The sequence below is a fragment of the Phycodurus eques genome, chromosome 6, assembly GCF_024500275.1.
Source record: "Phycodurus eques isolate BA_2022a chromosome 6, UOR_Pequ_1.1, whole genome shotgun sequence".
Taxonomy (NCBI): Eukaryota; Metazoa; Chordata; class Actinopteri; order Syngnathiformes; family Syngnathidae; genus Phycodurus; species Phycodurus eques.
Window position 1 is genome coordinate 12563062 of NC_084530.1, and position 144179 is coordinate 12707240.

The 144179-nt window shown below is 40.4% G+C and overlaps 6 protein-coding genes across 13 annotated transcripts; 2 read left to right on the plus strand and 4 right to left on the minus strand.

Annotated features, from left to right (window-relative positions):
• Positions 1-2615: 2615 nt before the first annotated feature.
• Positions 2616-37238, minus strand: nomo (nodal modulator). Of its 4 annotated transcripts, none has more exons than XR_009768709.1 (32): positions 37054-37238; positions 36559-36648; positions 36434-36479; positions 36236-36336; positions 34639-34745; positions 34465-34537; positions 32626-32778; positions 32397-32534; positions 32222-32311; positions 32017-32122; positions 31766-31916; positions 31225-31402; positions 30838-30979; positions 30611-30742; positions 30173-30309; positions 30009-30096; positions 29801-29864; positions 29630-29725; positions 27946-28167; positions 27560-27642; positions 25308-25467; positions 23939-24065; positions 23420-23533; positions 21792-21919; positions 21547-21688; positions 19563-19646; positions 16888-16998; positions 16675-16776; positions 15578-15697; positions 15404-15496; positions 15089-15329; positions 2616-2895 (listed from the first exon to the last, which is right to left on the minus strand). XR_009768709.1 is itself a non-coding variant. In XM_061678536.1 (31 exons), exons 1-31 carry the CDS (start codon positions 37207-37209, stop codon positions 15198-15200), a joined length of 3666 nt encoding a protein of 1221 aa, XP_061534520.1. In that variant the 5' UTR covers positions 37210-37238; the 3' UTR covers positions 12241-15197. The 4 variants fall into 4 exon arrangements, 1 of the variants encoding a protein (XP_061534520.1); XR_009768710.1 differs by lacking the exon at positions 2616-2895 and adding an exon at positions 6140-6433; XR_009768711.1 differs by lacking the exon at positions 2616-2895 and adding an exon at positions 6609-6755.
• A 175-nt stretch (positions 37239-37413) lies between these two features.
• LOC133403572 (transmembrane channel-like protein 7) lies at positions 37414-47064 on the minus strand. Of its 3 annotated transcripts, none has more exons than XM_061678542.1 (16): positions 46998-47064; positions 44739-44994; positions 44483-44631; positions 44038-44193; positions 43829-43914; positions 43607-43752; positions 43383-43530; positions 43123-43305; positions 42896-43041; positions 42557-42671; positions 42364-42461; positions 42043-42226; positions 41812-41942; positions 41410-41565; positions 41238-41316; positions 37414-38049 (listed from the first exon to the last, which is right to left on the minus strand). In XM_061678542.1, exons 1-16 carry the CDS (start codon positions 47008-47010, stop codon positions 37855-37857), a joined length of 2241 nt encoding a protein of 746 aa, XP_061534526.1. In that variant the 5' UTR covers positions 47011-47064; the 3' UTR covers positions 37414-37854. The 3 variants fall into 3 exon arrangements, with proteins under 3 accessions (XP_061534526.1, XP_061534524.1, XP_061534525.1); XM_061678540.1 differs by having other exon boundaries at positions 46918-47008; XM_061678541.1 differs by lacking the exon at positions 46998-47064 and adding an exon at positions 45982-46114 and having other exon boundaries at positions 37415-38049.
• Positions 45890-58996, plus strand: tmc5 (transmembrane channel like 5). 2 transcript variants are annotated; one of them, XM_061678539.1, is made up of 21 exons: positions 45890-45941; positions 47983-48083; positions 48560-48789; positions 48881-48958; positions 49769-49882; positions 50021-50123; positions 51467-51542; positions 51648-51908; positions 52120-52262; positions 52354-52498; positions 52914-53066; positions 53824-53990; positions 54910-54985; positions 55070-55167; positions 55236-55331; positions 56604-56679; positions 57046-57179; positions 57326-57499; positions 57846-57924; positions 58013-58105; positions 58178-58996. In XM_061678539.1, the coding sequence occupies exons 2-21, from the start codon at positions 48013-48015 to the stop codon at positions 58760-58762; spliced, it is 2952 nt and encodes a 983-aa protein (XP_061534523.1). In that variant the 5' UTR covers positions 45890-45941; positions 47983-48012; the 3' UTR covers positions 58763-58996. The 2 variants fall into 2 exon arrangements, with proteins under 2 accessions (XP_061534523.1, XP_061534522.1); XM_061678538.1 differs by lacking the exon at positions 45890-45941 and adding an exon at positions 47156-47219.
• LOC133403573 (germ cell-specific gene 1-like protein) lies at positions 58855-66803 on the minus strand. Its single transcript, XM_061678543.1, has 5 exons — positions 66270-66803; positions 62346-62393; positions 61439-61591; positions 60930-61041; positions 58855-60324 (listed from the first exon to the last, which is right to left on the minus strand). Exons 1-5 carry the CDS (start codon positions 66625-66627, stop codon positions 60030-60032), a joined length of 966 nt encoding a protein of 321 aa, XP_061534527.1. The 5' UTR covers positions 66628-66803; the 3' UTR covers positions 58855-60029.
• Positions 66804-72317: 5514 nt separating this feature from the next.
• Positions 72318-93861, minus strand: sec23b (SEC23 homolog B, coat complex II component). Its single transcript, XM_061679786.1, has 19 exons — positions 93736-93861; positions 89999-90226; positions 88683-88740; positions 88509-88595; positions 88131-88367; positions 85865-85947; positions 85613-85757; positions 83684-83842; positions 83463-83578; positions 82447-82570; positions 82214-82294; positions 82055-82144; positions 81767-81873; positions 81430-81583; positions 81242-81319; positions 79363-79524; positions 79174-79260; positions 78320-78541; positions 72318-76827 (listed from the first exon to the last, which is right to left on the minus strand). Exons 2-19 carry the CDS (start codon positions 90217-90219, stop codon positions 76738-76740), a joined length of 2301 nt encoding a protein of 766 aa, XP_061535770.1. The 5' UTR covers positions 90220-90226; positions 93736-93861; the 3' UTR covers positions 72318-76737.
• Positions 93862-94535: 674 nt separating this feature from the next.
• Positions 94536-121814, plus strand: ccdc85al (coiled-coil domain containing 85A, like). Of its 2 annotated transcripts, none has more exons than XM_061680427.1 (4): positions 94536-95131; positions 96826-97909; positions 113884-113941; positions 120467-121814. In XM_061680427.1, exons 1-4 carry the CDS (start codon positions 94886-94888, stop codon positions 120483-120485), a joined length of 1407 nt encoding a protein of 468 aa, XP_061536411.1. In that variant the 5' UTR covers positions 94536-94885; the 3' UTR covers positions 120486-121814. The 2 variants fall into 2 exon arrangements, with proteins under 2 accessions (XP_061536411.1, XP_061536412.1); XM_061680428.1 differs by having other exon boundaries at positions 94536-95011.
• Positions 121815-144179: the final 22365 nt, after the last annotated feature.

Genomic DNA, 144179 nt, shown 5'->3' on the forward strand with positions numbered 1-144179 from the left:
ACTAGTAGATCTAAACCATTATCTCAAAGACATGTCATGTAACAATGTATGGCTAAGGTGACTTTGCGGGGAAATGCTGTTAAAAACCTTCTTACTCTTCTTCTTAGTTCGCAGAGCAGCCTTGCAGAATGTATTGAGATATGCAATACTCATCTTTATCTATCTACAGGTGTTATCCAACAAACTCCAAAATGTGACACAATAAGTACGTATGTGTGTACAGTGTCTCATATAAGCCAGTTCTATGTAGAATAGTCCTGTGAATATGCAGTGGTCATTCAATTAAAGGAGCTATGGCTCTTAATGGTCCATATTTCACCAACAAGTTGATTTTTGATTTATGGACATATAGTGTATTCCTTTTTTCTATAAAAAAAGAGCGTCTATGGAGAGGAAAACGCTTAAAAGGCCATAAAATCCAAAATATCGGGCTGATTGCTCTGATATTTTCAGAGGTGTAAGTGGGCATAGGTAGAGATGTCCACATACATTTTGGACTTTGTTAATTTAGTGCTTAGTCTTCCTTAATCCTTGTTATGCCTTTTCTTTTTTTTTTTTTTCAACGATTAGTCATTTTTGAGAACATCCCGCAATCTCCGGCCTTGCCGTCCTACTTCCCTGCACTTTGGTCCACCTGCTTGCCTCCAACACCACGAATCGTGACAAGGACAATGGAATAAGGAATAAGAATAAGACAATGGAATAAATTAAATAAATAAGTGTTAGATAGGTCCTTTAAAGTCCAACTGGTTGCCAGCCAATCGCAGGGCACACATATGAACAAACAACCAATCGCGCTCACTTTTGAAAGGCCCAGAAAAAACGCCTCAAATGAGGTTATGAGTTATTTTTAAACCTGTAAAATGACTAAGTAAAATGCATCATCGTCACTCATCCATTTGCGTCATTTACTGTAGTTGAATGTCACTAAAGAGTAAACCACTTACAATGGGATTACATGTTTTCATGGTTAGCTCCCACTTCTAAACTCTCCTTAGTTCTATTTTTTTCCCGATGCAATCATGGTGGAAAAGGTCACATGTGGAAACCCACAGGTATAAACAACAAGCACTCACTAGCTTTCAGCTCTTCCTCCTCATGTAGTGTCCAAATGCTTTTGAAGCTGTCGTTGAAGGGTAAAATTACTCTCTGTTGCTTAAACACTGTCTGACAAATTATCACAGGATTAATTTGATAAAAGCTTTCGTCATTTCTGTTTTAGTTTGTCATGGTCCGACATCCCCGGACAAGTGGTTTACCAAAATCCCCCAAATCTCTGGAAGGTGAGACGTTTATTGATGTCCCCGAGGGTTTTATAATCATTGACGTTCCAAAGAACCAAATAAGTGAACATACTCTCCAGAGTATCCAGATTAAAAGAAGAGAAAATAACACCTCATTAACATCGCGCATCACAATGGAATCTATGCTGGATTATTATTATTATTATTATTTATTGGAAAAAGGCAGTAGGATTTGTAACTATTTGTCGTGGAAGACAAATACAATCGTCAAACATTTTGAGATTTTAAATAAATATTTATTTATTTACATATTATATAAATATTATATTTGGGATCATTTTGCTTTAAAGTTCTAAGAGTAAAATTGTAAAACTGAACCTGAGTATTGAAAGCTACCATGGTACAGTATCTTCCACCCGCTGTCAGAAATTCTCAAAGTTGTTCCAAAGTGGAAAGTCTTAAACTAGTACTTTTAAAAACCCCTGGGTGTTTACAATTGAGAAGTTGACCTCCAGTAAATTGTATTTGCTGTTTGTATGGCTTGCAACCATTTTATGGATTACACCACGTGAGGTATCAGCAAATCACATGAGTAGTTTGAGCACATCTCAGTTCAGCGGGCATCATACGGTTAACCTTATATGTGATGCTTCTTTTTACACTTGAGTGGCATGTAACTTTAATGTAATTTTTTTGTTTTGTTTTACCAATAGCAGTTGTTAGCACTTGTATGACTGTTATTTAATGCTGAATATTACTTCAAGATGTACATTTTAAGTCAATAGTTTTTTTTTCTAAACAAACTGGACATTAATCAGCTTCCCAGAATCGTGACAAATGGCAGACCAAAAAAAAAAAAAAAAAAAGATGATATTTCTAGTTGGGGGATATTATAAATTGATTTCATCATCTCAACCACTATTAATGTTTACAGCACAAGCCACACACCTCATTCCAAGTGAACACAACAGACAAGCACGCTCAACCGCATCAAGATCGAGTCCTATCAATTTGTCTCCCACTTCCTGGCCTTCTAAAGAAATATGATGCAAGGCTGCTTGGAGGAAAGCACCCATTTATTTCCCTGGTGTCTGTGTTGTGGGAGAAATCAATATAAGTGTCCATGCTGGATTCATCTGTATTCTACTGTGTGAACAGAATGCCCTCACTGGTGGGATGAGTGGGTGGATTGAGGGGAAGGGGTGAGGCAAGTTCAGAGGCAGGGTGCCGTACAGAAGGGGAAAAGTAAGTTTAAAATAGAGAGGTCAAAGAGTTAGCCACTTTGATGAGCACTCACACAAGTTGGAGAAACTTTATGCACTTTGAGTGCCTTTGAGGGAGTGACTTTGTGCTGAACTCTTGTTGAAAAGTAGAGTGTTTCTAAAGTCGGCGATCGAGATTTTCTTTCGGAAAAAAATAAAGACGACAAACAAAGTCGATTAGAGACATTTCAACACGCATGCGGAGGCATCTGCTTTCACACACACACACACAACATAACAACCACATCACCTGTCACTGAGAGGCTCATTAATCTGACAGGCGCTGGCCTCTCAGGGCAGGTCTCGACGTCAGAGCCCTCTCCCTCCTGTCACAGCATGATGGATCTCTCCAACACTGGCCTGCCAAGCTGCCATTCAAGCCGACCTCCCTGTGGGCATCCATCAGGAAACACTTGCTAAGCATACTGTTGATCTTAGTTGCAAATAGTCACCATGAAGGTTCCATGGGCACACTTCTGTATCACCTATTCAAGCATCATTGTCTTGTGCGATTTACCACGTGCCTGTTTGCATGTACTGTACGTAGTTCTGGGTCATGTGGGTGCACCTTTTCGACCGATGCTCTTCCTAGCTAAAGGATTTGGCACATTGACCATGGAAAAACACCTTACAATTTAGTTAGGATTTGGATAAAGACACAGATTGAGTAATTTGTTGTACGGCTGCTTACATTGGTGCCAGATGGGGCAATAACACTCCAAATTCAGCAGATAGAGCTACAGTATAGTGCTTGATGCAGTTGATGCAGGGGTCCTCAGTTTGCAATGGTTTCTAGTTTTGCTTGGTTACAAAAAGCGCGCAGTTAGTCAGTCAGTGTGCTAGCCAACCCCAAAGGTAAAGGTAAGGAATTGCTCTCTTTACTCTAAACTTTACAGGTGGTCTTAATTAGACCTTTAAACTTTTGAAACTTCTGACTGTTCAATGTCGCGGTACTTTTTGCACAACAATTCACAAAAGTTGTTTATCGATGAATCAACAACAAATTAACTTTTTCAATTATATAGTAATGGCATTCAAACATGGTCTTCAACATGCTGTTCACATTTTGACATCATGAGACCATACAACTAATCAAGAGTACATCACTATTTGTGAGGATTCAAACTAAATGTTCTAAAAAGCAAGTGGCCACTGAGCTTAGAGTGTCACAGCGTGTTGTCAGCTGGTTGCAAGAAAGAAATGTGGGAAAACTGGAGGGGCCACAGAAAGGCATAGGAGAACAACAACAACAAAAACACCAATTCAGCTGCTTGATAGAGAAAAGCAAGTTGTGCAAAAAGTACTGAAATATTGAACAGCTGAACATGTGCATTCTATAGTTTAGAGAAGGTCATTGCATTTTAAGGTTCTTCCTGAAATGTCTCCTGTAAACCTGACATTTTTGTAAATAGTGTATGAGCGAATTGAGACTTTTATGCTGGCTGTACAGACATCTGCAGACATCTCACAAATTCAAAGCACACACTGTAAGGCATTGTCAGCTTTGGAGGAAACAATCTCAGAGACTGGACTCTTTCACTACCAGATTGCTTCACCTAACATTGGCCTGCATCTCTAGCCCCTTTTCTATCAACAAACCAGCTGGCGGCAGGCTGTGCCACGCATGTCTCTCCAGTAAAGCCATTTTGACAGCCAGTCGAGCTCATGCAGTCCTGACCAGCTTGTACCAATTTAATGGTGCCTGCTCTCATATGTAAGTCCCATTCATGTAACAGTGACCTGGACACTAGTGAGCAGGCAGCTGTGAATAGCTTGGTGGACATTAGTAATGAGATTATCCATTTGAGACTGACTTTCCTCTCATTTGTCCCTGTAACGATGCCGTTTTTTTCCCCCCCAGATGGCGCCTCTGCTGAGACAAAGGTAGCAACACTATGGGGATGTCCCTGGAGATTGGAGGACGAAGAGGAAATTAAAAAGATGAAAAATCAAACAAACATTTTGCTAAGAGTGACGTGCAGCAAACACCTCACAGTTAGAGTCCGCTGATTAGCACACCTTGAGCCAGAGGAGAGGAGGGAAATCAGCAAAATCACCTGCTGTTGTGCTGGAACCGAATGCTGCGTAAGCATGATTTTAGTGGCTTGGCGACTGCTGAGCTAAACAATATTTTGTTTGATTGCCTCAAATGTGGGCAACCAAGCACTTCAAAACATAGAATATACCAATTCAAATACATGATTTATATAATACTTTTGTCAAAGGTGTATCTGTAGGGCAAACCTGTTGTTTTAAATATCCTGACTTTTTAAAAGCATACTACATATTGAATGGTAATTCAGTACAATATTAAGTGTACAGTACTGAATACTTACCAATAATTAATAACAACCTAACATTACATTGTTAAAAAAAAATAGTAAATAAGAGCAAATCTTTATCTTGCCACATTTCCATGTATTTGCAAACACAGTATTGCCCGGTAACCAGTCCAGGGTTTAGACTGCCTTTCGTGTGGAATTTGCATGTTCTCCCCGAGCTCGCGTGGGTTTTCTATGGACACTCTGGTTTCCTACCACATCCCAAAAGACATGCATGGTAGGTTAATTGAAAACTCTAAATTGCCCGTAGGTGTGAATGTGAGTGCGATTGGTTGTTTGTTTATATGTGCCCTGCGATTGGCTGGCAACCAGTTCAGGGTGTAACTCCGCCTCCGGCCCGCAGTTAGTTGGGATACTGTAGGTTCCAGCATGCCTGCGACCCTAGAGAGGATAAGCGGTGTAGAAAATGGATGGATGGACTTTAAAGGACCTACGACTGGTTGCGACTGGTTGTTTATTTGCGACTGGTTGTTTATTTGTGCCGTGCAATTGGCTGGCATCCAGCTCAGAGTGTACTGTGCCTCTCGCCCAAAGTCAGCTGGGATAGGCTCCAGCTCGCCCACAACCCTAGTGAGGATAAGCAGTACGGAAGATAGATGGATGGATGGATGGATGGATGGATGGATGGATGGATGGATGGGTGGGTGGGTGGGTGGATAGATAGCCTTGGGAGAGATAGATTCAGGATAGATTTGGTAACTCTATTTAAAGTCCCTGTTAAATAAAAATTTAAAGTACATTTTATTTATCTAACACTATTCACAAAGAGGACTCACAAAGTGAACCTTAAGGGCTGTGAACAAAATGTAGTTTATGATGAAAAAAAAATAAATACATTTTTAAAAAAAGTCTTCTTTTAGGTGTTTGTTTACATGTCAACAGCATTGGAGTCTGAATATATTTGAAAACATGTCTTTAGGCGGAATGTTTTTGAAAACGACTGATATAAACCCGGATAGCCATCTACCCATAAAAATCTCACTCAAGCACAGAGAGAACATGTACTACAGCACTATGCTGCCATAGTGTTAATACAGTATAATCAATCTATATGCTTAAAATGGTCTTTTGTGAAAATGGAGGGTATTCTCATGCGTATGTTCAAGTACATCAGAGCTGAAACAGTAATGGTCACATTCCTTTGCTAAAGTGCCGTTTGTTCATCAAAGCCTACATTAACTGCATCACTACTGCATCCATTCATATTACTTACCCAAGTCTTCATTCACATATCCCTAATAAGCAGAAGTTATTCAAAAGATGGTTTTGATGACTTTATTGATTGTCTAAGTTTTAATTGATGAAGGCAGTTGATGTTAACATTCAAAGCTCATCCTAATGTTCTACTTGGTAGCTTTTACTCAAGGGGTCCCAGCTTCCTTAGCAAAATCATTGGAATGACTTAGCTCAAAGATTCTACAGCTCGAAATAATTGATTTTCCTTGTATTTTCAGACCCAGACAAGGTTCTCTTTTGGTCTGCTCACCAAATTTCACTCCTCCTCCCACTTTTGTCAGGTTCCAGACTCCGGCACCGGTGTATCAGAACTAAGAGCTAAGGTGAGCGGCGAGCACAGTGAGAAGACCTGTAAGATAATACAAGGTATAGACAAAGTGAGTCCTAGGGCCTGTCAGCATTTTTATAACCATGATGTCAAAACTAAAATCTCTTAAAGCCATAAGGTTGTGCCCGCTGCAGAGATCTTGCTCAATGGTGAGCAAGCATATATCAGCTCCTGTGAGCAACCAAGCCAGCTTTTAGTCTTTTGTGTGTTACAAGTATAGCACAGTTTAAGGGCTGAGAAGGATGGCTTGAGGAGCTACATCCTTCTTGAGTCGTAGTGGTGTGACGAGGGCGACTGGTGGACAAATGGGGGCAGACAGTGGCAGCGGAGGGTAGTGACACACCTGAAGAGAAGACAGTGTTCATAAGAAGCAGATGGTTTTGTACGTGTTAAAAAAGAATTACCCTCGAGGTAAAAGCAAGAAATTTGACACGTGTTAGATGGTGAACCCTGGAATACTCACTGAAATACTAGAAAATGTATTTTTAAATGCCCAAAAGATAGCTGGAAGAGGCTCCAGCATGCCCATGACCCTAGTGAGGATAACTGGTACAGTAAATGGATGGATGGATGCATGTAAACACATGCATCCATCATTGCCTGTTTCCTACTGCTTATCCTCACTAGGGTCACGGGTTTGCTGGTGCCTATCTCAACTGACTCTCGGCGAAAGGCGGGGTACACCCTGAACCGGTCGCCAGCCAATCGCAGGGCACGATGTATACTCAACAAATACAAATATTTAATAACCTATAGCAGCTCATAAATATATATATCTCCCCTCACAGTACTGAGGACCGGTGTTCAGATCCCAGCCCCGCCTGTGTGGAGTTTACATGTTCTCCCCGTGCCTGCGTGGGTTTTCTCCCGGTATTCCGGTTTCCTCCCACGTCCCAAAAACATACAGAGTAGGTTAATTGAAGACTCTAAATTGCCTGTAGGTGTGACTGTGAGTGCGAATGGTTGTTTGTTTATGTGTGCCCTGCGATTGGCTGGGGACCAGTTCAGGGTGTACCCCGCCTCTCGCCTGAAGATAGCTGGGATAGGCTCCAGCACGCCCGTGACCCTAGTGAGAAGCAGAATGAAACATGAATGAATGAATGAATATTATATATTATATATATATATATATATTTGTTTTTTTTTTAAGTGTAAAATCAATAGTTTTTCTTTTAAGGAGTGCAACAGTCACAGTTTGAACTGTGTGAATTATGATGCTATAAAAATGCCAACGGTATTGCTTTGGCTCAACCTGAAGAGCCTTGCAGATGCTGTTAAATGCTGCTGGAAGTTACATTTGCACCGCGCTAGTTTTTTGCATGCACGTGATGCCGTTTTAGATGAGTTGACAAGTTTGATGTACTGCCAAAAACATGTCTGCTAGCCAGATGCTGAGCTGCACTGTATTTGTTTGCGGAGTAGACGTGTGGCTAGAACACGAGGCAGTCACTCATCGTGACCCTTATGTTCTATGTGGGTACCGCATGTTCCTTACTGAAAAATCGGAATCTGAATACATGTATCATTACACCCCCACATAGATAAATACACAGATAGATAGATAGACTTTGAATGGTTCCTGCACACTTCCATTCCATTTCTCAGGGCACAGCCACCTCAGCTATAATCACACATGGCTTCAGTAAGTGGGCATTAGGTTTCATAATGGGGTGACATGACTCACTTCTTGTACTGATATAAACTGGCAGTGAGAGTCTGTCTGGGTCATATCTCTATACGCTTGGATTTGAGTGGCCACAAAAAGCTGCCAGTAGATAATGTTACACATGAGCCTTACCACTGACCATGTTGTCATCATCTCATGAATATTTCATCCCTCTTCCCCTTTCTGGCCTTCTCATTATTGTTTTCTGGGTATAATTTGCTGCACAATATGAACCACTGCCTCTTCGACCATGACTTGAGTGTTTTGGACTGGTCAACAAGACAGAAGAGTGTCGGGTGACGTGGATGTGGTGGGGTTACATTTGGCATTGCAATAATGGAAATGCATTAAATTGATCCATTCCATTAATGCGAATGTGGTCAATTTATTTGCTCTAAAGACATACAGATTCTCCATGACCAATGTGTTTTTCATTGAAGTTCAATTAAAAAAGTTATTGATTATACATTCACTGGCCACAGAGTGAAATATTTCAGGAATTTACATATAAGTATCCATTTTATTTACTTAAATAAATTTATATTTGTAGGATATTCAAATGTATTGAGATGCACCTGTATTAGCAAGCAGTGATCCATTAAAAAGGTTTGCTGTGTGTGGCAGTAGACAGCCACTTTGTAATGCACTTGTCCACTTACAGGACAAGAGGCATGTGACTTTTCTAAGTCACTGTGTTAAATAAAGCATAAACACAGAATGGGGGATCGAGTCATTCTGCCAATATTCCACTTTCACAGCTGTGACAGAACAGAGACCACAGCCGTAAAAATTATGAATGCCAGGAATAGCAGTATGAGTTTGACTTGTAACACTCGATACTTAGTTATCTTGCAAGTTGAAAGCAATGTCATTATCCAACATGTATTTTATTTAAAAAATTTTAGCGATGGGCGGCACGGCGCACGACTGGCTAGCACATCTGCCTCACTGTTCTGAGGACGTGGGTTCAAATCCGGCTTCGCCTGTGTGGAGTTTGCATGTTCTCCCCGTGCCTGCGTGGGTTTTCTCCGGGCACTCCGGTTTCCTCCCGCATCCCAAAAACATGCATGGTAGGTTAACTGAAGACTCTAAATTGTCCTTAGGTTTTCTCTCGCAACCAGATCAGGGTGTGCCACTCGCGCTACGGAATGGAATGGATGGATGGATGGCTTCAGTTCCCACTCAGGACTGGTGTGAATTGAGCGTTTTGCCCAAAGTCAGCCCAAAGTCAACTGGGATAGGCTCCACCTCCCCATGCCCCGGAACAGGGTAAGTGGTTCAGAGAATGGATGGATGCGCATAGCGATCACAATGAAGTTTGAAGCAATGCATGACAATCCTACCTCAAATTATGGCTCTGATGCAGTTTTTCAATTCTGGCCATCATATCTTTGACAATTGTATTTATTTACTACTGCGGCTGCCGATTGACTGATTGACTGTAAATTACACTGTAGCAGGGGAGTTGGGGAGTAAAAGGAACAAAAGTACTGGTGTGTTAATACAAAAGTCTATTCAGATTTTGTTTTTAAATCACCACAGAATTCTCTGATGGGGCAACTAATTGAACACATTAGCTGGTTTTAAAAGATTACATTAATCCCTATTTGGCTATGGACCTCTTTTAAAACCCTCAAGAACCCCCAGTGGGGTCCTGTAAAAGAAATCTGGGAAATACTGAGAGAGTGATAGATGCACACACACAACCTAATGGAAGAGTAAACCATGTAGAGAAAGCAATGCTAAAAATGCCAGCGAGTGATATGATTGTCATCTGTGGAAAAAAAAAACACTAAGCATTTTTACCAGACATGTTCAAAGTGACTCACATCTAAAACACGTTGCCACGTTATGCGTATTAAAGCAGAGGAAATTAAATTTAATGGAAGTGACGCCCCGGATCTGCTGTCTTGGCTTTTATTTCCTGTGTTACCTCAGCCAGACGCTGAGCTGATTGGGTCACACGAATTGGCTGCATCACATCAATTCAAATGCCCACGTCAAAAGGCTATGCATACGTAAAGGGCCATATTCTGCCATTCATGCGGGGTGTTTTTTGACACGCCTGGCTTGCGCACATTCCAACTCTCCCATCCTGGCCCACCCACCGTGCATAACTGCAAAATGTGTGCGCAACCGCCGACTCATTGAAATCTGAGGCTGGCTGTAAATCATGGAGTTTTCCTGAAACTTGTGAATGCCACAGTAATCATTCCATCCATTTTCCAAACTACCAGGGTCGCATTTGTGCTGGTGCCTATCTCAGCTGACTTCAGGCTCGAGGCGGGAAACACCCTGAATTGGTCGCCAGCTAAACGCAGGGCACATATACACCAACGAGCATTCGCACGCACATTCATACCTACAGACAATTTAGAGACTTCAATTAACCTACCATGCATGTTTTTGGAATGTGGGAGAAATAACGGAATACCCGGCGAAAACTCATGCAGGCAAGGGGAGAACATGCAAACGCTACATAGCGGACCTCAGAACTGTAAGGCAGATGTGCTAACCAGTTGGCCAAGATAGTAATTCTTTTGGAAAATATCGTACACATCAAATCTGAAATTTACTTCTGTAGCGGCTGTGTCATCGCCAGTGAGAACTGTGCATCACTGGTCTAGCATGCTACACTTTGAACTAGCATGTGATGTTTTCATAATATATAATAAATCCAGTAAAAGTAATCAGAATACTGGCAGAACACGTGCTTGGAGGTCCATCAAAAGAAAAGCAAGTGTACCTGCCATACTGTAGATCAGTAGGGCTCTGCAACCAGCTTATGCCACAGACCACGGCACAGATCACAATTGACAGAGATCAAATAATAATCATAGAATGTAACTCACCATTGCGCCATTACGATGACTGTAGCCCTGCCCTGCACTTAAAAAAATAATAACTCAAAGCCGCCAGCAGCATATTTCAAGTGGAAAAGCTTATCACAAGGAAAGAAATAGTCAGCTGACGCCATATTTTTCGCCAATTAATATGATGTGATATGTTGAAGTTTGGCTATCAGCGTAATGTGGTAGGGACATATTACGGCCGTTGGGCAGTCGGTGAGCGTTATCGGCCAGGTGTGTTCTGCACCTGCTTTGCATTTCAACATATTACGAAAGCCTAAATATATTACGACAACATATTACGACAGCCTAAATAATACAAAATGCACAACACTTGGGAATATAAATAACAACGCAGAGCTATTCTGCAAATTGTGGCATCCAGGAAAGATGCATTTTTTGGATTGTAGGCATATATCAGTTCTAAAGTGGTTTCTTTTCACCACTGACTGTTTTCTGCTCCTTCGTCCGCCATTTTCACATGTATCAGTTTTGTCTAACAAATTGGAATTGACCAGTGTGAACGTAGTCTAAGTAACTCACAATTGCAACGGATGGCCACTGACGGAATGAAGGTGCTCAGCACTTCTAGGGGAGGGCCAACTCAATCATGCTAGAAAGCCTATGGGCCTACCCTCAAAACCTGGACAACTGAAATGTTGAAAAAGGGTTATAGCTCAACAATTCAGGACTAAATTGTTCTCAGTCTTTGTACGTTTTCAGCACTTATGTTCAAAAAATTTAATGTAAAATCAACAATTTACAGTATTTAAGGTTTTTATTTGTGCATTGCAAGATGTGATTGATTTCTATTTATTTCCTTATAATTTGCTCTTGCTGTATTCTTTTATTACTCAATATACAGCACTTAAAAGAAAATGTGAGGTCCACTTAAGCGTTTTTCATCAGTGTGTGTGTGTTTGCGCGTATATGGTGGAGGGGGAGCAGCACCAAAGGGGGTCTCGCGTAGGGTGCCAATCAAGCTAGGACCACCACTGAATAAAACACATTAAAAAAATAACAAACCAAAATGACAAACAACAGATTGCTCTTAAATGTTCCTAACGTTGGGACTACTTTTCAATTCAGCGCATACAGGCTTTCAAGTAGCCTACTGTCTACACTATATGCAACATTATAGCACTAATAACTCTCAAATGTCTCATATCAGCTTATGACCTTTTCCTCTCACTGATGCACAAGTATTGTAGTAATTGCATAATCCTATTATAGCAATATGGCATCCTTTGCCATACATTTTCTCTGTAGTCAAAGAGCCCAACTGGGTGTGAATGCTTTATTACACAATTGACCACCATCAATCAAGCTGTTAATCAAAAATATGACTCGTCGATTATTCGTACATCCTTTTAAAGAGTAGCATCCAAAATCCGACTTTTAGAAATACAGTAATGCTGTTTACATTGTCACTGACAGAGAGATATTCACAATGTTTATTATTGCAGTCGTGTAGTTTGCAGTGGTGATGGTTATTTTGTCCTTCCCCTGTGACTCAGGCAATAAAATTAAAAACAAATGTTGATGCCACTCATTAGATTGCACAGTTGTGTACAATGAAAGATACGGTGTATTCAACTGATAGTCTCCCCAAGTAACATCATCAGCAGCTAACCTTGTAGCTAATATTGATACTTATTTTTTTAGGCCATCGCCCCTATCAGTATCCTCCAGACTTCGCCACTATATTCATACTTATTCATTCATTAGACTCTTGGCTGTGTGACATTTAAACTATGCTGTAGACAGGCCGCACAAAGAGGCAAAGCCCTTGAGACATGTAGTACCGACAACTTGTTTTTCATATTTACACTTCCTATACACGAGAACGATGACTCAACAAAGTATTTAATTTATAGCATTTTACAAATATATTCTCGTTCTAGTTGAACCAAAAAGCCAATTATCTTTTAAAAAGGAGTATTATTGAAGTTATCCTGATTGTGTCCATGTTTTATCAGGAAGAGTCTGTCTAGGATTACATTGCCCCCTAGAGGCGACACCATACGACAGCCAAGTCCATTTTCTGCCAGTTCAACTTTATTATACACATAAAACAAACAAAAATGAACTGGTTGACAATTACACCCCATCGGGCATTTCCCAATTCAGCCCAGCCAAACCAATAAAGTTAGCGTAAATGTACATTCTTCAGAAAATATTTACACAGGTACAAATTCAAGTGGTTTTGGCTTTTTCAGTGAATCAACGATCAAGAGTGAAAATAATGGGGGGAACAATTAAGACTTTTCACAGGTAAGACAATACCCATCAAATTTCAAGTCTTTTTATTCAAATTTTTGACCAGATCTATGAATAATTCACTGTTGAGGGTTCTCAACCTCAACACATAATTGAGTAGTTTACCCACACTAACAGAAGACACTCACATTTAATCCATGTTAATAAATTATTAAAATCTCAGTTCCAGGTAATTCCCAGCAACCCCCACCCCATGGAGCAACAACAACAACAACAAAATCTTCACAGTGTACCAAAAAACAAAACTTTTTTCCTCATTCAGAGCTAATAAGTCTCTCTGAATCCCCTGACAGTTAAACGGAGTGCATGACGGATGTTTCTAACAAAACGGTAACGTCTCCTCTTTTGTGAATAATATTACGGGTGGATTCAGGTTGCCATTGACATTAGCAGAGTAAATCATCGTAACCTCTTCATTTTAAAGACAAATACTATTAGATTCAATGAGCTCTGAGTGCTGTTGTCCACCATATGACATGGAGGCACTGGACAAGTTAGATAAACATGAAGTTTTCACTTGCCATTCACTTGCAAATTGCAAATTTCCAGGAATTTTCAAAAACTTTCAATGGAAATAAATTGTAATATGGGACTTTACAGTACTAAATTGTACATTTGCAGAATAATATCCACTACTGTGGTATATATATTTAAACAATCGTAGTAAGGTTTAACATGGGTTCAAACAAATCTGCCACAAATTAGTAACACCAACAATTGTCAAATTTGGAAGAAAAGTTTTTTTTGCAATGCATCAGCGTATGAATAAGGTTAATTGTTATTATTCTATTTGCATATAGTCACTGTCGGGCAGAAACCTCATGTCCAAATTTTGTAAAAAAAAAAACAAAAACAAAAAAAAAATCCCCACAGTCCCCACATGGATGTGTTATTTTTACAAATTACTGATCAATTGAAAGTGTTGAAAATGGCTTGTTCTCTTTGACGATGCAATGTTAATCATTAAATGAACAAGCCCTGTTTTTGGTTTCCTGAAAAGTGATGGTTTTGGAGATGCGAGGATTCTGCCGGATAGCAGCGATATGCTAGATTGGAAAGAAAGGGGGGAAAAAAAGAAAAAAAAAAAAAAAAAAAAAAAAAAAAAAGAAAAACACACCACATTACCATTTAACTCCCACAAAATGTAACCATTTGAATATTTCCAATTCTCCTGAGCTAAACTCACCGAAAATTCACTCATTGTTACATTGTTACAATAGTTGCAAAATTTTGTGTCTCAAAAATAGTAGGGGAGAATTACAGTAAAAATAATCCACATCATTGAATATCAAATACCCTCCATGTTAACGAAGCTAGTTCTTGTTTTTTATGTTGTGGGCAAAGTTGCCACATGAAATGCTCAAGTCCATAAATAGACCTTGAACTGACCCCAATGTTGGCAGACAACACCCATCAAATTTTCAAAACCGCTTATCCTCACTCACTAGGGGTGCGGACGTACTGGAGCCCATCTCAGCTGACTTCTGGCGAGCGGCGGGGTACGCCCCTCCAATTAACTAACCATGCGTGAATGTGGGAGGAAACCGCATGTTCTCCCTGTACACAGGGAGAACATGCGAACTCCACACAGGGGGCTGGATTTGAATCCCTGACCTCAGAACTGTTAGGCAGATGTGCTAACCAGTCAGCAACCATTAATATCAACAATATAATCAAGTGTTTTTTAATGGCAAAAAATAGATCTGAGTTAACCTAATTACATTCTCATGATTTGATCACGTCTAAAACAATGAATTGCTTGAATTGGAAAAAAATCAGTCGGTGAATGTGAGCAACTGAGGTCGGGTGTTTTTTGTTTGTTTTTTTTGGGGGGGGGGGGGGGGGTTATTTTAAATAAAACAAGCTAAAAAGTTCACTGACCTTTGCCCAGAGTTGAATGCATTGTTGAAAACTTGCAATTAAAGTGACTCAATTATCTATGGCAATGAGGGCTTGTGGACTATTCAAATGTGCTTGGGGGTTTTCTGTCTCATGTACGTCGGGCCTTCTGCCTCTTGGCCTGACGTTTGGCTTCGTCCAAGGCAGCACTGTCTCCGCTGGCCTGGGCCATGCTTCTTACACCCTGAATACGATTCACCATCTGCAGGAGGAAGGGGATGACCTAGAAGACAAGTCAGGAACTTAGTAAACTAACGAAGTTGAACACGTGGTAGCACACATTTAGCACTTTGATACCTTTTCATGGTTGTATGCTGCTAACAGGAGTAGCAGAGTGAGGGGGAGAGCAATGTAGGAGCCCTGGGCGACATCTTGGTCAGGTACTTTGCGCTACAGGAAAACAAGCAGAGATTAGGACAAAAAGACACTTTAAATACATATTGAAAAAAATAAATTTCACATATCGCTTACAGTTGGGTTGAAGGTGAGGGTGACGTGCTTGTGGTAGCCAGTGGAAGTAAAGGACACCTGAGGTAGAGTGAAGTCATACTGGGTGCGGGACAGTGTGGAGTACAGCATCAGAATGTAGCCCTGAAGAAATAGCAACAACAGGATATCACATCATTCAACAATAAGAAAAAAAAAAAAAAAACACCACATCTACATCATCCCTGATGAGCAGGAAAAACAGTTAAGAAGATCAAGCTGACAAAACTAGAAAAGGAAGCTTTCTGCAGAAGACTACAATGTATCCCAGCAGACATTATCTGGGGAAAAAAAAATATATACCGGTATTAAAGATTTCAGGCTAATGACAAGATCTCCATTACTATTAGAAACAAAAAAAACAAATGTGAGCATGCTCCAAATAAAATTGCAGCGACTATAGGGGTGGGTAAAAATATTGATTAATCCATACATTGCAAGATTCCTCCCACCAATTCAATATCGATTCAGGAAGTCCGCTGAAGAGATTCCCATTTGGCCATTGCAAACATCAACATGTGCAAACTCAGCAATAGTCAGAAATGAAGGTGGACATTATCTTTCAATTGATTCATTATTTATTAAATATTTTCCAATAGGATCGACAATCGCGCTTTTTGAATGTTCTGAAGGTGTCGCAATAGGAGTTCATACTGAGCAGAATAATGCCAGCTCTAGGATTTGCATTAGTTGAGGTCTGCATGGCTGCAGCATAACTTCAAATAGTTGATGTCTTGTTTTTATTTCGACAGTAAACTAGTTGAGCTTGAATGAACAGCACCTCTGCTGATTGCAACCAAGTAGTGTACTCCCTTTTGCATCAAGACAAGACGAGTCAACCGATTTCACGCAATGTACCAAATTCTTATCAATTCATCAATTGTTATGCCCACTCCTTCTGTAACATCAGATATTATCCATGAATGGATAACTATAAGTAAAATATTGCCCCAACTCAAGTATTTGATATATTGGGTTTGATGTTACAATTGTTCTGAATGTTGCTCTGAATACTTCTTTATAATTTAATCATTCATTTGAGCTCCCCTAATAGACTTCAAGAGAGAAATGTAGGATGATACCTCTCCATCTCTGTCCAGTGGGAGGAAATGGAAGAAGAGGGACTGGCCCAGTGAGACACTGTGGAGGGGGTTGTCCAAGTTGTCACTCTTGTATAGCTTCACCTGAGCACATGTGGGAGAGGAAAAAAAGTTTTAACATCGATGATCTCATACACTTTAGCCACATGAAAAAAAGCCAGGGAGATTTAGGTAACAATTTAAAAATTAGCCTACCGATAAAGTTGCTAGATGTTCCGGGGATGTAATGACATTCCCGCTCAGGTCAAACTGATTAATTTGTCTGAAGGCGATGATGTTGACTCCCTCAATGTCACTGCTGCCGACCTGAAGAGCAAAGTGAACAAGTGCAGAATGTGTAGATGCAGCTTGGGCTCCAAATAGAGATAAAGCTGCAAGCGAGTCACATGGTGTGAAAGAAGAACAGAGAATTAACAAGAATTAAGGCCTTTTCTGTCATGCAAGAGAGATTAGGGGGGGCTGTACTTCTCAAAAGAGGACATTACAAAGTTAAAGGTTTCCAGCCTGCTATGGTCTTATCTATGCTTGTTTCAGTGTTCAGAATGGAGCCGTGAGATACATCACATTCCATGTTCCCACACTGACAAGAGGAAAACATACAGATTTCTCTGACAGAAATGCTACAGTGAGCCGCATCCAGAAAGACTCCCTATGAGAATGTGACAATGATTTGTCTCATAAGAACTCGAACGTCACTTGACTGCGAGTGAAATTGAGTCAGTCCCACCTTTGGTACAAAGTCCACCTGCACACCTCAGTTTGAAGCAGTTGGTTTTCGACTTCAAAATAGTACAGCCATAGTAGCCGCATTGAAGACTGTAGTACAAAACTCTAATAATAGAGTATCATACTATAGTATCCAGCTGCGTACGCGGCAAGATGAATCTGCTCAACTAAAAACCAGTAGTATACGTCACACACGTTGACTACTCAACCGGTTTTGCCAGTTGAAAAGCCACTGTAATTTCTCGTGTATAATGCGCACCCCCCCCCCCAAATTGTCAAAAGTCAATAGTGCGCATTATACATAGGTATAGGGGAAAATGAAAAACGTTCACGTTTTATAAATGCTTGCCACTCTCTAGAGGTTATGGAAAAAGCTGTACACTTTCATTCCAGTGTCACCGCCACCAAGATGTTATGAGAAAGGTGTACACTTTCATTCTAATATGCCGCCATCTAGGTTATGAAAAAGGTGTATCCTACACCTTCATTCCAATATGACAGGGGTACGTACGACTGTATGACTGCATATACTGTATGTGCTCTTAAGTTTACATAGCCTGGCAGAATTTGTGAAATGTTTTTTTTTTAAACAACAACCATCATTCATTTCTTTATGCCTACCCCTTCATGTTCTTTTACGCCTACACCTTCATGTTTTCTTTAAAGAATTGTACCCATCTTACAAATTCTGCCTGGGTAATCAAATATATGAGCAGAACTGTGTGTTTTCTCATTTAGTAAATAAAAGTAAGGCTGTGAATTTCAGAATAAGGGCAAGGAAATTAAAAAAAAAAAAAAAAAAAAAAAAAAAAAGTCATACATGTTCAAATAAAGTGCTTAACTTCAGAATAATTATTTGAAAAAATACATGGTTTGGGTAAAAGAATAATCATGAATTGTAAAAATGCATTCTTCATAGGTAGAAGGGTTTTCCAGAATTTTTAGATCAACTTTGGGGGTGCGCATTATACACGAGAAATTACGTTATAGTGAGCAGACCTATAGCGAGTCCACGTAGGTACTTTGACTTCCCAGTGGGGATGTCACAATCTGGTCACATGATCGAAAATCGGGATCGATTGTGATTTTCAGCTCATTGAGATTGGGTGAAAAATATCAGTTTTACCATTTCCTGACATTCTGAAGGCTAAAAAGTGAGAATATAATCCAAAGGTACAAAGGTGTGTTTATACTACACAATGTAACATTTCAGTTCATTTTAGTACCGGTATAGAATTACTAATAGAGACACGCAGTGTGTGCGCGTGTGTCATGCACACACATATTGACACACACACAACCTGCCTTCTGCAATACAGTGCATTGTGGGCGATCATTGTAGCCTACAATGTAGGAAATAAGGCTCCGGGTCCGTACCCAGGGGCAGTCCCACCATGGCCAAAAAAGAAAGGTTATGATTCAAGATTCAGGGTGCTTCTATTTTAAGCAGCATAGCATTGCAGGCTTTACAGTAGCGATGAATTGTACCAACCAGTCACATGCAAGTTCAGCCACCACCTTTGGCAAATCAAATCAGTGTCTCAGGCAGTAATCACTGCCTGTGCGCAGCCCAGAGACTAGGAGAAATGTAGCAGGGGAGAGAGAAAGAGACTCTGCGTGGAAGTTGAGGTTAAAAAAAAAAAGTAACTCAATTATGAAACAAAAAGATTTTCAACAAAAATCTAAAATGGTTCACTTAAATTGTGCTAAATTAAAATATATAAAACTGTTTGAGACTTCACTGCTTTGTCAAGATGCCAAACAGAAAAGGGGAAACACAAACTTTATTTTTCTGAAGTTAAGCACTTTATTTGATAACGTACAACTTTAAAGTTCAAAATGCATACTGTATCATCAAATGTAAAGCTAATACTTTAAATTTAGAGCTTAAGAAAAAAGAGGAGAACTTTAAGTGTGTGGGTGTGTGACTAAAAGGTAATTTGTTGTGTATAATGCGCATTTCTTCTCCCCCCCCAAAAAAAAAAGTCAATAGTGTAATTGTCATTTTCGGATCGGGACTCGGCAGATCCTTAAAATCAAAGACTCGGACTCGGGTGCAAAAAAATGGCATCAGGACATCCTTACTTTCCAGTGGAAATGGGGAATAATTGAATTGAAAAGCTCATACTGACTTTGCCACTCACCTCTATGGCTCTTTGTTGTGGTAAGGCTCTCTCAATGTGGTCGTTACCTTCAGCTCGCAGCTGAATCAAGTACTTGCAACCAGGCTGTAGGAAAATAGTGAATTGAATAGCTGAATAGTCAATAGCTAATATTCTGAGCAAAATTACTGCAATTACATCCCAAAATGATGCCCCATCCCCCCCAACAAAATACTATAGTAAAATTACTATGCTGATGCACAGGAAGACATTGTATTTTTTTTAATCATATCATACAGCTTCCAAAATAGTAAAAAGTATAAGCTTTTGGCATCTCAAAGTCCTGCATCAGGCAGCCTCATTTGCAACGCTGACTGAGAAGAAAATGAAACATATTCAGAGATGGGTAGTAACGCTCTACAATTACAACTTTTTGGATAAATTTGACTTGTCAGTGTAGTTTTAATGCAACATACTTTTGACATTTACTTGGGTATTTTTTATTATATATATATATTTTATTTTTATGATTATTGTGCTACTTTTATTTTTCTATTTGTTTTGGTTCGTCAGAGAGACCCCATTTCATTGATCAAATGTCGCCAGGCAGTCACATAACTACAGACCTCTCTGCAGCAACACAGATGCAAACTTTTCAAAGTGACAGATTAAGTGAAGCATGGCAGAAATAACAGCGTGTGACTCATAGTCAGAAAAGGAAGAACACCCTTGGCCTAACAGTCAATCTATATTTACCTTATACGACATAGAATACAGCTACTATGTCATGCATGGTCATCTGTGTCTGCCTAAAAATAATGACAATTTAACCTTCAAGAACGTTGAACAGGGTGCTGTTTCACAAGTAAAGCCAGGAAAGTTCATTTGAGACCATTGTGGCTGAATTTGCCTTAAAAAATTATTTTATAAAGCTTTACTTTGTTTTAGTTATTTCCACATTCCTATTCTATATTTTTGTCTTTTAGATGTTCATGCTCTGATTTAAAAAATAAATTCTAAGTTACACACCAGTCACGGAGTACTTTTTTCACTGGAAACTTAACACTTAATTATTTGGAGGACTAATTACTTGTACTTGACTCATTGTTCTAAAGTAAAAGTACTCTTAATTGAGTACAACCTTTGGATACTGTGCCCACTAGGGATGTAACAATATCTATAGCTCACGGTTCGGTTTCATCATGGTATTAATCTCATGGTACGATAATGATTGCGATATCGTTGGAAAGCTCACTGAATTGCAATAAGGTTGGTGGTACAAGTGGGGCGAAGAGGCGAAAGCAGGAAAACCGAAAAACCTCTCTTTTTGTTGCTGGCTGAACCCTTCTCGATAGGATTTAGTAGTTTCTGTGCACTTTCCCACAAGTTTTTGTGAAAATGACATCTCCAAATCATATGTTACCGTGCACTTCTATCCACGTGCATCCAATGCTTACGTTCGTATATGGTTCGTATCTCCAAAACGCAATGATTGCTGCAGCAATAATCATGCTATGCTCACAATAACCAAACTTCCATTGAGAAATTCTGTTCAATAATTTAACAGTATTTATAATATTTGAGAGACAATATTTGAGTTACAAGGGAATATTTATTAAATTAGAAATTGGATACTGCCTTCTAACAGTGATTTATTTGCTCGAGTACAAAAATTTAAGTCAGGGCCGAAACACAATTAAAGGCAAATAAGGTTTAGAAGCAATCAACTAACAAATAAAATAATCATTGGACTCATACTTAGTTTCTTTTCCTCCGCTTTGTGATATTGTAAAATCATTTATTTTTCTGAGAAGGCTGTAATGTTTTTATTTGAACTGTGGATATTTCATTTGAAGAGAGGGAACTAATTAAAATGTATTTTTGCATTAATGTCTGTATTTGTACGGAGTGGAACTATTATTTCATTTCTGGGACTAATCGAATGTTTGGCGGAGGGATATGTTAAATGGGCATTTCAAATAAAAACAGGACTTTCTATCTGGAACTAGCTCATTGACATCCTTACCAGCAGACCTCTTAGTCTAAAGCGACCTTCCTCATCAGTAACGGTGTCCTCACTGGAGGTGCTACAGTTTCCTTGACCCACCGCTTCCACGGCAACGTTCCTCTCCGCATCACCACTCAAAGACTGCACTGCTCCGTAACAGCTGGGCACAAAAGTACAAGAAAGGGAAATGGATTGGACAAAATCTTTTTGGGCTCTGCTTCACGGTGCTTATTATAGCTGAGATGAAGAGAACTTGACAGTACCTATATGCAGTTTTACTCCCAGTTATATCGATACTGAGGATTTGACCCTCTTCCACCGTAATCATCTGGGATGTCGGCTTAAAGCAGTATTCTTTCATCATGGGCTTGAAATAGTACTGACCTGGACTCTGGAGAGGATGAACAGACTTAATGTCAAATGAAAAGCAGACCAGACTACCAAAGTTACAATGTGTTGCCCCAACCACTGATTAGGAGGGAAACTCAAGGCCCGGGGGCCAGATGCGTCCCGCCACATCGTTTTATGTGGCCGGCGAAAGCAAAACATGCATTTGCTAAAATCTGTACCCAAATTCCAAATTGTCATAATAATAAACAATAATGTTGAGATATTAAATGTTTCTGTTACCAAACCCTTCTTCGACAGTAACTTAAACAATACTTGAATAAACTATTATCCTTGTCTTCTGATTTCAAAACTACTTATCCCTCAATTTGTTGTGTAATGGTAATAATATGTTTTGGTGATTAAACATTTATATGGTTTCACTGTTCTAACGGCCCTCTGTGGGAAATCATAACTACAATGCGGCCCGAGACAAAAAAAGCGTTGGACACCCCTGTTGTAACCTAACATGTCCACTATGAACCCGTGAGCTCAGCTAGCTGTAGAATCTCGCAGTGTAATTCTCCATCAAAGAGACTCATGTTCTGACATCGACCAATATCCCTTGAGTGTTTGAAAAAGAGCATCCACTGATTTGACTTTTAACCTAGGCTATCACGTGTTTGTTGCCATCAGAAATCTAATTGGTTCTATGGGCCTAAAAAAGGATTGATGTTTGAAGAAGATTGATTACAATTGTTGAGTTGTACAGTGCTAACAGGAATTCTGTATGGATAAAGACTTAGAATAAGATCTTTAAAAAAGGCATTTACAATACCCAGCGTATGACAAAATTTATAAAAGCCACACTGACGTGCAAGATTTGTTGTTGCAAACATATTATAGGGCTGCAACTTATGATTATTTTCATAAAATAAATAAAAATTCCATCCCTTTATTCAAAAAGAGGATATTTCAAATTGGCAATGCAGAAAAGTGCACAAACGGGTTTCTGCATGAACATCCCAGAGCTCTTAGTAATAAATTATGAATTTAAAAAAAAAAAAAAAAAAAAGAAAATAACCTACCAAATGTTGTTAAATACCTTTACAATAGGCCGCACACAAAATAATATACAAATGTATGTTATACAATATCAGCCAAAATAGGTATTTTGTGTTGTGTAAAATGGACCTGAGCTGTCAATAAATGATAAATAATAAAGAAAAAGAAAAAACTGTTGATCATATACAGATGCAGTCATAAATGTACAATATTTTGTAATAACTTATCCAAGTCTAATTGCAAGTTGTCCTGCCTGACTCCTCATTCATACAGTCCAGTGTCTTGGCTCTATCCTTATTTCACAATACTAACACTTGAACTTATTCATGAAGGGCTATATTCTCCCGTGCACTTAAGACGATTTTCTCCGCCCAAGTGATGGCTCCGCTCTATCCATATGGTCCTACTTCCGCCACACTCTCTGGCATTTTACAGCAGAGTGATTATTGTATTAGATTATTCAAACATTTATTCGTAAAATGTAAAATTAGTTCCTTACCAGGTTATTGAATGTGAGAAGGCCAGTGTCCTGAGTCAACAAGTTGGAACGAAACTGTCCGCCACTTAGAGATAGAAGGACTCCTGACAGCGGATGGCCGTCCTCCGATTTTATCTGCAATATAGATGCACAAGAGAAGGATCATAAATGAATATAATGAAACTGTCATACTTGATTGAGAACCAAATATTGCAATTATTGGCAGCTAAAACTACTGTATTAAATTAAATTCCTCTGGGGTAAGAGAATCAGAGATGCAGTCAAACAACTAAAAGAAGGTTATCAATAGATTTTACTAGATATGAGTGACAGCAGCAAGCTGAGTGCTGCTTCATTTTCAATTATTGTACAAAAATAATAAATTGTATATTATAAAAAATCTATTATGGCACATATTCACATGTAACAAAACAATCAGATTACACCATTATAAGGGAACTTGAGTGCTCATGATGAAAGCATTGGATAAGGACTGCAGGTATAAAAGGGGCTGATGTAAACTGTCTAACACAAATGTACCTTGAAGGTGATTCCAGCCAGAGCAAAGGCTTTGAAATCTCCCTGGGTTCCCTCTACATGACTCAGGACAAAACCCTCTTTACTGGCACTGATGTCATACTGTCTGTCACTGTGGAGTGGACCCACACTGCCAAGAAAGAAAGAATGTTGCAAAGACAAAAAAAATTCAAAGCCTATTACACAGATGTGGCATTTGGTGAGAAAACGTTTGTTCCCTGTGAAACCATCAATGAGTAACAGAAAATTGGTGGAAAAGCTGGACATTAACATAAAACCTAATTCTAAAATTATATAGTTTTTCTTCTATTGAAATGTTGTGCCCGGGACAACCAACAAACTCCCAACTTTCAAGTCAGCGAAAACAGTCAAGTATGAAGCAAATCTGTTGGGATGTAAATCAGATTTACAGTCAACAATCAGACAAATTTCAGGATTGGTCCAGAAAAGCATCCTGAGTAAACAACTGTGCCAAAGAATGACTTGGCGTGGCAACTACAGATGGGGACGAACCAAAAGTCAATTATAATTATTAAAGACTGGAATGCTCCCGGTTTGTTTCATAATTGTCAGCTATCATAAATATTTTTTAAAAAATGTAAATATACTGAGCTTTAAATATGGACAGTGTGTAAAAGCTGATGGATCACTGTAGCTCATCAGAGAAGGAGACATGAATGTGTGTTACAAATCTAATCAGGAGCCTTTCAAACAAATGTCAACTTCACAAACATGGTTAGGAAAGATTGTTGGAGGGAACAAATGTCTGCAGAGAATATGCTCCCAATTAATCACACAGATGATAAGGGCAGAGCGTTGACCTTATATCATGATTACTAAGGAGGAAATGCCAAGTGAAATGTAACTATCCTCTAGGTCAGTGTTTCTCAAGGGACATGGTTATCGCTACTTTCCATGACTTCTATTTTGTTGTTAAAAATATGTTTATAGTAATCAAATAATGGACCAATTATGTATATTCTAATAATATAATGAGGTGATTAAACAGTTATGATTTTGACAGTCAAAACGGCCCTCTAACTTGTTTGACATCTATGCTGTAGAGCAGCTTAGTTCAGTTCAGTTGTTGATTGAATTCCTTTTTGGACCAAACTAATAAACACACAATGACTACACAAACTAAGCTCAAACTGTTCAACTGCAAGTAAAACTACATCTGCATGAGTTATCAGCTCCTTGAATGTGGAAACACAATGCAGATTATCTCGAGGGGGGTGCACCTTAAACCTATTCCATTTGAATTTGCCTTGAGAAAATTTTATGGTTTGGTGCGAAGCTCCAAAGACTTAAAACTGGCAAACTCTGGAACACTTCTATTGTTTCTTCATCAAACAGTGTTGGCCTCTTGTACCTGTATGCTCCATTCTCATTGGTGGCCACAGTGATGAGTGGTGCAGTAGCTCCTCTTTCACTGATTGAGATCTCCACACCTTGCAGCTCCGGTGACACTTTGCCCTCCAGGAAGAGTCCTGCACGTCCCATGATGTCCACCATGCGACCAGGACATGACTCTGCAGTACGAGACAAAAAAATTTTCTCATTTGTTCAAACTGTCAGTATGACCTAAGGGTAGTACAAAACCCAATTCTAATGAAGTTCGGATGTTGTGTAAAATATAAATAAAAACAATACAATGATTTGCAAATCCTTTTCAACCTATATTCAATGGAAAACACTAAAAAGGCCAGGTATTTAATATTCAAGCTGAAGAACGTTTTTTGTAAATATTCTCATTTTGAATTTGATGCTTGTAACGTTCTAAAAAAGCTGGGAGAGTGGCAAACAAAAGACTAGGAAAGTTGAGGAATGCTTATTAAAAAAAAACATCTATTTGGAATATTACACAGATGAACAGGTTAATTGGAAACAGGTGAGTGTCATGTTTGCGTATAAAAGGAGCATCTCTGAAATGCTCAATTCTTCACAAACAAGGATGGGGCAAGGTTCACCACTTTGTGAACAACTGTTTGAGCAAATTTTCTCACACTCTTTATAGTTCAAAATAAAAATAAATAACCTAACTCTAATCAATCTTTTTACTCTGCCTCCATTGTCTTTTCTATTTTCTTGGTTAGGGCATCAGTGGGATATATTTCTTAAAAAGAAGCATTGGTGCCTACTCACATTCAAGTCAGTTTCTTTTTTCACCAATAACATTTGCAGCAGCAGAAAACAAATGTTCACAGTTTATGTTGGTGAAAAGAGAGGACAGGTATTTCCGTGCAAGTGAGGAAAGGTCTGCAACACTTCTGTTGCTTCCCATTTTGTTGCTGAAATAAAATAGCAATCCTTTTACCTAGGGTCCAAGAGTGAAGCAAGAAAAAATGGGGACTCCATGTAGATGTAACTGAAAAGCTGCTCTGTGGCTTTCAGTAGGGTGCTCTTTGAAGTTTTAACTCCACGCTCTGTTGCAACAGTCCCCTTTAACAGAAGTTTTAAGGCTTCAATGGGGAACCCATCAGCTGCAGTGGCTGTAGCTGAATTCATGTCTTGTCAGCTGTTCACAGGGGTCAAGAACAGTGAGCATGTTTTCAATTGAAGTCCACTGGCATGGGGCAAGAAGAGCAGGTGACTCAAAATCTACTGCATATGCTGCAAGGGCTCTTTTCTGCCCCAACAATCTTCTCAACATATAGAGCATGCTGTTCCATCTAGTGGGCAAGCCTTGCCTCTTTCATATCTAGTTGTTTCTGTAAGGTTTGAAGATGGGAGGTGGTGACCTGGGAGTGTCTGAAGTACCCCACTATCTTCTCGCAGATGGAAACAGTCTGTGATGCTTCTATAGCGCTATAAATTCATCACTTTGTTGTTATTGGCTTTAGCCTTTTCACTGTCTCTCGAAAAGTTTTTACAGCATCCAAACACCTGCTGAATAGAGACATCAAACCTCCGTTTTGTTGTTGTTTTAGCTTTAGCTCTACTAGGCTGCTACCGCAGCTGCTTCGTATTCTTTTCATATTGCTTTGTCACGATGACGACTTTTCAGGTCAGCTATTAGATTTGTTGTGTTCAAACTTGAAGCCTTCTTTCCTCCTCTCAAAATCCTCGCTGAAGGTTTTGCAAACAGCAATGCTGTTATCTTCTTCTGAGAAAAACGACCACACTGGTGCAGACATGTTTGTTCATTATTAGTCAGGCAGTGACAAGGCCCAAGCCTGGGTCCTCCTAGTAAGGCGCGTGCATAACCTGGGGTCTTGGCCTGCTTTGGGGCTACTGTGCCTGACTAAAAGTCACCACAATTTCATTAAATTATCAGGTTTTTTTTAATCAGAAAAATGTAGCTATCAGATAGATAAAAAATTCCCCCAAATCGGCCAATATTGTATCTGTCCGATAAATATCATGCATCCCTATGAAACACAGTGGTAAACATGTCCCTTTCTCAGCTTTTATGGCAGTGCTCCAAGCATCAAATTCAAAATGAGTGAATGCTTGCAAAATAACAATAACGTTCATCAGTTTGAACATTAACAATTGCTGTAGCATGATTTTGAATGTAAAAGTAAATTAACTAGAAAATTAATAGGACTAAAAAAACAAGTTTCAAACCTGAATACATATGTGGGTTGTAGTTTATTGGGCTACAATTTCCAAGAAGCATACCTCCTGTGATAGTGGCCTCCACTTCAGGGGGGTAGAAGAGCAGCTCCTTGGAGGAGGGAGTAACTGTAATTTTCTCTCCGGCCCTGCAAAGTAAATAATTATAGGTTCAGTGCTTAACATGGACCTGTTATTACAGACAAACTTCTTAAGTTACTTAAAAGGGAAAAAGCTCACAACCATTTTCTACATAAACAAAAAATAACAGCTATTCAGAGTAAATGCAATAAGGTAATAGCTTGTTTAACAACAATGTGAAATAAGTAATTTTGTTAAAAGAGCTAATAACTGAGAAATAAATAGTTGAGGGCAAGTGGTGAAACACTAATTTAATGAGACAAGTGAGTTTTATTAATGAAATATCAACATAAATGTTAATTGCAAACGACCTGGCCCAGTAGGAGAACTCGTAGTGAAAGGGGCCTGTCAGGTCATCAGCCTTTTCTTGGATAGGAGGACTATCATCCTTGACGACCCCTTCCTCTTCAGCAGCTCGCCGTTCTCGTTCTTGGCGCCGCAACTGAATCTCCTGCAGCTGCTGTTCTTGTCTCTGCTCCTCAAGACTCCGCAGGGGGCCAAGAACCAGCGCCGGCTCACTCTCAATGGACGATCTGACAGGTAACAGACAGACAATAAAACAGTCCAAGATTGGCATTGAAACGCTGATACACAACAGCTAGTATAACATCATTCAACCATGTCAACCACTCAACCAATGTGTACTATATGACTCAATTCCTTTGTTTTTCTTGAAAACGAACATTTGGGTTTCAAATCAAAAGATGACTATGAGATAAAAGTTCAGAATTCCAGATTTTATGTCATGGTATTTACATCTAGATGTGTTAAACAACTCAGGACTGAGCCCCTTTTGTTTGAAGCCACCCACTTTATTTAATGTCTGAAAGTGTCATTCAAAAGTGTGCATCATCTTTGAAAAGGCAAAAGGCCATTTGCTGAAAAGCAGCCCCACACCATCATGTTCCCACCTCCGAACATCACTGTTGGTATGGTGTTTTTAGGGTGATGTGCAGTGCCATTTCTCCTCCAAACGTGGTGTGCCTTATAGGCATCCAAAGAGTTAAATTTTGCTCTCAGCAGACCAGACTATATTCTCCCAGTATTTAACTGCCTTGTCCAACTGTTGTTCAGCAAACTTTAAACGAGCTTTGACATGCTTTTTTTTTTTTTTCCCCAGCAATGGGGTCTTGCGTGGTGAGCGTGCATACAGGCCCAAGCGGCCCTTGACATCAGTACCTGCTAATTCCAGGTCTTTTTGAAGCTCTGCACAGGTGGTCCTTGGCTCTTGGACAACTATTCTGATTATTCTTCGCACTACAAATCCTGCGAGGAGCACCTGATCGAGGCAAATTTATGGTGGGATGATTGGCTTTCCACTTACGTAATAAGGCCCCAACCACGCTCACTGGAACATTCAGAAGCTTAGATATGCGCCTGTAACCAATGCCATCGTTATGTTTTGCAAGAATTACTTTGCGAGGTCTTGAGACAGCTCTTTGCTCTTACCCATGACTTCACTCACACCTTGGCAATGAGACCGTTTTGTAGGCCATCAATTAGGACTGAACCAGCTGATATTCATTTGCACTGACAAGGGGCTGTATTGGCGTTTGATTATTGATAGAGTTTAGGTGCTGTCTTGGCTTTCCATGCCTTTTTACACCTCCCGTTCTTCATGTCTTCAATAGTTTTTCCTCTGTGTCATTTCGCACAACTTAATTTCTGATCTTATTTGTTCTACTTTCTTTTTATGTGTGGATTACTTGGCTGGTTCCCAACATCTGGTGAAAATTTCATGTCAATAGCACCTTTGGAAATATATTTAGTGAGAAAAATGGTGACGTGTTAAATACTTATTTCAGCCGCTGTATGTTGTTAAGACTATCAATCAATGCGGTTACCACTGCACATTACATACAGTAGTAGTATGTACATTCACCAATGCATATTTACAGTGTGTTTTAAGTTTTTAATCATCTATTGTAAGGGTTTCATACATTAAAGGCATTCTGATTGTTCAATTGATGAAACTCCCTCTCAAATGATTCTTACTTGATGGTGACTGTGACATCTAGGATCTTGTCGGTGGTTACGAGCCCAGTCATGTGATGCCGCACTGCAGTAAGAGTCAGGATGCTGGGTGCTGAGCTGTTAAGACAAGGTCCATAAGACCACCTGATGGAACTGGATACATGTATACGCAATCTTGGTAGTTTTACTTACGTATCATAGGTGTAAAAATCCTGCTCGAACTGATGGCAGGAGCGAGGGGTGACTTTGTACACACCTGGATGACATTTTGTGACAAATTAACTTTACCCCCAAATTGGTACATCACATTGTTCATGCTCAATAAGATTTGTTTTCTTTTCTTTTTGCTTTCATAGATTTCTTATTTATACTGTTTGTTTGTGTTGATAATGAATCTCACCAGGTTTGGAGAGGCAAAAACGGTTGACTCCCTTGGAGAGATTGTAGATTCCCACATTCTCAGGTTTGCTGCCATCCTGAAAGAACTCCTGCACAGTAACAAACTGAATTTAAGAATGTCATCATATAGGCTCGCCATCTCTAAGTTTGTAGCTACTGTCTGACCAAAGTAATAGCATGGGAGAGGGAGCAGCGTAGAATGTAGCCAATCTGTCGGAACTCGACCCCCAAGATGTCAGCATCAACAACTTCGACTTCCATGGATTTATGTTTCCAACACCACTCCTCGTGAGACATGCTTACTATTGTATATATAACAAAGACAGAAATAAGATGAGTCATAAAACTGAAAATGCTATGTGCATGGGAGTCACAAAAGCCTAAAAGATGGAGGTCTAGACAAGTGTATGTGCAGAATGAGTCCATTAAGTAGTATAGTTCAGTTGAACTTGTTGCATTCTTCCTTTGTTTAATTGACAGTGTGATGTCACACTATTTACACAGCTAGTAGCTCCATCATCATACCACCTACATGTGGCTTGGTGCTAAATTGTAAACCAACATCAGATGTGTCCATCATTAGGATACTGTTTGATTCCTTACCTTTGTATTTCCCAGGTAAAACATTGTCAAAAGAGAAGCTGAGGATGTCACTGCTGCCTGACAAAGGTATGATCCTTCTCTCTCCTTGGCGGCTTACTGGTTGGAGCGTTACCGACAGGTCATCACATGATGCTACAGTTCAACAAGAAAACCGATTTTTTTTATTATTATTATATTTCACCATACAAATACAGTAATAGCAAAGGTTTTTTAGGAGACAGACTTACCCAAACAGTAGACCTTTCCAGAGATGGAGGCCATGAATTGGGTAAAAAGTAGGTCTGTGAGGGGCTGGTCCACAACTGAAAACACCAGCGCCTGAGGCTGCAGAGCCAAGCCAGCTTTCACATCTACCTCAGGGAGAGATACCTACACACACACACACACACACACACACACACACACACACACACACACACACACAGTGCGCTTCTTAACATGTGCAAGGCGTTTTTTCATTGTAGAGTACATAACTATGGGAAATAGGAAATGATGTGCAGTTTCTTTATAAAATACACTATGTAGTATAAATACTAAATGGGAAATGTTTTTCAGCTAAATGGCAAGCGTTTTTCAGACAGGACAATTCCATTCAAAAGCTGCTACCGTCGTACATGGACACTGTAGTCTCCAGGTTTTGCCTGAAAGCAGAAGGCTCCCTGGGTGTCTGAGTCAATCATTCGGCCTGAGGTTTTATCTTGGCCCTGGTGTGTTAAGGTGACCTTGTAGCGACCTTGCTGCTTCATGCCCTCAGGTAGGCGGCTGATCGAGATTTGTCCACAAACACTGAAACTGCACAAGAACAATGCAGATCATGAACATCTCATTAATATAATGTATACTCACCACCATCAACACCAACAAAACAATACAGATGCACAATCCAGATATAATGCATACATTTAAATGGGAAGGAGCCTGTTATCACAAATGTAGGAATAAAAGAATGCTTTCACTTAAGTTTGTTCTGTTGTTCGTTCTGTAAAGGCTCTCACTGGTTTTCAAATATTGCACAGGTATAGATAATAAAGTGGTCTGAAAGGGTATAAAGGTATTTTTACTTCATTCACCCACAAATACAAAGTCAAAACTAATGTATGTTGTTTAGCGTGCAAAAGTGTGCAGATGCCAGTTTGTTAAAACAATCAGACATACCCTGCTGTAATGATGTCTGGAAGTTGTGGAGTGTTGGGGGCAATTTTCACTGTTATTGCCTCAAAGAACATTTGCTCCTTGTGGACACGGATGGTGTAAGTACCGGCTGTCATGTTCTCCAGCCTATATGAACCATCCTCTTTGCTAACAACTATGAAGAGACAAGGGCAAAAAGGAAAGCCAGAGCATAAAAAAAGTGACAAATGTAATAATAAAGACAAATACAGCATGTCATCATCTCATAGGATTACCTTTAATTTGATTGTTGATGAAGACCGTGGCATCAACTACACCTTCCCCATCAACACTATTAAGGACCCGACCAGTAACAGAAAAACCCATGACACGAAAGATGGGCTGCACATGACAAATGAAGAGAATGACGAACCAAATTTAGGTGAACTGAATATATAAGTAGTATACTCCAAAGTTAATGTAACACTGAAGTCTATGTACCTCGAGCGTCAAACTGTTGTGTTCCACCTTGAAATTCATTCTGGAAGGAGCAACATCAAAAGTGATCCTTTCTCCTCTGTAAAAGGGCACCTGAAGAAGAGAGTTCCTGCTCTGTTACAAATTTGTTTTTAAATTAAAATGGTTCAACTGGGATTGGTTTTCACAGAAGGCTTACCACGGTGTACTCCCCACTAGATAGTGAGGGAAAGGTAAAGGTACCATCCTCCCTGGAGAGGGCACTACACAGGTAGATGAGGGAGCTGTCCCCAGAGTCTGCATCCTCCACTGGAGAATAGTTGCAGCCTTTCACATTCTGGGAATCACAACAAATAATGCAGTTTCAATGAGCTTTGTAATTGAAATGTACACATTATGTAAGCTTGATCAATCGTCACTCAGGATACCTCTCTTTTGACTGTAGCCGAGTACAGCAGGAAGGTGACCTCTTTCATGGGCTCGCCATCACTGCGTACTTCCCCCGAGACGTCGTAGCCTGCGACCACCAAATGGTCAGCAGCCAATGTGTTGGCAGTGGAAATATGCACCGTTGTGGCGCTCTGCAGGAACACAACAAAAGTTGCAATGAAGGTCAAAGTAATCCGCCTTATGCATAACATCACGTGACCAAACAACCAAAAACAGGTTAGCAGACTTCCTTTGTGTCTAGCCAAACTATGATAACTACAGGCTGATGACATGATGGTTTGAATCATAACTTCCTAGAATATTAATTTATTTATCGCTGGTGTCTTGGCACAATAAATACATGTATACAGTGCATTCAGAAAGTATTCACAGCGTTTCACTTTTTCCACATTTTGTTACATATTCCAAAATGGAATAAATTATTTCTTTCCTCAAAATTCGAGACAACACCTCATAATGACAACATGAAAAAAGTTTTTTTTTTTTCTTAATTTTTGCAAAAGTATTAAAAATAAGTAAGACATTATTCACAGCCTTTGCTCAAAACTTTGTTGATGCACCTTTGCCAGTAATTACAGCCTCAAGCCTTTTTGAATATGATGCTACAATCTTGGCACACCTATCTTTGGGCAATTTCACCCATTCCTCTTTGCAGCACCTCTCAAGCACCATCAGGTTGGATGGGGAACATCAGTGCACAGCCATTTTCAGATGTTCCATCGGATTCAAGTCTGGGCTCTGGCTGGGCTATTCAAAGACATTCACAGAGTTGTCCTGAACCCACTCCTTTGTTGTCTTGGCTGTGTTTAAGGTCGTTGTCCTGTTGGAAGGTAAACCTTCGCCTCAGTCTGAGGTCCTGAGCACTCTGGAGCAGGTTTTTATCCAGGATTTCTCTGTACATTGGTGCATTCATCTTTCCCTCAAACCTGACCAGTCTCCCAGTTCCTAAAGCTCTAAAACATCCCCACAACATGATTATGCTAACACCATGCTTCACTGTAGGGATGGTATTGGTCAGGTGATGAGCGGTGCCTGGTTTCCTCCAAACATAACGCCTGGCCACACAGTTGAATCTTTGTCGTCTTCTTGTACCACTGCCCGTAGGTGTGCATCTGAGTGCGACTGGTTGTTTGTTTGTATGTGCCCTGCGATTGGCTGGCAACCAGTTCAGGCTGTACCCCGCCTCCTACCCAATGCTAGCTGGGATAGGCTCCAGCACGCCAGCGACCCTATTGAGGAGAAGCGGCTCAGAAAATGGATGGATGGATAGTTCTAATTCCCCAGTTTCATCACTCGGTGGACATTTGGGATTTCAAAGAAAATATCCATCCATCCATTTTCTGAGCCGCTTCTCCTCACTAGGGTTGCGGGCGTGCTGGAGCCTATCCCAGCTGTCATCGGGCAGGAGGCGGGGTACACCCTGAACTGGTTGCCAGCCAATCGCAGGGCACATAGAAACAAACAACCATTCGCACTCAGAGTCATGCCTACGGGCAATTTAGAGTCTCCAATTAATGCATGTTTTTGGGATGTGGGAGGAAACCAGAGTGCCCGGAGAAAACCCACGTAGGCACGGGGAGAACATGCAAACTCCACACAGGCGGGGCCAGGGATTGAACCCGGGTCCTCAGAATTGTGTGGCTGACGCTCTAACCAGCATTTTGTGCGTCTCAGACATTGTACGCACATCAATTGAGATCCCTCAATAGGTTTGTGCGCTCGCTTCCCTCTATGAAATATGCTGCTAAACTGAAAGCAGCTAAACTGCTTTTTATTGTTTAAGCAATACTGACAAAAAACATTCTAAAGATACAAACCTGCTCCAGAATCCAGGAAGGATGGGAAGCAATGATGTCATATATTCCAGGGAGCACTTTGTGAAAGCTATATCTGTGTTAAAAGAATGGCAGGGGAAACGACAGCTCATATTACATCAGTTCAGGATCACAAGTGTAAACCTGTGACTAATTAAAAATGTTGAAGCCACATACGCTCCCCCAGGCTGGGTGATGACAGTTTGGAGTTTCTTGTCTGTTCCAGTATGACTCAATTTCACTTCTACTCCAGCTGGGCCAAGGAGATGGCCTTTACTCAAGACCTGTGCAATGAAAACAACATTGGGCCTCATTCACTCAGAAATGTGTACAAATGCAGAGACAAAACAAATTATGTGCAGAAAATAAACAAACACTGCATAAGTTGTTAAAATACATTGTAAGGATTCGGAATAAATATAGCATACTAAAGAGGCATTTTTAGTTGACAAATTTTGTGAAATTAGCATTGGCAATGACAGAAAATATGCGCTATCATATGCCGGTCAGCGTTACGTCACTAGGGACCATGCCAGCGACAGGACGGAAAAATTTGTGCGTGAATCCATCCATCCATTTTCTGTACCGCTTATCCTCAATAGCGTCGCGGGCATACTGGAGCCTATCCCAGCTATCTTCGGGCGAGAGGCGGGGTACAACCTGGTCGCCACCCAATCGCAGGGCACAGATAAACAATTTAAATCACATTTGGCAGAAACACAGAATAAAAAATTTGAGATTTATAATAACAACTTACTCGCCATTGATGTTTTTGACGGTCGTTTGTCAACTGTAAATTTTGGGAAACGATATTCGAGATTTGTAGCATGTGTACTACTTGGTCAATACGAAAACTTCAAAGCCATGGATAAACTAGGAAAGGTGTTCTACGTCATCAGTTTGGTATAAAACGGTAATAAAAATTACGTGAACGCAGTAAAACCCGGAATAAAGCGGTTAGATCGCTTTTCAGATTACTCGCGCAACCTGTAGCTCGTTGAATGACCACTGGCAAGACCCTGCCAGCGACGGATACAGACACACATACATGCACATAAAGCACATACTAGCACTTAAAACGAACGAGGGTGAAAGTGATGAGTAGTGTACATTTCACGGTTAATTATAACATTTAGTCCACTCATTAGCATATTCCCAGTTGCAGTTATTATCGTTACAGTTTTTATAAGTTACTGTTAGTTTCAATACGTTGAGTGTAATGGCTAAAGATGTGTGTTTAATGATTTTTCGAAAGCTGAGCCTTCATTATTTGTGTGTAAGCATTGTCTGAGGAGGTTCTAAATTTGTTTGCAGGGTACGAACAAATTGAAGTACGACAATATTGTATTTTTGGCTATGAGTATAGGCCGTTAAGGGCGAGCCTGGTGATTAGTGGTTGTGATGTCAACAAAACGATGGAAATGCAAAGAACCTAAGGAAAATTTCTGCTGAGAATAGCAAATTTGATGAAAATGCAAAGGAACATTTCAGATCAAATACCAAAGTAGGGACTTCTAAGCTTGAACGATGGCTCAACTGAGGGAGCCCGTGTGTGGAGTGCTTAAGCACCAGAGGTAAACGATAGCAATTCTTATATGAATGTGCATTCTGTTACTGCTCTTGGTAATAAAGTCACTGTTGTGCATCAGCAACTGTGTCATCTTTTACATACAAGAGCATTACAATTTTGATTAATCAAAGATACGTGCGTCAAATATGCGTCACTACACACTGTTAGTGAATGAGGCCCGCTGAGAGAGTAAGAAAAACTCACCATTCCCGATATTGAAAAACCAGTGAAAACAAAGTTGATGTCCTCTTCTTTTGTACATATGTCAGTGACGCCATCTACATGAAGGTCGACACTGGTAGGCTCTGGTCAATGTAAAAGAAAACATCAAAAAAATAAGTCTAAAATTACCACTATGGATAAAAAAATATCTGGCTGAGAAAGTAACAATGCAGCTCTTACCAAAGCTCCACCCAAGGGGAGGTTCAATCTTTAAAACAAAATCTCCCTTTGCAGAAACAACAAAAAACGTACATAAGTATCATTAGTATATAAAAGAAGTGAATACCAATGTGAGTATTTCCTACCTTATCATAAAGTGGAATCGTAAAGTAGCCATTAATTGGAGCACAGTCAGTTTGGTATTTTAAGGAGCCTTGTTTGGTGTAGAGTTTGATCTGTACAAAAAAATAAATAACAGTTTCAAATTTTATATGAAGTACAAACTTAGTCCCAAAGCAAAACCTCTGATGGCACAATGTGACTTCTTTTTTTTTTTTACCCCCCAATGTGACTCTTTGTAAAGCAGTGTGGAAAAGGAAGGGGGCGACGTGTGTGAACGTCGTATCAGTCAGTTGGGAAAAGTTAATGTCACTAATTGACCCAACGGTTTATCTCCTGTCAACGAGCTGAGATTAGCTCGAGCGCCTTGTGCTCCGCGTTCTCCTCCTCTACACTGATACGTTTGAGGCTTAAAACCGAGTCACATATCTACGATCTATTGCAACCATTGCATACCGGTACGAATTGTAGACGCCGCTTAGCTAGCAGGCGGCTAGCTAAACAGGGACATTTGCACTTACCTCTATCAATGAGTAATTGATTTCAACGTCGGACTTCACAAATCCCCCACATGCCACCACTATGTCATCGGAGGACACGGCCAAAAACTGAGAATATGTGATCCAGAACAAGACCCAAAGAGTACTTATGTCAGCCCGAATTGTGATTCTCAACATTTTGCCTGAACGATCTTCCTTCGATCAGAGAAACGACACGCTGCATCCGGTTCCGTACCAGCTGACTTGCTGTCAATGAACCACTCAAAAGTAACAGCAGCGACATCTGCTGGCGTGGAGCTGCTATGGACGTAATCTCCAAACCTGACCAGAACAACGAACTATCAAGTGGATTTTAAAGTTTTATTTTCCCTTCAGCTGTCACAACACCCGCAATGCAAGAAAAACACTTTTAACAAAAGTTTGAAACAATACTAAAAAAAAAAAAGAAAAAAAAGTAACAATAGTGACCAGTATGGAATGCTTTGCATTGTGTTGTAAATGTAATGTTTTTTGTTTTGTTTTTTTGCATAACCACATGGCACACAATGTTATCCAGGTAGATATGTTATTTAGTCCCTATTTAGCGTTAATGCGTATAAAGTGCACTATACCGTATTAAGAGTAGTCTAATAGAGAATTAGTGTTTGTAGTGAAGTCCTCAGAAGGAAATGATCACTGTAAAATGTAAAAAAAACAACAAATTATTTTGTTTCGACAATACAGAGTAAAACGACAAATTATATTATATGCAAAGAAACAGTTTGTTTCCATCTAACTGCAGCTTGCTTGTCCAGTGTGGTATGGTTACAAAGGTTTGTTGCTTCACACATGCGTGGAAGTGTCGAGAGGTGAATGTGGCAGGAACACCCCTTCAGGAAAATTGTTGGAGAAGCTGGTGTGGTAACTGGGGCTGCTTCTACTGGGCCGCCGCTGACTTTTCAACCCGGGAGATGTGATAGCGGAGAGTTTCTGAGCCTGGCACAGTTTCTGGATCAGGAAATGCTTGTCTCGACCCTCCTGAACAACACAGTTACACACACAAAGTGTATTCCAGTGAAGCCTTTGACAGTAATTAGATGTAAAACATATTCACCGCAGACAATATTAAGTGAACCTTCACGATCCAAAGGTTGACATGAGATTCTATTCAAGAGCTGCATCAAAAACTGAATTTACAAAAATTATTTTCAGTTTAGTTCTTGTTGACTCTCCACCATGTTTTATTTTAACCATACGAGTATATGAATTGTTGTTATATTTTTCCATATTGTAAAACCACAATGCATCATATGGTTACAGTACAGCGGCTGAAATAAGTATTTAACATGTCACCATTTTTCTAATTAAATATATTTCCAAAGGTGCTATTGACATGAAGATTTCACCAGATGTTGGGAACAACCCAAGTACCGCATTTTCACGACCATAAGGCACTGAAAATTCTTACATTTTCTCCAAAATGGACGGGGTGCCTTATAATGCGGCGCGCCTTATGTGTGTACCGAGTTCCAACATCTATAAATGTTGTTGTGTGATGAGTGCTCCGCTTGGCTTTTTTTTTTTTTGTATTTTTTTTTTTTAGCATTTCCTGCCGACACGCTGCTTACACAGAGGAAAAGCGGACGTGGCTGAGGACAGGGGAAGGGTGTGTGAAGTAGGACGCCACGCCCCTAGTAGGTATATAGCGCCGGGGTGTTTTTTTTTTTTTTTTTTTTTAAATTATTTTTTTTTTACCGCTTGACTGACTGGGAGCATTTCCGGGGTGTTCATTGTGCAAAACAACATCGGTTTGGCTAAGGACCCCCGAAAATGTCACCTACGAAGAGACACGCTTACGAAGTACAGTTTAAACTGCAAGCTATCAGTTACGTGGAGGAACATGGGAATCGAGCAGCCGCGAGAGAATTCAAGATCGATGAATCCATGGTTCGCAAGTGGAAGAAGCAGGAAAACGAGCTTCGCCAAGTCAAGAAGACGAAACCGAGTTTCTGCGGAAACAAGGCGAGGTGGCCCGAGTTGGAAGACCAAGTCGAGCAATGGATTATTGAGCAAAGAACAGCCGGGAGAAGCGTCTCTACAGTCACCATTCGACTGAGTGCAATAACTCGGGACTTGCTATCATTCCGGGAGGCTTGACGAACCGCTGGACATCCAAGTAAACAGGGCGTTCAAAGTGAAGTTAGCGGCGTGGGAGCCATGGATGACAGATGGCGAACACAGGTTTACTAAGACTAGGAGGCAGAGTTACGCCACCATATGTGAATGCTTTGTGGATGCTTGGGCTAATGTGTCTGCTTGCACTGTTGTTCGAGCTTTCGCACGGCAACGAGAATGACTCGAACCTGGCGTGTTTGATTGAGAACTTCCTCAGCTGTTCATTTCGGATACAGAAGATGAGGACTTTGATTAAAAAAATAAATAACATGAGTCCATTGTTAAATACTTCAATAAAGTACAACCGAACTCAGTTTTGCTCCCGCTGCCTTTTTAAAAACAATTGTTTTAGCGTGCATGCATGCATGCTACCGTATGTTTTAAGCTAGCGTATGTTTTAACATGCCTGTGTCTAATAATACGGTGCGCCTTACGTATGTGTTAAATATAGAAATAGACCCCGTAACTGAGACTGCGCCTTTTAATACGGTGCGCCCTATGGTCGTGAAAATACGGTAATCCATACATACGAATAAAGTAGAACAAATAAGATCAGAAATTCAGTTGTGTGTAATAATGTGAAATGACACAGGGAATAAGTATTGAACACACCAACTGGTATTTATTTAATACTTTGTACAAAAGCCTCTGTTTGCAATGGTAGCTTCAAGACGCCTCCTGTATGGAGAAATTAGTCACATGCATTGCTCTGGTGTGATTTTGGCCCATTCCTCCACACAAGCAGTCTTCAAATGTTGAAGGTTCTGTGGGCTTCTTTTATGTTTCAGTTTCAGTTCTTTCCACAGATTTTCAATTGGATGCAGGTCAGGTCTGTGCCATTCTAGCAGCTTTATTTTTTTTCCTTTGAAACCAACTGAGAGTTTCCTTAGCAAGTATGTTTTGGATCATTATCCTGATGAAATGTCCAGCCTCGTTTTATTTTCATCATCCTCGTAAATGCAGCAGATTTTTGTCAAGAATGTCTCTGTACATATGCCCATTCATCCTTCCTTCAATAATGTGAAGTTTACCAGTACCATTTACTGAAAAGCAGTGTTTTTAGGTTGATGTGCAGTCCCATTTTCTCTTCCAAATGTGGTATGCATTATGACATCCAAACAGTTTAATTTTGCTCTCATCCGATCAGACTATATTCTCCCAGTATTTAACTGGCTTGTCCAAATGTTGTTCAGCAAACTTTAAACGAGCTTTGACATGCCTTTTTTTTTTTCCAGCAATGGGGTTTTGCGTGGTGAGCGTGCATACAGGCCATGGGGGCGGAGTACATTACTCACTGTTTTCCTTGGGACTACAGTACGTGCTAATTCCAGGTCTTCTTGAAGCACTCCACAGGTGGTCATTGTCTCTTAGACAACTCTTCTGATTATTCTTTGCACTAATCTATCAGGCATCTTGTGAGGAGCACGTGATCAAGGCAAATTTATGGTGGTATGATTGGCTTTCCACTTACGTATTATGACCCCAACCGTGCTCACTGGAATGTTCAGAAGCTTAGATATGCGCCTGTAACCAATGCCATCGTTATGTTTTGCAACAATTAGTTTGCAATGGTCTTGAGACAGCTCTTCGCTCTTACCCATGATGTGATGTGTCTTGACTCACACCTTGGCAATGAGACCTTTTTGTAGGCCATCAATTAGGACTGAACCGGCTGATATTCATTTGCACTGACAAGGGGCTGGATTTCTGTTTGATTATTGATAGATTTTACATGTTGTCTTGGCTTTCTTTCTTCTTTCTGCCTTTCTTCATGTGTTCAATACGTTTTCCTCTGTGTCATTTCATATTACACAAATGGGGACGTTAAATACTTATTTCAGCCGCTGTATGTGGCTCTTCTCATGAAGCCACACCATGTAGCACCTGTAAGCATTGCAACTCTACAAGATAGCTACAACACCCACAATAATAAATATAGAGTATTATTATATACATTTCTATCTGAGAATGCCGGCCTCTGTCTTTAAAACTGGCCAATGAGGATATTGAACCCAGATCAACAGCCTTTAAAAAAGATTCAGTATACCCACCATGACTAGCTGCTCCCTAAGTTGTTTAATAACCCTCTTGTGTGCTCCAGCTAGTGCGATCACATAAAACATGGCCAAACTGCAGCAGAGGAGATAAAAGAGCTGCATTAAAGTCATCATTGTTATATAAATTCTGACACTTTCTCATCATTCATTAAAAAGTTTCACATACCATGTAACAACAAAGAAGGATACAGCAAAGGCCTCAGAGGAGACAGTGAAGAGGAGAGTTTGGACTCCAGTGGGTAGCTGGGATATGGCAGCTGGCAGCACTTCCCAAGAGGTGGTGTAGTTCACAAATGGGCCGCACGCCTGGGAACAGTTTATCCTATATGTACAAACATGGTTCGATGGATGAATGTTTACAAAATGTGAGTGACAAACATGAATTTTTTGCATAATGTCAAGTTATTTCAAAATTATTTTAAAAATATTGTGTATCTATATTATTTAAAAATTATTCTGACCATACTTTTTTTTTTTTTTAACCAAGCGACCAATATTTGCAGGGCAATCAAAGCACTAATACTGCTGCAGATATGAGAGAAAATATGTAAACAGTAACATTACTTACTGTGCTACACTAACAATAACAGGTAGGCAAGCCAAACACAGACCGATCAGCAGCACACCCAGGAAGAAAAAGTTGGAACTTGAGGCTCTAAATGGTCGTGTGGCTGGACGACAATTGTTCATCAATGACACCTGACAAACACGGAAATATATTTAACACTACATGAAAACAGGATAATAAATAACTTCTGTTCTAGTTTATGTTTTTAAAAAAAAGTGTAGGAGAAATTACCTTTTTGATGTAAAAGATAAAAAAATACTTGATGGTGCAGATGGCAGGCAGCATTGGGGAGTAGAATGCGCCGATCCAGCAGATGGTCTGGCCGTAGACGATCTCGAGAACATTCTGAGGGATAGCAAACTCCTGCTGACCCCACCACTTAGCAAGGCCACAGTCGCAGTACTTTACGATAAGCCTGAGCAAAGTAAGGACAGGACATTATAAGACTTAAAAGGCAGAGTCACCGAACATATTTGTGTTATACTTAATAGAGTATAATACAAACTAAACTTGTCTGGTAAGGAAATGTCATTGATTCTGATTTGGACCTACTTTCGGGGAAACTCCACAAAGATGGTGACTGCCAAAATGATTATAAAGTCAAAGATGGTGAGTTTGTACATTTCCTGGCCAACACGTGTCTCCCAACACTGTAGGAAGACACCACATAACATTTAGGGCACTGTGACAATTGCATCCCTCTCACATTTGATACGCGCCATGGTTTCAGAATGAAGTGACGTACTGAGTAGAGCAAATGGTTATAGCCGCAGACACATGGCTCCTCTTTACATTTCGTGATCTGAGACCAGAGAGAGAAGAGCAAAACTCCAATGCTGGTCAGTCGCATGAATACACACCTGGGTATTTTAAAAAGAAAGAAAAGTAAGAAACAAAACCGCTTTTTTTCACAGACATTCAAGTATCTCACTATTTCCCACTTCGGCACAATAACAATAATAACTTAGATTCATATAGCTCCTTTGAAGTAACGCTTGGGTGATGTGGTTATGGCTCTATATGAACATTAAGTATCTGTCATAGCCACGGACATTTTTATGTAATTACATGAAGTTGCATGCACCTCATGAGAGTAAACCGGATCTCGAAAGCAGGCGAATAGTCCTCATAGTTGATAATGACTGAAAAGAGGAGAGGAGTGACGAAATTGGCCAAAGTGATAACAATTGAGGGCAGATACTCGTGGATGAGATCCACAATGAAATTCTCCTGCAAATCAGAGAAAGGGACTTAGGATGGCCTTTATACACTAACAGTTTTCATATTTATTGTGAAGAAGCCTGTGTTTACCTTGACCTCATTCATCTGTGCTTCCTGGGAGAAAATGGTGGCAATGTAAATGCTGTAGAAGCAACCGGCCAATACACCAATGACGAACAGGTTGAGGATGAGGCGTATGAGATAAATGCGGCATCTCTCTTTACGGGTACGATCTGCTATTTTCTGTTTGATCCTTTCTTCCTCCAAATCTGTCTAAAGGGAAAAAAGAGGGAGAACCGATTCAGAACAAAATTTAAAATATATATATATTTTTTTAAAGTCTAAATTACCCTAAGTTCATAAAGCAGACTGCTCCTTTTGAGCTTTGCTGCATTCCCGTTGGTGATGCAGAAGTCCCAACCAGCAAAGATCTTGTTGCAAAAACTCTGGAAGCGGTCTTCATCCTGAACCAGGTTACGTTTAAAACCAGTGGCAGACCTGGGAAAATAAGGCATCTACAGTCAGCAACACTTTTAGCAGTTCAAAATAACACTTTAAATAACTTTTGAAGCACCTTTTAACAATCCAGATGAGACTGAGGAAGAGGTATGCTACAGTGACCAACAGGTAGGCTAGAGGCAAATTATAGGTGATCCTGGGGAAGTGGATTTTGTCCACTTTGTAGTATCCATAAAATAGATAGGTCTGCTCAAGAAAGCCCTACAAAAAAGCCCACAGGTTGATTGAAGGAACCTGTAATACAGTGTTATTGTTTGGTCAAGATAAAAATACTTACGCCACCAGACAAGAGATCTGTGATGTGCTCATGAAAAATTACAAGACCTCGGCGAGCACTGCCTGTATAAAAACTGCAAATACTACCTGTTGCCAAACAAGATGAGATGTAAGTTGAACACCTCATGGCATACACGTGCAACAACACAAGCACAAAATAATTCAGTCAAAGTGATGAATTGCTCTAAACACAGACAAGCCTTCTCTCACCATCATCCTGGTTGTATGTGATGTTCCCTGAGGCGTGGGGGGCAATGATGATGGGCAACAAGACAAAGCTGAACATGAGGGTAAAGATGATCAGGTTGAGCATCACAAGGAAGCGCAGGAAAGAAAAATAGGACAGAATCCCTGTGCCAAACATTCCTAGTCAAAAGGGGAAAGACAAATAATAATAGTTGTAGACAATCATAATGTATCCCAGTGAGCATCTTTTTTGACATTGTATTGTCATTCACATTTCAAGAGGCAAATGGTTGTTATAATGTTGATATAATACATTCCAGTACATTAAATAAAAGCTTTTACAAAAAAAGTGTCAGTGTGAGCATGTTCCAACTGCTGTCGCTGCTGCAACAATAAACGAAAACTACACTGTATTTGACGGATGGACGGACAGATAATTCAAGAGATCAAATTGTAACAGCTCCCTCACCCTCTATCAGGTGGATGTCACCCCTCCAAAGTTGCAGGGCAGTCAGCCACTCGTGGACATCATCATGCAGCCTTCGGAGATACCTGTGGGTGTTTTGCCTCCACTGTCTACAGCTGCTGAGCTCTGCATCCTCTTCTCGGCGTAGTGCTCTAACACCAAACATGGTAAAAAACAGTGTCACTATGCCATCATCAATATGTGGTAACAGTGTTGAGTTAATCGTATAACTCGAGGGGTGAGGATTAACAGTTCTTACTTGTTTCTGCGTTTCTCAGCCATGGTCTTGGCTAGCTCTCTAATTGGTCTCTGCTCCACTTGGCTATTCTGTTTCTCATCATATCTATTTACATTCCATTTCCCACTGCCAGAGGAGCCAATACGAGCTCGAGAGCTGCTCCTTCGCTTGGTGCCAGTATTGGATGGCTTCCTGCGGTAGAGGAGGGACTGGTAGCTGGGAAGCTGGTCGAGCAAGGGGTTACTGGTGACTTTTCCACTTCGATCAGTGTAGAACACTGCAAAAGGTTGAAAAAATAATGAGAATGGTGAATGATATGCTGATAAATGATAGTTGATAAGATAAACTCAGCTCAACTTTATAGAGCAATTTAGAAAAAAAAACAACAGCTAAAACAAAGTGCTGTAAGCTACATAAATACAAGACGAATGGGGAAAAAAATTAAACAATAATAAAAATTCATAAATACATCAATTTTCTATACCGCTAACATAAAATAATTATTATACTGTAATGTGACAATCGGTTTAACAATGTTTGTGAAATGCTTTCATCTCCTACCAGTTGCAGATGACTGAATAGTGTATATGTAACAACATTTGGGAAGCCCTTCTATTATCACATAAAAAGACAAACTTATATTATCAAGACATGAATGGCAGGAATCTTATTGTGATCAATTTATGCACTCGAGTACACTTATGAGAGCTGAACTATACTAATTGGTCACATCAGTAGGCAAAACCAAACACGTCTGAGATTCAACACAAGCGACATGATTGCTTTACCAAGATATTTCTGATAGTATTGTTTAATTGACAAGTCGTTGCGGTGCTCCAGCATACACAGTACAGCTACGGCGAACGTATTTAAAACTCCTGAATTCAATAGTAGAAAATCAAGACAGCGTGTGACAGCCGTAGTTGGAACTACGTTGCGAATTACAACCTGCCAGATGTGATTCACTTTGCCGAAGAAGCAGACAACACTAAATTGACGAAGTCAAGACGCCGACCACCTTTTATTTTCTTCAGGAAGACCCAGGCCAACGCGAACAAAACGTTTACTGCATCTGGCATAAAACCTATGCATCTCAATCGTAAAACATGAATACGTTGGTATCTTTGTCGAGAAGAAAACCCCTTCTCAGCTCTACAAACAGGTAAATACTGTGTAGCTTTGCTGGTTAGCTGAAGAAGTTCACTGGAGTGACGACGACGACAGGTAAAGACAGACGCAAGTCACGCTTAATTGCTACTTTTACCTGAATCGACATCCATCCTGTTCTTTCCTGCTATAGTAAAACTGATGTATATTGAACAGTGTTACGTTGTAAAACTAGCGCCAAGTCAAGTGCTAGTAGTTGTCAGGGTGGAAAACATGATTTGGCAGCGACAACTTCCTGAACACTCCCATAGTGTTTGTTGAATTTTCATTTCAATTTGCAATTTCATTTCCATATACATTAATCCAGCAGATTAAGAATAAATTGTATCTATATATAGATTTATTTTTTATTTTTTGTTTTAAACGCAGTTTCGATCAGATCATCATTGGCTCTGAAACACTGCACTACAATTCCCACAATTCAGTAGCAAACGTGCACAAAAAGGCTGCATTCACTGGACACATCCATCCATCCGTTTTCTGTACCTCTTATCAACTAGGCAATAATTACCGCGAAGACAACACACATTTAGAATAGAGCCGATTGGAACTCTCAGAAAAACACGTTTTAAGTTTGTACAGCTTGCTTCCTTTCTATTAATATTACCTCTCTCGGTATGACGCGTACTACACGTAGAGCTTCATTTCCATCACAACTCTTGTTTTGGAGCTCATATAGATTGCGCAGATGCGCATAGTACGACGTGTGTGAAGTGTAACCAATACTAGAATGATTTTCACAAACTGGATTTACTTTCGACTTTGGGTGTGTGTAAATGTGTGAATTTTCCTGTTGTCAATCACAACTGACGTAGTCTACAATGTGGTGGTGCACCTCTGAATTTCCTACAAAATTGTTGGTCCCAATAAATTGCAGCAGCTGTTGCCAGTGTAAAAGACTGACCACAAACTGGATACAATACTGTTATTTACACGACAGTATATCTGTTCATTATTCTTGTGTGTATGTATGAAGAAGACTAAGACTGTGAGAGCTAGAGGCGTGTGTATCCAAATACACCTGGACACCTACCTGTAGGTCCTATTAAGAATGTTTCATAAATCATCCCTTTGGAATTCATTCACAATAGACATTGTCCACTTGAGACCCACCTGGTCCGTTCATAGGCAGGCAGTGGACTTTCGCCTTTGCGACTTCGGCAGTCAGCACACACTTCCTGGTTACTCACTGTTTTGCGATGGTTGTGATTGGACATGCAGGTCTCTCTAGTCTTTTAGTCTGATCAGCATGGATTCCTAGGTGTTTTGTTTTGTTTTCTTTTAAATCAGGCTTCACTTCTAGTGGATTTGTTTCCATTTACACACAATCTTCAGGTAAGCTGTTTAAAAAAAAAAATAATAATAATAATAATACTTAGCTCTGCAATGTATGTATTTCTTTGACAAATTATATATTATTTTTCTGGCTACTGTTTTATACGTACTATTTTTGATGTTTTAATTTTGGGGACAGCTGTCATACCTGTGCCATGTGAATTACTACAAGTACTTGTACTTCAGCCCTATACGCATGCTGGAAAAATCTAACGGCACTCGTCTCAGTTTACTTTGTATGAACGCTGGGCCTGTTCAATTGAACACAAGCATGATATACCCACAAAAAGTCATGACATAATCTGTTGTGTTAATGGTAACAGGTGCATACAGGTTGATTGTATTTTCATCCATCTAATGGAAGCGTTTGTATTGCGCTTCCTTTCACTATATGTCGCTGGCATTGTCATAGAATAGATTGTCAAAGATAAATTGTAATTAATAATATCTTTCAGACAAATGAAGAGAAATTAGTACTGTAGATTATGTCCCACGACACCCCTGATGATCTCTCACGGCAAACAAGGGTGGCGCCTATTTTATGAATTAATGATGAGCGTATGGGGAAGGCGCAGGCAGATTAAATGACAATGCTTCTCTCTCAAAATGTGACTGTCACTTCAAACTTACAACTTAGCCTCATATTGGCTTAGCCTCATAAGGAGCAACGCGAGATACAATATTTTAATCGTATAGTGTATGTTTGGTTTACTTGTGTATTTTTTTATAGGACTGAAACAGGACTTAACACATATTATATTAGTGTGTTAAAGGAGCAACTATTCAGAGACTCATGTCAAGTTACAGCAACGGAGGACTTCTCAACCCTGCCTACCATGAGAGCGAGACTCTGGAAATTGATAGGTGTGTGGTAATTTAAAATGTATATCACTCCAATCCATCATTTATGCCACCATTCACTCCTTTACTTTGGGTCGACATTTATTTGTGATGTGATGAGGTAATATTTACGCATGGGTATATACGGTAACTGGGTGTGGTTAAGAGTTCTTTCAGAGGAGGATGGTATTTACTTTGGCTCAATAAAATACCTTTCTTTGGGGATGTTAAACTCTCGAGACTCCGGAAAAGTGTCAAATTGTAATATACAGTATATTTCTCTGCAAGTAGATTACTATGCCATTACTGAATCTTTCAACCTGATGACAATTATATCGACAGTACGTGAGCGGATTCAAGATAATAATCACATCATGAACTTTAAATGTAATTGTCACACTTGAACTGTTTGCCTGGTTCTTATGAATTGTATAGCACAACCTGTTGAACATAATGTAAACATTTCATATTTCCAATCGTTTGTTCTGTGTCATATTTAGGCCTTCCAGGAAACAACAGCACACTAACCCCTATGTCCAAGAAGAACAAGACTGGTGGAAGGACAGGGAAGAAACATATGACACCGAGATAGGTCAAAGCAATGGTAATGATGCTGTACTGAGAGTACCCTGGGGGGGCTGTCAGGAGGAGGGCTGGAGGGGAAGAGAAAGTATTCCTATGAGACTTCAGTCAAGACACCCAGAAAGTTCTGTATTCCAGCATGACTTCAGTGAGTGGGGCCAGATCGAGTGCTAAAAACACATTATATTCAATGGTGTAAACATATTTAATGTTTTACCAACTCACTCATTGCAATACAGATCACAGTCCATTCCAAATCAACCGTGACTCGCCTTATGATCAATTCCCACCGATCCGACTTCCTTCTGCATCAGCAGGTAATAGTTAAACCATTTTTTCTAATGGTATAATAAGTGTGGTAACTATCTCTATCTACAACCCTAATTCCAATGAAGTTGGGACATTGTGTTAAATAAAAAGAGAATACAATGATTTGCAAATCATGTTCAACCTATATTTAATTGAATACGCAACAAAGACAAGCTATTTAATGTTCAAGTGTAGAACGTGTTGCAGCCATAAAATTCTAAGTTAATGATTATTTGCTAAAACAATAAAGTTGATCAGTTTGAACATTAAATATCTTGACTTTATAGTGTATTAAATTAAATATAGGTTGACCATTATTTGCAAATCATTGTATTCTCTTTTTATTTATGTTTAACACAATGTCCTAACTTCATTGGAATTGGGGTTGTACATGATCTCTCTCTAAATAAACTCGAACGCACGCGATCACAAACACACGCACGGATAAAAGAGTAGACAACTCTGTGAATTATTACAAAAATGAGGAGTAGATTTTCTATTGAGTTTATTCTCCATCATCTGTCATTCACACCTCCCTTTATTCCAAACTCTCCCTGTTGCTATACATTTCTTGTGCCATGCACAAATTGACGGATGTGATGGTAGAAGGTGGAGTTGCCAGGGCCAGGATTTATATCAGGTTTGGACACCATGTGTCAGATGTAGCAAAGCAGCCCTGGAACATGATGGAGCATCCTCAGTATTTCACAGTAGTTACAGTGTAGCATTGTTGTAACATTAAATTCCATATATTCAGGAGAATATTTTTTTTCTCTACAAGCATCCCACAACTTATTTTGCCTCCATTGGTCTTTCAGGCACCATGTCTATGAGATGCAGGGGAGCTGGATTAAGGATGAACGTGTTTCCTAGTGATGATCCTCGTTATCTAGCATTCACAGAGGAGGCCATCAAGAATGAGGTGGAAAATGGTAAGACTCAGAGACATTTAGATGTTTTAATTAATAGTTCAGATTTGTGCAGAGTTGTCAGTGACACTTGATACTATTCTTTCAGAATGGTCACTTCAAGATAAACAAAAACAGTACTTGTCCTTTCCTGTGTAACAGAGGAGCAGATGCTGGTCAAAGAACTTGTTGAATTGTCAACACGAGACCAAATCAAGGCCATACGGGACCTTCCGATGAGTTTTGAAGAGAAAAAACATATAAGGTGACAAAAAGAATTTTTTTTTCCCATGTACACTACATTGTAGTTCACTGGTGGGCAGCTCACTGTGAAAAGAGTTGGCTTATACTGTATGTGTCCCTTCTCCTACTGGCACTGCTGAGGTGCCAGAGAGCATGGCACTCGATCCCCATTTTCCCAAAGTGCTCATTGGTATGCACCTCCCTTTACTCATCCCTCCGATAATGCATTCCCAATTGCCCATAAGATTATGTGTATACTGTATTTTTTTTATAGTTTTTGTACCAGTGGACAACCATAATTGGTGGTGGCATTGCTCAGGTGGTCGTCTCCCAACTCTAAGGTTGTTGGTTCAATGCTCAGTCCCTGTGACCATGTCAAAGTGTCGTTCAGCAAAATACTTAACCCCCTGTGGCTCCTGATGCTGCGTCATCAATAAGTGAATGAGGAGACAGTCTTAAAGGGCTTTGAGTACCTTGAAGGTAGAGATGTGCTATACAAGTGAAACCCCAAGACCAAACGTTAGCTATATTTCAAGACCTTGACACATGCTGGGTTTTATATAGTACAGTAGGTAATGTTTGCACTTTGGAAATGATGCTCAATGGAGTCAATCTACTGCAGAGGCAAGCAGTTGGTGTGAAACCTTGAATTTGGACCTTTTTCACATTAAGGGCTCTATTTTCGTAGACTGCGTAATGTGTGCCAGAGTAATGGTGCAGCTTATCTTGAGTTTCGTGCAAGCGCAAGGCTCGCTGGCGTGTTGACCATTGGAGGGGGTATACAGTTCAGTAGCTCAGTGATGTCTGCGGACATATTTAAGTCGTCAGGGTTTTTTCACCAGCTCATTCTGTATTTAATAAGGGTAAACCTTTAACGGTCAATGCTCCAGTCACGCACGGATCGCTGAGTCCTCTTGTGCGCATAGAGATGTCTCCAGGCAAGACTATTTGCGCCACTTTTAAAGGGGATGAAAAAAGCAGCTTCTATTGGACAGGATTGAAGTCGGCTTTGGTGATGCCCACACCAGTGCAGACATCCCATTTTAAATGTGCTAGGGGTACGTTGCTCCACGAAATTACCAAAACCGCGCAGTTACGCCAAGCGCAGAGCTTGATTTGCGCTGCTCATGCAAATAGAGCCCTGAGTATTAAGTATTTTTTTTGCACTTCATCTTCAAATTAGACTTTACCTTGTAAGAATATATATATATATATATATATATATATATATATATATATATATATATATATATATATATATATATATATATACACTGTCATGTCTGTGTACACTGTCATAAAATATTTTGTTTACCAATGCAAATTGACAGTCACACCAAATAATGTTTTGATTGATGTTCACAGGAGTGAAGTACTAGCATTTGAGTCTGGGTCTCGGCGGTTCACATGCTTTGCAGACTGGTCAGAGAGAGCGTCACTAGTGAGTTTCTGAAAGACCGTAATACTGTATCAAACCCATGTCATCTTGAAGCATGCCTTTTGATTTTGTGCAGTGCCTTGCATTTCATAATCTGTGTTCTTGCAGTTTCTTCGCAGGTGCGGCTATAGTATCCGGTCAGCTAGACAGACCTCGGAACTGTGGCAAGGCATCATGAAAGAGATAGGTGGCAAGTTCGGCACCAGCGTGCTCACCTATTTTCGATTTCTCAAGTGGTTGCTCATGTTCAACATATTCTCCTTCCTGGTTAACTTTGGCTTCATCACCATCCCACTACTGGTTTTTGATATTTCCCCCAACTTACCTCCAAATGTCGGCTTCAGGGGACTGGAGATACTAACTGGAGCTGTAAGTGTCGTCTCATATTCAGTCAGAGCATCATCATGATTGTCACACAATCTGAGATACTATTTTCTACATTATTTCAAATTAACTTCATTTGTGTATTGTTCATTGACATCGAAAGTGTTTTTCCACCGGATCAAAATGTAATTAATGTTGAAATAACAATTTGCATTGCGATCAGGAGAGAGCAGTAAATGTGTTACAACTTCACCAGGGTTACTTCAACTACACTGTTATGTACTACGGTGGTTACAGCAATGAAACCCTTGTGGATCTGGTGGAATACAACATGCAGCTAGCCTACTTTTTCACGATTGCCGTTTATATGACGTTGTGCGGCATTGCACTAATCGCAAGGTTAGTCTAGTTTGCGTAATTCATTTATTGTATACATTTGAGAGTTTACGGCACATACCCCGATAAAAAAAAATCTTTTGTACCCCTACAGCATGGCAAACTCCTTCAAGACAAACTATGTGCTTGTGGATCAAATTTCAAACAGTGCATGGCAGCTTTTGTGCAGCTGGGATTTTAGCATCATCAACGAGAGAGCAGTGAGACAGCGCAAGAACAACCTCAGAGTACAACTAAAGGTGCATGCTGTCTTACAAACCCTCTCAATATGAGAATATACTGTATCGTGTTTCTTTTGTCCAAACACTATTGAGCAAAGAATATATTGACTTTGTATACTTACTCTGAAGTTACTAAAAGCTACAGGATGTCACTACTGAACCAACTTGGATTTATTTAACAAGGGATTTGGCTGGGAAATGTAATGGCACTCAAGTCCCACATTCATGAGGAATGATTGTTTTCGTCCGCTGAGTGATAGCCATTTGATTTATTTAAAATTCATTATCCTCATTGCATCCCCCATTCTCCCGCCAGCTCAGTATTTTTATAGTAAAGTGTATAAATGACAGAAAGACACTGCAATGTACTTTCATCTTTCAGATTCTACGTCTCACTATCTTTTGGGACCATGTTAACCTCTTATCCTTCCAGGAGTCGATGTCAGAGAAGGCCCAAAGAGATCTGCTCACCCTTAGTGAAAAGCTCAAGCACATTGGGCTTCATCTAGGCTCGTGGATTCTCTCCACCAGTCTGGCTGTTGGCTGTGCCGCCAGCATCTATTTTCTCTGCCAGTACGAACAGCAGGTACTCAAGTCAAACGATAGCACGACTAATGCTAGAATAGCACTCATTGAAGTGGGGTTCATGGGTACTGGAAGATGTTCGGTACAATCTTGTATTCCTGGGATTGGTTCCATTGTGACTTAAATGGCAAAAACAGAAAAGGAATCATTCTAACAAAAGTAAAACTAAAAAAAATAAACACGGAAGGTTGTTTGTGTTTGTTTGTGTGTCCATTTATTCATTAGGACGCTTGCATACTGGTTCTTGGAGAATGATGTAAGATATTCAGAATAGTTATGTGATGGCAGCATAATACATTGTGGGACAGAAGGAACAGTTCGCTCATGATTGAAAGGATGACTAGAGAATGACACAATTACCACACAGTTTCTTCCATTTGGCTATGCAGTTTTCACATAATCCTGCTAACTAAAAAGCAACCAACAAACGTCGATCAACACAATGCCTCTCACCAACTTCTGTGCTTGACATAGTAATGGGATGTAAAGCACCAGGTTTTCTTTAAAATTACTTTTCAGTATTTTGTTAAGGGTTATAAGCTTTATCTGCACAGTAAAAAATATTACGTTTCCACCGACTGCACATCCACTTTTAATTAGCAGTTGTATTCTTGTACATCACAGTAAAATCCTGTCATCATGCCCCACACAATAAAGAGGAGTGACTCATAACGCAAAGGATTTCTTCTAATTACATATTGTATACTTTATTGTTAGTCAACAACCGCTATATCTTTATGTGCTCTCCATCTTTGCAGAACACAACAAATGCTTCAAACTGGTCACTACTTCAGGAGGCAGAGACTCTCCTGGTCCCCTTTGTGGTCTCCTTGATGAACCTGGTGGTCCCACTCTTCTATTCTCTCTTCAATAAATTTGAACAATATTCCAGTCAACGCAGGCAGATCTACGCTCTGTTGCTCAGGTCTGATAGCAGGCTTCCTGTTTCTTATCAACATTATATATATACCATCCATTTTATACCACTTATCTCATTGACGGGGGCAGTTGAGCTGGAGCCTAACCCAGCCGACTTTGGCCGAGAGAAGGGCTACACTCTAAACTGACAACCAATCAATCATTCACGTTCACACTTATGGACAATTTAGAGCACAGGTGTTAAACGCAAGGCCCGGGGGTCAGATGCGGCCTGCCACATCATTTTATGTGGCCAGTGTAAGTAAATCGCGTGCATCTACTTCATGTTGGTTGCAAATTGCAAATTGTCTTCACTTGTAATAATGTTGAGAAATGGCAAGCCTTTTTTGTTACCAAACTACTTTTTAAAATAATTTGAACAATCGTTTAACAAACCTTCAACTTGACTTCGTATTTCAAAATAATTTATCCATCTTTTTTTTTATGTATACTGTATGTAATAATATGATGAGGTGATTAAACATTTATATTATTTCAAAGTCATAATGGCCCTCTAAGGGAAACCATAACTACAGTTACAAAAATGAGTTGGACACCCTTGATTACGAGTCTTCATATAACCTTGCATGTATGTTTTGGGAATGTGGGAAGAAACCAGAGCACCAGAAGAAAACTCCTGCACGAGTAAAGAAAACATGCAAACCCCTAAGATTCAAACCCAGAACCTTTGACTGTATGGCACATGTGCTAGCAAGTATCCACATGACCTTCCAGGTCGTCAACATAAAATACTCTACTGTATATACGTGGAATATTATCGTACATAGATCTACGATCAATAAATGATATGTAATTTATCCTTATACAGTAGATGGCTCTGACTCTTCTGATTCCGATTTATATATACATATTATATAACGTAACTGTATTACTTCTATTGAAATGATTGTTTTTCCTACCTCCAGGAATGTTTTACTCAAGATATTGATTCTGGGTGTTTTATGCTACTACTGGATGAATGTTGTGGCTCAGAAGTTTTCGGTATGTTGAGCAAAAATCATTTAGAGCATTACTCTAATCAGTTGCGCATAGTCTTCCTTTACCTTTGTGATGTTTTTCCCACAGTGTTGGGAGTCCATGGTCGGACAGGCACTGTACCGCTTGGTCATCTTTGACTTTTTGTTTCTCATGTTGGGTTCCTTCTTTGGAGAGTTCCTCAGCAAGTGAGTTACATGTGTGGTTTCGGAAATGTTCAGATGGGATTTAAAATTATTTCTGTGATCTGTTGCAGTTTGATTGGAACAAAATTCCTACCACGTCTTGGGGTTCCAGAGTTTGACGTCGCCAGAAATGTCCTTGAGCTCATCTATGCACAGACTATAGTCTGGTAAAACAGTTTACTGCTGTTAATTCATATTCAATTCAATTCATGATGAAAGGCCCCAGACGGGCTGACACAGACCCTAGCACACACGTTTAAAACAAAAAATGACAAAGGGGCATCAAGGGCAAACTGGCAGGTGCCTGGGTACCTAAAGCTCCCCCCTCTCCATGCCCCTGATTTAGACCTATCAAGGTCTTATAATAAGTTCCATCCATTCATCCATTTTCTACCGCTTATCCGAGGTCGGGTCGCGGGGGCAGTAGCTTTAGCAGGGACGCCCAGACTTTCCTCTCCCCAGCCACTTCATCCAGCTCTTCCGGGGGGGGAGGGGGGGGGTTCCCAGGCCTTCCCAAGCCAGCCGAAGGACGTAGTCTCTCTGCCGTGTCCTGGCTCGTCCCCAGGGTCTCCTCCCATTGGGACGTGCCTGAAACACCTCACCGGGGAGGCGTCCGGGAGACATCCAAATCAGATGCCCCAGCCACCACATCTGGCTCCTCTCGATGTGGGGGAGCAGCTGCTCTACTCTGAGATCCTCCCGGATGACCGAGCTTCTCACCCTATCTCTAAGGGAGAGCCCGGACACCCTGCGGAGGAAACTAATTTCGGCCGCTTGTATCCGGGATCTCGTTCTTTTGGTCACGACCCACAGCTCGTGACCATAGGTGAGGGTAGGAACGTAGATCGACCGGTAAATTGAGAGCTTCGCCTTTCGGCTGAGCTCCTTCTTTACCACAACGGACCGATACAAAGTCCGCATCACTGCAGACGCTGGACCGATCCGCCTGTCGATCTCCCGTTACATTCTTCCCTCACTCGTGAACAAGACCCCAAGATACTTGAACTCCTCCACTTGGGGCAGGACCTCATCCCCGACCTGGAGAGGGCACGCCACCCTTTTCCGACTGAGGACCACGGTCTCAGATTTGGAGGTGCTGATTCCCATCCCAGCCGTTCACACTCGGCTGCGAACCGCTCCAGTGTGAGTTTGAGATCATGGCTTGATGAAGCCAACAGAACCACATCATCTGCAAAAAGCAGAGATGCAATACTGAGGCTACCAAACTGGACACCCTCTACGCCTCGGCTGCGACTTGAAATTCTGTCCATAAAAGTTATGAACAAAATTGGTGACAAAGGGCAGCCATGCCGGAGTCCAACCCTCACCGGGAACGAGTCCGACTTACTGCCGGATATGCGGACCAAACTCGGACTCCGGTCGTACAGGGACCGAACAGCCCTTATAATATATATTTTTTTCTTTTCTCCTCACTGTAGGATTGGGATCTACTTCTCGCCACTGTTGCCTGCCATTCAGATTGTCAAATGCTTCATCTTATTTTTCGTAAAAAAGGTAAATACTGCATATGCGCAGCTTTTCCCCCAATATTTTATCAATCACAAGACCATTGCTGTTTCTATTAACTCCTTTGTCTCATCTTATCGCATATGCATAGCTTGGTCTCTATGCACAGAAAACCATTTTGTTGCACGGTGAACTAATGGCACAAAATAAATGAACTCGGGAGGATCAGTAATTGGACACTGGTTGACTGCGGCATTGCTGAATCTTTCATGAACATTGTGAATGACCTTTGAAGTAACGCTAATCAAAGCTCTGCATACAAACACCCCCTCACACTTTCCATTAAAGCGTAAGAATGAAATAAGATTGATGACATTGATATGTACAATATATACAGCTTGTGTTTGTCCCCAGGTCAGCCTGAATCACAACTGTCAACCTCCACGGCGCACAGGCAGAGCAGCTCAGATGCAAACCATTTTCACCGCCCTCCTATTCTTCCCCTTCTTTGTGGGAGCCCTGTCAATGGTTGCATACACTGCATGGCGGTATGGCCCAATTGGACCATTTAAGAATCATAGACTTAAATTGATGATCCAATGGAAATTGAAAATAGTGTCACCAAAGTGCAGAAGTAAAAATATTTTTTTTTCCAAAATCAAGTTCTCTAATTCAATTTTCACATTGTCTGTAGACTTACTCCCTCTCAGCAGTGTGGCCCTTTTCGGGGCCTAAACAGCACCTTCAGTGTGGTTGGAGTCTGGATTGATGATTTGCAAGACATCCCCGGTTCTCAGGGGGCCATCTGGATCTATGAAAATGTCATCAGAAGTGAAATTGTTTACTTTCTTGGCACACTCATAATCTTGTAAGTGCACATCAATTGCACAATGTGTGTTTCTCTTGCTATACTTCAATATGTTTCAAAATCCCTCGTAAAACGAAAACCTACATCACAGTGTAATAAGGTTAACCTCAACCTAAAGAATAATAGCAACTAATCTTGACACAGGGTTCCTCAGTGGAGAGATTTTCAAATAAATTCAATTTTAGATCAATAGTTCATTTTCAAATTCCATTTAGTAGCTGTGGTGGAGTGTAACATTTTACAGTTGATGATTTTATGAATAATGGTTAAAAATGTAAATACCCTTCTTATCAGAATATAGTTATTTTGTTGTTGTTGTACTTGACTGCCCTGCTTTTCTTGTCAGAATCATCATATATATCTTCTGGCAAGTCTCTCAGGGCCGCAAGCACCTTATTGGTCGACTGATACAGCAAATTGTTAATGTGAGTTTGACTCAGATGTCCATGTGAGTGTTTGATGTGTGCTTCTTTTTGGTTAAAACTTTACCTTTACATTTGTTTTTCTTACCAGGAGGGGAAAGACAAGTCATTCTTGTTGGAAAAACTACAGAACCTCCAGAAATCTCATCCTAATAAGAAGCACAAACAGAAGAGTCAAAAGAAGGTACATTTTCTTAATGATAATATGCTAACCTCACTTTGTTTTATAAAATATCTGTCTGTTTTTCCATTTCAGCACCCCAAACAGCGCTTGGATAACAGTTCAACAGGTGGTAAATTCCACTCGAACATCAAGGTTCAGGCTTTAATTGTTCGCCAACAACTTGAGCAAGAGGAGAGATGCCTCCCCAGTGGTATGCCACTTCCCTCAGATATCTCTACTTCTGAGGCTTTAGTGCAAACCATGAAGACCCGTCAGAGAGCTGAGGAGTACGTGGAAGAATTATATCCAATGCGCCGGTCGTCCTTCACACTTGATATGCCTGCCAGGCACGTGGGCGAGCATGATGGAAGAGATGTATACTACAGTACAGCAGAATTTCCTGAAAACGTGCATGACGGAGCCATGGCTGTGATTCAGGCAAGGCAAGCAAGACAAAAACAAGATGATAATGCAGCACAACAAATAGATGACTTGCCATCTCCGTTGTCAAATGCTATGATACAAGTCATGCAAGCAAGGCAGAGAGCAGAAAGAGATGAGGGTCTTCATTGGGGCATTGCTCCCCCTCAAAATCCACCTCCTGCTAGTTCCAGCGCACTCATACAAGCTATGTTAGCCCGGCAGCAAGCCCAGAATGAGTATGACGACGGCTACTAAACGTTTAAAAGTATTCAATACTGAAAAGCAAGTATGATGTTCTTACGCAGAGACGCTACGTGTATATCAGAATTTGTCATCAAAATAATTTTATTCTCAACAAAACAATATATACAATAATTTGCACTAACTATTAAGATGGGCTATGTATGTTAGAGTGAAACTTGTCATCGATATATCTGTTATCTTTTTATGTATGAGACTGCACGGTGCAATAGTGGTTGGCACTTGTGCCTCACAATTATAGTTGGAACATGTCTATGTAGAATTTGCATATTCTCTCCTATGCTTGTGTGGGTTTTCTCTGAGTACGCCGGCTTCCTCCTACATTCCAGAAATCTGAAAGTCAGGTGGGAAAGGCTTCAGTCACCTAATGTGGACAGCAGTAAAAAAGATGGCTGGATGGGAAATGTACATGACATATACTGTCAATACTTTTTTTTCAGTTGCAAAAACAATGGTGCAAAAGTGTGTTTTCTCAAAATTGTCAAGGTTGTGACAGCCAGAAAATACCCAACTTAATGTATCCAGGGTACGAAAGATTTGGGGCTGTAACTATTATTTACAGAAACAGTTGCACTGTTACAGTATATACAGTATTTTCAGATACCCATGGATGACTCTTTAAAACAAATACATGGGGAGTAGCAAAAATTCCTTCTCATCCATTTATAAGAAGAACTCCTGACTGACACACAGGCTATTTGTCCGACATAATGTTCCGTTGAAAGTGTTGTGGTTGCCCATCTGGGGCATGACAAAGAAATTTGCTATTGTAAACACCCTGATCCACATCATGCCCTGTAGTAAAATACCGTACACTTACTATCCACATGATTTACATCAGCACAATTTTATGTCTGTAGGCACAAGATTAGCTGCAAGCATTTGTGGCTCTAGTTCTAAATTGAAAAGCAGTGCAAATCTCATTATCGTTAGTCATTTACAGTGATTGTTGTTGTTGCTGTTGAAGAAATATGTTCAGTAAGGCTAGATGCATCTCTGACCTTCACTGGAATCATGGGAATATACTATACAACACTTTCTTTAACATCTACATTTTAAAAAGCAACACCATCATCGTACGTCAGTCGTTTTGTTCTCAGCTGGCTCAGATTGTTCAGTAACTCCCACTTCCTGCGGCTAGATTAAAGGCAGTGTTTAAATGTCTGGTCTGAAGTGCTTGTTGGTGTTCCTATCTCAAAATGAACACCACCAGGCTTCATCCATCCATCAAGCAGCCTCAAATGAAGCTGTCCTGCCAATTTCAGCACTGTTCTTCCCCCAGAGAGGCCCGAATGTCACTCAGGTCTAAGGAGTCCGCCGGTATGGGTGTCTTCCTGCCACTCGTAAGGGTTTGGCTAGAATAGACCTCCACAGACTTAGAGATGGAGTGGGCAGATGGCTCTCGGAAATATTCAAAAGCCTCTCTTGCGTTTTCCTCCCGAATGCTCTGCTCAAAGGTCTTGCGTTTGTGCCTGAACTCGATGACAGTCTTTGTGTAAGAGTTGAGCGTGGTGACCGATGCACCCATGCAGCAGGTGAAGGATGCCCAGGCCATGCTGATTATAAGAACACACAAACATACACACACACACAAAAGACAGAGTTAGTTACCTGTGACTCACTTTCAGTTTAACCTTTGAAGAAAAAGTGGCGAGTGCACAATCCAAATCACATTTTGACATTCCCCTCCCAATATCGTCACAGTGTATTTGCCTAGATTAGTGTCAATCCCTTTAAGTCCCTCTGCGCTACTCAAGTAAAGCGGGTCATGTGTGAGGTCAGACAATCAAATCATCATCTCATGTACTGATCGCTCAGGTTGGTCAATGCTCTTAAAGGTCAAGAATTGTTTAGCTTCACAGATGAATTTTACAATATTGCACATATTGTACAGGCGTGAAATATCATCCCCTTATGCAATCCCAATCGCCCCTGTATCAGGGCTTTGGCACCAAAGCCTAATCCTGCATAACATGAGAGCTTTTTTTTCCCCCCATTAGTGACAGTGAGGATGGGGAGAGGTGAGAGTGAAGCTAAGAGACTATTTGAAGTAGCTACATGGAATTTTAAAAATCCCTGTTTATGTTGGGTTTTCTAAAAGGTATCTATTATTGCAAAGAAGCCATCCAATAACAAACTTTAGTATGATGCAGAGTCGTACCAGAAGGACCAGCCATAATCCCAGTTATAAGGCCTCCAGTCAGGAGGGCCCAGACTGACAGTGACCTGGAAGACCTGTGTGTACATCACATGAGCCACCATGCCCAGAAGACCTGCAATCACATGGAGGAGTTGAGAAACATCCAACATTTTCTAACTTTTACTACTAAATTCATTAACACTACAATCTCAGCTATATTAAAATGTTCCACAATTAAACCTTTAGTAAGAGCTTCTTCAACTTCCACAGATTTTGGGGCAGCATGTTAACACATGAGCCACAACATTAGATACACCTATGAAATTTCATGGCATCCGTTAACATTAGATACTAATGATTTAATATTGCTTGTTATTGTGGTTCTAGTTTATTGTAACATACTGAGACCATTGACACCACTCATTATGATGCTGTGCAGTTGTACACCACAGCAAACTACAATAATATACTGTACACATTGTAAAATTGGGTGTAGAGTGGGTGTATATTTGCAAATACATGGTGACTACCTGAGAGCACAGTGAAGACAGCAGCGAACGCATTGAGTCTGAGTCCGTCAATGACGTTGCTGGTATGGACAAGCTCCAAACACATGAGGCTGAAGCCCACCACCAGCAGAATAATGTACAGCATCTCTGATACCAGCGACAACCAAAGCATCCCTGTCAAACAGGATACAATCATTAAATACATACAATGAGGACTACGTCATATTTGATAGTCTCGATCAGAATTACGCAAGTCAAGTTACACGCAGCATGGTTGTCACTCCTCTGTGTTTTTGAACTATGTTTACAAAGGTTTCAATTAACAAACGATTTTCTGTTTGGATGTTTCAACATTGTATTCTATTGTGTACTTATATCATATATCATGACTAAACTCAACCATGTTAAAGTGCTCCTTCAAAACTTACATTGTAAATTAAGTTTAGGCAAATGAAAAACTACAGGTGTAGTATCATTTATTCATGGTGACTCTTGCTTTATTTAATCGCTCTGACAAGTAAAATCCATATATACTGACAGGACCAGTGGATGTAAGTAATTACTTAATATGCATAACACTTAATTGTTTTGTCCCAGTGTTGTACAGACAGCATACATGTGAAAGTAATATCGCATTTATCAGGAATAAAGAACATGATGTGCCTCAAGGGGTACAGAGACATTATTATCACAGTTTTGTCACACAGAGATTTTAAATGACTCCTAGCACACAGGAAATTGTGCTTTTGTTCTCTTTGAGTCAGTCTGTGATTAGACACCTAATGGCCTCCCTTTTAATTAGGATTTGTTTTTTTTAATGCCTGACCACAGATAGACATCTCTAAGCAAAATTATCATTTACCATTTTGGAAGCAAAGAAATAAAAGATTTTTGCTTGTAATATTTTAATGCTTCATAGGACACTCACCTTTCTCTGATGCAGGAGCCAAATCAATGAAGCTGCGGCATCTCTCACCTAGGACCACAGCAGAATAACACTATTTACATATATTGTTGTTGTTGTGACAGCACAAAGATGTTGACTTTTTGTTAATATTTCTAAGTCAAACAAACAAACAAACAACTAAATAAAAAGGAAATTAAATAAACTATTGCAAATGTAGTGTCGAAACTGACCAGATAATTCATTCAAAACATGTTAGATGGTTTATGGCCAGTAATTAACTGAAACCTGATGATCATTCAGTTGACAAGACTCAACAACTAATTCTTCTCTCACTGCAACACAGCTACTTCACAGAGAATTAGAAACACTGAGATACTGATATTTTTTTTTGGGCGGGGCACTTTTTTTCAATGATACGTGAAGTCTTTGACAGCGCAAACAATAAATAAATGAGACCCTGTGGCAATTCAAGAGAGATGCCTCATATTTTAGGTAGACTATGTTGGTGGAGGTTTTGTCAAAAGGAACACTTTAATCAGGTAGATGGAGGCTGGCAACAGCTGTTTTGAGTAAAAACTCATCAAGACCGCTGTTACATAATCCTTATTAACGCAAGCTGTCTCAGCTCCCCCTCTATCGTACAGCCACTTGATGAGATAGACATGTCCTAGCAATGCAATCATGAATCATTTCAAATTCATGTGTTGTTTTTGTCGCCTTCCACACAAAGCAATTAGGTGCAGCACATGTCTATACTAATGTTACAGTGGCTTTCAACAAAAATGGAAAATTGACTCCACTTGTTATTCCAGATTTAGAAGCAGTGTGCCAGCTACAGAAGAGTAATCTGGCCAGAGAGCAGCTTTGACCTTGCTTGTCATGACCTCTATGGTAAAGCACACATTCGCTTCACACTCATGTCTCTTGTTCCTTAATTACTAGCCTTGTTTCAACAAATTTTGTACTCATCCTTTGAAAGACAAATGGATGGGAGAGCATACTGAATTTATTGCTTTCATTTCAAGTGTAACGCTATCAGTGCTGCCACCCTCATTGGATACATTTAAACATTTTGTTGTGGACCTGCGGAGTAACTTAGGTTCCAAACTGTTCACTTGGTCCATGGAGCTGGTATGCTAATGTAATGGCTGTCAATGTGTCCTTTAGTTGAGAAATGCAAAATTTTCCGATTGAAGTGACCAACACAAACCCAAGTTCAAATACTCACAAGACACTTCAGTAATGTAATGGGGTTTAATGAAAGCTGTATAACCAATTCCGGCATTACAAAGACAATAATGCTCACTCTTGATTTGATTATTGTGTTTCCCCAAAGGTGGCACGGTGGGTGACTGGTTAGCACAACCTCCTCACAGTTCTGAGGATCGGGGTTCAAATCCCGGCCCCGCCTGTGTGGAATTTGCGTGCCTGCGTGGGTTTTCTCCGGGTACACCGGTTTCCTCCCACATCCCAAAGAAATGCATGGTAGGTTAATTGACGATTCTAAATTGCCCTTAGGTGTGAATGGTTGTTTGTTTATATGTGCCGTGCGATTGGCTGACAACCAGTTGAGGGTGTACCCCGCCTCTCGCCCAAAGATAGCTGGGATAGGATCCAGCACGCCCGCAACCCTTGTGAGGATAAGCAGATGGGAAGATGAATGAATGTTTCCCCAAATATATGTAGCTACAAGACAGTGTGAATATATTACAAACTGCTCTCAGTTGCAATCTACACTTCTACAAGAACACAAACTACAAGTGCCCTACTTTTGTGACCAGTGTATATCTAGAGTGGCGGGCAGCACAACTTTGCGCCAGGGGCGAGTTAGACCTGTGTTGCTAATTTCGGAGACGAGCACAGCCCGGCGGATTCGACAGTGGGTGGGCTGCGCCACTGTGGTTGTGTTTACAGCTGAGTTCATTTGGTGCCAAAGCAGCTCCTCTCATTCCATTTAAATATGTCGCAATTACACAATTCTCTGTGCAGGAGAGGACGATGTGTAATCGCAGCGATCTGTGTGTGAGTGGAGGATTGTAACTGCTCTTGGCCGGTGTGGCAACAGACAATGTGAGCAGGTACACCTATTCAATACACAATGAGCTGGTGATAACCACTGGCAACTTAAATATGTCCGCAGACCTGTTTGTGCCCCGATCAAATTCACCAAAATAAGTGTTTGCCTAAATCGGCAAACACTCGCAGCGAGTCTTGTGCTTGCACAAAAATCAGAATTTGCCGGCATTTGCGCTGTCGTCTATGAGAACAGACCCTCAAAAGTGAATCTCAGTATCATTGCCACCCTGTTTGTGCCGTGTAAGATCATCAGGGGTACTGCAGAAAATTAGCCTTTTTCATAAGATTTCTCCACAGATGATTATTAATTAAAAATACTGTACAACCTTGATCATCTATGACAGCGGCATATAGTGGCAGGATAAACAAATAAATACTCTCCCATCAGATGGCAGAAAGTACAATCAAACTGTATCCACCTGTTGCCATTCATACAACAGAATAAGTCACGGCTTCCTTCAAGTATATCAGCTTTGTGTTCAATTAAACAGGCCCAGAGTTCAAACAGAGAAAGTAAATTTGTGACTAAATTGAGACGAGATCCATGTTATTTCAGTATTTTCTTGTGACTTTTTTGTCTGGTGACGTGCAATGAGATTTTTCTAATGCAAAATGGGTGCCTTGGCTCAATAAAGGTTGAGAAACACTCAACTACAATAACATATTGTTAAACAAAAGAATACCTTTCTGACAGTGCTAATTAAAGTGAGCAATATTATGATTATGATTATTATTCTAAAAGCTGAATTTCTGATACAACTTATGTAGTGGGTTGCATTAGCTGTTTAGTTCCATAGTGTGCCTAATGTTGTGTCTAGTTAGTGTATAAGATAATACCTAGTACATTAAGCAGTGTTGGAAGTAACTTACGAACTAAGTACAAATACTTCATTACTGTGCCCAATTAGATTTTTTCAGGTATTTGTACTTAAATTGAGAACTGTACTTTTTTTTCTGATGACTTTATACTTTTATTCAGCACAAGTGAAAACATATATTCACCTGTACTTTTTACTCCTTAATCTGTCAAAATAGGCTTGTTACTTTTTATTCTCTATGTAAAAAAGACGTAACTAGAGAAAGGTAAAGTCACCCGTTGTTGAGATTTTGATTGATTGATTGACTGATATCGAGGACTTGTAAGGCGGAAAAAAAAACAGCAACATGGAGGAAAGTGAGCCAGGTAGCATAACAATGATGACGCAACAGGAGATGCAAGATATTCCACATCCATGGCCTTTTATTCAAGATAAATGTTTAAAGTTGTCAGCTCCAAAAATTATTTGTGGAGAATGCGTTTTTTGTCTTATGTCAGCCTAAAAACCACTTGTGGCATTCAAAAATGTCTTTGTCCAATCCGAAGAAACAAGATACAAGTAAGGTGTTTTTTTTTTCTTTTCAGTTATCGTTAGCTACTTTATGTATTTATATAGTCAGTTCATGTTAGCAAAAGTCATTGGAACATGTTATTTTGATAGCCAGTCCAATTTTTTTTCTTCTCAATTTGAGCACTATGCAAGTTAATCAACTATTTTGTGTGCACTGAAGCCAAGTGTAATACTATAAACCAGACTAAGCCAAGTGTTTATATTATATTTCAGAGTCTGTACTTTTTAAAATTTTAATTACGTACAGGAGTTGAATCAGTTTTACCAAGTCTTTTTTACACAAGTAGCTGTATTTCTACTCAAATGTCAAGTGTGTACTTTTAGCATCTCTGACAATCGGATATTTGAATAGATTTCCATGGTGATTGATGGGTGTAGTGTTTGGAGGGGCGGAAAAAGCATGCCACTGGAAAGCCAAGTCCCTGCGACTGTAACAACTTTCACACACACACACAGACACACACACACTTGGTGATCTTACTTTCATCGTGGATATTCTCCTCACACGAGAACCAGATTCCAGTGTGGAACTGGCGGAAGAGGAAGCGGTCGTCTCCGGTCTCCCAGCTGTAGACCACCTTGTTTGGGTCGGTCTCGTTGACGCCGTAGTCAATGCACTGATGGGTCCGCAGTTTGCTGCATTTGGGCTTGGGCACCCTCTGTGTCCCCACGCACCAGTAGGTGGTGATGAAAGCTGTGATGGAGAAGAACAAGGCAAAGAAGTTCAAGCCCACCGAAAGTAGAGTCCTGCATCTCCGAGTTGTCTTCATTCTCTGGGAGGAGGTGGCGGCCAGTTCATGACTACAAGTGAAAGAAGGGAGCCTGGATCCTGAATGCATCAAATAGTCAGAGAGAAAACATTCCACTCTTTCCAAAAATATCCATGGAAGTGCAGGAAACACGCAGCGTCTCCTTCACCAAGAGTCACTTTTGCAGCATTAGGTCCCCTCTAGTTGACACTCACTGGCCAATGAGTGTCTCGTAGGAAGTCACGTTGTCATAGGATTTGACTCCTGCTTTCATCAAGTGTGGGATTTTCTAATGCACCCGCCCTCTACACCGCTGCGCCTGCATCATGAGGATGTTTGCCCTGCCTTCTCACTATGACGTCTTAAAGCGTCACATGAACATCTAGCACACCCAAAAGTTCACTTGAGTGGGCGTGTGCGTTTGGCTGTGTGAAATTAAACCGTTTTGCTGCCCACCCAAACCCGTTTGCTATCCCAAGGTGGATGGCGACCGCCCCCTTCGGCCCCACCTTTGCACGCCACAGAGTTTGGGGGGTTGTTATTCAGCAAGTGCCATCACTGCCATTGACGACTTTAGAAGTCAAGCATCCATGTTAACTGGGATGGCTGGCAGTGAATGAGTTTTAAAAGATTGTACCATGCTACAATGTAGCAGCTAAGTACGTTTGCAGAAGGTTTTTTTCTGTTCAAGTGCCTTTTTTTCCCCCATTCTGGATTGTTAATTTCCCATTACAAAATGCAACAGCCTTTTAAAAGCCAGTGTTTAGTTTACTTGATGACATCATCAATTCCCCTCCCAAACTTTCAGCACTCAGAAGATATACACAAAGCTGTTTCCATTTTCCAATTGTCTCAGTCTATACTACTATAATTGCATTGTTGCTTTACATGAAACTAATTAAAACTACAGAACAATCCTTGAAGTAATGTGTTTATACAACAATCCAGAGCCCCACCCCGATAAGCAGTACACAGAATGGATGGAAGGGTTATTTTTTTTACCGTTATTAACAGTAAGGCAGACTTTCAAACTGAGTTCACCTCTTCACGCCCAAATTTGAGCAGGCTCTCTGAGAAGTCAGAAATCAATCACACATAACATCCAACCACTGAAACTGTTCTTCTTTAGGGGGAAAAATGTACTACAATTTGACATAAATAATTGAAACAGTCACACAAGAACAAAGAACTATTGAACTAATGAAAATCACACAGAAACGAAGGGATAATATAATAAAGGAATACAGACCATATTTTGTCCTAACATTTGTTAAAACAGTCATTTTAACTTGACAGTGGTACATGATAAATATGATCTGTGAAAAAAATCAGCTGTTTCTTGCCCCATCTTGTGCCTCTAATTTGATGTACAAGAAACCACCGCACCCGAGGAAAAACAACCGATCAGAGACAGAAGACATGACTTACGAGGCCTCAGTCATTTGCCACACACTCGCAGGCTCACTCATCGTGGGCACACCCCTGTGGGCCAACCAAAAAATTGTTAACTTTGAACCGATACCAGTTGGTGTGATAGTAACACTCTATTCCGAACAAGGTGCTAGGGGTAACAAGGTAATAGGTCAGCGCGAGGCCCTGGGAGTGTGCAACAAATAATTGAAGCCTCGTCAATCACGCCCGCTGTCTCTCATTGGTTGTTTTGCTTTGGGCGCTGTGGTTTTAAGTATGACCCCAAAAAAAATGTTTTTAATTGTAAACTCCCCCTTTTAGAAATACTTTCTAACTGTAATGCAGTGCAGTTCTACAGTAGACCGCTACAGACAGTGCGAACATACTGTTGAATTACTGATCTCGACAGTGCCAATCAAAACTGTTCATTACTATGACATTGAAGTTATATCGTGTGATAACAAAATATCCAGTTTCTTTGCATCCACTGGCGACAGCAGCACTTCATTCCTAATCAATACACTAGAACGCATTCCCTATAGAATTCTTACGTAATTCGGACCTATGAGAACTGATCGGTTGGGATTTGATAAGAAATAGTAGACACACACATTTCCTCACAGCTTTGCCTAAGCCTGTAGGTCACATGGACATGAGCATCATAAATGATCACTAAAGAAAAAAAGGAAAAAAATGGTCAGAAAGAAATTCTAATGCTCTTTTGTTACACTTATGTCAGCACAGCTGCTGTCTTTGCATGTATCAATGTCCCAGCAGGAACAAACAGATTAAACATACTGGACAGGACCGGGGGGGTATGTGATTATTGTTCCTAGGGGGGGGACCATTTCATGTCGATATACAAAATGGCCCTAAATTCCATCTGGCACTGCTGTGGAAAGGAAAACAGAGGGCTATAAAAGGAGCGTTTGGTATTTTTCCCCACATATCCATGTCAAACGAGAGAGAGGGGAGCATTGCATTGTTTTTTCATTTGTTTTTGAATACCTTATGAGCATATGTGGATTCAGACCGCAACGTTTTAGACCTAAGCTTTTGATAGACACAGTCTTCATTTGTATTTCAGTAGCAACTCACCCTCAAAGCTGCTGAGAGTAGAATTTTCTGCTAAACAGATAGCTCTTGAGGATTAGTCTTCATAATCTGTGGTTCACTGATCCTCGAAATCATACTGTCTGGGTGCTCGGAAATCAGCTTACAGTGACAGTAGATGGTGTGCAAATGGTTTCATGATTGCAGCTGCATGCGTACGCACAGTATCAACAGATGAGAACATGACAATTGTTTAACAGGAGTGCCATTTCCAATCTGCACAGAGGATATGTCCCTTTGTCCAGATCCCTTCTTTGAGATCGGACAGACGTCCCAAAAAAATAAAAAATACAAATCCGATCGGACTGCAACTAAAAGCTCCTATTTTACCACTCTTATAAGAGCAGTCTATTCCATGCACCGCTCCAGCACTTTTATCCTGCAGCGCCCGGATGGCATTCAGAGCCAACGTGATCACAACAAGAGGTTGCAAAAGATGCTAACATAGTAGCAAGGAGTAAGAGTGAATGTTGCTGGCTTAAAGTCGTTTATTGACACTCCAGTTTAAGGTCACAGTCAAACTAAATAGACATAACAAAACAAGCACACCTACTGAATGTTTAAATACATCACAGACTTAGTTTCTTTCTTCGTTTTTTGTTCACAAAAATCACTAGCTCAAAGCTAACACACAATGAATGACAAAAACCACTGACGTGCTAACGAAAAGTAGCATCGAACTTGTGGCACTTACAGCTATCAAAATAATGAATATTGGTACACAAAATCTGTACAAACTCATAAAAACATGCAATATAACAATACTCTCTAGTATATATTGTTCCAACTGTGTGATAAACGAGTTAGAATAACAATATCCCATCGTGACTTCTACTTTCTTTGTTATCTCATTGCGGGCACCCCACTGTCCCTCAGAGGTCAAGACTTGCACAGCAGTTATTTTATGTAACTCATTGGTTAATAATCAGAGTTGGGAAAAGTAGGCAAATATAGTACTGTGACTTGAAAGTAATATGACTCAAGTAAAAGTAAATAGTAGTCCTCCCAAAAACGACTTGAGTAAGAGTAAGAAAGTACTGTGAAAAAAAAAAAACACTCACGGTACTGCGTAAATGGTCAGTAACTTCTGATTTGTCAGAGCATGAACATCAAATAAAATACAACTAAAACTAAACTATAACTAAATAAAATGCGAATGTGCGGGTGCGTGTGTGTGTGAAAGATTCGCAGGTACCCCAAAAGATGCATGTTTTACTGTTACTTATGACCATAAAATAGGGCTAATATGCACAGCCAAAACAACAAAAACATCAGAAATTTACCGTAAACTGTTTTCGCAATTTATAAATTGGCTGGAATATCCACGTTTGGGCAGACAGTGCTAGGAAAATAATAAAATGCATGAAAGCTGTAGTTTTTGTCATCTGAAATTACATGAAAGTTGCGCGCAATTGCCCTTCATGGGAAGGACATGGCCGGCACGTAAGCAGGTCAATTAGCTGGGATGGCGTATCTAGTGTTTACACCTATGTCCGCAAAGGCCAATAGAAGACGTTGTGTGCGGTCATGTGACCATTTTGTGTCGTGTGATTGGTGAATTACAGTTGCGTTTATGTCGTATAGGAGCGAACAACGCCAAATGTGTAAATCGTATACCTACTGTTGCTGATTATTGTTCTGTGTTTGAGGCCAAACACTTGATCAAGCCTTTTCTAATAATCCATACTACAAAACAATTATGTATGATTAGTGCTAAAATCGGATCGGATTGATATCGGTATGCCGCGAATATGAAAAATCTGTAATTGACGGCCAGCCAAAAAGGTTTGTAATTTCTTATAGGTACCACAAGATGGCGACAAAGCACTTTTTTGTCTAATAGACAAGCCTGTGGCCTGACTAAATCAAAGTTCCTCCCCCACTTTACTGTTGTACCTTGTCCCCAATGTTTTGGCACAACATTATACATGGCTTTGGCCTGTGCACAAAAAAACAGTGAATAGGTGAGTGCTTCCGTGAATAATGGAGGATATGGTTAGCCCCCAAAGGATTGGATACAAGGATTCCCTGTATAGTAAAATAAAATACGGTCACGATCTCTTCTTTAGGAAAGCCCCAATGTTTTTGTGGGAACTCAGTATGATGCAGAGGCATACCAAATATCAATAAATGAGCTGTTACCCACTAAGTGATAAAGTTTATTAAGTATGCTTTTGCCCTGCGTTTGCTGGTGACCGGTTCAGGGTGTACCATGCTTCTCGCCCACATAGCGGGGATAGGCTCCAGCACGCCCGCGATCCTAAATTGATGGATGGATGGATGGAATGCATGTAAAAATATAATTTTTCAAATGACAGACAAGTCCGACCTGGGATGCATGTTAAATATTGAACTGTACAGGTATCTTCGGTTTACAAAAGAACTCCATACTTCCACATGAAACACTAGGCCATAAATATAAAACAATCCAATGGAAAACAGCAAATATGGCAGTAACTGTGCATTCTTTGATGTGCCGCATGACCACGAATTTGTACACCGCTGCACACTAGTTGATTGCATGCCAATTTATAAACGTGTTTGTATCGTTGAAAACAGAGAACCCCGTCATGTTTGAATTCCTGTCCGCGAACCACCATGCATGACCAATGTTTGGGCCCTGACCCATAAGTTGTGAATCATGTCTATATATTTACAAAAAAACACACAGGGCAATATTTCAAGTGTATTTTTTTTTTTTTTTACAATCTAATTATGGCTTACAGGTAATAAAAAAACTAATTCAGTATCTCATAAAATTCAACTATTGTTTAAAAAAAAAATCAGTATTTTAAACGAATGGTTTTGCACTCTTATCACCTAAGTAACTTGAAACACCTAAAATGACTAATCCTAAACCTTTAAATGTTCTCTAAGTCTCATTCAGTAGCCTTCACAAACATGGGGAAGACGGCTGACTTGACAGACGTCCAGGAGACGGTCATTGACACTTGACACCCTCCACAACGAAGCCACAAAAGTATCCAAGCAGTGGGAAGCACATTTATATATTTATAAAAAAAAAAAAAAAAAAAAAAAAAAAAAATTGGAAAAAAAGTGTGGTAGAAAACAAGTTTGTGAAGCAAATTCCATTCAAGAATTTGGAAGAGCTTCACAAGGAATGGATTGATGCTGAAGTCCATGCATCAAAATACTCACTCTGCATAGACAGACAGATCAAGGAATTTGGCTACAATTTATTATGTCAAGCCACTTCTGAACCAAATCAAACATCAGAAGCTTTTTACAATGGCAAACAACACATTTGTAGTCTTATTTTTAGAGGAAAGTAAAGTTTTCATTAAATCTCGGGATCAATGACACACACTCAGGAGGAACAATATAGGTACAAAATCCAAGTTGATTAAATTCAAGTGTAATTTTTGCAGGCAGTGATGGCTTGGGTGATGTCATCTGCAGGTATTGGTCCACAGTGTTTTCTGAACTCCACAGTAAATGCAAAGTATTTACCAGGAAATTCTTAAGAGCACTTCCTGCTTCCTTCTGCTGACAAAATGTGAAGAGGCTGATTTCATGCACCAACAGAACGTAGCTCCTGTCCCCACTGACAAAACTGTAAAGCTGGTTAAACAACCAAGATATTGCTGTGATTGATTGGCCATAAAACTCACCAGACCTGAACCCCACAGAGAATAAATGGGTTAAGGCCCAAAGAAATATGAGCCACACCCGATTGAATAATTCAGACAAGCTGAACACTGGTATCAGAATTAACCTGGGCTCCAATAATACCTCATCAGTGACAGTCTGCTTTGCCAGATGCAGCAGGCATGCCAACTAAGTACTGACTGGATGCATATAAATGCACATAATTATTAGAAGGTCACCATTTCTCTATTTAAAATCAGTGATTGGCTCTGATTTTCTACTTTTTTGAGAAGGTAAAATTGGGGGGTATCTGTAGGCTATGATCAGCAAAATTTTAAGAAATACCCTACAATCTTAGAACATTTACCTTTTGTAGTGTATCTGAGTTTCACCTTTTGAATTCAACTACTGAAATAGTTTTCCATGACATTTAATATACAGGTGCATCTCAATATTTTACAAAGACGATCAGTTATGACTGAAACTTGTGATTATTATTGTGCCTGTAATTTACAGTTGTAGAACTGCATTGCATTTTACTTGGAAATATTTTGGTTGCCTGATTTATCTTTGTGTTTTACATCTTTATCATGCAGTTGTTATATCCCACTCAAAAACACATCGTAAATTAACATCTCCGATTGTCAATTAAAATGTGCATTATGACCTTACAAATTCTTTTTGACACAGTGCTATTAATGAATCAAATTATATTGAGTTGTATGTGAATGTGTGCCTATTACCCATCTTGCTATTACAATTGTTTCTTTTTTTTTGTTAAACTGTATTGTCTGAACTAACCATTCACAACATTCAAATGGTTGGTGACGTGATCTTTCAAACGAAATTAAAATTCAAGGACAGGCAACATCTAAGCAACAAGCCTTATATGGATCGCATTAAGGATCAAGACACACCCTAAACCAAACTTGTCTCGTGTAAATTACAGTTTGATTACAAAGATATCTGTGCAACGATTGGCTGGAAAACACCAGATGGTGACCAAGACAGGATAAATGGACTACTGTTTACAAAGATCCAAATGAATCCAAAACAGGACATGATCAACTTCAATTCCTTGCAACAATAATCTGTCTGATGGAATGTTCTTAGAAAATGCTCAAAGGCAATCCACTATGAACCTTTCACCCTTTCAAATACCAAATAAAGTGCAACCAGTCTGGTCAAACTTAAAAGAGGCACGGTTACATGTACATACATTACAATTTATTAGGGATACATTTTCTTGACTTAATTTATTTAGTTCGAGACAAAGCAAACATTTATTTGCATTAAGCAGCACTTTTGTGTGCTGCAACAGATACTTAAAACAAAAAACATATATTTGATATGACCTTTGACACGCAAAGTGATTCAAATAATCTAAGAGAAATTGAGAATTTGCTATTTGCACACTGGAAAGGTCACACGAGTCAAGACGGAGAAAAATAAAAGCAGGTGAACATTTGGAGCCAGACATCGGATGCTGACAGCTGAACTGGAATGTCTAGTCAATTCCATGTGTTCCGCCATGGTAAAGCAAAGCAAATGTATTTATACGGCGCATTTCACACACACACAAGATAAATCCATGTGCTTTACATGATTAAAAGCATTTAAAAACAAAGACAAAAAAAACAGCCTATAAACATTTAAAACATTCATTCATTCGTCTTCTGTACCGCTTATTCTCACTCGGGTCGCGGGCGTGCTGGAGCCAATCCCCGCTGACTCTGGGCGAGAGGCGGTGTACACCCTGAACTGGTCGCCAGCCAATTGCAGGGCACACATATATATAAAAAAAACATTCACACTCACATTTCCACCTACGGGCAATTTAGAGTCTTCAATTAACCTACCATGCATGTTTTTGGGATGTGGGAGGAAACTGGAGTACCCGGCGAAAACCCACACGGGCACGGGGAGAACATGCACACCACACAGGCGAGGCCAGATTTTAACCCGGGTCCTCGGAACCGTGAGGCAGATGTGCTAACCAGTTAACCACCGTGCCACCTACATTTAAAACAAAGAGAAAAAAAATAAAAGTACAATTAAAACAGCGTACAGTGCAAGAAATTTAAAAGGTTTAAAAGAGGAAAATGTTCTTAAAACCATGAGAAACTGCATTTAAAAACATTCACACTTGGTCCTGACGTCACTTCTGTTGGCAACTTATTCCATTTGTGTGCAGCATAATAACTAAATGCTGCTTCACCATGTTTGCTTTGGACTCTGTGCTCCACTATTTGACTTGGGTCTGTCGATCTCAGAGCCCTACTGGGTTTATATTGCATTAGCTTTTATTTCATGTATTCAGGACCTAAACAATTAAGTGATTTATAGACCAGTAGCAGAACTCTACTCTAAAAGGTGACTGGGAGCCAGTGTAAAGACTTTAGAATTAAGAGTAATATGCTCTGACCTCTTTGTTCTGGTTAGAACCCGAGCTGCAGAATTCTTAGTTAGTTGGATGCTCGTTGGGGAGTTGTTTATGCTCGTTGGGGAGTCCAGTCAGAAGACGATCAAGTATAATTGAGATCAAAGTATGGATGAGCTTCTCCTGGTCTGCTTGCCACATGCAAGCCCTTCACTCAGGATATGTTCTTCAGATGGTAGTTTTAGTAATTGATGTGATATGACTGCTGAAAGTAAGGTCGAAATCTATCAGCACACCAAAGTTTCGGACTTGGTCTTTGGTTTTTAAAGATAGTGACTCCAGGTATTTACTAACTATCCTCTCTTCTTTATTGCCAAAAAACAATTCTCAGTTTTGTTGTGGTTTAAATGAAGAAGATTTTGGCTAATCCAGTTATTTATCTTTTTTAGACAGTGACACCACACCTCAATTGAACTGCAGTCATCTGGAGACACTGCTAGATGTAACTGTGTGTCACCTGCATAGCTATGATAGTCAAAATTAAAGTTCTGAAGATTTTGACCCAAGGGTAGTATATACAGGCTGAACAGGAGGGAACACTTCCAATGGTTACAACATAACTCTTTTTCTCCAGGTAGGACCTGAACCATTTAAGAACTTTCCATTTAGTCCTACCCACGTTACCGACCTGATATTATACGATATTATGATCGACCGCATCAAAAGCCACACTGAGATCCAACAAGACCAGAATTGACACCTTTCCAGAGTCAGTATGCAACCTTATATCATTTAGCACTTTGATAACAGCAGATTCTGTACTGTGATGAGTTCGAAAACCTGATTGAAATTTGTCAAAAAGTCAATTTACGTTCAAGAAATTGCTGAGTTAATTTAAAATAACAATCTTGGCTATGAAATGAAGATTTGAGATGGGTGGATAGCTTGCTAACATGGAAGCATCCAGCGTTCTATTTTCTTAGAAGAGGCTTAATGGCAGCTACTTTGCAATAGCTTTGAAAAAGTCAGATCGTATTTAGTCAAGACAGCTTGTTGATGGTTTCAGCTGCTGAACCGTTTTCTCTACAGTGTTTTGGTCAACTATCAAATTTTGACATGTAATAGAGTTTTTGCTGTGTGGCTTCAGATGTAGTATCATTTTATCATTTTGCTGATTTGTACTTATATTTAACATGATGGATTGTATTTTTTTCCCACTAAAATAAGCAAATTCATTGCATTTATCTGCTATTAGGAGTTCTGGAGCAATCTGATTCAGGGGGGTTGTGAGCTTGTCAACCTCAACAAACGGAGTGCGAGTATTATTTAAGGTCTTACTGATGATTTCAGAAAAATGTTGCTGTGTAGCCTTGACGAAGCCTTGGTTAAAATTACAAAGACTTTGTCTGCAGTGGTCATAGTCAATTTGGAGTTTAATTTTTCTCCACTTACGTTCTGCGTTCCTGCACTTTGATTCAGAGGTCTTTACCATCATTGTGCTCCTCCACAGTGTTCTAGGTCACCTCAAGATTGTCTTAGTTTTAATAGGAGCGTTGTAAGGTGGGATGTTGACAGGTCTATGTAGAGCTGGATATTGGCATTCATGACATTTGTGATTTTCCAGGGTAAATTATCCAAAAGTTCAACTGTCTCAGGGGATGTTGTAAGGTGGTGGGATGTTGACAGGTTCATGTAGAGCTGGACACAGCCAGTTTTTTCAAGTGGTCCATGAAGACCTGCAGGCTGACGTCATCAGTAAGGATCGGCGCTCCAGTCTCCTGGTGTTACACACCAAACAAAGATGAGGAAAACAGTGGTGAGTGACGCCTGCCCCCTCCCGCATTACCCATATTCACCACATGAGACACTTTATGCTGCACATCTTCCTTGATTTGGCAAAATGGAGATCAATTAATTTTCTTTGCCTACTCTCGATTTAGGATAAGAGGTTAGGTAATATAATACACTGAATTTATTGACATCTTTACTTTGAAGTCTCTGGGTCTAGACGTTTCTGTACTTCAAAATCGTTCAATTGAGGAGGGGTGGAGTCATTTAGGAAATGTAAGTTTACCAGTTAAATGATCGCTCACCACCCTGTCTGTGCCTGGCTGCATGGGTTTTCTCCGGGCACTCCGGTTTTCTCCCACGTCCCAAAAATGCATGATAGGTTAATTGAACTCTAAATTCCCCAGAGGTGTGAATGTGAGTGTGAATGGTTGTTTGTTTCTGTGCCCTGCGATTGGCTGGCGACCAGTTCAAGGTGCACCCTGCCTCCCGCCCGAAGATAGCTGGTATAGGCTCCAGCAGCCCACGACCCTAATGAGGAAAAGCGGTTAAGAAAATGGATGGATGGATGGATAATCGCTTTCACAAATCTACTCACTGGATTAGTAAACACCCATCTATTTTTGTGATAATGACTGTTTTAGAAAATCTATTTAGCTTTATTGCAATATTTTTTCATTTGCCGTGGGACGGCAGTTGCTTATCTGTAAGGATGAGAAAGGGGGTGACGGGGGGTGGGGCGTGGGCATTGAACCGGAGGGACACGGTTTGAGGTCTGCTTAGGACAAAAATAAAAATGGCAACGAGAGTTGCTGGTCTACTTCCTGACTACAGTCGAGGTGCCGTCAATAATTGCACTAACTCCATTCCCCCTACGTGTGCCCCTTTTATACAGACTTCTCCCCTTGCATGCTTGCATGTGTGAGATCTGCTTCTCTGTGTGGTGTGCTACACAGACAAAGCCACTTGAGGGAATATAATAAGTACAATAAAATTCATGTGTCTAACTGTGCGAAAAATGTAATAGTTGAGCACAATTTACCTAATACAGTGAACTGGGGGAGAGCCCTGCCGAGAAAGAAAATCCGAGAATAATCGACACCCACCCCAAAAAGGTTTGTAATTGCCTACAGATGCCAACGATGGAAGCAAAGATTTTTTTTACATGTTTTTTTTTTTTTTTTTTTTTAAAGACAGTGACCTAACTCCATGGGGCTCCTCAATTCAAAGTTCCTCCAAGATGCCAAAGCAATTATTTCTTTTCATACAAGAGATGGCTTTGGGCTGATCACATAAACTGCGAATAGTTTTTCAGCAAATAGCAGTGGAAAGGTTTCCCCCCCAAAATCTGCTAATAGATGAATTCACAAATAACACGCCACGAATGTGTGGTTTGATTGTAATCAAAAGCACACATCAAGAAGCATCAATAAATGAATTTTTTTTTTTTTTTTTTAATAAACATAGCATATAGAAATGTACCTGTCCCCAGGCGTAGAGGTTGTTGTGGGTCTGGGAAGGGTTGACCTTCGAGAGCAGGAAGCGGGCTTGAGAACCTCCATGCTCTGTATCGACGTATCGTGGCATGGGAAAGCGCGTCTGCAGGATCTCCTGCGCGTCATCCAGAGGTGCTTGTAGCAGCTGTTTAAAGTTTTCATACTCAGCCATTTCCTGGTATCCTGCCTTTCGCCACTGGGCTATGGTCTGGGGACAAAAAGGAAACCAGACACAGCATAAGGAGAGAGCGAGAGAAAAAAAAAAAAAAGCCAAACATGTTATGTGTGTTGGCACGGTGGATGACTGGTTAGAGCGTCAGCCTCACAGTTCTGAGGACCGGGTTCAATCCCCGGCCCCGCCTGTGTGGAGTTTGCATGTTCTCCCTGTGCCTGCGTGGGTTTTCTCCGGGCTCTCCGGTTTCCTCCCACATCCCAAAAACATGCATGAATTGGAGACTCTAAATTGCCCGTAGGCATGACTGTGAGTGCGAATGGTTGTTTGTTCCTATGTGCCCTGCGATTGGCTGGCAACCAGTTCAGGGTGTACCCCACCTCCTGCCCGATGACAGCTGGGATAGGCTCCAGCACCCCCGCGACCCTAGTGAGGAGAAACGGCTCAGAAAATGGATAGATGGATGTTATGTCTCAAGAAAGAGAAATATTAGGCACCCTTAAATGGAATCACCTGCCCAAAATCAAACTGTCCAAAGCAGAGACACTTTCAAACGTGGCCTTTTGATGTCAATTAAAAACATCTGACAAATGCTCACAAGCATTGCCTTTATAATTCTTAGTCCTATCAGAATAAATCCAAGCAGAAGAAAGCATTTATCTGAATACCTCGCCATGGTAGATAACAAGCTGGAAGAAGGTGTCCATCAGCAGGATTCGATCAGGCAGAATGCTGCTGCTGTCCAGGAGTACAGGCTGAGAGGGAGAAAAATCAGTGATGTTTTTTTTTTAATGACAACATTTACATGGAGCTCCACACCTCACAAGGCTCAGTGGTCTAAAATGCACAAGGCTGACCTCAGGTGGGCCATAAAAGGAGTACGAGTAAAGGATGGGCTGGATCATGATGAGCGACTGTGTGAGGTCCTGCCTGACGAAATGGTGCCTGTAATAGGAGGACTCATCTGGGCTGTTGTTAAACACCTGCAGGAAGGGCGACCGCCGCAAGTGGAACATAAACTGCAAGCGAGAAACAAGACATTGTTACAAAGTTATTTCTAAATTAAGATTGTCACATTTATGTTCAATGTTGTCGTTACACACGTACTTTTTGAGATCCAATAAATCGCTATAACATTCTGGCAGTGTTTTTAATGTTATTTACTGTCCATTTACTTACAACCCCAATTGCAATGAAGTTGGGACGTTGTGTTAAAACAGAATACAATGATTTGCAAATCATGTTCAACCTATATTTAACTGAATACACTACAGAGACAAGATATTTAATGTTCAAACTGATACACTTTATTGTTTTTAGCCTATAACCATTAACTTAGAATTTTATGGCTGCAACACGCTCCTAAAAAGCTGGGACAGGTGGAAAAAAAGACTGAGAAAGTTGAGGAATGCTCATCAAACACCTGTTTGGAACATCCCACAGGTGAACAGGCTAATTGGGAGCAGGTGGGTGCCATGATTGGGTATAAAAGGAGCTTCCCTGAATTGCTCAGTCAATCACAAGCAAAGATGGGGCGAGGTTCACCTCTTTGTGAACAAGTGCGTGAGAAACAGTTTAAGGACAATGTTCCTCAACGTACAATTGCAAGGATTTTTTTTGACTTGAGTTTGTTGTCACATTTCTGTGGGGCCAATTATACATTACTCCTGCACTCACTGTAGTTGCCTCGCCACGCTGCACTATTTGCATATCTGTTGTTGAGCAATACTGGCCACTCATGCCAGAGTGGCATCTGCTCCATTAGCACACTTATTGAGGAGTATCTGCAACATTTGCACAATCAACATTGTCCCAGATTATCGCACGACTCGTCACTTTAAACTGCATACACTCCTTGAAGTCTCGGCGCCCTTTGCACAATGGTCATTGCACCGGACTATTGCAATATTAGTCATTCGAACTACTCTAAGTGCTAGAGGACTCTGCATCTTTTTGCACAATTGTCAAAAAAAATACAAAATAAATAAATGTACCGGCATTACCAGATAACTAGCAACCCTTTATTGCTCAGTGACTTTTTTTTTGTCAATGTCTTTATGTCTCAAAAGTGTTCTCTGTCAATTGACTGTCTGTTGTCGTACTAGAGCGGCTCCAATTACCGGAGACAAATTCCTTGTGTGTTTTTTGGACATAATTGGTAAATAAAGATGATTCTGATTCTGATTTATCAACAACACCCAGAAACGCCGCCGGCTTCTCTGGGCCGAGCTCATCTAAGATGGACTGATGCAAAGTGGAAAAGTGTTCTGTTGTCCGACAAGTCCACATTTCAAATTGTTTTGGGAAATTGTGGACAGTCTTTTTTTTCCACCTGTCCCATCTTTTTTGAAACGTGTTGCAGCCATAAAATTCTAAGTTAATGATTATTTGTTAAAAACAATCAAGTTTATCAGTTTGAGCATTTAATATCTTGTCTTTGTAGTGTATTCAATTAAACAGGTTGAACATGATTTGCAAATCATTGTATTCTGTTTTTATTTATGTTTAACACAACTGCATTGGAATTGGGGTTGTAGATTAGGACTTTGAAATCAGTCAAACACCTAAATAAATACATATCTGACAATCAAATATATCTTTGTGAGGCTGAAAGTATTGGATCTCATTTGATTGCGCGGTCGTCCCTAATTTAGAGACCAATGAGTATATGTTTAACTCCTTGCATTAATAATTTGCTTTTGTTTTACATTAAACTTGTACATGCATGTAATGTACCTGAGGGTAAAGTGACAGGGACTCTGACAGCTTGAAAGATGTAGGATCATCTTTATTGAATTGACCAAACCTCTGGCACTGCAAAGACAAAAAAAATAAATAAAATAAGATAAAATAAAAAGAGAACCACAGAGCACATAAGAGATTAACAGTGCAGTGTTCTTCACATTATGCAATGCGTCACTCACCAGGCGAATTAGCTGCCTGTCAAGCCACCGCAAGACATCAGGCCCCTCCTCCGACTCTGCTCGGAACACTCCCAGTCGAGCCATGAGCACAGCGGCGGCTTCTTGATCGAATGATGACTCAATATGCTGAATTTGGGATTGTGCATCTGCCCAGCTTGGGTGGAAACACAAATTAGAAGAGGACACTGTGGGTGCAGTTGAACACAGGTGTGGCGCAGGTGACACTATGTGTGACTTTCTGACAATTGTCAGACTAATTACAATACTCAGCTGCTGACTAACAAAGTACGCTTAGATAAGAACATCGCATCCACTCAGTTACAAAAAGCTTTCTTACTTCCTTGCAATTGTAGTGACACGTATCCTTCTCTGAGTGTTGGAGTGCTGGTACTGGGTTACAAACTGGACTGCTCCTCGGCCGCCCTGTGGGACTGGTGCATTGTGCTGCACACACAAAACATGTGAGACACAAGACTATTGCTTATTTCTTATACGCCGCTCCCTATTCTAAAGAAGGAGAAAGCACACAAGTATAAACTTGCTAAATAACGTCACTAATGTTATGTTTACTCAGTCAAAACTAATAAACATTCATTTGCTTGAGGCTCAAGCAAATATGTTCTACCTGATTCACCACTTCAAAATAAATGCCCAAAGTGGTGGAAGGGTTGAGACTGCACACTTTCCACTGGGTTGTGCCACCAACGCCCATCTCCTACACAAAACAATTAACTGTTAAGAATGACAGTGAGTCCACAAATAACAATGCAATACAATGACATACATTCTCTGATACACAGGAACCCTTTGAGTTGAGCGATACACAAGGTCCGATAGCCCCGCAAACCTTCAGCTCTCGTGTAGTCTGCACAGACGGAAAGACACTTTTGTTGAGCTTTGACATATATGATCATGGACATCTATCCCCTGATTAAACATCATCATCATTATTATTCACTTCAACATAGCTTGCACAAAGAATTATTTGTGAATTGTGATCCAAAATTACTTATTTACCTTGACCTCCATGATGCCTCCGAAGACCATGCGGAAGTCACCATTATAGTCTTTGTTGAAAACTCTCTGGAACGTTTGCTTGAACAAAGAGGTATTGAACGAGTCTCCCATCACTATGTGTCCCCTGAGAATACAGCGAAACATTTGTCATGTTTTCATTGGCTATCATTTCACTCGTTGCAGTTTACAATGCTAAGGACCCAGACAAATAGTACTGAAGGTGTAGTCCAAGACTGCAAACTTAAAATGTATGCATTTATTGTTTGGTTAAAGACTGCATGTTTTTTTTTATTTACATTAATACAAAAAAGAGACGCCCTGCGATTGGCTGGCAACCAGTTCAGGGTGTACCCCGCCTCCTGCCCGATGACAGCTGGGATAGGCTCCAGCACGCCCGCGACCCTGGTGAGGACAAGCGGCTCGGAGAATGGATGGATGGACAAAAAAGAGACATTGTCCATCTTCTGTTCTGTACTCTGCCATTGAAGCAGAATACAGAGAGCTCAGCTGATTGGGAATTTTAGCATGGAAAGTCAACACTTGAAGCCCAGCATCAATAAAACCAAATCATTGCAAGCCATAGACAGCAGAATAGAATGGATTGTAGGTCACAGTACTTGTTTTCTCCTGTTGGCTGTTAGATTTAGTATTACACTATATTAATAAAATTTAAGTGACTGCCATTCAAAAAAGAGCACTCATGTCTTTGATCATTACTGCATGGTAACATTTTTCAAGAAATGTGGAATAAGTTCACCATAATGAGGAATTATATGGGGTAAATTGAGCTCAAAATTTGGAAGTGTGATCATATTGATATGATCAAACTTCAAAATCAAAAGTCCAAAGTGGACTTTACAGCTAAATTAAACTCAAAAAGTTACTGAAATAGCTTGCTAAACAAGAATGGATCACGGAAGGAAGAACAGAATTCCCCTGTTTGCTTAATGCTGTGAACGTAGGACTCAAATAAACAAGCCCGCACCCACACGTTTGCCTGTCAGGTGCTGACCTACCCAGTGAGATTAGATAAACACTTCATTTCCAGGAGCCCAGTCTGGTCCAAAGCACAGGCGTAGATATCAATACTGTGGCCATTTACTGCTGATCGGTTGGCTAAGGCTTCATAGTACTGCATGTCAGAAAGAATATGAAGACAGTGCGAATATTGTTTACTGTATATTGTTTCGTCCAAAGGAGGTTATCATTGAACACCATTAGCCATGCATTTGCTCACCTTTGTAGCCTTCTTCAAGTGGCGAGCATTATCCTTCTGGATGTCATGCCAGGAACGGATGGGGGTTTTCAGCTCATCTCCCACTACCATTCCGGGGCCCTGAGTGGGGGGCCCGCCGATGAACAGCATCACACGAGCACCCGTATTGGGGAATGTGCCCTAAGAGATAATTACAACACAAGTTAAAGACTCAAGTACAATCAACACAGTGATAACAGTGAATATGTGCAGCGAACATTTTTTTTGTATAGCTTTTTATGGGTGACAATGTTTTGTATTATGTTTATACAATGCAGCGCTATAGATGTGCACAGGTATTTCAAGTTTGCAATTAGAAAAGGCAATCTATGATACAAAATAAGTGCAAACAAACACAAACAACATAACTGACATTTTAATACACTAATATAGTTTTGACCTTATAAGCTCCTCGTCCTGGCTGACGTACGTAGTAACCGATCCATTTCCGGTTTACATGCGTGTGCTTTTGTGTAGCTAGCTGTTCTACTATTTTCCCTCTAGACACTTTAAATTACCTGGTAATTTGCTGTTCAGGTTGCTCTCCGCTGTTACAGCCAGAGTTATAAAAATGTACTATACACCTAAGCAGTAAGCACTTATTTCTGGTGTTTCACTTCTCAACATTTCACATTAGGTTCACGAATAGCTTGTGATTTCTTCTTACTCTGTGTGTAACACACTTAGGTGAGGATTAGTTACTCAGAGGAAAGACTCTGGACTGCGGAAGAATAGTGTTTAACCATGCCACAAGTGCTGCTTGTAGCTGGTGCGGACTCGGCGCAAGATAGCTTAGGAAGCCACGTAGAATTACCCCCAACCTGCGAACAACCAGGAAAGGAGGGAGGATGGATGTACACAGTTTCTTTAAACCAGCTCGGAGACGATTGGTTTCTGTTGCCTGTTCACGAGTAGCATGCTGCTTCTGCTTAGTGAGCTTGGGGGATACTATACAAAGTATATTCTGGATCAGTTGAAAGCGCTGCAAATTGTGCAAAAAAACAAAAATGCAGCTTTGGTGATCACACGATTGCGTTGTCTGAAATCAGGATTCGGATCTAAAAACGTTAATTTGTTTCACCCTATATTTAATCCATTTTCCATCCAAAATAAGTTGTTTTGATAGGCAACTTTCCAATCAATGTGACAGTGTGTTGAAAGCAAGGTCTTTTAGGAAACCGGTTTAAGCATAAGTAGCCCCCAGGAATATGGGAAGATGTAGAAACATGCAATTCCAAGTTTAATTCGGTTGAGTCAGAATGAATAAAAGAAGAGCTCATAGTGGACAACAACTATTTTTAAGTGTAAGGGTAACATGCCTCCAGACAAACAATTCAGTCTAAAGTCACTGACAAAACCTAATTAATTTAATTTTATCAGGCCTCTTCTCTGAGCTAAAGGAGAGTATTTGGTTGCACTTGGTTTACATAATCATACATATTAGGGGATGATGACGGTTAAGTGGAAAAGACAGAAGGCAAACAGAACTGGCCTTTGAGCTAGGGAACCACATGTACTGTTTCTGGCACAAGATAAAGATTCGCTGTGTAAAGCAACATGTGGAGGAATCATCATAAAGAGTCTAAAGTTCAGGGCACATGGCTATTCCTTAAAATTTGCTGCTATTACAGTGATATCCAGCTAAAAGTAAAAAAAATAATAATTTTGCCCGAGATGAGATCACAATCTGTTTGACACTGCTTAAGAAAGAGGCAATTTATCATCTATTAAAAGTCTGTCCACTTACTTGACAGAAAAAGTAATAATAGTCAATAATCTCTTGTACTTACTTACATAGCACATCTCCACCCACTGAATTTTCGCTAAGCACTGTAATTGCGTCATGAAGTTGTATTTATTTTATGATAGATCACTTTTCAAATTGTGGCTTTTGGAATTAGGATGTTCTACCTCTAGGAGACCAACAGCGACAGACAGCGCAACACCGGTGGATCGGAGTGGCCTTTTACCCTGAGGAACGGGCCAGGGGTCTCGCTGAAGCTCCCCCAGTAAATCGGTCAGATTCATATCAACCTTGTGCACAGGCTGAAGGAACCTGAAGATGAAAGATTAGGCAGTCATTTTTAAAAAGTGTAACTTTTAGAAAAAAATTGCCATTCACTAACAAAAAGCTGCATAGGGATTTTTGCTACTCCATCATACCTGCAAGAAGATGCAGCATCTTGAGGTGCAGGAGCGCATCCTTGCGGTCCTGATGCAGAAGGCTTTGTTAAACCCAACATCTCCTGGTGGGGGGGGGGGATATATATTTTACTGTTTAAAATGTTTCATTACTAAAGTACTGTGTGAGTGGTACATACAATTAACAATGGCATTAAAGTCTCCTTCAAATTGTGTGTGAGCTCTGGGCATGTTTACAATGACTTAAATGTTTTAAAAGTAATTTGGCCCAAAAATATTTGGACAGTGACACAATCTTCATGAGTCGGGCTCTGCACGCCACCACATTGGATTTGAAATGAAACAACTACAACATAATTGAAGTGCAGACTTTAAGGTTTAATTTAAAGGGTTGAACAAAAATATATGATTAAACATGTAGAAATTGTAGCTATTTTTATACAAACGATCCTCATTTCGGGGGCTCAAAAGTAATTGTAATAAATAAATAAATAAACATAACCCTAAGTAAAATGTTCCTTCTCAATAGTTTGTTGAGAATTCTTTGCAGACAATGAATGCCTGAAGTCTGGAACCCATGGACATCACCAAAAGCTGGGTTTCCTCCTTTGTGATGCTTTGACAGGCCTTTACTGCAGCGGTCTTCAGTTGTTGCTTGTTTTTGGGACTTTCTGCCTTAGGGTTTGTCTTGAGCAAGTGAAATGCATGCTCGATTGGGTTGAGATCCGGTGATTGACTCGGACCATTGCAGAATATTCCACTTCTTTGCTTTAAAAACATCTGGGTTGCTTTTGCAGTATGTTTCGGATCATTGTCCATCTTTACTGTGAAGCTCCTTCCAATCAACTTTGCTGCATTAGGCTGAATCTGAGCAGAAAGTATCTATTTATAAACTTCAGAATTCATCCGGCTACTTCTGTTTTTTGTCACTTCATCAATAAACACAAGTGACCCAGTGCCATTGGAAGCCATGCATGCCCATGCCATGGCATTACCAGATAACTAGCAACCCTTTATTGTTCAGAGACTGTTTTTTTTTTGTCAATGTCTTTACGTCTCAAAAGTGTTCTCTGTCAATTGACTGTCTGTTGTCGTACGAAAGCAGCTCCAACTACCGGAGACAAATTTCTTGTGTGTTTTTGGACATACTTGGCAAATAAAGATGATTCTGATTCTGATCACACTGCCTCCACCATGTTTTACATGAGTTGTTCCAGTTCTCCAAACTTTCTTCTTTCCATCATTCTTGTACAGGTTGATCTTTGTCTCATCTGTCCAAAGAATGCTGTTCCAGAACTGGGCTGGCTTCTTCTGGTGTTTTTTTGGCAAAGTCAATTCAGGCATTTCTATTTTTGAGGCTGATTAATGGTTTGCACCTTGTGGTGAATCCTTTGTATTTATTTACTCTGATGAAGTCTTTTCTTTATGGTAGACTTAGATACTGATACACCTACTTCCTGGAGAGTGTTATTCACTTGTGTGGATGTTGTAAAGGGGTTTTTCTTCACCACGGAAATCATTCTGCGATTATCCACCACTGTTGTCTTCCGTGGACGTCCAGGCGTTTTTTGAGTTCCCAAGCTCACCAGTGCACTCTTTTTTCTCAGAATGTACCAAACTGTTGATTTGGCCACTCCTAACATTTGTACTCTCTCTGATGGATTTCTTCTTTTTTTCAGCCTCAGGATGGTCTGTTTCACCTCCATTGAGAGCTCCTTTGACCACAACATGCACGTTCACAGCAACAGCTTCCAAACGCAAACGCCACACCTGGAATCAACTCCAGACCTTTTAACTGCTTAATTGATGACAGGTTCACGAGGGAAGAGCCCATGCAGCCTTGTTTTTTTGCAGCCTTTTGAGTAAATTGTCCAATTACTTCTGGTACCTTGAAAAAGAGGCGGCTCCGTATTAAAGACCTGTAATTCCTAAACCCTTGCTCCAATTTGGATTTGGATACTCTCAAATTACAGCTGAGAGTCGGCACATTAAGCCCATATTGATTATATAATTGTATGCTGAATATGTTTTCGTGAACAGCTATAATAACAAAACTTGTGTCACTGTCCAACTATTTTTGGGCCTAACTGTATGCCTTTAAAGTCAAACAAAATCTAAGAGTGAAAACTGCTGTCAGACATGATGTCAGCTTAGTGCGACAGATGGCAGCAAATCTTCTGAGACCTCACCTCAGCGAGCATCTCAAGGTGTGTTTTGCATGTTCTCCAGCTTTTGTGTCACTCGTTACAACGAACATTTTAATTCATCACTCTCTTACTTCACCCACCTGGATCAGTTTGGAGGTGAGATCCTTGGTGCCTCTGAACACGTAACTCTTGGAGATCAACTCACAACTGAGCTCATGAACCTGGACCATGCGTCCAAAAGTGATGAGGCCCACTAAAGCGTTGGGAGGCAGAAGACTGAGGGACATCTGAAGGGATTCCTTCAGAGCCTGGAGGTCTTCTTCCTCCAAGCATGTGTCTACTACATAGAGGAAGATCAGTGGAGCTGAGGGTCCACGCTGTAAAGGGAAGAAAGTTGCATACAATTTAGTGGTGTTTCAATGCGTATGGTATGCTAATGTCCAAAATAGTATTTCGATGGTACACACTGTACTATCCCTAGGTCCAGGCCTGAGGTCAGAGTACAAACAAGTATGTACCTGTACTATGTACTCAATGGTGGAAAACTGGGGCATAAGCTCAGCTGGTTGGTTCACTTCTGATATTCCCGCATAGGAGGGAGGGAACTGCAAACATACAGAGGGATAAATTAACAAAACTAGTTACATAAACTAAAAAAAAAACAAAAACATCCTGTCATCACCAGTACTTACTGGGTTTCTCTGGAAACAGAAGTTGCAGGCCCAAATCTTTGCTCGGAAGTCAACTTGACTGTAAAATGCATTAAAAAAAACAAACATGCTTTTGCATCAAAATACAAGAGGAATCATGGGCAAAACTTTCTTTGGCCAATTTGGATGTCAACCTTCATGGCTGCTAGTTAATTACGAGTAAATACAGGACACAATAAACAAGCAAATAAGTGAACTAGATGATTTTGTCTGGCAATTCAAAGAAAAATGCATCCAAACTAATCGGGAGAAGCTTCATCATGCAACAAGACAATGACCCAAAACACCCTGCAAACACATCAAAGGACTTCATCAGGGGGGGAAAGTGGAACATCTTAGACTGGCCAAGTCAATCACTGGACCTTAACCCAATAGAGCATGAATGTTACCTCCTGAAGAGGAGACTGAAGGGAGAAACCCCCAGAAACAAACAAACTGAAAGAGGCTTTAGTAAAGGCCTGGAAAAGCATTTCAAATGAAGAATGCAACAGTCTGGTGAGGTCAATGGGTCGCAGGCTTGATGCAGTTATTGCAAGTAAGGATTATGCCACCAAATATTAAATGTTCTTCACTTGAAGTCAATTTAATCATGTCTATTCCATTAATTTTGCTAACTTGAAAAGTGGGTAGCTTCAAAGAACTGGTGCTCTGTCCTGTGTTGTTAAACACATCTAGATGTAACTACCATGAAATGAAAGCCGGAATTTGGTCTCATATTCATCTTTTGATCTGTAACCCAAATGTCTTCGGTATACAACAAAAACATAGGAATTGACCTTGCCCTTCCAATACTTTTGGAGGGGACTGTACTTTAAAGTGTATTACATGGAAAATGGAGGTTCATAAGTCAAATGTAAATGCCAAAATTCTGAATTCAACAAAGATGTTTGAAGAAAATATACATTTAGACTTGGTTGGTGCGGATTTACTTTAGATTTATGAGACTTTTTTGAAGAGTCAAAAAAATAAATAAAAATAAAAGTACTGTCATGCATCATGTCAAGTTAGCACTCAGCATATCTCAGGGGAGCGTGAAGTACTTTTTCTTTGTTATGCTTATTCCAAATGAGCAACCAGACTCAACAAGTAGACAGTAGAACATGATGAACAGTACAACGGAATTTACATGAAAGAAACTGACTCATTCAAAGCAGTAGGACTATCATGTCAGACTTTGCTTTTAGGTCTTAATATTAACAATGGTGAATTTATTTGTTGCTCTTGTAAAAGCTTTGATGACCAATCAAAAAAGGTCAGCATAAAAATGGTTAGCATACACTCTGACAGGTGTAACTCACCACAGTGGGTTGAGCACTGCCTTGCAGTTGGCCCGGCTGCACATGACTGGCTCATACTGGACCGGGGGTAGGTCAGGCCTATCCTTGAGCGGTGTGAAGAGGCAGGAGACCGGCACCACAAGCCTGGTTGCTTCTAGTCGGCTGGAGGGCCAGAGGTTCCAGCTAAATCTCACCCCATCCCTGTCCTCATTCTGCTGGATGAATTCCTGGTAGGTGGCCATCAGCAAGCTTCAGCGGAGCAAAGGGCCAACAGATGACAATGAGGAAGTCATGCTCACACAAAATCTGCTTCTGGTTTTATCTAGTCTTACATCAACAGTATAAAGGTCCTCGCAAAAGACTGTTTGAATTACAATTCAATAATAATTTGAAAATGTGACGTACAAATGCATCACCAAGAAACTTGACCTACTAGTTATGTTGAGTGTGTGGCCATTTGCATAATGATCTGTCTCCACCTTTGCTTGTATTACTGTAAAATTATGCAGTTTGATCAACAGTGTGTGTAAATATATAGTACAAAAAATACTTGTACACAAATAAAAATGGTACCTAAAGAATTGTCTAAAAACAAACTGTTCTTAAGGATTAAATACAAATGTATTGTACCCAAGTTAAATACAACTAAACTGTAATTGTATTTTAGTTTGCATCTTCCTTCAATTTCTTAGCATTGGTTGATATTTTCATTCATTCCAATAGGTTTGACTGTATTTAACGTTTTAAATGAATTTGTTTTTATTTCTATTTAATTCAGTGATTATTTCGCTTTACTCCAGAGGAAGCCTTTGTAACATTGGTAATGAACAAGTTCTGAAGGATGACGACTTAAATTTAGGTATCAATATTAACATGACATACAATTGGGTAAGACCTTTTCAGTTTTCATTCATTGACGACATCGTCTGCTCATGAAAAGATCAACATAACTTCAGCGGTCTGTGCTTAAAGTGAGATTGATTACATCACAACGAATGAAGGGTGTAATATATATAGATAATGGTCTTGATGCGTTTTGAGTATAAGACATCTGACAGACGAGCACAAAGTAACTACAACGTGGTACAGTAATTAAATAAAATAACGCGAAGGGGATTTCTTTTACCAAAGTGCAGTGCTTATCCATGAGGCAGCGAGAGAAAGCTGTTAGAAGTTTTCACCTGACATTTGCCAGGGACCGTCTATACGTTACACGATCACTGCTTTTGGTGAAATCACTAAAAATCAATGAAAAACATTTTCTCATTCTGATTGCTGTAGTGATTGGCAATGGGAAGCCACTACTTACTGCAGGTAAGATTTTAGCTGATATCTTGCATTTTGGTTCAACTGTGTGCAAATAATTATCAAAAATATTCACCAAAAAATCAATAAAAAGCACTTTTTCTCATTCTGATTGCCATAGTAGTTGGCACTGCGAGTCCACCACTTACTACAGGTCAAACTTTGCTGATGTCTTGTATTAGAGAGAAACTGGATGCTAGATAGAAACTGGATGCAATTTGGGACGAGCAGAACCCTTCCTAGAGCTGGCTGTCCGGCCAACTGAGCAATGGGGGGGAGAAGAGTCTTGGTGAAAGAGTTAAAGAAGAACCCAAAGATCACTGTGGCTGAGCTCCAGAGATGGAGATGGGAGAAAGTTCAAGAAAGTCAACAATCATTGCAGCCCTCCACGAGTTGGGGCTTTATGGCAAAGTGGCCCAACGGAAGCCTACCGAGAGGCGGGGTACACCCTGAACTGGTCCCGGGGCTGCGCTCCATCCCTGGTTGCCGGGTAGGTGCCCGCTGGCCTCACTCCAGGGGCCTCGTCCTTGTCTCCGGGTGGGGTCTGGGGGATGTGGTGCTGTATCCTGGGCCTGTGTCCTCCTCTTCCCTCTCACCGGGATGCTGGGCCGTGGTCTTCGCCCCTATCTCCTTCGGGCTGCATGGGGCCCCTGGCTGACTTGGGGCCTATGGTAGGGTGTCAACGCCTCCTATCCTGGACGGGCCTGCCTTCTGTGCCCTGTTCTGGTTGCTAGGTGGTGGTCAGTGGTGGCCAATGAGGGGGTTCTCTGTGGTCTCACAACTCACAGGTTCTTACAGGTGTTTAGACACTCTAGAAGGCATCGCACCGCAACACTCATCAGTAGCATTGCCTTGCTCATTTCCCACATCCTGTCCTGTCCTTTCTCATCTTGTCCTATTGGTTAAGCTGTTGCATATCTCACTGGGTGTAACCCCTGTTCACAAATAAGAAGACGATATGACTTTTATAACATTACTTGTAGTCAAATATCTAAACTCTCTAACTATTGTTCTGCTGTGGTTTGCACCCCTGTTGCCCTTGTCCATTCTGTCCCTCGGTCTATTACCTAAAACCCTTTTCTGTCCGGCTGAATTTTCAATAAACATCAGAATGATTAAAAAAAAATAATTGAACAAGCAGAAGAAGCATTTCAAACTTCCCTGTTGCACAATAAGGGTTATTCTGTGCTGGAACAGTTCCACCACAGAAGGCATACAGATCTACCATTCAGCTTGGCCACGCAGCTGAACAGGTTAAAAAAAAATAATTAAGAAAAAAAGAATAATAATAATATTGTAAATATTTTACACAATTAATTGCACCCTGTTTCACTACAATGCAAGATTTCTGCAAAATTTGACCAGTAGTAAGTAGTCGACTCCCATTGCCAACTACTACAACTATCAAAATGAGAAAAAATATATATATTTTTTTGGTGAATATTGTTCAAAATCAATTGCACACAGTTTAACCAAAACGCAAGATATCAGCAAAATTGGACCTGCGGTAAGTAGTGGTAAATAGTGTTTTCATTCATTTCTAGTAAATACTTTAGATAATTAATTGCAGTTTAACCAAAATCTAGCATCCAGTTTCTCTCTAACACAAGACATCAGCAAAGTTTGACCTGTAGTAAGTGGGGGACTCTCAATGCCAACTACTACTGCAATCAGAATGAGAAAGTGTTTTTATTCATTTTTGGTGAATATTTTTGATAATTATTTGCACACAGTTGAGCCAAAATGCAAGATATCCTCAAAATTTGACGGGTAGTAAGTAGTGGACTCCGACTGCCAACTACTACAGCAAACACAATTGGGGGGGGGGGGGGCACATTTTATTTGATATAAGATCATTTGTTAGACATTTATCACCCCGGGATGAGTAATTTGTAGATGGTCCCTAACACAGAAATAAATCTCATGGAGAATTAAGAGCCGTTATTGTTATTGCATATACGTTTGTAGTGATAAAACTCCAGCTGCGAGTTTTTCATACAGACTGTTTCCGAAATTGTCCTCCACATACTACACGTGATATAGTCGAAAATGTAGCTAGGAGGCCGAGTACGAGCGTGCGAGAACTGAATGTCAGGCGAATATCAAACATCCGGCCAACTTTCTCTCGCTATACGATGCCACGTACGTATAGAAGCCCATCAAAGCTCCTAACATTATAATTGAGCCAACGCATCGTCTAACATTTCAACCAAACACAAACGTTAGCGCGAACATAAAAGGCTTACCGTGAACGATGTATACTTAGAATTAGTAAAGTAAAATAAAGCGTTTTCTATCGGTGTCTTACTAACACGACCGGTAAACCAACGTTACGTTTAATGGCTAGCCGGGTATGCTAGAAAGCTAACGGAATTTAGCATTAACCCACATTCTGACAATCCCTCCAGTCCCCTATATGTTGTATCGTGGATTAAATACATACATACGCTTACCTGCAATATCAGAGTGACGTCCGAATCAATGAGTGTTTAAGTTATTATCAAAAAACATATGGAGCTAGAAAAAAATTAAAATAAAAATGGGAGCCAGGCACCGGTTTGTATTCACTGTTAAGTGACGTGTTACTCTAAGTATCGACGGCTCCGATTGGTTCTTATTTCAGTGACGCAAGAGGGCGTATCCGCACGCATTCGGAACAGGAAGTTTCCGTCAACGTAATGTGAGTGTTGATGGTGATTCCCGTTTTATTTGGAAGTCGCAATCTCGATTTTTCAGACAGTCAGCAATGCATATGGCAACCTCTGACTTAGGATACATTGAAATTACTACTTTGTGGTATGTTTTTTGTTTGTTTTTAAAGTGACCCCAAAGTCCGTTTGATCACTCAAATTTCACCATCACCTCCTCAGGCCCCCATGAGCAATTGCAGCTAACAGCCTGGAATATTGAGGAGTACATAAAAAAAAAAAGTTGAACATTTGGAGCAACGTAGTTTATTTGTGAAGTTATGTTGTTGCACTTTATCGTTATTCTTGCAAAAGAAATTATTTTTGCACATTGCTGTTGAAGTTTAAGGAAATCGTAGACTCTTTTACAGTAAGTGCTGTTTTTTTTTGTTTTTTTAGTAGTCCCTTCTGTATATAGTGTAAAGCGGACACTAGATGACGCTGCGCTACTCTCTATTTTCCATGATACTTGGCCAGACCCCCGAAGTGAATGAGAGAGAGAGAGAGAGAAAAGAAGAGAGAGAGAGAGAGAGAGAGAGAGAGAGCACACTGACGTTGACCAAAGAACCTACTCCCCGACTCTCATTGTGTGAGCTGAAGGTTCACCGACTATTTTTCACGTTCTCACGAACTGTAGCTTGGTTAACAAAGCAGAAAGGAAGAGAGGCTTCCGTTAGCACGAAGCCCAGCGACCTCGTCCGTGCGGATGTTGCCGTGACGGCAGAGCATCCTCCCAGCACTTAGCCGGCATCGTCAGCTGTTGCGCCCGCAGAGTGAGCAGACATGTCGAGAGCAAAATTATGACAAATTATGCCACGGATCTTTAGACGATATCCTTTAACCACGAGTCAGTCGGAGAGCGGATGCAACTAGAAACTCCCAACGACCCTCTGAGTATTTTCCGCCCTTTGTGCCAATGGAGAAAGCAACTCCACCGCCCCAGCCTCAGGTGCAGCTGTCAATAGCCAAGACCGACAGTCCGGCGGACGACATCTCCGGCTTGTCCGATGAGGAACTGCTCAAATGGACCAAGGAGGACCTGGTGAGGCGGCTGAGACGCTCCGAGGCCGACAAGATGAGCGTGATTCTGGACCACGGAAATCTCATCCGAGAGGTCAACCGCAGTTTACAGTTGCACTTGAACGAGATCAGGGGGCTGAAGGTGAGGGGGCGAGCATTCGTGAGGGATAGGGTCATGTAGCTGCATAGCGTTGGAGCACACCTGACTGCGCGCACAGTAGTGGGCGTGATGGGCAAATATGGTGTCAGACTCTACGTTATCCTGAAGTTGCTAGTGCCATTCTGTGGGCCTGTATGAGGTTATGATTCAAATGGTACAAATAGTCCCAAGTGCACATACCTTTATTTAGTTATACTCACCCTATGGCTTGTCAGTCAAGAACTATTTTGTACTGTCCATTTTATTGAGGGTAGCATGGTGCAGAGTGGTTAGCACACATGCCTTACAGTTCTGAGGTCGGGGGTTAGAATCCGGGCTCTGGCCGTCCTGTGTGTAGTTTGCATGCTCTTCCTGCGCTGTTACTGGAAACTCCAGCTTCCTCCCTCATTCCAAAAACATGCATATTGGGTTCACTGAAGACTAAATTGTGTGTGAGTGTGAATGGGATAGACTCCAGTTCACCCACAACCCTAATGGGGATAAGCAGTGTAGAAAATTGATGGATATTTTATTTACACATTAGATGTTCCAGCACGCCCGTGACCTGAGTGAGGATAAGCGGTACGGAAAATGGATGGATGAATGTTTTGTATAGAGTAACAGAACCTGTCTCCACTTTGTGTTTCTTTTGTATGATTGCGAAAGTTTTGTAAGAATAGCGTGTCTCGCTTATATTGTTAAAAAAGTGGCACAATTTTCACATTGTTTACAGTTGAAGCAGAAAACTTGCCTGGGGTAGCATAACATGGGAATCGTTTGCCTTTCTAGGAGACCTTGTCACCTCCTCACCCATCCGAGCTGCCTAATTACAATGGAAAGAACTGGAGGCTATAGGAAAGCAAGAGAGCGAGAGAGCAGAAGAGGGTGGCTTGAGGAGAGTTATTTTTTTTGCAGGGGAATCTTTGCCAGAGGTGAGAGGGTTAAGTTTAAGGGAATGCCACTAAGGTTATAAGTTGCCCCATCATATAGTTTTTCCTCAGGGTGTGGCTCCTTCTGTGCTATGTATAAGGAATGCCACACACTGAGTCAGTGCAATGTTGAGGAAGAAAGAAAGAATTAGGGTTTCATTTGAATATGATTGCATGCAGTGGTTATTATATTAGGGAGCAAAGCAATGGAATTAAATAGAAAATCACTGCAGCACTGTACTGTGACACTGAAAAATAATTTAATATTGTATCAAAACACAAGCGGCACGATGGACGACTGGTTAGAGCGTCTGCCTCACAGTTCTGAGGATTGGGGTTCAATCCCCGGCCCCACCTGTGTGGAGTTTGCATGTTCTCCCCGTGCCTGCGTGGGTTTTCTCCGGGCACTCCGGTTTCCTCCCACATCCCAAAAACATGCATGGTAGGTTAATTGAAGTCTCTAAATTCCCCGTAGGTGTGAATGTGAGTACCCATGGTTGTTTGTTTGTATGTGCCCTCCGATTGGCTGGCACCCAGTTCAGGGTGTACCCCGCCTCCTGCCCGATGATAGCTGGGATAGGCTCCAGCACCCCCGCGACCCTTTTGAGGATAAGCGGCTCAGAAAATGGATGGATGGATTGTTCAAAACACAAACACTTTTATAAAGTCTTCTGTCTCTGATTAGCATTAACAATGCTGCCAGTCCTTGGGCCAAAGGTCATGCCAATGAATCTGTGTTCCTCTCATGTTTGTATTTCTCCCTGTCAGGACATCAATCAGAAACTGCAGGAAGACAACCGTGAACTGCGAGACTTGTGCTGCTTCCTGGACGATGACCGCCAAAAAGGAAAGCGTGTTTCCAGGGAGTGGCAGCGTCTGGGCCGTTACAGCTCAAGCATTATGCGCAAAGAGGTGACCCTCTATCTCCAAAAACTCAAGGAATTAGAGCTTCGACAGGAGGAGGTCATCCGTGAGAACTTGGAGCTGAAAGAGCTCTGTCTCCTCCTGGATGAGGACAAAGGAATAGTAAGTGGAGGTGGAGGAACTGGCGGGAGTGTTGGAATGGGCGTGGGGTCCCGAAACTCCATAGATAGCCAGAACAGTTTGCTGCTGGTTCCTGGGCAGGGGCTCCTAATGAGGGATGTTGGGGATGGGAGCAGCACCTCTAGCGCAGGGAGTGCTGACAGCTCAGATCACCATCAGCATAAGCAAACTCACCTGACTGTCGGAGTGGGCGGTGTTGGAAATGGCAGGGAAAAAGGGAGTCCTGAGCTGGCGCATAAACCTAGATGTAGCAGCATCAGTGCCATAGGAGGAGGAATAGCAGACAGGGAGGTGTCAAGCCCCGAACACCCGGCCGGGCGCAACCGGAGTACAAGTTTGGAGTATCCGTACACTTTGCCCCAACTCTGTCGACCACGTTGCGGTTCCATATCAGTGCCTGACCACAGCCGGGTCATGCGAGGCTTGAGCCCAGAGAAATATGGAAGGAACGTGGGACGAAGTAGTCCAGAGCAGCACCCCAAGCACTACAGCTCTGACCTTCTTTTAGGCCAGAGGCAGCACTACCTGGGCCAGGGTGGCAGCGGCGACCTCTTTCAGAGGCACCACAGGAGCAGTATTAGCAGTACTGCTTGTGAGAGCCCTGAGCCTCGTCATGCACATTTAGGGGCAAGTGAGCATGTTGAAAAAGGTTGTATAGTTCAAGGGGGCAGTCCTGAGACTCATAGGCACCAATACAGTCTGAGTCCTGACCATGGGAAGTTTGGCAGCCCAATTAGAGACGCGCAGAGGAGGTCAGCTGGAGACGAGTTGTCACCACATCACCGGAGCATCTACAACGGGATGAATGGTACGTTCATATGCATGCGAATGAATCCTCTGAATGTAATGCGTAAGTGTGATTTAGGAACAGATTTCTTCTTAATGGTTTGTGAATGAGACCAAATGTTACAAGTACTGTGACCACAAACGTGCAAAGCTCTTATCCATGGTGCAATTTTAGGGTATCAGACTGTGGGAGGAATATCAAAAATAGCCTACCAAGTTGGCCGCTGTTAAAGTACCCCACAGTGACTGATAATGATTTCTGGAGTCGGGTGTGTGTGTGTGGGTGGGGGGGGGGGTGTGAATTGGGGTCTTTGCTGAGTGGCACAGAGCTGGCAGACACTAAAGGTCGTCTCAAGGTGAAATGTGTGCTTGTCTTTGCAATACAAACTGCAGAGAAAAGATAAACAGTCCGCCCAAACACAATATAATTTAATATTTCATGATACAGTATGTGCTTAACATACACAATCTCATGGATTATGATTTCTATAAACATAATTGATCTGCAGTTATCAGTCTATACTCTCACTATAAATAAATACAATTTAATTTAGACAGTAGGAAATGTCATTCTTTGGTGGGCAAGATCTGCTGTTTCTATTCTTACCATTATCTTTACATTTTTTGTGTGCCCTTATGTTTTAACATTAAAAGCTTAAATTGCTCTGTATCCATTTTGAACTATTTTGTGTCAGAGATAATTCTTTAGTACAGTAGTAAACATTTCTCCTCTTGTCATTTTCCCATCTCTCCAGATTGCAAATGATTATTGTAAAGACACCCAACTTTTGATTTGGGTTGTCTTTCTGTTTCTTCTTTTGGTTGTGGCAGAAGTGCATCCCTAAAGCAGGGATCACCAAGCTTTTTGAAACGGAGAGCTACTACTTGGGTACTGATGAATGCAATGCCCTACCAGTTTGAAACACACTTTTGAAATAACAAATTTGCTCCAAATATTTGGTGGTAAATCATCTCATCATTGTTGTCCCATTGCTTGTCTCCAATGATTTGGTCATGCACACAATACTGACCTTTGAATGATACTAGGTTTTTAAAAAAATATTGTCATTTCTACATTTACACCTATGGATGTGTAATTTAAAGAATAGCAACAAAAGAAGTAAGATGCAGCTCACTGGTAAGTGGTGGTATCTTTTTTAAAAAAAAAGAATAATAGCAACATACACAAAAAAAAATCATAACAGGTGAGCCATTTTTAGAACAGGCCCACGGGCTACTCATGTGTTCCTTGGGGTGACCTGGTTTCCCGCAGGCACCATGTTGGTGGCTCCTTTCCTAACACTATATCATGAGATATCGTTCTTGAACTAATATGTTTGCAAAGGGCTTTGTCATATTAGGTCGACTTCTTAACTGTAAAACGTAATTGCAGAGGGTACGACTGGCTTTCAGGTCTGGTGAAAACAGTTGTGAATCGAACTCAGAGAGAAAAATGTGCACCAAATAGTGTTTATCCAGCTCCATATGGACTTCATTAAGCCTGCTAGCATGAGTTAGTCATTACAGTGGATGAGTTAAAGTCATATGGTTACTACTTGTCGGTCACTATGGTGGCTTATCGACTAAGAGCAGGACCCCTCTCGGACTGCTCTCTTGCCACTGGCCTGACAAAGACAGCAGACCATAATATTTTCACTTAGATCATGACATACAGCCCTGAGAATAAATGATGAATGAAATACTCCTAGATGTTCACTTAACTGCTCGTTGTTTTTTTATGTAAAGGATGAAGCAACAGTTCAACAGACAATAAATAATTTAAACAAGTTACATTTTGTTACATCCATCTATTAATTGTTGACATGTCTGTGTGTCATCCCCTGACCCATCCTTGCATGTTAATTTTTTTTGGACGAAGAAGGAATTTAATTCCTATGACGTTGTCGTACACTCCACTTTCTGGGATTATCCCGTAAGCTCTTTGCACAGTATTTTTCAATTTTTCTGAACTTGTGTGTGCGTGCTTGTGTTTGTGAGATGGCTGTCTCTGTCGCTGTGTTGTTGTTGACAAATGAAAGTCTCATGTTCTTGTGGGACTCAACAGAGCACAGGTTTTAGCCTTTTAAATTCCTGACAAAAGAAACACTCTGACCTCTGCTCTGCTGTTGCATCTTTTGTGAGGCTTATCACACATACAGTATTATGTTTTAGCAGCCAAAAGAATGGAATTCCCCCCAAATCACTAAAAGCGCTACTTTTTCTTAGTAAACATGAAGGACACTCTATTAATAAGGATTTTGAGGATTTGATAATTACGAAAGTGCATAAAATAAAACAAGAGCATGTCCTGTAATTATTTTAAGAACTACAATAAAATATATTAGAAAATAAATAACACAAGTGACACACCTCAATATAAAGGGATACAATTTTATATTCTAAATTATTATTCCCTCTATAAATAATCATCCATGAATTTGCCCAAAAGGTTAAAAACCTTTTGTTAGGTGTTGTAAATGCTGATGGGATGCACAAATGTGTTTTTGGCCCTTTGTCTTCTGGACCTGTGGTCATCGGCCTCACAGTTCTGAGGACCCGGGTTCAAATCCCGGCCCTACCTTTGTGGAGTTAGCATGTTCTCCCGGTGCCTGTGTGGGTTTTCTCCGGGTACTCTGGTTTCTTCCCACATCCCAAAATCATGCATGGTACATTGATTGAAGACTCTAAATTGCCCATAGGTGTGAATATGTATATATATGTAAATTGCCTGTAGGTGTGACTGTGAGTGAGAATGGTTGTTTGTTTGTATGTGCCCTGCGATTGGCTGGCGACCAGTTCAGAGTGTACTCCGCCTCAGCGCCCGAAGATAGCTGGAATAGGCTCCAGCTCGCCCGCGACCCTAGTGAGGATAAGCAGTGATGAAAATGGATGGATGATCTTTTAATACTGCCGTAACACCTGAATTTCCCCTCTGTGGTTCAATAAAGGATATTTTATCCAAATTAAGATTATTGTGCCTTGATGAAGTAATATGATAGTTGCAGTATTAGTTTTAAATGTGCTGTAAAATAAAATAATTGCTTCTGGTCTGAGTTAAAGTTCACCCTGTTTGCAAGCTTTAAGGTTTTCTCTCCCTGTGTTTCTCTGTCTTCCTTCCATCCTAATTGGTCTGCAGTGTTAAAAACAGCTGTTAGATAGAGGAAAAACAATTATTACAAAGTACTCTTTCTGGAGGATGCTGGAGGATGTACTGATTGGCAGGCTGAGCCAGGAAAAGAGGATTGAATATGTTTTTGAGTGGATTACTGGCTATTTCCCACCACCAACCCAGCCCCCTCTCAAACATCTTTCTGCGGTCTTCACTTATTTCTTTCTTCTTCCCGCTCTACTCTGTCCACTTCCTCTCTACTTGTTGGATGAAAAGCCTCCCCGATAAATTGTGGAGCGCAGGCACATCCGTAGCGACTCATGAAGAAACCTAAATGTTTGTCACAGCTGCTTGTGAGGAAAGAATTTTGGGAAGCATTTGGCTGCTGTAACTCTAATGGATCAGCATTATTAGCAGAAAGTCTCATCTGGACAGCTATTTTGTCAGCCTTGCCGTTCACAATGCTGTGAACTTGCAACAATAGCATGATATTGTGTAGATTGGCTCATTTAGGCACAGAAAAATTGTGTTCCTATTGCATAGGCCTCCATTTAAAACACATCTCCATACAGTTTGCTGCATGTCATTTCTCTTTTAAGTGCATACTCCCTTTGCGTGCACTAACGCGCGATCTTCGCTTCTCAAGGTGGATGTCGATCTAAATGTCACTTTTAACTGCTATCTTGGCATTTGAATTTGTAATCACACCTGAGATTAATTATCCCCAACAACCTTGTCCGTAAACCATTAAAGCAGCTATTAGCCAAGGAGTGTATGATTAGGCATTTTGTTAACTACTTCAGATGCAGATCATTGTCATTTTAAATCAACATGCAGCTAGCTTCGTCTCTTTAATCCACTTTCTGGATGGTACAACATCACACTTCTTCTTTGCTGTGTGCTAAATACTAATTCAGACAACAGCAATGTCAACTGGAATCAAAGGGGTTAACGTCCCTAGCAAGAAAACTAATCTGTTTTTTTTAAGCTAAATAATAATCATGGTGGACAGTGGGAATATTGAGTTTTGCAGATATAATCAAGAACGTAAAAATAAATATTTTGAGACTGAGTGTGTGCAGCACAGTGTCTCAGCATCTCCTCGGACTGTAAAGATTTGATGGGTGACGAGAATAAAATTGAAAAGAAACAACCGATTCATAATTCATGAACTCATTAAGAATGGAAGGATGCTTCCAAATATTCTGACTATAGTAGCTGTGTGAGTTAGCAAGCAGCGGCAGTATGCCACGTACTAGCATCACTCCAGCACAAACCCCTGAGGTATGTGACAAATGTTCCACAGTAACCCCAGTCATCCAATATACACGAAAACCCAGTGGACTGGAGAAGGGTCTTTGTGCTTTTTAGACAGTGCCATTTGGGAATGGCTCAGTGAGCTGAAAGGAAATTAGCTTGCAAGGCCAGGTAATTAACTGGAAGTTTAGACATAGCTGTCACTTAGCAGGAGCACGACTGCGCTGGAGGGAAACTGTCTGTCCGTCCTAAAGTCACCAGCAGTAACTGTATTTATGTACATGTCACGTTTCGTTGAGTTGAAGTTGAGTGCCATCCTGTGAGCTGTCAGTCTGGTGGTATAACCTGATCAGATGATGACTGAAGGAGAAGTGGAACTGCAGACCAGGGGGTGCGGGGGTGGGGGGACGATTCCATTATGCACAGTATGCTGGCTTTCAGCAAGCATGGTGGCATTTAGTTTTAAGCTGTAAATCATGAGATACGGACATAAAAAGCCATCCATCCATTCATCCATCCATCTACTGTATATGACTTGTCTTCATTAAGGTGATGGAGGTTGAGCTGGAGCTGATCCCAGCTGACTTTGGGTGAGAGGCCAAGTACACCATGGATTGGTTGCATGACTCGCAAGGCACATATCGGCAAAGAAACCTTCACACCTACGAACAGTTTCATGTCTTCAATTAACCTAACGTATGCTGTTGAAATGGCTGTCAACTGTGAGGCAGATGTGGTAACCACTATTACACGATGGTGCCCAATTATTACATTATTTTTTCCTTTCAGCTTGTCCTGTTAGGGGTCGCCACAGCGTGTCATCCTTTTCCATGTAAGCCTATCTCCTGCATCCTCCTAACACTAGCCGTCCTCATGTCTTCCTTCACTACATCTATCAACCTTCTCTTTGGTCTTCCTCTAGCTCTCTTGCCTGGCAGCTCCATCCTCATCATCCTTCTACCAATATATTCATTCTCTCCCCTCTGGATGTGTCCAAACCATTGATGTCTGCTCTCGCTAACTTTGTCTCCAGAACATCTAACTTTGGCTGTCCCTCTGATGAGCTCATTTCTAATCCAATCCAACCTGGTCACTCCTAGAGAGAACCTCAACATCTTCATTTCCGCCACCTCCAACTCTGCTTCCTGTCTTATCTTTCATGCCACTATCTCTAATCCGTACATCATGGCTGGCCTCACCACAGTCTTTGCTCTTCATCCTAGCAGAGACTCTTCTGTCACATAACGCACCTGACACTTTTCTTCCACCCATTCCAACCTGCTTGGACCCGTTTATTCACTTCCTTACCACACTAACCATTGCTCTGGACCGTTGACCCTAAGTATTTAAAGTCCTCCACCCTCGCTATCTCTTCTCCCTGTCGCTTCACTCTTCCCCCTCCACCCCTCTCATTCATGCACATATATTCTGTGTTACTTCAGATAATCTTCATTCCTCTCCTTTCCAGTGCATGCCTCCACCTTTCTAAGGTGGAGGCATGTTCCCTGCTTTCACTGCAGATCACAATGTCATCTGTGAACATCATGGTCCATGGGGAGTCCAATCTAACCTCATCTGTCAGCCTATCCATCACCACTGCAAAAAGGAAGGGGCTCAGGGCTGATCCCTGATGCAGTGCCACCTCCACATTAAACTCCTCTGTCACACCTACAGCACACCTCACCACTGTTGTGCTGCCCTCATACATGTCCTGTACATATTTCTTTGCCACTCCAGACTTCCGGATGCAGTACCACAGTTCCTCTCTGGGTACTCTGTCATAGGCTTTCTCTAGATCTACAAAGACACAATGTAGGTCCTTCTGACCTTCTCTGTACTTCTACATCAACACCCTTAAGACAAATAATACATCTGTGGTACTCTTTCTAGGCTTGAAACCATACCTCCACTACTCTTTCCCATAACTTCATTGTGTGGCTCATCAACTTTATTTCTCTATCGCTCCTACAGCTCTGCACATTACTGTTCTTCTTAAAAATTGGTACCAGCACGCCTTTCCTCCATTCCTCAGGCATCTTCTCACCTGCTAGAATTCTGTTGAACAAGTTGGTCAAAAACTCCACAGCCACCTCTCCCAGATGCTTCAATACCTTCACAGGTATGTCATCAGGACCAATTGCCTTTATATTTTTCATTCCCTTTACTACTTTTCTAAATTCCCCCTTACTAATCATTGCTACTTCCTGGTCCACCAGACTTTCCTCTTCTACTCTTCCTTCTCTCTCGTTTTCCTCATTCATCAACTCCTCAAAGTATTCTTTCCCTGTCTAGCCACACGCTCCCCTACTACTACCTTACAGTCAGTAACCTCCTTCAGATTACATCGTCTGCGTAAAAACTTTATTCCACCTGTGTGCGTCTATCGGCGCTCTTGTAGGTCACCCTATGTTCCTGCCTTTTCTGGAAGAAAGTGTTCACTACAGCCATTTCCATATTTTTTTTGCAAAGTCTACCACCATCTGTTCCTCCAAGTTCCTTTCCTGGATGCCAAACTTACCATTCAATTCTTCATCACCCCTGTTTCCTTCATCAACATTTCCATTACAGTCTGCAACAATCACGACTCTCTCTGTCTGGGATGCTCAGTACTACTTTGTCTTGCTCCTTCCAGAATTTCTCTTTCACCTCGAGGTCACATCCTTCCTATGGGGCATAGCCACTCATTAAATTACACATCACAGCCTCAATTTTAAGTTTCAGCCTCATCACTCGATCTGACACTCTTTTCAACTCCAGGACACTCTTAGCTAACTCTTCATTGAAAATAACCTCTACTCCATTTCTTTACACCGTAGTAAATTTATTTATCCCTGCCCCTAAGCTTCACGCCTTACTGCCTTTCCACCTGCTCTCCTGGACACACAATATACCAACCTTTCTCGTAATCATCATGTCAACCAACTCCTGAGCTTTTCCTGTCATATTCCCAACATTCAAAAGTCCCCACATTCAGTTTTAGACTCTGTGCTTTTCTCCTCTCTTTCTGCCTAAGAACCTGCTTTCCACCTCGTTCGTCTTCGAAACACCCCCTATTAGTACATTATTATAGTATGTTTTATATTTGTGCAACAGGTGCATGATTCCATGCTGCCCGCACCTGATGTAAACCTGAAGATCATTGCAAGGTTAAATTAGTGATATTTCAATACATTGTTATGTAGCCAAGTGCATTTAAACTTAACATAAATACTAAAACAATGTAGTAGAGTATTTCTCCGGGCATTCCGGTTTCCTCCCACATCCCAAAAACATGCGTGGTAGGTTGATTGAAGACTCTAAATTGCCCGTAGGTGTGAATGTGAGTGTGAATGGTTGTTTTTTTATGTGTGCCCTGCGATTGGCTGGCAATCAGTTTAGGGTGTACCCCGCCTCCTGCCCGAAGATAGCTGGGATAGGCTCCAGCACTCCCGCGACCCTAGTGAGGGTAAGCGGCTCAGAAAATGGATGGATGGATGGATGGATGGAGTAGAGTATGCACTCTTCACCTTCCCCATGGCAAGCCCTGTTGATGTTTGATTCATTACAATCGAGTTGTGTCGGTTGCTCACATATTAAAATCGGAAAACAGTAGTTTATCTTGCAAAGGTTTGCTTAAATATTCTGCCAATACAGTATAACTGACAACATAGACAAGTAGAAGTTGGTTGTAAATGTAGAGCTTGAAAACACATGCGATTATGCAGGCTTTTGTGATGCTTCTCATGATAAATCTCACAAAGTATTTAATTTTCATGTCCAGTTTGCTTCATGTCTTGTTAAAGAATACATCTTATAGAGGTATATCATAAAGGACACACATACTGCATTACAAGCATCGCAACTAATTGTAGATATTATTCACACCAAACTATAAACCACATTAAAATGGTTAGAATATTTTGTGTAAAAGAGTGGACACAGTTGCAAAATAAGGTGTTGTCTTTTAAGATGGGTGTATGTTTGCATGCTTCCATAAAAACACAAAGGCAAAAGAACCACACAAGCAAAACATACACAGTGTTCTCAGGCTTGATCAGCCAACGGGGCTCCAATTATCCAGCTCTACTTCAGTGAGCTTCATGCTCTTCTCTCAACAGTCTACATTTTCCTCACAGTGAGACAACACAGAAAAGTAAACACTATTATAACAGGATAATGTTCTTTTGATTTTGTGTGACAAATATTTCCATTTAGTTGAATTAGCCTTCGGTATCACATCCATTTTCATCAACTGAGTGAATATTACAGTGAATATTATATATATATATATATATATATATATATATATATATATATATATATATATATATACATCCATCCATTTTCTGAGCCGCTTCTCCTCACTAGGGTCGCAGGCGTGCTGGAGCCTATCCCAGCTGTCATCGGGCAGGAGGCAGGGTACACCCTGAACTGGTTGCCAGCCAATCGCAGGGCACATACAAACAAACAACCATTCTCACTCACAGTCACACCTACAGGCAATTTACATATATATACATATATATATATATATATATCATCAGCAGCAGGATGAAGGTCTCTTCTTCAAGTTTCCAACTACTACGGCAGTTTGCAATTGGTTGCAAGTGTATTTAATAATTTCATCTATCCATCTACTTTTAGGTCTTCACCGTAGTCGCTTTGTGCCCCGTGGTATCCAGTTGATAGTTTCTGTGGTCCACCTTTTGTCAGCTCTTCGGGCAACGTGCCCAGCCCATTTCCATTAAAGGCTTTTTATTTTTTGAATGACATCGGTAACTCGCGTCTGCTGTCTTATCCAACTGCATCTTTTCTTATCGTGAATGCTGATTTTCAATGTTTGCCGTTCCATGTTCCTTTGAGTTACACGGAGCCTTCGTATAACCTTGGCATTTGTAGTCACTACCGTACTCGAGGACTGGTAAAATACATTGATCGAAATGTTTTCTTTTCAAGCAAATGGGAAGATTGTTCTTTAATATAACACAAAGTGTGCTAGGCAAGCTTTATGCGACATTTAACTTCAGTGCTTGTATTTCCATCCATTGTTACAAGTTGGCCTAAATAGATGTAGTTGTCGATGGCACCTAGGACATAGCCATTTTGACATCTTTTTGTGGACAGTAACGATTGAACATGACCTTCGTTTTGTTTTTGTTCATTTTGAGACCTGAGTGACGGCTTTCTAAGTCTAATTCCTGAATACGACGCTGTTGTTGTTCAGCATCATGTGAGAATAAAATTATGTCGTCTGCAAAATGAAGATGGCTCAAATAAGCGCTGTTAATTTTAAGTCCTTTTTTTTCCCAGTTGAGCTTTTTTTTATATCCAGGGTAATTGAAAAGTAACTCCCTATTTTTAAGCACTAATTTTAAGCACTAATTTATTTCTGAACTATAATTCTTAGAAGAAATGAGCATGAGAATAAAGTGTATTGCATGAAGTTTTATTTAAAATTCGATACGGGCGCCAGCCTTAGCAACCAGTTTTTCAAGCCGCCTGGGATTCGCATTAACTGATTTCACAAGGAACTCTTGTGGGATGGAAAACATAACTTCTCGTATTCGCCCTTCAAGTTCTTCCGAAGTTTGGTAGAATAGACTTGCTCCTTTAATCATGGAACATACACAAAATAATTTAGAAAAATATTACAACGTATGAATAAATTATAAGTATTTTAAAATAGGGAGTTACTTTTTCAATCACCCTGTATATATATATATATATATATATACTGTATATAGTCTCACTGTTTTACATCTAGGAAGTTGCCGCACTGTCCGCAGTTATCTGTAACAGATCTGCCTAAGGAATGTTAAGCCAAGTAGCTCTCCTACCAGCCAGGCTGCACACCAGACTGACTGTCTGTCTGCCTGACTGACTTCTCGCTGAACGAAAGGTCACTGATCTATCCTGCATTTTCATGGGCTTTCCTGTCCGGCCCGACTGAATAATTTATGTAGTACTTTTTTCAGAGATCTGAGAAGAATGGTCATGTGAAATGACTTCGTATTGATCCTGTAAAGTGAGACAATAGCAGAGAGGACGAGTGACAGATAAAAGAGGATTGAGAGATGAGTGGCACAGAGACCTTCGTCATGTGTTTACTGACTTAATGTAAACATCAATAAAAACTTGATTACCCAGTTTGACAAACGATCCGCATACATCAGTCACCAGTCATTCATCAACCATTAATTCAACTCGATTTACAGTATTTTCATTAAACTATTGAGTTTAAATCTTTTCCATAAATGTTATTGAATGTCTTTAATGAATTGTTAGATGATGGCATATACATACTGTGTTGTTGGTGAATGATACTTGACTACAAAGTAAACAGTGACGTCTTCAGTGAGGCACTATCACCTTCAAAGTTAATCCCATGTATCTTTTTGTAGAGGAATTTAGAAGGGCTTCGCTGAGAGGGGGTTTAAGGTGCATATTATTCTGGGGGTAATCATGTTATCCATCCACTTGGGCACTGACCGACACTGAAACCCTTTCCCTTGACACAGCTCTCACATCCCATTAAATCAAATTTTGCCATTGACACCCTGTCCATAACTAAATCCACTAAAACTGTCCGAGGCTGTTTCGAAAAAAACGAAACAAAAAACTTTGTAATTGTCTTTGATAAAGCCCCATACAGTATACAGTACAGGTATGTTGGTACATAAAAGGCATTTATCATTAGAAATTGTGTTTGGCTGAAAGGGATTCTAGTGTGTAGTTAGTATGTGTTCTGTCACAAGATAGCAGTTTGCAATCACGTGACTGGTGACAGTCAAATCAGTATTAGCCAGTAGACTACCTCTTAGTCAGGTCTGAGGCTCAAGATCCACAATAAAGTTAGTAAAAGTAACATACTAAAGCCAAACCCATCAGTGTAATTGATTTAGAGTCAACCTATTAAAAACAGAAAATCTCCCACCCAAATCCTTTCTCTGTTTTTTAAAAGACCCTGTAAAGTGAACTGAGAGATTGTTTTTTTTTCTAAATACATGAGACATCCATCCATCCATCCATTTTCTGAGCCGCTTCTCCTCACTAGGGTCGCGGGTGTGCTGTCATCGGGCAGGAGGCGGGGTACACCCTGAACTGGTTGCCAGCCAATCGCAGGGCACATAGAAACAAACAACCATTCGCACTCAGTCATGCCTACGGACAATTTAGAGTCTCCAATTAATGCATGTTTTTGGGATGTGGGAGGAAACCGGAGTGCCCGGAGAAAACCCACGCAGGCACGGGGAGAACATGCAAACTACATGAGACATGTTTGAAGATAATTGCTGAAAATGTGCAAAGACTGAGAAAAACAGATGAAAAAATCTAGTTCTGCCTCCAGATCCTCGATCACTCAATCACAAATCTAACAGCGTTTCTGATTGACGTAAAAAAAAAAAAGAGTCCGTAAATAATTGTATTTTTGTCAAAAAATACTATTTACAGTATGAATTTAATTTATTAAACCGTAGCGTCTTTTTATTTAAAACAACGAACAGTTAATGTTGGCGTAATCGCGTCAAAATGGCTCTAAATGGAGGCGTTCGCTTGGCGGAAGTTCCGCCTATACGCACATTCAGCCAATCAGATGTGACCAGCAACCGCCACATTATGAATGAAGACTGAACGAGGTGCGCTATCGTCGCGTGGAACGTTTTCTAAAAAAAAGTAAAGAAAGGGCTTAACAGTCAGAATGGCACCTAAGATAAAACGGGAAACTGCTAAAGACAATGTTAGGAATAAATTTAAAGATATATTAGCAGAAAGATCTGTGCGTTGTGCAACCGTCATTGACTGTGCGTCACGTAATGCAGCTAAGATAGGCACAGTATGTTTGTTGTTATTTGTTTTATTGCTTGTTATTAGACTGACAAAACTGAGAAAGCACTCGCTGGTGATAGTTTGAGCGAAGCATGATGAAGAATGATCAAAACAAATCTGCAGTAAATTGGCCAAGAGAGCAATTAAATGACAATTGTGATGTCCCACTTTCTGATTTTTTTTCTGAATAAAAAAAGAAAAGTTTTCCTGGATCGGTGTGTTGTCACAAAATTAACCAATGAATTTGAAACGAAACAGACAAAAGAAAAAAAAACCACATGAATCAGAATTTCCCCGTGTTATTATGGAAGAAGGCTCTTCTTCAATGAGGAACTCTAGTCCTTCTCCCCTTTCCTTCCCACATTAAAGTTAATGAGCAATAAATTGTTATCATATTTGTTTAGTGTTTTATTTCTTTAATATAGTGTGTTTTCTCTTATTTCTCTATTGCACTATATTTATTTTGAATCAAACACGAAAGGTAAGTATAGTTTAATTTTAGGGCTGGAACAGATTAACTGCATTTCTATTCCTTTCAATGGGAAACATTACTTCGGGTAAGAATGTTTCGGGTTACAAACGGGGTCAAGGAACCAATTAAATTTGCAACCCGAGGTTCCACTGTACTTGGCAATTTTTTTTAAACTCATTTATATTTACAGTTTTGTTAACAACACTCTTCTCTGTAGTGAGTCAAATCTACAATAGATTTATTTTCACTTTACAGGGACATTAACTGTTTCATGCACAGACTGCATCATGTCAAAGTAATCCCTGTTCACATGGACCTCCAAAACAGTTAGCTGCAATATCCATGCTAGTAGTTGGTGAAGGCACATTACAACTTTTATTGACTCAAGGTATATATTTACATGAGAAAAACCTGACGGCACACTACCTAACCAAAATGTCACAAAAAGATAAATTAGGGGCCAGCATACCCACGACCCTAGTGAGGATAAATTGCACAGAAAATGTGCGTCCTCTCCTGTGTATTAAAATAATAAATTGAGTAATCAAAAAGGAGTAAAAGTTTTTGATATCCTCTTTAATATGCTGATGTGCTTCTATCTGAATTCAAAAGATTTATTACAAATACCACACATACAACATTTATGCATGAACCTTTATCTCACAGGGCCTGAGTGTAGGTCACTGTATGAACACATTCGTTATGAGTTCTAAAAATACATGGTATTAACCTTGTGGGGTGATCATAGTCAGCCACATGTCCTCCCATCACCCCTGAGAGAGCAGCGTCACCCATGATCGCAGTGATTCTATCCTCGAACGGGGTGAGGCCCTCCGCGCCGGTTCTTCCGCCTTTTTTTGGCCATACTTGGGCGGTGGGTGGGCCACTTCTTTTTTGGTTCTCCGTCAACGTCATGTTTTAGGAGAAAATCCACACAAGTCTTTGTACATGAGGCCCCAGGTCCATTTAGCTGCATGGGAGCAATATTCGCCACTTTGACTGTCGCCAAAAAGAGAACGTTTTCATCCATTAAAAACCTTTCCATGGAAAAAGCCCCTTAGTCTCAACCAATTTCCATGAAACTATGGTGAGAGGTTGATTTATAGGATTTATTGATATTTTGGTGTTATTCTGATTGAAGTTACAGATTTGATCAATTCATTATCCTTTCACTTGCTAACTAACACAAGCACAAATCATTTTCCATTTAACAGTATGGTCTATTATTTGCTACCTGATTTTTGTGTGTGTGTGTTTTTTTAATCTGTATCCTGTAACGATAATTAAACGTGTTCCACTTCATTTTTTTTTTGTCCAACACTACATTACCATGGAAATTGAACCCTGTGAAGGTCACTGTCTGAACATTTTTGGAAACTTTATTTATATTTATTTATTTATTTAAAATTGTGTTTCTTTATTTATTTGTATATTTACCATCTGCTCTGAGCAGATGATAAATGTTGAACATGTACATTTATTAATCTTTTATGTAACTATTCCATAAATCAAATAGGGACAAATACAAGCATAAATGAATGCTGATGTCTACCGTCATTCATAAGCTTCAGTTATTCATAGTAAGAGCATTGGTATCATTGTTGGGATTGCTTTATTGATCCACCAGACCGTGTTCAGGCATCGTTCTACTCTGCAATATGCATTGTACAAAAACAGACCGCACCCATTTTATGAACAGTTGATTTTGACTGCAGTTGAGTGTGCACTAGGATGAAGCAGCTTTCCAACCAGCTTTAGATTTATCGTATTAATATAAAATATATATTTTCTTCTTAATATTTTATGTCTGTATATTATTTTTCTCAGTATGTTGAACAATGGTGTATGCTTTACAAATAAAACCACCTTGCCTATTCATAAAATCAGTCCTTCACACACACTGACCTCCAAATAAAAATACCCGCAGGCTTCTGACCATTTGAAGGAGTTTTTATATCTCACGGTGCATTTCTTTGCCCCTGCGAAGATGAACAGACGGACGGAAAGGTGCAGGCAGCGAATTGAAGGTGGCTTGAGGAATCTGGCAAACTATGCGGTCACAAGAGTGCTATGAATCTTTAATGGGAGACGTTAGCGAACCAAGGAGAGGAAGTGTGCTGAAAACGTGATTAAAGACGGGGAGTATACCATTGTAGAGAGAGAGATAGCGAGAGAGAGAGAGAGAGAGAGTGAAAGAGAGAGAGTGAGGGAGAGAGTAAAATATTTTTTTCTTGAAGGGCAAATCATGGAAAAGAGGGAGGTTTTTTTAAGCTAGGACTTGCAGTATATTCCCCTCTTGCCCAAACCATGTTCAGCCCTATAAAATGGCTGTGATAAAAGTATGTTATTTAAAAAAAAAAAAAAACAACAGTTATGTACCAGTTATCCATATATCCATCCATCCATTTTCTTTCACCGATTATCCTCACTAGGGTCGCGGGTTGTGCCAGTTATGAAAGTGCATAACTACACACATACAGTGCAACACAACTACACTCATACCTGATCAAATATAGGTAAAATGATCAAATATGAATTGGCCAGTGAGGTAGGAGACAGAAAATAATCTGCCAACCGTATGTTGGTTTTATAAGTTGGCTTACTTTTTATTGCAATTTCTTTAGCCCATTTCCTCCATAGAGTGCAGCCAAGTACATCCCAGACTTCCTGTTCCACATGGATACATTATTACTAACAGGATATCTGATTGCAACTTCAAACTGAGAGTGTGTGTGTGTGTTTGCGTGTGTGCGTGCATCGACTTTTGAAGATGCACTTCATGATTTGCTCCCTGTAATGCTGGTATGACTTAATTAAGAATCCCACACTCCAACCTTAAGCCTTTTAACTGTGATTTTAGCATTTCTGTTTGTGCACAAAATAAATAAATATCTGATGTGATGGACAGAATTACAGACATAATTAGTTGCTTTGAACTAACTAACTTAATCATCTCCCAGTTTGAGCCATGTGATACTTAGACACGAAAGACAATCATCTGTTCTTGGTGAAACAGCAAAGAAAGGTATTTCCCAAAATGTCACAACAATTGGTTCAATCTGGCCTCATATCTTAATTATATTTGTCATGTTCTGTAACAAACACATCAAAAGTAGATCCCTTTACACACTTTGTTTCCCCTGATGCAAACGGGTAGCACAACATTGATGTGTTTTATTCATGAGGCATTTTGCTTTTTATGGCACTCCAAGTACACGTCATATCTAAATCATTAGATTAATGAGGCAGTACTCCCATGTCAAGGCAACACTCATAAACCCTCTTTTTTCCTTCTGTCACTTCTCCCTTCTCGTTCCCTTTGCTCTCTTCTTTCTCTTTTCTTTTATCCCAGCTTTGATATCAGCCGGCTGCTGCACCAACAACTGCAGAAATGTCAAACTATGGGACAGGTAAGAACTTTGCACTTTGTTCCCCTTCTTTATAATGTCTTTTGCATTAATCAGAGAAGAAGAAGAATGGCAAATGAAGGTCACTGTCTGTTCTTTTCTCCAAGGGTCCATAATCCTGTAATTAGATGCCATTATGAAGTGTTCTTTCAGCTTCTTTTTTCAAAACTATTCAGAGTGAACTTCTAGGCCTGGCAGTACTAAAATGGACGTAGCCGACTAGAATAATTCTAATTAATCATGGGCTGATCTCTTAAAATGTTTGTGCTGGTGTAGTTAAATTAATCTTATTTATATACTCCAACACTGTTTTGCACAGGTATAATCACAGCAGGAAAACACAGTTTGAGGTGACAGTATCTTGTCCCTGTGTGCAATATTCTACATTTTCAATCAGACCCCAGAGGGGTAAGGGTTAGGGTTAGGGTGAGATGGCTGTGTTAATATTTAAGAAGTGCAAGACAAAAAGGCATACCCTCCCTCAAAGGCTTAACAGCCCCTCTGGCCCCTCATGTCACAGGAAAGCATGCACGCTTGACCATGTATAATTACAGCCATGTTTTACACATTCTTGTTCTCTCACTTCATACAGTGGGAGTAAAAAGTATGTGAACCCTTGGGAATTTCTTCAATGTCTGCATAAATTGGTCAAAAATTGTGGTCTAGACGAAGAGTCTAAATTACAAGAATAAATAAACAGATTGCCTAAACTAATACAACACAAACAATTATATCCAGGGATGCACATAAAAAAATTGGTCTGGTTCTCAAAAGAGCACCAGAGGTTGTTGCTTGGTGCTCTTTTTTTTTTCGACCCACTGACCTCACTTACAGTACTGGACCGCGTGATCAGCTGATTTGGTGCAGTACAATTGGGCAGCAGTCCCCAAACATTTTTGCACCCTGGAATGCTCAGCTCTCTGGTGCAGGGTTGATGCAGGCAGGAGCAGAAGGATCAGTCACAAAAAATAAATAAAACATAAATTAAAAAAAAAAAAAATCTCTTTTTTGTCATGCTATTCATGTCATTTGTTCCACTTGACACCTATTTTTATTTATTTAAGAGCGCAGGTGGAGACAGGCTTGAGCAGTGACACATGGAACATCGGATGAATTTTGAGAGATTGTTGAAGTTTAAGTTGGACTGATGTGGGATTGATGATTCTGGTGATGGGGAAGGGACCAATAAAGCGCGGAGTGAGTTTGCGGGATTCAGTCTGGAGTGGGAGGTTACGGGAAGAAAGCCAAACCGTCTGACCCACCTTGTACTCAGGCGTATGGAAGTGACGAATGTCCGCAAGCCGTTTATTTCTCTCAGAGGACCGGGTTAAGGCCGCCCTGACGTCCTTCCATATGGACTGGACACGTCGAAGGTGCTCTCTCACAGCGGGAAACACCACCGTATGCTCCTGTTCCTTGAACAAAGGAGGTTGGAAACCATAACGGGCCATAAATGGAGATATACCTGTGGCGGAGCTGGTGAGTGAGTTATGGGCATATTCCACCCACGGAAGGAAGGTGCTCCAGGAGGCGGGATTGCGAGCGGCAACGCAACGAAGAGCAGATTCCAGGCTTTGGTTTGCCCGCTCCGTCTGGCCGTTGGATTGGTAGCCAGAAGACAGACTGGCTGCTGCGCCCACTGCCTTGGAGAACTCCTCCCAGCTCTGGAAGGAGTTCTCCAAGGCAGTCGATGCAGGGTTGGAGAGTGGTGTCTTTTCTTCAACAAAGAAGGGGGGATAGAAAAATGGCAAGATCCTTACTGAAAACTGGGGAAAGGTCATGATACTCTTCCAGCACTCGGGAGAGGTCGACTGGTGTGACAGGTGGTTGAGGTTTGCTGGAGGGTGGCATGGCGGAAAGCAGACAGTGTGAATGGCATTGAGGACTCCACCCAGCGATCGTAAGGTGGGTCCAGTCTATGGGAGGGTTGTGCTTTTTAGCCAAGGAATTCCGAGGAGTAACGCGGTCTCAGGGGAAGGTATAACGAATAACAAAATGTCCTCACGGGAGTTTCCTGAGATGAGTAAAGTAAACTGATCTTTTTGGTGGGTGACATGGGAGATGAGTCGCCCATCCAGGGCAGTACATTTTTTGGGTGACTGGAGTGGTTCACGAGGGAGTTGGAGCTGACGTGCCAATCCCTCATGAATAAAATTATCATCTGCGCCGGAGTCAATGAGGGCAACAACGGGTGTGTTGTGAACAGGACCAAGAATACATGTGGGAACGGAGAATAGATACGGGAGGGAGAGCTTGGGGAAGTGGTAGTTTGGCTCCCCACGGTGCTCTCGGGTTGTGGTGAGCCTGGTCTTTTGGGTCTCAACGGGCATGTGGAAATTTAATGGCCAGATTTGGCACAATAAATGCAGAGTCTATGATGTTCCTGGAGGTCTAACCTGGTGTTGCCGAGTTGCATGGGCTCATCTGGCGCAATGGGGGGTGACAAGGAGGCGCTCGGAGGTTCAGAAGGCGGGTGAGGAGGTGCTGGCGCAGTGCTCATGGGGGATACTACTTTACACGGTCTAAGCACCTTCTCACGTGCTCTTTCCCGCAACCGGATGTCCAAACGGATGGACAAAGAGATAAATTCCTTGAGGGAGGAGGGCTCTTCCCGGGCGGCAAGCTCATGTTTGAGCCGTTCTGAAAGCCCGTTGAAAAAAAATTCCCCTCAACGCCGCGTCATCCCCACCCGCATTCACTCGCAAGTATCTTAAATTCTATAGAGTTACAAGGCTACGGAACTAGAGCCCTGAGTAAGCGTGAGGAGGCATCAGGTGGCTTCCCTGCCCTGAACGGGGTGATCAAAAACTTTCCTGAGTTCAGCAGAAAAGGCAGTGAAAGACCCAAGTACCGGGGAAGAGTTGTGCCATAATGCGGTTGCCCATTTCACTGCTTTTCCACGTATGAGGTTAGTTACTTATGCCATTTTGTATTGTTCGGTGGGGTAACTTAACGGCAGCAGATTGAATACCAGGGAGCAATTGAGGAGGAATTGACTGTATGTACCTAGGTCCCCAGAGTAGTAGTATGGATGGGAGGCTGCGGTCTCGGAAGGAGTACTTATGGGAGGGTGGTCGGATTGCAATTTTGAAGAAAGTAGGGAAACTTGTTGCGTGAGAATGGTCAAAGATTCCATAATCTCCTGGAGAGTTTTATCCTGTCTTCCTATATGGGCGCCTTGGACGGTGAGTGCTTGTCTTAACGCCTCCGGGGTTGCTGGGTCCATGGTAGTATTCTGTCACGATGCGATTTTAACTGGACCCAGAAGCAGGCGGAGGCTGAATAAGTTTTGTGGAGAGTGGTTTATTGAGGCGGCACGGTGAACGTGTGGTTAGCACATCTGCCTCACAGTTCTGAGGACCGGGGTTCAAATCCCGACCCCGCCTGTGTGGAGTTTGCATGTTCTCCCCGTGCCTGCGTGGGTTTTCTCCGGGCACTCCGGTTTCCTCCCACATCCCAACAACATGCGTGGTAGTTGATTGAAGACACTAAATTGCTCATAGGTGTGAATGTGTGCGTGAATGGTTGTTTGTTTGCATGTGCCCTGCAATTGGCTGGCGACCAGTTCAGGGTGTACCCCGCCTCTCGCCTGAAGATAGCTGGGATAGGCTCCAGCACTCCTAGTGAGCATAAGCGGCTCAGAAAATTGATGGATGGATGGTTTATTGAGAAGGGATTCGGAGGTGGATCCTTGAGGCGTACTGGCGAGTCGTCGAGACAGGGAGCGTGTGGTAGGTGGTGGCGTGAGCAAGTGGATGGCTTGACAGCATGGTGGAAAAGGTCAGCAAGGCGGGGAACACGGAAGGAGCACTGAGGACAAGGAAGAACATGTAGATCATAAATATTGCAAGGACTGGCGTACCTTACGAGAGAGAGAGCCGGTTTACCACAGGTGAACTTTAATACTCTGGCAGTGGAGTCTTGGATCTGGCAGGCTTAAATGCAGGTGATGAAGACTGACTTGCAGTCATATACAACAAGACATGTACACTTTCATTTGGTCAGAGGTAGCTGTTAGAGTGCAAAAGGTTGGAGCCTCACCAACCACAACAATAAAAGCCACAGTATATTAATTAAACAAATATAAAGGTAATGATGTTCAGTAATGACTAACACTGTCAGAGTGGTATTAATCTATTATGTTCATCATTGTGGTTACCATTTATATGGTGTACTACTATCTCAAATCTAAATGTTAAATATATATTTGAATGTTAAATATATATCTAAATATAAATATTAAATCTAAATGTTATATATATATATATATATATATATGTATATATATATATATAAATGTAAAATATATAATTGTTAAATGTAAATTTAAATATACATCTTAAAACTAAATGTTAATTATATATAAATGTTAAATCTATATCTAAATATACATCTAAAATTTAAATATAAATATTAAAACTAAATGTTAAATATATATTTTCATTTTAAATATAAATTTAATATAATAATATACAGTTAAAATTCAATATAAATGTTAAATACTAAATCTAAATGTTTCAGGTCAACTAAATATTTAGTTAATATGCAAATCTATGGAAGTACCAAAATAAAAGCTCTATTTGTAGCGTCAAATAACAACATAATCAAATAAAATAAAAAACATCTTATACAGGGAAAGTGACCCTTGGAAATATATGATCACTTCCTAAAATAACAAACCAGTTATGTAAACTTTACTTGACAAGTAGTTTGAGTGTTTAGTGTGACTTTTCTGAAGAAGTGTCGCGTGGAAGTCGCAGGCTGGGAGCCGGGGAAGCAGGGGGAAGAAAAGAGAACTAACCAGAGACCGGTGCTTCCCAATGGCCTGTCCGCCTCAGAGTGCTTGCTCGCCAGCCGCAAGAGCGAGGACGTCAGCCTTGGAGGTGGATTTGGAAAAACAAGTGGCAATGGGTGTGAGGGGAGGCAAAAAAGAACTGTTGCTGTTGCTGCGGTTCTCTTTTTCACCCGGGCATTGCAGCACGAAGCGCCCATCCACCGCCACCCCCTTCCTTCCTTGCGCTCCCGCCTTCCGCGACGTCCACACGAATGGCTGCTTTCTGCTTCGGTTGTCCAGCGCTGAAGGTGGACGGCGGCCGATGGCAAAGGCACTGCGGCAGATGCCGGTGGCTGTGTTAGCTAGCTAGCTCGCTTACTTGAGCTGAGGTCTCAGCCAGCGAGGATTTCCGGAGGGAGAAGCACAAGCCATTGCAGAGCTGTGGCGAAGCAGCACTTCTTCATAAAAGTGATACTAAACACTCAAAGTACTCGTCAAGTAAAGTTTCCCTAACTGGTGTGTTTCAGGTAGTGATCATCTGTTCAAGGGTCCATTTCCATTTGTTATACGTTGTTTGACACCACACACAGGTTTTATTTTGACTTCTATTTCTTGGCTGTGTGGATTTGCATATTAGCTAAATATTTAGGTTGAGGCGACAGGGTGGACGCCTGTGTGGAGTTTGCATGTTCTCCCCGTTTCCTCCCACATCCCAAAAACATGCATGGTAGGTTAATTGAAGACTCTAAATTGCCTGTAGGTGTGAATGTGAATGTGAATGGTTGTTTGTTTATACGTTTGCCCTGCAATTGGCTGGCAACCAGTTCAGGGTGTACCCCGCCTCCTGCCCGATGATAGCTGGGATTGGCTCCAGCACTCCTGCGACCCTTGTGAGGAGAAGCGGATCAGAAAATGGATGGATGGATATTTAGTTTGAGCTGAGAAATTTAGATTTAGCATTTATATTTAATAATTATATTTAAATATATATTTCACATTTAGTTTTAATATTTAGATTTAAATATATATAGATAGATTTATCTTTTAGTTTTAAGAATTTTACATTTAACATTTATATATATATATTAAAGATTTAAGATTAGCATTTAGATTTGAGAATTAGGTGTAACGTTTAATATTTGACTTAAACTATAAATTTGACAATTATTGTTCTTAATGTGCAGAAAAGTGACTCTTGCAAATTCACTCCTGTGTTTTTAAACACTGTTTGAAGCAAATGTGCCAAAATGTTGTTATTTTCAGTGTGAGCTGCTTTACAAACGGCACCCATTCACTACTTGTTTATTTTTGGATCTTGCAAGTGTGCCTAATAAAGTGTATAAAGTAATAAATAAAGTAAAATACCCATTGTACCTCAAGCATACATATGTACAGCTATGATATAATTTAGTTATGGACTGTCAAGTGTCGGTGTAAAAAAATCGCAGGCCCCATGAGCCTTGATAATTGTGCACTGTTAAACTAAATCATCCATCCATTTTCTTTACCGCTTATCCTCACTAGGGTCACGGGTTGCTGGAGCCTATCCCAGCTATCTTCGGGCGGGAGGCGGGGTACACCCTGAATAGTTAACAATTATTTATAGGGAATCTTACACAATCTGCAAATGTATAATTCATTAAGCTATTTTAAATGCTTTGCTACAATGGGAATGCTGTATACAGTGAACTATTTCCTATGTATATTAGTTAAATAATAAATCTTTCTTTCTTTCCTCTTCAATTATGGTCCAGCTTTGATGCCTCATCTTGACCTCGCTGCCACAGCCTGGCTCCTCAGAATCACAGAGGTAGAGCCTTTTTGTGTCCATGGTCTTGATAGCCACAAACATTCTGTGGCACCATGGTCCAAGGCACCAGATGGTCTGCTGTCTGTCCATGGCCTCATTCATGTCTTCAGCGCCTGAAAACAACCTGCCTTCATGTTTTCATCTCTACTACACTGTTGAGCGCTTTGAGGAGAGCAATTAGTTGTGTTTATAAAACTATGCTGCAGATACATGGAGGTCTCTCCTTGCCAATTGTGATATGGCTATCTCCTGCAGAGAATTCACAGAGATGGATGCATGCTGGGAGATTTAAAGGACTATGCTGTGTAGTTTGCTGTGTGCAATGAGAATTTAATAGAAAATTGTACAAAAATTCCACGCTAGGTGTCCAAACTGGACTCTTTTCCTGCAACATGAACATCACTGTGCCTGTGCAACCTCCATGTGGTTGGATAAACAACTCCAGTGACACACTAAAAAAAAAAAAATAACAAAGCTAGTCTTGATGCAACACGTTACATGACATGGCAGTTTGACATGCTTAATTTTTCTGTAATTTTAGAATAATTTTAAAGCAATGGTGGGGCTTTGGATTTCTTTCATTACACATAAACAGAAAATCTAAAACAAACTTTGTCAAGTAACTGCCAAAATGTCAGCTTTATTATTATTATAATTACAAAGCAAAACTTTATGTGCAAAATTGTGCTAAATTCTCACAAGAACAGGCTTGTGTGAGTGTTGCCTTCCATCTGTTTACAAATATAGCTCGTTGGTGGAGAAGCACATCATTCATCATGCCGTATTCTTTAACTTTTGAAGGTCTTTGGTTTCACAGTCAGACTCTTCAACTTTCATTCATTTTCAAAGTGTGAAATTAGGACGTGCAAACTGATGTTCAGTCTACCGATGTCAAATCCAACCCTACCATCACTATACCTTTCTTGTTAAAGCCATCTGTTTCAATTTACCTTTAAACTTAACCTGTTGGGGAAAAAAATCTAGATATTCTCGCTAAGAAAAAACATATTTTCCTGTGTCTTAAACCAATATGATCATTATAGCTGCTGAAAGATGTTGTAGTTCTATAATATGCAATGTCCATGTGTCATTTTATTTTGTATTAAAAATTTCTGATAAAGCGCCTAGATTGAAGCTACAATGTTATATTTTCTTTTTTTTCTTTTTTTTACAAGAAAACAAAGTCCAGGTAAATATAGATTATTGGATTAGTTTTCTATATATCAATATATATGACTATATTATGACCATTATTTTTGACTTCCAAGTATTAGAACTAATATATCAAGATGTACAGGATATATATCAAATAATAAACAGATTTCTTTATTTAAAAGTGAATTTGTGCAATTCTTACAGTCTGTCAGAATTTGTGTGCCTGCGTGTGAATGTGAAGACGTTTTACCCAGAGGTCTGTGCCACACAAGAAAAGAGCAGAAAAGCCATATACCGTAAATTAGGAGCAAAGTAAAGGTAATCTACATAGAATACTTGAAGTTTTAGTTCAACTGTTTTGATGCACTGGAAAATTACCATCTTTCAAAGTACGGTAAATATGATCCTATCATCTGATCCATTTTCATCCTACCAGATGGGAAAAAAACAGAGTCAAACTAGGCAGGATTTCCTGATGAATAATGGAACTGGAAGAGCAAGCGCCCTTTCCTGTGCAGCGATCACCTTCCATTACATCCTGTCCAAACAATTGGGGCTTAGCATCTGTGTCCTGGGATATCTGATGCAATGTACACACACTGGCCACTTCGTAAGGTACACTGATACAATACAATGCAATCCAACATAAAAACAGTAATCCAGTTGCATATTTCTTTATAAGTATAATTATTGTAGGCACAGAAAGTTAATATAACGCATTTCTCAAAAAGAAACTGGGGATGTTTACTTACTCCACTGCATAGAGAGCCAGGCAACTCTTTGAAGTGAGCGGCCTATTTGAGATGAAGTCTTTTTGCATTTAAGAGGAAGGAAGATGCAACCTGCCGATAAATTGAGGCACTCACATTCACACCTACGGGCAATTTAGAGGCTTCAATCAACATACCACGCATGTTTTTTGGGATCTGGGAGGAAACCGGAGTACCCGGAGAAAACCCACGCAGGCACGGGGAGAACATGCAAACTCCACACAGCCGAGGCTGGATTTGAACCCGGATCCTCAGAACTGGGAGGCAGATGTCCACTGCTAACTCCACATAGGTGAGCAATTCTTACAGAAGACTTCAGAATAACTAAAAAATGTAAAAATAAGCAGAGGGATTTATTTTTTGAAACTCCCCTGTTGGACAGCAAAACTGTTCCAGCGCAAAAGGCATACCTGATCCACCAATTTGCATGGCTATGCAGCTTAACAGCACAGGTTAAAAATAAATAAATAAATGGAGGCATGTGTTTTTGAGTGGAGGCCACTATTAAAGGATATATGTTCATTGAGTATTAGTGTGATTTTATCAGGTATTTCTGTTGTATTGGCGAATGTAGCTCAGTTCAACAGCATTGTTAACAGTTAGCGCTATATAAAAAGGTTCTTGGAAAAAGCATTACCATTGAAGACCTTGCGGTTATGTACTGTACATACATACTGTATCTGTGTTGATGGTTGGGAAAAACAATATGACAAATGACTCAAAGATAATACTTTATATCCCTTTATATCCCTTTATTGTGTACTCACATACTACAACAAGCAAAACAAGAGCCGAGAAAAACAAAACAGGAAAGACGGCCCCCAGTAGCACAGATAAAGTATAAAGAGGATAACATGGCTTATGGGGATCATGAACAGGACCCATTTTGAAGACATGGACATCAAAATGGCCGTGACAACAGAGCTGTGGAGGATCGCGGAAGAATCCTTCCGGGAGTTCATGAATATGTGGCAGAGAAGGCTGGGAAAGTGTGTTAGACTCCAGGGGCATTACTGAAGGGGAAAACTTGTACTCTAGTTGGTATTTTAAATCAATCTTTTTTTTGAGACCAGTCCTGGAAGTTTTCTGTTTTCAGTTTTCAGGTGCACGCAACCTAATGGTGTGTTGGCATGGTCGGTAGTGTGGTGAAGGTGTTGTAGGAACCTGACAGTGCTTCTGAGAATGTACAAACATACCAACACAATATCAGTTATCAGGAATGTGACTACAAACCCATCGTGGGCGCAATCCTTAAAATGGGTGCCAATGTACAGTATATATGTTTTCCTCAAAAGCTGTTTTGCACTTATTTTAAGTGTTTGGAGCCTCACTACCTCATCTATATGAACTTGTGCTTTGGAGCTGGAGGGTTACGGGTCCCATTGTAGACAATAATGTAAAACTAGTTGTTATAGAAATCCTTGTCTGCTTGCTGGCTACTGTTGAGATGCCCTTGAGCAAGGCACCCCCCACCCCAACCCCATTTTGACAGCCCTGTTTGCCCACCTCTTTCATGTGTGTGATCTGCTTCTCCATGTGGTGTCCACATAAAATATACAACAGAGTGTAAATTGAATTTCCCCATGAGGGATTATAATGAGTATAAAATAAATAAATAAATAAATAATTACAGTGTATATAGCAGATGTAGCTCTGAGACCTAAGGTAGGCTGGTTTTCCATTGGCTTCAAGTTGTAGTCAGTTATGCGAACGCAAACTAAGGCTTGATTACTTTGATCTCTTTGCTCAGTGTGATTAGAGTTTACTCATTTGGCTTGGAAAATCTCTTCTTTGTGCTTAACTGCTGTTTAATCATGGCTGCTGTGTCAATGCTGCTCTCTATATTATGAGTCTTTGAGATATCTGGGTGAAGGAATTGAGTGATTGCTGTCTCGGTAAATCTGTAATGAAATAAAAATGATATTTTGAAGTTGTAAATAATATTTTGGAACAAAAAAAACCCCATTGTTATTGTATGCATTAGGCAATTTTCTATATACTGTAATATGTTTTTCTAAAGATATATTTAGTTGGTTAAGCAACTGTCAAAACTGCACTTTCTAGGTTTCGTCCATCTATGTGTTTGTGTGGCTACATTCATTGTTGTGTGTACACTGTTCAATATGAAATAATTTTCAATCCCCCTATGCGTAACTATCCATAGCATTGCAGTTCATGATTTGCATATGTGTATTTTCTGTGTTAAATGTGTGCAAGTGAGCAGCAGGCAGTGTGTTTGTTTTGTGTGTGTGTGCATGTGTCGGCACTGATCCGCTTTGGTGCATTGCAGCACGTTTTGCATCACGAGGTCGCCGTCATCGCCGAGCAGGGCAGTCCTCCAAGGTCACAGCAGGTCAATCCTCCCCATCCGCATATACAGCCATTGCGAGGTTAAATCCTTAACACCAACCCAAATCTGCCGGCTGCAATGGCAACAGGACATCAGTGAGGCATAGAACAAGAGAAAAGCAAAATCAGGCTGGTCACAATAACCTATACACTCAGGGAAAAGGCATGTAATTGACAGGCCTTACCAAGCAATATAGTAAGATAACCTCAAGGAAGAGCAACAATAATATTGATTGTTATACCTTATACACGTAGATTTCAGATTTAGTGGGAAGGATACTTGCCATCATAAAACCATTTTAACTGTCATGCCTATTCGTCATCACTGGTACTGTTCTGTGATGGCATACAACACACTTGTTAAATGCTCACTGATCTGAAATCACATGAGATATGTGATTTGCATGTCATGTGTGAAATGATGGACCTTTTCCAAATTGTAAGACATTAGGGGCGTTCAAATTCTCAGGTATCGCTACTTCAATACAGATCTAGTTGAATATACTCTAGTTGAATATATTGTCATGTCATATTCAAAATAAATACAAACAAATATTAAGCAGAAATTAAGTAGTTCTATCAAGGAAACGAGCTTAGATAACATAACAGACGTGGTACCCAAAAAATATGTAGATGTGAAAATTCATTTGATACTGCAAAGGAACAAGTCCAAATTTGAAGGGTGCAAACAAAACAGTATACTGTAGTCATTTGCAGTTATCAGAAAAAAAATCTATATTAATTGACGATGATGGATAATCTTATTGGGTGTAGGCAGAAAGTAACTTTTTTCATCGAGTTAGAGCCAATAGTTTGTCTTTGTGATAGATGTATTCAAAAGGGAAGCTCGGGCATGTGAACTTTATTACTCACTGAAATGTGGTTGGAAAACAGCAACTTTTGAATCTGTCTCAGCATTTCTTATCCCATGTGAGTCACTTTTAGTGTCACAACATAAGGTGGCAAAAATCCACAGTTAATTTAAAAAAAAAGTTTAAATTGATGATACTGTATGTAGAAAGGACAACATAATAGTTCATCACAGCGTTGATGTAATCATAAAAGCAAAGCACGTTTGACTGTGTTTACTTCTTCTTACAGCAGAGATCAGATGCACCAAATCATCTGTAGCCTCATATGCACCGGCGAATTCTCACGTCACTCATTTAACCTCGTTTATTTGTTGCGGAGGAAACTACCCAAAACATTTTCTCAGTTTTGAAAAAAGGCAACAGTGCAGTATTCAATGTTTTTTTTTTATAAGCTTAGAGTAATGCATACTCACATTGGGCTTGGAATGCTATCAGATACAGGTCAGAACCAACAGTGCTATGAAGTTGTTGTGGTGGCCACTCTACTTTTGAGTTCCACGGTAGTCGTTCCATCACTATTATGTTATTAATGATCGATTATTAAAAATTTAGGAATTGACTTGGATTTGTTTACATCTGCTTTGTGATACATACAACAATCAATTATCTCTCTCACCCTCTATTCTTGTGTAAACAATGATAATGTCCAAGGGATATAACTGGTATGTAATGTAAGGTATGCATGATCAGCCAGTGTTTCATTAGTAAGAGGAGAAAAACACCTATTACATAAGATATTGTCTCTGCAGTGTCACTTTGGGGTCTTTGGATGGCTTTTGTTATGCTATACTGACTTCAATAAATGCATCCATTGTATAAGATTTGTATAAGATTTTATACTTTCTATAGACGTGACTCACAAAAACAGAGTTTACCCAGTAAAAAACCTTCTTTGGCAGGAGCAATTGGTTTATTGCAATGCAATGCTGCTTCTTCCAATAAAGTGTGAAAAACAATGTGAATTTTAGCCATACGGTGTCTCCTTCACATAGTCACAACAAACAAGTTTAAATCATTATTTTAAGTAGGTCACAGTCACAAGCTAAGAAAATCACATCAATGCTCCATGCTTCTCATCTTAGTATAACACAAGTTAATTACATTTGCTAATGACTTCACACACTAAGGCTAATGGCCAACAGAGATAAACGATCTCTTATTACCCTCCTTCACATATCTTGTTTAGAATGGAAGACTTATTCAACCAACTATTCCCACTTCATTGCAGGGACACTTGTCACATTTATGCGGCTCTTATGAGAAAACTGGATTGAAGTTATTTAAATCTCTTAATGTGAATTTGGTGCTCTAAGTGAAAATCAATACCAGTCCATCCAAATGAGTACAATGGAGGTGATCAGGAAGTAATGTTGTGCAGGTGGCAAACACATCTGCTTCACAGTCAAAAGATCGGTTTGCATTGGTTTTCATCCCAACTCCTAAAAATGCATGCCAGGTTAATTGAGACGTACAGTAAATGTTCTTCTGTTTATAGCTATGTGCCCTGTGATTGGCTGGTGACCATAAAGTCCAGGGTGTACCCCATCTCTCAACCAAAGTCAGCTAGGATTTAGTGCAGCTGACCCGTGAACCTGAACATGATAAGCAGTAGTAAATAGATGGATTGACGTGTTCAACAGTTTCCATACCAACATGGAGAGTATGTTTGTATAGGTCAGAATAAAATATCAACGATAACCCCAATATTGTATGTCAGCATCTCATTTACCTTCACAAATGTTCTTCTGGGTGAATGGACAAGCAAAATTGTAATTTTAAACTGTAAAATATAAATTGTAATTATAAATGTTTTGCATGAATGCACTGGAACCCTAATCCTTAGTATTTAGAATTCAACCCAAATTTTTTGGGAAAAGAATTGCTTCTCAAGCTGCACAAAAACCTGTGCTTTTGTGTTTTCTATGTCTTGACAGATGGATACATATTGTACCTGAAATGGAACTTATTGCTACATATGTAAGGAATACAAACGTTAATTCCTGCCTATTGAACCTTAAGATGAAACCATCTTTTGCAATATATTATTTCAGTTGCGTGTGTACATCCAGGAATGTTAAAGTGCGAGCTGATATGTGGTGGCAGCAGTGGAGGTAGGCAGAGGTGCAGTCGGAAGTGAACTCAGAATCAGAACTGATTGGTAGAGACAGGCCTGACGATGAGATGCCAAACCTTTGAAACTACAAGCAACTCCTGGCTTCCCTTTGTTTTTTTCTTAATTTTCTTTGAAGTGGTCCTATTCCAAAAGTGTAAGACTTTGCAGTTGCAATCTTGACTAGCCGTCTGCCAAAGTAATCCAAATTGAGGCACAATGATTCAACTAAAATGCATGTGGATGCGGATTTTGTGAAAATTAAATAATGTAACTTACCTGTAATTTACCTCATACTACGAGGAAGTCAAGATCCATCCCATTCATCCATTTTCTGAGCCGCTTCTCCTCACTAGGGTCGCGGGCGTGCTGGAGCCTAACCCAGGTATCATCGGGCAGGAGGCGGGGTACACCCTGAACTAGTTGCCAGCCAATTGCAGGACACACACAAACAAACAACCATTCGCACTCACACTCACACCTACAGGCAATTTAGAGTTGGCAATTAACCTACCATGCATGTTTTTGGGATGAGGGAGGAAACCGGAGTGCCCGGAGAAAACCCACGGAGGCACGGGGAGAACATGCAAACTCCACACAGGCGGGGCCGGGGATTGAACTGTGAGGCAGACGCTCAAACCAGTTGCTCACCGTGCCGCAGGAAGTCAAGATATTATTATTATTTTTTGAAATGAAATAACAAGCATGTTTTGTGTATATTGGTAAGGCAGGTTTATGCAAGGACAAATTAATTGAAATGGGAGAAAGAAAAGTCAACAATCATTCTTAAAAAAAAGTACACAGAATATAAACTATGAATAGCGCTCAGGAGAGTCCACACCTCGACCAAGGCCAAGCAATGATAAACATATACATATGACTTCTTGGACTGAAAATAAGTAATGATTTGTGATTCTGTTCCACTCGAGTCAAGTAGATACCTACGGTCCCACGAGTGTGTATTTTTTTATATATCAATTTCTGACATTTTCACAGAGATCTGATTCAATTTCATGGCACAAAGGCTGAAAGGTCACACGGGCTGAAACATAGATAATATTGATTTTGTAGTTGGCCTTTTTGACATGTCTTGTGTGTGAGCGTAAACCAACGTGAGCACACGAATACAGGTGCATTGAATGTGTATGCAAAATCCAGATCAGGTGTTATAAGCTAACTTCTTAAACAGTGAATTTACAATTCCATTGTAACATGCTGCCAATTTTGTCTTTAGATTGTTGTCACATCTCTGTCAGGCCAATTATACATTATCCGTGCACTCACTGTAGTCGTCTCGCCATTCTGTACTATTTGCCTATCTGTTGTTGACCAATACTGGCCACTCATGTGCTTGAGAAGTATCTGCACTATTTGCACAATTGACACTGTTCCAGATTATCGCACTACTAGTCACTTTAAACTGCTTAAATTTCTTGAAGTCTCTGCCCCATTTTCACAATGGTCACTGTACCAGATTATCACTCTATTAGTCATTTCAAACTGCTCTAAATTACTAGAGGACTGCATTATTTGCACAATTGTCAAAATAAATAAATTGTATCGGCATTACCACATTACAGGTAACCTTGCATTGCTCAGTGATTCTCCGTGCTGTGTTTTTTAAAATGTTTTTATGTCTCAAAAGTATTTTCTGTTAAATGACTGTCTGTTGTCGTACTAGAGCGGCTCCAACTACCTGAAACAAATTCCTTATGTGTTTTTGACATACTTGGCAAATAAAGATGATTCTGATTCTGATAAACTGCTCACTAGGGCAAAGCAGGCAAAGACACGCACAGCACCTGCAGGAACAACATAGACAATGTACATTTGGATTCTGTTATTAAGGAAGAAATACATATATATATATATACTATTATATACTATTTCTGATTACAACCGGAATTGCCTTATTATCCAGGGACCAAGCCAAACACATCATCGTAGAAAAAGGTGAATTTGTAATTCAATCCATCTCTGTCGAAAATGTCATTAATATGAGACAGCCTACACTGGAGACACTGACACACACACGCACGCACAAACACACGCAGGCACGCACACACACATGCACGCACAAACACACGCACGTACGGACACACACACACAGATACACACACAAACACAAACATACACACTACTACTGAGCTAAAATTGGCAGGATGCCTCCTGATTTGTATGAAATGAGTCATTTTAAAAGAAGGCAGCACATTATGTGACTCAATAAATCTGAAAAAGAATTTTCAGGCAAAATGCTATATAGTGCCATTTCACCTCTGCTTCTATCATCAGAGTGCACACAAACCTAAAGTGCACACCAACATGTCCACCCAGAAGATGAGGTGAAGAAATGAAAGGCCACTTACGATGGTTCCAAAACATCCATCCATCCATCCATTTTCAACACCACTTATCCTGGTCAGGGTCACGGGACGCTGGAGCCTATCCCAGCTGACTTCGGGCAAAAGGCGGACTACACCCTGAACTGGTCGCCAGTCAGTCGCAGGGCACATATAGACACAGACTACCATTCGCACTCACATTCACACCATTATTGAGTGGGAACTGAACCCACGCTGCCTGCACCAAAGTCAGGCGAGTGTACCACTACACCATCAGTGACCGGTTCCAAAACATTACGGGTATATTAGTTTCGGCTACAGGCTTAAGAGAAAGGGAGATGATTCCTTGATATTTTGATGGCTTTGTCTCATTCTTTTTTTTATAGCGCTGACAGTTTTCTGTTGTTATTATTACATTCAAACTAGCCTGTGTGACAAAGAAGGTGGATTTTGTTTGTTTGCACCATGAAATAAAATTATTAAAAACTCGAAACAGATAATATATACAGTACAGTATATGAGATAGCAACATGAATATTGTATAGAAATCTTTTACTTGAAAAAAATGGCTGGGAAATGCAAAATTGAAGACATTATTTTATTTTATATTTTTATATTTTAGGTTATGTATGGCGGCGGCACGGTGGCCGACTGGTTCGAGCGTCAGCCTCACAGTTCTGAGGGGCGGGGTTCAATCCCCGTCCCCGCCTGTGTGGAGTTTGCATGTTCTCCCCCTGCCTGCGTGGGTTTTCTCCGGGCACTCCGGTTTCCTTCCACATCCCAAAAACATGCATTAATTGGAGACTCTAAATTGCCCGTAGGCATGACTGTGAGTGCGAATGGTTGTTTGTGTCTATGTGCCCAGCGATTGGCTGGCAACCAGTTCAGGGTGTACCCCGCCTCCTGCCCGGTGACAGCTGGGATAGGCTCCAGCACTCCCGCGACCCTAGTGAGGAGAAGCGGCTCAGAAAAGGGATGGATGGAAGGTTATGTATGGCAACATAGTGGACTAGTGGTTAGGAGAGGGGTGTCCAAACTATTTTTAGCAGCCCTCGGCATATGCTCAAAATAATATTTGACATGGCCCGCAACATTATTAAAAAAAAAAAAAAAAAAAAGATGGAGGGGCCGGCATATAAAAAGTGTGGGTGTCAAGAGTAGTGGAACTGTGACATCCACATCCCCCATGGGTGTGACGCCCCTGAAAACTAGTATTTCTCATACGTTCCACATTGGTTTTATATAGAGCTTTTCTAGATATGCAAAGATGGAGATAAACTATTTATTTACTTTATTTATTTATTATTATTTATTTACTAAAATAGAAACAAATTTATCTCCATAATGCCCTGGTAAATAACGATAAATCAGTGTCAGAAGCAAAAATGGTTTCTTCCACTTTCTGCTCCATGCCATGGTCCAATTTGTGAAAATATCACATCTTTAAAAAATGTCAGGTTATTACAGTTTGCTCTTGTTTTGGTTCTGATTGGAGAGATGACATTCAGTTGCTGATAAGTGCTGAGGCGACTCTGTTCTAGTGGATAGAGGACAATGGGCCATCCCAAAATTCTGAAAAATCCTAAACTATTTGCCTGTCAGCTTTGACAGACTGCAGTGACGCAGCAGTTTTTAAAAAAAAAAAACTATTATACATAATTGCTTGATGGACTAGGTTTAGCGTGTATAGGAAGGTAGTGCGTAAATTAAAGTCAAAGGACGTCAAACTGGCCCTTGTATACATAGAATTTTCTGTAAATGGCACCCGCAGGAAAAACCTTGGACACCCATGCATCATATTTCTGGATTCCTTACGTGGGTTTTCTCTGGGTTTCCTGGCTTTCTTCCACAATCCAAACACATGCATGTTATGTTGTTTGGAGACTAAATTGTTTGGAGGGGCGAATGTGAGTTTGAATGATTGTTTGTCTATATGTGCCCTGCGTTTGGCTTGTGGCCAGTCCAGGGTGTCCATTGTGTCAGGATTCAGGTTGCGAGTTGGACCCAGACGCAGAGAGGAGAGGGAGGGTAGTTTGTGAACAAATGTTTATTGTAGATTGGAAGCAAACAAAAAGGGCTCCGAGAACTAGATCTGGGATTTGCAGGGTTCCAAGAAGGACCAGTCTGGCAGGGTAATGAGTCCGGGTTGTCGGTGGGCCACAAGAGGTGAGCGCTGGTTTGTGGGGAGCAAGGGCAGACAGCAGACTGGGACAAAGAGCAAGAATGGGTTAGAGATAAAAGTACGAGGTCTTCTGGAAGCAAAAGGTGGACAAGGCGGCTACGCTACGAACTCGACATAGAGCGTTGACAGTCTGGCGACGAGTTGGAGTCCCACAGTGTCTTAAGAGTATTCAGGTGTAATTAGGATGATAAGATGCAGCTGCTAGACTCCAACACGTCAACCCTGCAAAGCACTCATGAGACACACACACACACACACACACGCACACACACGCACACACACAGACAAGGGCTGGACTCCAGGTGCTGAAACAGCAGCCCTGTGACACCCAGCCTCTCACCCTAAGTCATTTGGGATAGGCTCCAGCTCACCCGTGACCCTAATGAGGAGAAGCGTTATACAAAATGTATGTATGTATGTTACAGTATATATGTCATAATTACCGATTATTCAACTGCAGAATTCATGTATCTAAATATAGTGAACAAAATATTACAACTGTTGCATTACAGTTATTATATTGCTGTTTACACATAAAATGAGTACTGTAGTTTAGCTGCTACATAGCCTACCTACTGTAAGTGGTTTGGGAAACACCATTTATTTTCATATAAAACACTTCTGGCTAAGATTTGAGTGATTTTATATGATAAGGATGGATTAAATACTTGCCAAAAACACAAACTCCTACCTCAGGCTGGTAATCCGTTGATCAAAATGCATGTCAAGGTGTAATTAATGTTGTTTACATTGAAATTAGAGAAAAAATGTTTCATTACTGGCAGAGCCTCAGCCTAGTAAAGGGCTATGGCAGACTTGTTTTTCTTATCCCCTTTCTGATTGAAAGAATAAAATATGGGGGTAAAGAGGTAAAGACAGTTGAAGGACTTAAATGCAGCAAATACTGTCATACTGCAATTTTTTTCTGGTTCTTTTGTTGATCAGCTCATGTGGAAGGAGTCAATGATCAGGCCGAGAATTAAGTTAAATTTTATATTAAGAAAATTCGCAATTCATACACAAGAGCCTTTAAGTGCTGGAGATCATTCAATGAGAGCCTCACTGGCATGATCTTCCCTCCTCCGGAATCCGTCTTCCCCCTCTCGTGTCTCACTCCTCCCACAAAGTGTGGGGAGTCTCCATCTGCCATTTCAAATGCATTGGGTGTTGTTCTAAAATGATTCATAACCTTCCGGTCAGAAAGTGTGTGAATGTCCCACTCAACACATACGGAATCCCAAACAGTCTCAAACGTTATATAATTATCTCATGCAATGTTCAAAGCAGTGAGAAAGACATTATATCTAACAATACCTCCCAAATTTACATAGACTGCACAAAGTGCACCGTAGTGCAAATGGTGCCGCATTTTGATTTTCGTGCAAGCGCAAGGCTTGCTGCGCGGTGGCAGACCCGTCTGCGCTAAGCTGGGTGTGATCGGTTTAGCAAGGGTGTGTCCTTGGGCTGAATATGCTGGAGTGAGATTTTGGTGTCAGAAAGGCCATCTAAACTTCGGCCTTATTATACCATGTATAATTTTTGCCGCAGGGGATCGAGTATGATTTTGGTGAATCTGATCAGTGCACATGCACACAGACACGCAAGCTCCTCGGATACGTGTCGTGGATGAGAGATTTATTTCAACAGTGGGCATCAAACCTTCTTAATAATTGTAGAAATCAAATAATTGAATGCATTATTAATATTTTTGTCATTATTATAGTTTTTTAAATTATTATAGTTTTTAAACCACTTATGCTATAGGGGGTCAGGGTTATGGTGATTGATATAGATCAATGCGGTCCGTGGACACATTTAAGTCGCCAGCAGTGTTTCACCAGCTTATTCTGTATTTAATAAGGGAATACTGCAAACATTCAATGCTCCAGTCATGCACGGATCGCTGAGTCCTCTTCCACATGTAGAGATGTCTGCATGTGAGACTATTTGTGCCGCTTTTAAAGGGAATGAAAGAAGCCGCTTCGATTGGACAGGATTGAATTTGGCTGTGGTCCAGCCCACACCAGTGGAGTCATCTCATTTTAAATGCGCTGAAGGTACATCAGTTCACGGAATTACCAAAACTAGGTCTAGCCTGCCTAGCCACCAATCGCAGCGCTGGATGTGCACTAGTCATGAAAATAGAGCCCTATCTCTGTGTTAATGTTTTCATTTTGAAGAACAGAAATGAAGCCTAAACTTTTGACATTTTCTGCACATACAGTATATAATTTACAAGATACTGAAGATGTAAAATCATATAATTTTCTGTAAAAAAAAATCATCTTTACCATCAGCATTAAATGTCAGATCAGTTTTTTCTGAAAGCCCGGCCTGATCTGTGACTCTGAGTTGCAAACAAACACAAGGAGGACACGCTGGTGTGTTAAAAACAGTCAGGATACTGTGAGCAGAGGCTGACGTTTGAGGAGCTTTGGGACAACATCCTGACAGCCAGAAAGGGCTGGAACAAGCGCATTGTTGCCCAGCTGGCCTCGGCCTCATTAGAATCAGAAGTACTAGTTTGATGTGTGTATGTGGGCGTGTGTATGTTTGCTTGCACTAGCTGAGAGACCCAGTAGACAAAAGTAGATGCTTCATCCCGACACTCAAATTTCCCCAACGGAGTTTGTTCTCTGCATGTATATGGATTAGTTTTTTTTGCTTACAGTGTCTCCTTTCCTTTCCTTAGTTCTCCTCTGTACCGCTTAAATACGCTTACTAAACACTTCTTTAGGTACGCATACACAGTCTAATGAGATCCAAGAGCTCGATTAAAAGTCCTGCCTTTTCAAAGACCATAGCGACTGCCGAGAGGTATCATTGTAGCAATTTTTTTTTTTTAACTGTATCATAGTATTTATCATCTCTTGTAGCTAAATAAAGTACAGTAATCACAGTATTTATAAGCAGCTCTCACTGTATGCAGTGCTGTTTTACAGAGCTACAAATAACAACCGCAACAATACACACCACGTATCTGATTATTATCCAGAAAGATAGCATCGGTCAAAACGTAGTGGTATTGTTTTATTTTGGGTTTTTTTAAATACATCTATTTGATTTAGTTTGTGTAGTTGTACCTACAAAGGTTTCCAGGGAGTTAGTGTTATGAAAGTGTGTTTCTTCTGATATTGTTTATCAATCAGACCATGCATTCCTCTTTGCTGCTTGAAAACATGTACACTTGATTGCACCGCATGAGAATTCCACTGCTGCTTCTGTATGCCATAGCATGCCACGCTTTTTTCAAGTTCATGTGTTTCCCACGCATGCTCACAGCAAAGGCCCGTTCACTGACCCTTGATAATATCGTTGACGATCCCTGCTCTCATATGCTCATTATTTTCAAAAGTGCCACATTATTCACTCATTGCCGAGTTGCAGTGCATCACTGGCATTGTTACATTCATCGTAATATGAGTCATCTGATAAGAGTGCCAGTTATTGTTTTTTTCTTAGCAGGCCACACTAAAACTGAAAAAATATCATGAATATAGACAAGAATGTGACACTGCATAATCATTTGGGTCACCTGAAAGAGCTACTTTATGGTCAGTAATGTGCCCTAACCTTTACTGCTTTGAAATGTTTAAAAAATATAGAAAAAAATGCAGGAAAGTAGTCCAGTTCAGAAATAATTTACTGCAGAACTATTTGTATAACTTCCTCCTCCATGTTGTGAGAACATTCCTCCATTTATTTTCTGTACCATCCATCTTCTGTACCGCTTATCCATATCGCTTATCCATCTTATGAGGGAGTTGGAGCCTATCCAAACTGAGTTTGGGCGAAAAGTGGTGTAGACCCTGGACTGGTTGCCAGCCGATCGCAGGAGGGTGCCAGATTACTAATCCTGGTGAAAAAAAAACATGCAAAACACAAGTACAAGGAGAACATGCAAACTCCACACAAGAGGCGAGCCAAGACTCAAAACCAGAACCTCTCAACTGTCTCCATTATATCCAATACGCTTTTAGATCCACAGTGAGGATTGGAATGAATGGATGGACAGAAGGAACAAGATAAATATAAAATGAGGGTTCGCATATACTACATTGTCTTTTTAACATAAAGTAAACATCTCAGCTAATTTCAGGATGTTTTCCTATCAATAACATTGGTTTCTTGGTGTACATGTGTGTACAGTATATCATTCACCTGCTTTAGCAATATCAACAGACTGCTCGTCCTGAGCGAACACAAAACATATCATATCAGTCTGAAATTTATGAAATCCATCTGTCTGTCCACATTTGTCCAAATGTCCCCTTCATTTCTAGGCCCACAAGGGTGAACTTTAGGCAAATGAAGCCCTAGCTGCAGTGTTTTGCAGTAATATTTAACGAACCTTGTTTTGAGGAGTGTCAAGTTTTGTTTGGCTCACAAGGTATCCTGGAGGACCTGGCTCAAAGATGTACAGTAATAGTTGCTGCATGGCTGCAGGCAAAAGAACTCTCCACTTGCTGTTGATGCTTTAAATAGAAAATAGTTTTCAAGTTGTTTCGACAAAAAGTGGGTCTTGATATCATATTGACAGTAATAATACATATCCAACTACCCTCAAATCAATAGGCTGATTGCATTAGGGTCCTCCATCCGTGCACCCTGGTCGGTCGTCTTGCTTGGGAATGACAAAGACAATGTGTGTGGTTTTTGTGTGTCATGTCAGATCTCAGTGTTTGGGCCCATCGCGTATCAGTGATAGTCATGAGGGGAAATTGCCACTAAGAGCTGATATTCCAAAATAATTCACAAATGTACAGAAGACTGAACTGACTGTGTGTCAATGGATCACCAGTTGACTTCCTAAAACTGTAGAGTTAAGAGGTAACACTATATATTAATTCCTTCTGAAAATAAAGCCATAATGAAATTGATCAATAGATCTGTTGAGCATTTCATGATCTAACAGTTGTTATTTAGTATTTTAATGAGATGGGGACCAAATATTTCCAATAAAACAGTCAAATTGAACATTCTTTCTGCTTATTACGGTGCAGTAGTTTTCAATATTGACGAGAAAGGATAAAAGGTGTTAAAATGAGAGACAGAGTAGAACTGTGACACATTGACGAAGCACTTTCCCTTGTAGTAGTGGAAGGGAACTTTCCAGTGTAATGGGAACAGCACCAGCACCAGCAACCAAACTGTGGCCAGAAACTCTAATGAGATGTCTCGAGAGAAAATTGACGCTACTCCTAAATGTGCTTACCATGGACCTGGCACACTTGCATTTAATGAGAATTAAACATTTAAGGCAATGCATTTTTTTATTACAAAAACACAAGAGGCAACTGCATAACAAGAAAAGAAGCAACAAACAGGGAAAACAGCCAAGGCTTGATGTTTTTTATTCTTGTCTATTATACTAGTTGGAAATGCAATCAAGCTGTCATCATAAAGTAATTAGATCTGATAGATCTTTAATTTGATCAATTACTGTATTAATTAATCATACATTGGATTTCCCCCCCATCAAAATATAATGTACCATTTTACCTACAGGCAATGTTGGTTGGTGTTACTGCCCATGGCATGGGTAACTTGTAACTTGCACATCTGTGAAGGCACCATTAATGCTGAAAGGTACATACATGATGCTGCCATCCAAGCAACATCTTTTTCAGGGACGTCCCTGCTTATTGCACCAAGACAATGTCAAGCCACATTCTGCACGTTACAACAATGTGGCTTAGTAGTAAAAGAGTTATAGATTGGCGTGCCAGCAGTCCATACCTGTCTCCCATTGAAAATTTGTGGTGTATTATGAAGTGTAAAATACGACAACGAAGACCCAAGATTGTTGAGTAACTGAAGTTGTACATCAAGCAAGATTGGGAAAGAATTCCACCTGCAAATCATCAATAATTAGTATCCTCAGTTTCAAAATGCTTATCGTGTTTTTAAAGCAAAGGTGATGTAACACAGTGGCAAACATTACCCTGTCCCAGCTTTTTGGAAATATTTTGCAGGGATCAAATTCAAAATGAGAAATGTTAAAAAAAGGTTTATGAGTTTGAACATTAACTATCGTCTTGTTGTAGTGTATTCAGTTGAATATAGGTGGAAAAGGATTTGCAAATCATTGTATTATTATTTTGTTATGTTTTACACAAACGAACTTCATTGGAATTGGGGTTTGTAGTAATTTGGGGTTAACGTGAGTAACAGACAACCCCAAATGTCCCTCCCACACACACACGCGCACACACACACACACACACACACACACACACACACACACACACACATGGTTTATGTAGACCAGAGTACACCATCCATCCATTTTCAGTACTGGTTATCCTCATCAGGGTCACTGGTCAGCTCGAGCCTCTCCCAGCTCGCTTTGAGTGAGAGGTGGGGTACCCTGTACTGATTGACTGACAATCGCAGGGTACGTATAGACACACAAACATTCACAATTAGAGACAATTTAGAGTCTTCAATTCACCAAAGAAACATGTTTTCGGAATGTGGGAGGATGCCGGAGAACCCAAAGAAAACTCACACAAGCACAGGGAGAACAAGCAAACTCTGCACAGATAGACCAGAGCCTGGATTTTGTACCCCCAACCTCGGAACTCTCTGGCGAATGTGCCAATCACTCGTCACACAAAGTTAAGACAGATTGGCAAAGTTTAACACTATGGAGAGTCAAACAAGGAGGATAGTTGGTGTAGACGTTGCACAAAGAGAACGGGTGCAGGTGGAAGTGAGAGGAAAGATGCCACAGCAATCAGCACCCTGGAGACAGATGCATGCTCGCTTGTGAGGGACTTGTGATGACATCAAAAACAGCAGGAGCAGCCAGTTGACTGATTGTGAGGAGAAGGATGGGTAGACTGTGTACACTTTGTTAGTGCAGCAGTATTGAGGAATTTGGACCACAGCAGCATTTAACAGTAAAATTATATTTTCATGTCTGCATTTTTGCAGTTTAATTTGCTCTAGTTGGGCACACTGATAACATCTTAAATATTTTATTTTGTTGGGAACAGGAGAATACCATTGCATTAGAAAACACCGATCAAATGATACAGAGCAGTTGTACACCACTGTTGTGATCACAATAACAATTCTGTGGAGGAACTGGGGTAGGCCATAATATGAAGTGATCATGTATATATTGATTCTTGTTGATTTGAAAGTAATCTTACCTTGTTCAAACACATCATCAATGTAACCTAAGTACACCCCTTTTCTATTGCAGACTTGTGTATGAATGGAGTTCAGATGAGTTCAGTAGTGCATGATGTGAAAATCATAAACCTCTGTTTCAGGATTGGGAGTCTATACAGTGCATAACAAGTAACATTCGATGAGAGCTGCCTCTGATTATTTCGGCCTTGATGATGTATTAGCCTGTCTCTCTGTATTGCTTATGTAATGTTTTGTAAGACGTTTTGCAAGAGCAATCCAATTACATGTTGTAGTTATGTTTTACTTAGACTAAAACGATAGTGTTGTAACATTTGTGACAGGTCTTGTTCTTGAGACCACATTGAGACTCTGGACCAGCAGTGATTTGATATTCTTCAACTTTATTAATGTGATAATAGGGATAAGCACTTGGTAAAATACCTACAATTCATGTGCTACTAAGCCCCCACCACTCTCGTAATGACTGAAACCTTGGTGGTGTTTTCACTGAGGGGACCACTGCCTCCCTCCACGCCCCTGCACACAGGGGGAAATTAAAGTGTAAGTATGAAACTGAGCGAGGAGAGCTCAGTTTCAAGCAGAGATGGCAGTAAGTCACATAAGTGGGGGTTGGGGGATGGGGGGGGGGGATTATAATTAAATTTATTGCACTGAAGTGTTTTAAAGTTGTATTTCAAACTCAATTTAACTCAACTTAATTTTTGAACAAACTATTCTCTTTACTTTGTGGTGACAGCCTTAAACTCCTACGGTTCTTAACAGAACACCATTAAACAAAAGCCGTATATGATCAATTTTTCACCTTTAATGTGACACATATGCTGTACAACTCATTTGAAAAAATTGGAAATCTTTTTGGAAGAAGTAAAAATAAACGGAGTAACGTGGTTGCTTACGCGTGCACATGCTCTCATAACTAGGGTAGCTGTGTTTATTATCAATCTAATTTAGAAGCTCTGACTCTGGAAAATTGACAATTGTCATTAGATTAAAATGACATGTGGTGTCACTTGTAAAAACAGCTTTATCACAGAGCCGACACAACTGATGACATTTTAATGGTAAACACATTCAGTTGTATGAAAATTATATTCAAACGTAGCTACTCACAATTTGTACTGTACTTATTTATAGTGGAATGCACTTTTGTCAACGACTTTTTTATCGCAGCGATCATAGTGAAAGGTGATCTGATACAGCAGACCTATAGCACACCTGGCATCTTCTAGCGCCGACTCTTTCGTCATGCCCACAAATGTCGCCACACATTGAAACATTTTTTTTTTTATCTCCACAACTGACCGCTCGGAGCCCCGCGTCACTTCTGCATTCAGCGGTTGGCATATTTTAGATGCTACTTTCTGCTCTGCTCTCTCCTCATTAGTAAGTGAGAGAGAAAGGAAAAAACAAAACGTTTTTAAAAAAGTTTTGCGTGCCTATGTACCAAAACGAAAGGTTCGGACAATTATCATAAACCGTCCCACCCCTACTTATGTTACTTAGCTGTACTAAAACGGCGCTCCCCTACTGGGTCACCACTCTTATGTATGTATACAGTAAATCGGAATTCTTCGCTTATGAGAATGTGTCAGATTCTTAGCAGAGGTCATGATACACCACATATATAAACGCAGACATCGATTTTGGCCAGTAAACAACTGCAAATGTTACACAGTGTCCCTTTAACTAAAAGCAGAGAATCTACTTTAATTTTGTCCTTCTGAGATGAATATTTTTGTAAAAAGCTTGTAATTCCACCTTGAATTGCCGTTATTATGAGACGCCACCGTGTATGTTTAGGTCAATAAATGCCCCAGTCTCTTATGTTTCTTAAATACAACTACGCTCTTCTTTAAATCTTCATTTTTAAATACATACAGGACTGGACGATAGGTTAGCACATCTGCCTCACAGTTTTGAGGACCCGTGTTCAAATCCAGCCTCCCCTGTGTGAGGTTTGCATGTTCTCCCAGTGCCTGCATGGGTTTTCTCCGGGTACTCCAGTTTCCTGCCACATAGGTTGATTGAAGTGTAAATTGCCAATTGGTGTGAATGTGAGTGTGATTGGTTTCTATGTGCCCTGTGATTGGCTGGCAACCAGTTCAGGGTGTACTCCGCCTCTCGCCCAGAGTCAGCTGGGTTAGGCTCCAGCTCCTCTGTGACCCTTGTGAGTATATAAGTGGAATGGCAAATGGATGGATGGATGGATGGATGGATAGTTTGTAGTAGTAGCATGTATGCTGATTTTTTTTTTTTTAAAGCCAATTGGTAAATGTTATCTACACAGCAATTATTGGCCCCAACTCTACAAAGACACAGCATAAATCATTTATTTTGTCATATTTTACACAAGAACAGTGTTTCTGTATATTATGTGGCCTATTTGTTTGCATGAATAAACTAGATGCTGCTGTAACCATGAAAATAATTTCCAAGCAAATTCACAAGCTAAATGATTCCAAATTACTCTAGTGGCCTGTCTGAGCCCACTCTGATAGATAATTCCCCTTACGTAATAATCTTAATGTGATTAATAGACAGAAATAAGTGTCAGAGAAGTGACCTTTGTTTACCTCTTATGGGTATTTCCCTCTAGATTGGCTTTAAGAGGCTCAACTATTGTCTGCTTCACCACCACAACCAATAATCTGTCAGAGTGATATACTTGGATGACATATTGGCTCTTTCAAAGGGACGGGAAAAGAAAGTCCATAAAGTCAATCCTATTTCCCACTAAGCACATGAAAATATCTTAGACACTTTAATGTACTCAAGAGATGCTTCAGCCTACAAGTAGGGTTGAGAAGTTATGTACAAAATGAAGACATTTCGAAGACATACTGTACAGCCTCCTGAGTTCAACATTTTATGGAAAGATATGTCTCCAAACTCAAGTGAAAACTTGTAAGGTGGAACAACCATGATGTGTTACATCACACAAGACTTCAGCAAATCTTATGAGATTTAGCTCAATGAGCATCTCGTGTGGTCCAGGAGTCTGACAGTTGTCTTCAAAGGGTGAGTAATTTGACTGCACTGTTTTATGCACTGCGTTTTATTAGACAATGGGTAACTCCTCTTTATAATGGTTTCCCAGAGTGTTAATAAAAATTTTATGATGGTTACTCAACAGTCACCAAAATTAATTGTTTTGAAATTAGAACATTGTAATAAGTAAAGCAGCATCATGGAACAGATTGTGTTGAACTTTGGATGTTCCACTATATCTGAGAAAAGGATTAATTTTCTATCTCAAATAACAGGTTTATCTGAACAGGATAGACCCCCTGACATCTTTTCCATCGTTGTCAAAAAATTGTCACCTCAAGAGCCAAATTGGTTCCTTCCTGGGACCAAATCATATTAAAGTGTTTTATGTATTGCGATAACACAACAACATACACTGTACATAATGATCAATTAACACACAAGACACATTCATGAAGATGGAACATTGATGAAAAATTCCCTTTGACATTTTCTATTTTTTCTTTTTGCCTATTTGATTAACAATAAAAGCGCTCAGAGCATTCAGCACAAAATCACAGCTATAGGAGGAAAGTTACGTGAGGTAAAAATCGAATTGCTCTGACGAAGAAGAATATGAATACTACAACCGAATATTTATAAATATTGTTCAGTCTAATCTAAATGAAAAGGAGAAAGTCATGTTTGCCAGAACGAGAACATGTCGCCAGCTGCACCACCAGACAAGCTGACTCAGGGTTGCTTTAGACATGTTACTTCAAGTATCTTAGTTTGTTAACGGAAAATTCCAAACATTTTTGGGGGATCACCTATGAACTTACTGGTAAATGTTCTGCCAGGCAGCACTGGACAGAACTGAAGTTGACACATGACCAAGGGCTGACAGTTGAATCAATAAGCGTTCAAAAACAATTGCTTTTCTTTAAGAAGCAATGGCCAATAACATGAAATAGAAAAATGTAACACTGATATCATGCTAAACCTACAAACATTTAGAACACTGGAAGAGATTTTGCAATTCTCCCTATCAGCGGTGATTCTAACCCAGTTTTACTGAAGGGGGCTGGATGGGGCCTGGAGCTTTGTCAGAGGGGCACATTCAGCCAGTCTCGGGCTAACTCTACTTAACCAGTCCACAAAAAAAAACAAAAAAACAAGCAAGCCTGCAACAGTAGACTATATAAAGGCTGTTTAAATACTAGGTTGCTAAACTGTTGTTACATCCTTTTTCTGCATCATAAAGACGAATAACGGTAAGGTATGAAGCAGACATGGTGTCTAGAGCGTCACAGAGAGCGAGACAGAGGACTTGGGCTTGACACTGGTTTTCAGAGCAATGACAAGGAGCAGAAAAGAGAGGAAGATGAAGATACTGTGAGTGAGGAGGCTGAGAGTGAGATACAAGGAGAGAGTGAGACACAGACAGAGAATATACAGGAATGTGCAATATGTGCATCCTCAAACACTGGACCATCAGGTTTTTTTGATGTTGACAAAAAAAAAACATTTGCCTGCTAACATATATGTTACATTTATTTTAATGACATACAAATTAACCTCAAATTATGTTTATTCAACAGGGACAATATAACATTGCCTTTAAAAAATGGCAATGTGCTGCATTCAAGCAAGTCAAGCGTCAGGTAATTTGCAGTCTTAGTCCCTGGTCAGGCTTCAGAATACAGTGAAAGAATGTACTGAATACAATAAAAATATAATGCATTA

Coding starts and splice junctions, on each gene's coding strand:
- nomo (XM_061678536.1), bottom strand. CDS start 37,209: ATGTTGAGAATCACAATTCGGGCTGACATAAGTACTCTTTGGGTCTTG. Junction 36,480..36,558: donor CGATTCCACTTTATGATAAG/GTAGGAAATACT, acceptor GTTTCTGCAAAG/GGAGATTTTGTTTTAAAGAT. Junction 31,917..32,016: donor CATCAACAATCAAATTAAAG/GTAATCCTATGA, acceptor GTCTCTTCATAG/TTGTTAGCAAAGAGGATGGT.
- LOC133403572 (XM_061678540.1), bottom strand. CDS start 46,966: ATGAATTCCAAAGGGATGATTTATGAAACATTCTTAATAGGACCTACA. Junction 42,672..42,895: donor ATCCGGTTTACTCTCATGAG/GTGCATGCAACT, acceptor TAAAATACCCAG/GTGTGTATTCATGCGACTGA. Junction 41,317..41,409: donor TCCTTCTTTGTTGTTACATG/GTATGTGAAACT, acceptor CCTCTGCTGCAG/TTTGGCCATGTTTTATGTGA.
- tmc5 (XM_061678539.1), top strand. CDS start 48,013: ATGTCAAGTTACAGCAACGGAGGACTTCTCAACCCTGCCTACCATGAG. Junction 48,084..48,559: donor GAGACTCTGGAAATTGATAG/GTGTGTGGTAAT, acceptor TGTCATATTTAG/GCCTTCCAGGAAACAACAGC. Junction 49,883..50,020: donor CAAGAATGAGGTGGAAAATG/GTAAGACTCAGA, acceptor CCTGTGTAACAG/AGGAGCAGATGCTGGTCAAA.
- LOC133403573 (XM_061678543.1), bottom strand. CDS start 66,627: ATGCATTCAGGATCCAGGCTCCCTTCTTTCACTTGTAGTCATGAACTG. Junction 61,592..62,345: donor GGCTCCTGCATCAGAGAAAG/GTGAGTGTCCTA, acceptor CCTGTTTGACAG/GGATGCTTTGGTTGTCGCTG. Junction 61,042..61,438: donor TGTCTTCACTGTGCTCTCAG/GTAGTCACCATG, acceptor ATGTGATTGCAG/GTCTTCTGGGCATGGTGGCT.
- sec23b (XM_061679786.1), bottom strand. CDS start 90,219: ATGGCCACCTACCAGGAATTCATCCAGCAGAATGAGGACAGGGATGGG. Junction 88,741..89,998: donor GCAGTGCTCAACCCACTGTG/GTGAGTTACACC, acceptor TGCATTTTACAG/TCAAGTTGACTTCCGAGCAA. Junction 82,295..82,446: donor GAGGCATCATGGAGGTCAAG/GTAAATAAGTAA, acceptor CCGTCTGTGCAG/ACTACACGAGAGCTGAAGGT.
- ccdc85al (XM_061680427.1), top strand. CDS start 94,886: ATGGAGAAAGCAACTCCACCGCCCCAGCCTCAGGTGCAGCTGTCAATA. Junction 95,132..96,825: donor ACGAGATCAGGGGGCTGAAG/GTGAGGGGGCGA, acceptor TCTCCCTGTCAG/GACATCAATCAGAAACTGCA. Junction 97,910..113,883: donor CATCTACAACGGGATGAATG/GTACGTTCATAT, acceptor CTTTTATCCCAG/CTTTGATATCAGCCGGCTGC.